General features: G+C 33.9%; 1 protein-coding gene across 9 annotated transcripts; it reads left to right on the top strand.

Moving 5' to 3' along the window:
- The first annotated feature begins 43,340 nt into the window (after positions 1 to 43,340).
- On the top strand, positions 43,341 to 130,100 carry LOC124360274 (insulin-like growth factor 2 mRNA-binding protein 1). Of its 9 annotated transcripts, none has more exons than XM_046813733.1 (12): positions 43,341 to 43,479; positions 50,610 to 50,699; positions 103,227 to 103,262; positions 108,577 to 108,747; positions 110,423 to 110,671; positions 111,437 to 111,574; positions 113,350 to 113,466; positions 115,241 to 115,553; positions 117,259 to 117,333; positions 122,077 to 122,268; positions 125,372 to 125,623; positions 126,511 to 130,100. In XM_046813733.1, the coding sequence occupies exons 2-12, from the start codon at positions 50,626 to 50,628 to the stop codon at positions 126,598 to 126,600; spliced, it is 1,707 nt and encodes a 568-aa protein (XP_046669689.1). In that variant the 5' UTR covers positions 43,341 to 43,479; positions 50,610 to 50,625; the 3' UTR covers positions 126,601 to 130,100. The 9 variants fall into 9 exon arrangements, with proteins under 9 accessions (XP_046669689.1, XP_046669693.1, XP_046669690.1 ...); XM_046813734.1 differs by having other exon boundaries at positions 43,347 to 43,479; positions 50,536 to 50,699; positions 115,259 to 115,553; XM_046813731.1 differs by having other exon boundaries at positions 43,347 to 43,479; positions 50,536 to 50,699.
- The last annotated feature ends 14,079 nt before the right edge of the window (positions 130,101 to 144,179 follow it).

Raw genomic sequence — 144,179 nt, 5'->3', positions numbered from 1 at the left:
GGCTGTGTTTACTATGACTAGCGAGGGTTGCGAGGGTAAGGTTACATCTACTGTCAGGGTTGCTCCAGTCACAGGACAACGATACTCAGTATAAGTAGTGCATTTACTGGCCGTGTGTTACAATGACTAGCGAGGGTCCGGTTACATCTACTGTCAGGGTTGCTCTATTCAGAGGGCAATTATCTCTCAGTATAAGTAGTGCATTTACTGGCCGTGTTTTACTATGACTAGCGAGGGTTGCGAGGGTAAGGTTACATCTACTGTCAGGGTTGCTCCAGTCACAGGACAACGATACTCAGTATAAGTAGTGCATTTACTGGCCGTGTTTACAATGACTAGCGAGGGTCCGGTTACATCTACTGTCAGGGTTGCTCCAGTCACAGGACAACGATACTCAGTATAGATAGGTAGTGCATTTACTGGTCGTGTTTACAATGACTAGCGAGGGTCCGGTTACATCTACTGTCAGGGTTGCTCCAGTCACAGGACAACGATACTCAGTATAGGTAGTGCATTTACTGGCCGTGTTTACAATGACTAGCGAGGGTCCGGTTACATCTACTGTCAGGGTTGCTCCAGTCACAGGAGACCAATATTCAGTATAGATAGGTAGTGCATTTACTGGTCGTGTTTACAATGACTAGCGAGGGTTGCGAGGGTAAGGTTACATCTACTGTCAGGGTTGCTCCAGTCACAGGACAACGATACTCAGTATAAGTAGTTAAAGTAGTGCATTTACTGGCCGTGTTTACAATGACTAGCGAGGGTCCGGTTACATCTACTGTCAGGGTTGCTCCAGTCACAGGAGACCAATATTCAGTATAGATAGGTAGTGCATTTACTGGTCGTGTTTACAATGACTAGCGAGGGTCCGGTTACATCTACTGTCAGGGTTGCTCCAGTCACAGGACAACGATACTCAGTATAGGTAGTGCATTTGCTGGCCGTGTTTACAATGACTAGCGAGGGTCCGGTTACATCTACTGTCAGGGTTGCTCCAGTCACAGGAGACCAATATTCAGTATAGATAGGTAGTGCATTTACTGGCTGTGTTTACTATGACTAGCGAGGGTTGCGAGGGTAAGGTTACATCTACTGTCAGGGTTGCTCCAGTCACAGGACAACGATACTCAGTATAAGTAGTTAAAGTAGTGCATTTACTGGCCGTGTTTACAATGACTAGCGAGGGTCCGGTTACATCTACTGTCAGGGTTGCTCCAGTCACAGGAGACCAATATTCAGTATAGATAGGTAGTGCATTTACTGGTCGTGTTTACAATGACTAGCGAGGGTCCGGTTACATCTACTGTCAGGGTTGCTCCAGTCACAGGACAACGATACTCAGTATAGATAGGTAGTGCATTTGCTGGCCGTGTTTACAATGACTAGCGAGGGTCCGGTTACATCTACTGTCAGGGTTGCTCCAGTCACAGGACAACGATACTCAGTATAGGTAGTGCATTTACTGCCTGTGTTTACAATGACTAGCGAGGGTCCGGTTACATCTACTGTCAGGGTTGCTCCAGTCACAGGACAACGATACTCAGTATAGGTAGTGCATTTACTGGTCCGTGTTTACAATGACTAGCGAGGGTCCGGTTACATCTACTGTCAGGGTTGCTCCAGTCACAGGACAACGATACTCAGTATAGGTAGTGCATTTGCTGGCCGTGTTTACAATGACTAGCGAGGGTCCGGTTACATCTACTGTCAGGGTTGCTCCAGTCACAGGAGACCAATATTCAGTATAGATAGGTAGTGCATTTACTGGTCGTGTTTACAATGACTAGCGAGGGTCCGCGCCGGCCCGGTTACGTCGACTGTTATCAATACAGACGGCCGAGTTACGTAACGCTACCGGAAGTGGCAGCGCCTCACCACCACATTTACAAAGGGTCGATAACTCGCTATCACTATCAATGTACACCGTTATCAGCCTACTGATAGTTTATTATTTACGAGCTTCGTAATGTTTCCGAGTAAATGGTCGACTCAGGGCATCGGTATTGGTTCACTCTACTGACTACACCGCGCACCAGTAACTACTCAGTAGTGATTCAGTGATTCAGTTGTTCACGGTTTTTATGCAGTGTAATGGCTGTATTTTTATGCTTAACGACTGATCCATACACCGAGGACTTATTGGGAACAAAATTAATGAATTATACTTACTCATTGAAATTTCAAATTATTGAACGCAACTTCGAGGATGTTTTTAGGATAATCTGATTAGTACCTAATTAAAATAGAATAATGTATATCATTATAAAATATTTTATAAAACAAAAATATTTGTACAATTTTTAAAATCCGTATTTGGTGAACATACTTGAGGTAAAAACCTGATATGAACAATATAAAATTTCAAACATTTTACGCACTTTTTTGATCAAATGTAATGTGATTAATTTAAAAATGAGATTTATAGTTGTTACACAAAATTGTATAATTTTTTAAATATACAAGCGATGAAGTACAAAGACTGTTTCTGATAACTAATATGAAATATCGAAAAAACTAAACAGCGTATGAATCCATATTAATCATACCTTTATATTTAAACACTCATAATTTTATTCAGTATTTTAAAATTCTATCGCAAAAGTCTCTGAAGTTTAATATTGTTCTTATGGGGATTACATCATGATAGGTGTGAGTACAGCAGGGTTTAAAGTGAATTTAATAAACAAAATTTGAAAATAAAGAGAGATAGGTAAATTGTACATCTAAAACGCATAAACCATCTATTCTTCTTTTTTATCTTTTAGTGAACAACAACTGTAATAGAATTATGTATTAAAGAAACGTCTGGTGTTTATGGAAGCAGTACAATTATAATTTATATTCTTATTATAATATTATTTATACTTTATGTAATATATTTATATTTTTAAATAAAACATGAAAGTGTACAGTATCTGTTAGTATCGTTGAGCCATATTATTTTAGTACAGTATATTGGAAATATAAATGCAATCACTCCAAAAGCTAAGGTTATTATTTTTAATTGTGGCTTCCGTTACGTTCATCTTAACACTCCATTATTATTTCCTCCGTTTTTATTGTTAAATACACAGGCAAATAATTTGGAAATAAAGTATGATTCTGGAAATGCGATTCAATCAAATAATTATTGTTTACGTCAACGTCTTAGGATCTGGAACACCGAGTGCGCAAACTACGAGTATGACAAACTAGCACTTCGGTCAGGTGCTGTGGCCATTTCGAAAGCATTTACGTGATTTAAGTTCCATGCCACAAATAAGGGTATTTTATTCGACTATGATCTTATTACAAAAGGTATTTAAAACCTCGCCTTATACAAGGTTATTTTTAGTGAGCTTATAACAAACGGTTCTTGCCCCCAAAAAATCGAGCCTTAAGTTCAATATACTTGTTCAAAATACATTCTTTAATAACACTTATTGTATGTTTGAATAACTACTCGAATAATCTGACTTGTGTCCTGTACGCCCCTTGATAATGTACTAAACACCCTTTTAATTATCAAATATGACCGAGATGGTAAAATATTTGTAGCTATGGTGGAAGGGTTGATTCAATGTGAATGTTGAGTTTAGCTTCAGCTCGACTTCCTCTTAGTGCACCGTTTGTTCCGAAGTCGAAACAATTTAAAAAGTACCTTTCGAGTTTCTCGTTGCCGGCTCTCGATTTTGTGTCTCTTCAGACGAACTTTGAAACGATGTAACAGTTTCTTTTGAGGTTATTCGTCACCGAGCATTTTTACTCTTCACACAAACATTACTCCAGATTCCAGGAGTCAAGTCTATGACAGCGTCAAATTCCAGACGCTGCACTAAGAGGAAGGCGAACTAGAGCTAAACTCAACATTCAAAGTGCATTTGTTGTATACTTAAAATGTAGAGATCATGAATACTTGTATATTCTTAAACAAAAAGTATACCGCAGGCTTATGTTCTCTGGTGAAACTCAATTCCTTGGTCGGTTCTAACTGTAACGAGAACTTTCATGCGTGGGGGGAATTCGGTTATATATACATGTCTATAATTCTGGTCTCTTCTTCAGGCACTGTAAAATACTAATGGTTATACCAGTGACTTTAATCATTCTCTTCAACTGACAATATGGAAGAGATCCCATTTCTTCTACCCTTATATACAGTTATTTGCCCAGAGAATATACGCTGAAGCCTATCAGAACCCATAAAGCTCGAAAGTCCGTTAGAATGTCTTAGTTTGACATGGGATAAGGATATGGAGTATAGTATAGAGTAGTATACACGAGTCTGTAGCTCTAGTGACCGTAATATCATTGTCACAAAGCCGGATGTCGCGGTTTAGAGTGGATGTTCTACCATAGATATACATCAAGGAAAACAGAGGTTCAACGGTAAAACCTAGAGCACCACATCTCTCAGAATACACGCCACCAAACCATAATTTGACGTAAAAAAATCATGCGCTAGGAAGATGTGGCAACCACATATAATGTGGTTTTTTAAAGTCACCAATACAATAATGAAGTCGGCTGTAGTGAGGTGATAATTTTGTTTAGAATTATGGAAAATGCCGCATTTTAAACTTATTATTAATATGAATCCAAATGTTTTAAGATTGCTTTATAAAGTGTAATACATGTCCAGTACGTGAACAAGAATGTAAAGAAATTGTGTAGTTTTTATGAACAAAGAACAACAATACAGAAATAACTATACAGTTTTTGGAAGTGTAACAACCGTAAACCTGATATCTTCCATAATACAATGAACAAAAGGCATAGTGTTTGGAAGTTTAGTAATGGCTAAAACCAAGATGGCCGTTAATACAATCGGTTCTTCAGCAAAGCTATGTTTGAAAAATCAATTTTGTAAACAAAACGACAAAAATACAGTGTAGCGGGTATGGCAGTTATCGCAAAATCAAGAATCAAGCAACGTCGAGCGTGACTACTGTTTCGATAGGTGACCCCGTTGAGTGATCCTGTCCTTGCAAGCAGCCCGCCTGCCCCGCCGTTGGAGGAGGTTCGGAAGTCACCTTTAAGCCGTTGGTCCCCAGGTTAAGTGTTAGATAGGGCTTCTTAGTCCTAACTTCTCCTAGAATTTTGTCTTTCACAATTGTAGTGGATAAAAAGAAATTTTTTAAAAATATAACTTTGTGTAAAAGAATATAGGATGTAATGAATATATAATTTACTTTGTCTTTGTCACTCACTAGTTTCTACGCTACGATTTGGTAATATCTAATAAAGTACTGCTGAATTTATGTTTGTAAGAATTGTGATTTTTTTATTCTTCATATGGTCATTAAATAATTTTGTTGTTAAAATCTTAATTTTCTCGAAAGACAATGGCACTAAAAATACACCTTAAAACATTATTCAGAAATAAAATTGTTATGTATTTTGGACGAACAACTGACTTTGTCCACAAAAACACACAGTTTCAATTACGACTATTTAAATTAAATATCCGGTCATTAAAAATAATGTATTACGCACAGACTTCAACATTATTATGAATAATAAAAAATTATTATCTAGGGAACAAAATTGTTATAATTAAAACTAATTGTTTAATTTTGAAACAAAATGCTGTTTGGTGTATCTAATGAAAAATTGGGTTTTAAGCTGTGGTGTTATTTTAAAGATGACTTGCTTTACACACGCTCCAGATCGACGTGGATACTACACGTGTACTTACACAGCTAGTACATATGTCTGCCACTGATCATAAAGTAATGATGTTATTATAGGCCATATAGATGAATTACTTATATTTATATAAGTAAATACTGCCTGGTAAGTGCACTAGACTCTTTGGATTCTACGAAATTCATACATAGTTTTCAATTTTTAAATCGATATCAGAGAAATCAAATAAAGAGATTTTTGAGAAAATATATCTATTTGACATTGTCTGTGTGACGTGATGTATGTATATGGTCTATTATATACATAGCACGTTAAGAAACCACGCTTCCCTAAACTCAACTATCCTGCCACGTTTTAAACATTTCCCACTCTGTTTTTCCACCAATTTTCTATTCAGTCTGGTACCTATAAAAATAGTGGAAACCAAAGTAACGCCGATGTACTAAATAACAAGACTGGTATTATGTGAGGCTTCAGCCCTGCTTCGATTGGGTCAGACTGTATTTACACTCGCCTTACTAGGTACTGAACAGGTAACGAAAACAGTTTTACACATTTAGAATTTCAATTGTAAGTAACAAGCTAAGTACAAAGTAGATATTTAGTGGTAGCTTATGTACCTCAAAGTTTTATTGATACATTGGCATATTCGTTCGTCATATTTGTTTTAAATGGCGATAAAGCATTTATTTACGCTACGTCTCATGCCTTGGTCTTCTTCTAATCCCTTACCACAATCCTTGATTATACAGTAGATATAATCAAGGCCACAATCTAACACAGTTCCTTCATAATACGCCTAACTTAAATTCGAGGAAAAACTCTGGGACAAGCCTAACACTTGATTAAAATAGCTCCTTTGGCTATTTAATTCATAATAAAAAAGGATTACAAATAAGCAAAATATAATTTTAGGATCATTATATAAACTAAATATATACGGGGTAAAAGATTATTTTGGAAATGATATTTTTCCTTGGCTTTAAACGCACGAATTGTTTTCGATTAACATTTGTTTTATATCTGACGTGCATACCGCAATCTGGTTATCCATGCATCGCCGTTGTAGTTGTCAGGGACTTATCTATCTGTCATAATGTACTGAAGGAAATAAGAAACGGAAGTTTATCTATATATTCCATCTCAATTATCTTATCAAGTTTCTTATTTACCACTAATTAGCTCTTCCGGTTTGGGGAATGTGTCACTGCCATTCTATCTTATCTCCATTTCTCTCCTTTACTACTTTTAACTCACTCGTCAGTATTCTTCAGCCTCTGGTATATATGAGCTCTCGATAGTATAACTTCCAGATTTTGAGAAATTCTGATCTTTAGAATCTTCCAACCTCTCAGAGCACCCAGTCTTTAAGAATCCTAAGCACCTGAGAGATTCTCATCTCTGAAGATTCAATCTTCTAAGAGCTTTTAGATCACTACAATTTCTCGTTCTATAAGAATCCATGGGATATACGAGGTACGGATTTTAAAAGGTCCAGTGTTTGAGCTTCTTGGCTTGGAGCTTTCAGCCTCTGTGAAATCCCGATCTCCGAGAGATCCTCAGTCTACGTTGTTCCCAAACTCTGGAAACTACGCCTCCATATGGCCATTGATAGTGGTCGTATTGAAAATATTTTTAGTTCTAGGATCTTTCTGGAGAAACGGTTATGGTTCTGGAGCTATGCCCTCTTGGCATAAAAGGTGATTCAAAGAGTATTATAAGTGGATATTTGTTCTATATGAACATCCATACTTATTTGGTACAAATCGATAAATTCAGAAATCGAAATCGTGCACCGTAATAGTATGGGACAGTTTTCGGCTTGGAGTTCCAGCCCTTATATCAAAGGTCGCTGAACATGTATCCTGGGTCTAAATTTATGTAAATCTATGTAGAAATTTATGTAGAATGAATAAGTCGATTCTAAAAAAATAAAAATGTTTAGTCCCTGGACCTCTTGTGTTTGGTCCCATAGGTGCTCGCGAACAATCCTCGGTTACTATTTGTTCCAAAGAACACCAATACCTAATTAAAATCTAAATTAAAACATTCTTAAGGCATGTGTGAAAACAGTCTTTGGGCCTGCAGATTCGCTCCTTACTTCAGCAGGATCTGAACTACCATCGTAAGTCAAACTGTATCCCATAGAATATTCATGTAAATTTTGATTAAAATTCATCGACTAGGGCGATTAGGATTTAGAAAATGGTTTTGAACCCTTTTTCTCTTTTTTCGTTCCTTCGCAGCAAATGCACGAATTATTTTCGATTGACATTCGTACTATACCTGACGTTTACACTAATCTGGTTATTCATGCAACCATAAAGGTTCTGCGGAAGTTGTGTTGCATAACGTTCCTTTTTGGGCTCCTCCTCCTTCCATGCGATTATTTCTAACAACGACCCTTTTTAGTGAGTTAAAAGAACGTCCATGTCGATGTCCCACTAATATGTGACGTATCGCGTAGTTTCAAAATATCATCAACAGTTTTTGCCCGGTCCATTCACTTTTTTCGAAGGCAATTTTTCTTCGTTGTATGGAACAGACGTTTATTTTATTAAATTAAACCGAAAAACATACAGGGCAGTTTGAAACATATAGACTAGACAGTCATAGAGTTAAGCGATGCAGCGCCGAACAGTATGGAGTTTGACAAACAATAGCTCAAACGCCATTTGACAATAATTTTTGATGAAGTTTTATCGTAAGGACATAAGGACAAGTAATGGTTTATAGGATTGCTGTGTATTTTGGTTTATATATCTTTAGTTCATTTTTCACATTTATCTGGATAAGACGTTTTTTGATTAATAAAAACTCACAAATGAAAAGAAATGTTCTGACGCATAGCAGCAAAGATTGCTTGTGGAATGAATCAAGCCAAACAGTAATAATAGCTGATGATCTTGGAATACACAAAGCCATTACCATTATAAACATCTGATGACAGCCCTAATACCATAATAGATTAAGCTGTTAGAGGAGTGTTCAGAAGCAGACAAGAGAGCGAAGATAGTTCGGAGAAAGAGTACACACAGCTGATGACAAATGACGCATTCTGTACTAAAATACGACGATAAGAATAATTGTTTACTTAACTATCTGAATTTGGAACACTGGAACTATAGAACTGTATGTAAAACATTTTTAAACTACGTAAACCCAACCCAACAATATATTTATGAACCAATAATATGTAGACGGTATTTTATAAATGGGGGGTGTAATATGTTATCTTTTTAATTCGACTTAACTTTCAGTTTTCTAAGATATGTAAATTTGAGCCATCCCTACCGAAAATACAAATGTATGCAAAACATTGCTGGAAAATTATTATCTACTTTTTTCTTAATTTAGGGTTGTTTTACATAATAACTACAAATTATAGCTAGTTTAAATTTTAGGCAATGCAATAAACCTATTTTGACGCACATCTTACGTCTACAAAAATCTGTAAAAAAACCAGTGGTTAGAATACGAGCAATAAAAATTAACGATTTAGTCCTAAATACATGTAAGTAGCATTTTCAATGCATAAACACTGTTCACATAATGAAACCCTATCCCGAGACCGATGGTCTATAAAACGCGCGGGTATAAAGAACGGAGGTTGACAATACATTAGCTGTCACCACATACTTGATGGACAGCTCTGAATGTGGCAAACCTTGTACAGAGAATAGATAAAACATGTTACTGGCCTCGCTGTTTTACCCACCAGATAAAGACGTTTGTACAGTCAACTCACACATTGTATGTGTGAACTATGCATTTCGTAATAAGAATTGTATATGTTTTAATGTAATAAAATTTTATATATTTGGCGTATATATTTCAAAACTCTTTGTATTTTTTCTTGTAATGTATGTTATACTATTTTAATATTTAAAATGTTATGTATAAAGATGTTTATTTCTTATCAGAATAACCAATAAAAATACTGATAAACAGAAAAGCTATTGGTTCATATCTTATAAATGAGACATAGTAAGATAGAATAATGTTTAATACTAGTTGATGTTTTAATCTGTTCTCTTTCTTTGTGTCCTTGTCGGTCTAATCTACCGTGTGGCCCTGACCATAAGTTGTACCTCAAGTTCTTACTGACATTATTAAATTTAATGTGTGCAAACATCACACAATAAATAAATATATAATTTAAATGTATGAAATGCTCATCACCAAAATTACAATTAATTTTAAGTTATTTGTATTTGCCTTAAACAAATTAGGTATCAAATATATGGTCTTGTTTTACGATAACCTCTGTAATATTTGTTAAATACAGATACAATTCATTGAAATTTTAAATCTTTCTCAATAAGAAACGTACCCCGCTTTAAGCTTTAAAGTTACAATAATAATGGATCAAGGAAGACAATGAACGAAACGTGCTAGGACATGTGGTAAGATTTTATTTATGGTAACCATGTTCTGAAGTTTTAATTCCCATTTTTCAGAATCTCTGTTTAGACTTCAAACATACACTATGTTGTTGCCCAGTACACAGCAAGAAACGAAGTAAACGTAAACAAACAAGTAAATGTTGGCCCTTTCTACGTTCAGATACTTATGTGACGTACTGTAGATGTTTTATTGAATGCTACTTTCTTATTTTTGGCTTGAACATATATAGTTCATCTTTTATTTATTAACATCTGAAATGATGAAGAAAGTAACAAAAAGGCAATTTTCTTAAAAAGCCAGATAATTTTTTTTTAAGTTTTAGTAAAAGCCATATCTAAATGTTTACTGAAATCGATTTTCCTTGTTCAAAACTTAAAAAATATACGGGGTTTCAATTTAATTTCACCTTTTAAGTTTGGAAGGTATCAATTATTCAAGGTTTGTGTTTTAAGACCACGTGGTAAAAAGTGCGTTCAATAATATTTCCTTGGGAATTTTTGGAAAATAAAGACTGACTTCTTTAGCTAAGCGTTAGCTGAAAGGATGGAAATATTTTCATTTATGTCTGTTTATCTGCCTGTATGTCAGCACGAAGTCTCTCAAACAAACAAATCTATAAACTTGCATGCAGCCTTAGCGACCTGTTACGCCCAGCGTGGTAAGGCGTACTGTTACCTTGTATCTTATTTGGATTAAAACCCTATCAATAAAAATAACTTACTTCTAGTAAATTAGTTTGGAAGCTACAGTTACAAAACAAATTTAAGGATTAGAAAACTTAATACATATTCATTAACAAATATTACATTATGAACAGAAGAATAATAGATGGAGTGTAATGATTTTACTCAATATGAAAATCTTTTTTCAGCTATTTTAGAACGGTCTTTAATGACCATGTGTGGTTGGTTGCGTGACACAGAGATGAATAATAACATCGTCCCTAATCTCCAAGGAGATATGATAATATCTCTGTAGCTCATAGTGTGTTGATTATATTATACCAAAATGGTTATTAATTAACTATAATGAGTTATCTGGAAACATCGGCCTCGCGGCCTACCAATGTAACTTCACTAACAAGATTTGAATTGGTAAAGATTTTAATCCACAAGTACAAATACATAGCGTTACATCTACACAAATACACAGAGCGTTTTTTTAAATGTATCGGTCAATTTAGTTTGCGTGCTCCTTGTTTCGACCAAAAAACTGAAACTGTCTTCTGATACATTTGTCCAATCTCATTTATTTTACCGTGTGATATGTCTACATTTTTACTGAACTGTTTAACTCTTTGGCGTCCAAACGGAACTGCTTCTAACGTCGAGAACTGGAATACACAATGCTAGTGTATCTGTTTGTAGGGAACTAGGAATAATACAGCATTGTAGTTTTGTACGTTTTAGTAAAACCTAATTGAGAACGTAAAACAACAACATAATTTTTAGTTTTAAAATATTAGCCAGTAACTGTAATGTCATGAAAATGTCATGATACCTAGAAGACAGAGAAGTTTCAGAAACATATTTTTTTTTAAATTGTATTTCTTTGATTAAAAAAATGTTATTTATTTTTGGATAACTTACCTCTCGGGATTTCCAGGATACGCTGTATTTTATACAATTAAACGTGCAATTTCGTCATTAAACCTGGACCTAAAACATATATCTAAATAAACATCTTGTCTTTAAACATTTTCTACATATTAGATTAATTTTATAGTAACTCAGTGTCATCCTTATTAATTATTGTTGACATTTTAATCCGTAAGTGTATTCTCAGAGAATTCAATTCTTCCATCAACTGCTTCTTTTATATTTCTTCCAACACGCTCTTAACTAACTCTGCTCGTGTATTTCTAAATCAATTAGAGTTGTTGCGCTTCTAAAGAGATTACAAATTAGATTAGTCTGAATGTCCATCCATGCAAGTATCTAAACAAAGTTTTAAGCGGTTGTGGAATCTTGCTTGATGTAGAGGAAAGAGACGATCGTTTAAAATACATGTATTTGATATCTGATTTGATATTCAATAATATCATTGTTGATCATATAATCTCCTTGCAAGCAAGATAGTTCAACACCTCTTCTGTTATAGATTATGTTGAACATCGATGTTGCATTGATGTTGTTGTATCGAGATAACAATTCAAAAGCTGCAGTATGGAGATGCTATACATATAGCGAATGTAGGTATCGCCTGTCATTCTTCATTTGATGGCTGAGAAGTATCCACCAAGCGTCCAGCTCACACGTTACCAACATCACCAGAGTTGAATGTCGTAATTTTTTGTTTTTGATGACGACCTTTCCTTGAATCGTTAATCGAAGCAATTATTAAATTCAAGCTCACACGTTCATCAAAGAATAAAGGAAGGGGGTGTGTTTTTCTTAGAGATCCCGTTCTGGATCGTTGCGTTACCTTTGTGTTCTAAGTCGATTTTGGCCCAAAGGAATGATAATCACTTATGCCTTGATTGGATATTCAAGATTCCATTTTGATTTCAGCGATAGGTAAACATGCTTACTTTTAATTTTGGACATTTTCATATAAATGGTAATTGTCCTGTAAGGCAGGTAGCACGTTATTTTAAGTAACTAAAGTGAACGCGTTTCAAAAATCATGAAATGCTTGAGCGTTACAAGTTTCATGATGGCTAGGACTACCTCTACGATAATCTCCAGAAAGTACGTTTCCCTAGCATCCGCAGAAGCTAGCTGTGTCCTTACTGGAGTAATATTGGTAAAGATGAGTTCGACGGAAAGTTTTGAATGTTGGGAATTTTGATGTCACCGCCTTAACTGCATGAGTGGACTCTGGTTCCACTGGAATTCCGGACAGTATGTCTAGTTTTCCCAAGTTCCTACAAGCCACCCCCAAAAATGCCCATGACCAGAGAAAAGCTCATTTGTTACGTAACGAGATGAGTAAGTAATTTGTATATTTCAACGAGAAAGTATGATATACAAGTTTAAGGTATTATCAGTGCATCGATAGATTTGCAGCTTAAATTCAAACATCTCAAATTAATAGCTAAATTATTAAACACCATTTATAACTTAAGAAGTGAAAATCAAGTATTTATGAAATTAATAATTGGACACTTTGGAGTAACAACAAACGCAACTGTATGCGTTAATTTACCCATACGTGTTAAGTGGTAGATATGGCTTCTTAGCCCTAACTTCGCCTGGTAAAATAAGACATTACTTTACTTTAAGTTAGGTGATATTGCCGAATAGAGGGCTTCTTACCCTAACTTCGCCTGGTCAAATAAGACATTACTTTACTTTAAGTTAGTGGGTATTGTCGGAGAGAGGGCTTCTTACCCTAACTTCGCCTGGTAAAATAAGACATTACTTTACTTTAAGTTAGTGGGTATTGTCGGAGAGAGGGCTTCTTACCCTAACTTCGCCTGGTAAAATAAGACATTACTTTACTTTACTTTTAAGTTAGGAGATATTGTTATATAAAGATTTACAATGAAGCTTCATTTATAGTTGCGTCCATTTTGTGTCACGTTATTGGTCTACAGTACTAGTGGTGGTCAGTAGCGTAACCCAGTAATACAGGAACAAGGTCATGTATATCGTGCACCCTCCCAAGTATAAAGGAATCGTTCCCCCTCACTGTCTAAGGCTTATAGTGGAGGTACAGAGGAGGTATTGTGTACATAAAGGATAGGGGAACCCGAAAGTGTCCCCTGTAGAGTAGTGGCACGTGGCTCCTCCCTCCCTCTCCACCCGTCCTAGTTACGCCACTGGGACAGGGTGACTTCCAATTCTCATTATCGTGTGTTGAAATCTCTTTTCTTAACCCTTAATTAGATAATAACAATTTATATAATAAAGAAAATTGTTGTATGCACCAAACGTTTGGTTGGTTCCCGGTTAAAAATTGTGTTTTATTCCTGTTATTAATTTATATAATGTAAAATTTAATTCTTAATTTTTAGACTGGCCGTTACCATAACCCCCTCCATTTCTGTGCTATTTAACCAATGAGTTAATTACAATAGTATTTTGTGAAAAATTAAATTCCAGTTTATATTGCGGAAAACCAATAAACTAAATTTCTGAGTTACTCAATTTGTATTCAGAAATATATATTAAAAAATAAAAAATAACAAAAAATAAATAATGGACATTGGGTCGTCACTGTAGCAATGAAAAAATCCAACACTGAACAAATGTAAAAATTAAGTAAAAATTTGGTGTTTGTGAACAATTGTTTCGTAAAATAATCTAGTCATCAATATTATGGGGTTGGGGGTTTGACGGTGTGTATTGTTGACAGTATCAATACGTTAAATGCTGGGATACAAGGAAACATATATAAATTTAGGAACCCTTTCAGCTTATTCATAATGATAAAATGACAAAAAACTCCACTCAAATAAGTCCGGAAAAGCTTCGTTAGTAGGTGTGACCAGCGCAATACTTCGCATGGCTTTCGCTCCTCCCAAGGATGGACTGTCAGACTCTAGTACAACAACAAATAGCAAATGAAATAAATATTGTAACTTAATAAAACTACAAAGAATGTAACATTTGTAGTCTACCTAACAAGTTTATCATACTATTTTAATTGGACCGGAATAACTTTTTTACTTTACCAATTCAACACATAAGTTTTAGATAACACTTTAAAAAAATTTACTTCTGATCAAAATGCGGTAAATAAAGTATACAGTAACTGAATAAGAAATTGAATTAACTCTAATTAAAAACAGTGCAGAGCAAAACAGCATTACTTTGCATTTGAAAACATTACTACAACTTTTGTTAGTCTTACAGTTATATTTTTATAAAAATATTTTTTAGCAATTAGTATGTCATATACTATATCATTATTCTGGTGTTGTGCTCTCGATCTGTGAACACACTCTAGGCTGATGAGTAGTTAGAAACGAATATTTTTGGAGAAAATCTTTTAATTTAATGACTTTGAAATGATACCTATCTAAAAATTAACGGTTTTGAAAAGAAAATTTAAATCAGTTTATATCTTAAAATTTGAGTTTACTGAAGAATACACCAGTATGATGTTTAATAACGTGGTTTGGGGGGGATGGCATTGCTCCATCCGATGTTAAAGAATATTGACAACGCTAGAGTTCCAAAATTCAGAACCATAAGTGTGGCACTTTATATGTTACAAGAAGAATGATTATTTACTAGCATTAACACTATTGTTACTGTTCAGCGTAGTCGAGTTAAGTTACTTCTGAACAGTGTGGAGTTACATAGTTAATGATAAGTTGCTTTATGCGAATAATGAGTTCAACTTTATTTCACCTTCCTCTTAGTGCAGCGTTTAAATCTGACTCTGTCATATACTTGACTCCTGGAATCTGGAGTCAACGTCCAAAAAAGTTGACGATGAAGAATCTCAAAACAAACTCTTGGCTTCGTTTCTACATCAGAGACATGTAGCCTACAAATCGTGTGTAATAAAGATTAAGATTGTTATTGTCTCATCTGATGCACAATTGAGTGCACAACGTTCGCATTGAATCGACCCTCCATAACTATGTTATATGTGTAGAAAACTCGGTTGCTCCGCCGTGCTTTGGGATCGTGCCTAAAACATCGCTAACTTTTTGGATCTTTTCAGACGGACGTTGACTCCAGATTTAGCGTAAGGTGAAATCTAGCTGAACTCAATATTCGCATTGAGTAAGTACATTATGAGCCATCTTTGCCTCGACCATGAACAAAAATTATCCAAGACACTCGCCAATTGCTTCGTGTGTTGCAAATAACACTTTATCTGTGATGGTATTTACAATTTACGTAACCAACACATGGAGGCAGATGTGAATAGTAGGCTAATACTGCTAACATTAATACATAGCGTGTGTTTATTTATGACAGGTTGATTGAACTGTTCATTTCCCATGAACGATCCACTGAATAAATTATTGTGTTCCTATAAATTATTGTACTGCCATCAGAAACAATATAGATCGTAATATTTATAACCTAGAAATCTCATGTATGTGCACAAACAACTAAATTAAAAGAGTTTAAAAACACAAAAACAATAGTACTTTAAGAAATTAACCATGTTAACAAAAAATATTCTGGTTTATGTATTACTGAAATGATTATAACTAATAGGGATATCTGTCTGATGGTAATTTTGTGACGCAGTACGAAGCAGAAAATTTTGTGAATTGTCGAGGCTTTCTTATTTTTTTAACACAAAACATGTCTAAGAAACAATATAAGTGTATTTACGACGAATTTTCAAAGTATTAACCTTACTAGCGGAGCTTCAGCGAAGCCTGTCACTCGTGGGTCTGGAAAATTTCATTTCTGTCTGTCTGTCCGCACGATATTTGGAAAACGAAATTACCTGTGGACTTGAAATGTTGGATGAAGCTCCATTTAAATATGACAAACGCTCTCTTTGTTGGTGGTGCATATCACTTCATTAATCTGGCTGAGCGTTAGCGAATATTATTACAGTGGTCTTATGGGTAACCATGGTAACTACAAAAAATTAAGAATAAACACATTTGTACTGAGAACAATCGTGTGGAATTTTTCTTCATAAAGTAAGACGAAAAACAATAGAGTAGAAAGTTGGTAATAAGATTACGTACTAGTGCCTTCCCTAGGTCACCGGAACCGTTATTATTTCAGCACAGGTATGAAACACAATGAACAAAATGGGAATATATCATGTGGCAAGATATAACTGGAGTTGGAGTGAAAAGGAGAGTTAGGATAGAACAGGTACAGTTATGAACAATAATCACAGGAATGTTTATTTGTCATAGATAAGATAAGATATGCTACTGGGGTGTGGCGCCTCTGCCTGTACACAACGCGTCCTTCTAGGAACAGACTGTGTACTACTAGGGCACGCCACATCCGTCTGCCGCAAAATAACATATCTACAAGTTATTTTGTAACAATCACCGTAGTTGACATAATCTAGTAATTATATCATTCCATTCCAGTACAAAAATAAACTTGTAGTCGCTCTTAAAATCTAATGGAGTAAGGTAAATCATACTGTAATGGTTAACTATTTTGTTACATAATTGCGGTTTTCCATACTTAAGAACATAAATAAATATTAACATTGAACCATAATACTACTTTTCTTTAAGTAACAGTATTAATAATGACTTGTTTCAGAAACAATGTGTAAATAACTGTTTTTATTTTAGTATTAACTATTTATATTTAAAAAATAATTCCAAAAACACACGAATACATGATTAGATATTTTTGGGCCCCTCATACACATCAGTTTTCGCAAAACCATATAATTTCGCGTACACACGCTGCGGTAACGTACGCTGGCGGTATATCTGCCACCAAGGGTCGATGTACAACCGCTTCTGCGACCGGATTTCCAAAATAGTGGCCCATGTGATGAAATGACGCTGTGTATACATGGCGCGGCGTGACGCAGCGGATAAGACCGCTCATATCTTCCTGGAGTCGCTGCTCTCCCAGGATCACAAACGTCTGGTTAATTCTTCTTTCTTGTGTGCTAAATTTTACATGTTTTCCCAGATGTAACTTATTGTGAATGAACCTCCTTAACATCTCTATAATTAGTTTGAAATTTTGTACTATAACTCGGTCTTTAAATTTAAAATGGCCAAGTGTCGAAATTTCTCTCGTCCTCTTTATATATAATAGATCCTAATCGGTCAATTGTTTATCTTCTCTCCTTCCGGCGACACTACAGCATTGAAGCTTGATTTTTATTTTTATCCATTTTAAATTCGAGTAAGAAGGTTAAATGACGTCAGACTTCGGGTCATTGTGTAAGGCTTTACGTTCGCTACACAACGGAAAACATCTTGAGCGTGCAAGGCTACACGTTCGCTACACAACGGAAAACAAAACATCTTGAGCATGCAAGGCTACACGTTAGCTACACAACGGAAAACATCTTGAGCGTCTTGAGCGTGCAAGGCTTCACGTTTGCTACACAACCGAAAACATATTGAGCGTGCAATGCTACACGTTCCCTACACAACGGAAAACATCTTGAGCGTGCAAGGCTACACGTTCGCTACACAACGGAAAATATCTTGAGCATGCAAGGCTTCACGTTCCCTACACAACGGAAAACATCTTGAGGGTGAAAGGCTTCACGTTTGCTACACAACGGAAAACATATTGAGTGTGCAAGGCTTCACGTTTGCTACACAACGGAAAACATATTGAGTGTGCAAGGCTTCACGTTCGCTACACAACGGAAAACATCTTGAGCATGCAAGGCTACACGTTCGCTACACAACGGAAAACATCTTGAGCGTGAATGGCTTCACGTTTGCTACACAACGAAAACATATTGAGTGTGCAAGGCTTCACGTTCCCTACATAACGGAAAACATCTTGAGCGTGCAAGGCTTCACGTTTGCCACACAACCGAAAACATATTGAGCGTGCAAGGCTTCACGTTCGCTACACAACGGAAAACATCTTGGCCCGGAGGGCAACTCCCAATGTACCGAAGGTTACATTTATTTTTAATTTCTATAAACATATAGCAGAATTGAAGTTTCAATCCACTATCATTCGACGTATCCACTATCGTGTATACACACACACAAAGACGGAGATCTGATTTCTTCAACTGGTGGAAGAGATACCGCTAAGCGTCCGCAAAATCATGCAAATACATAAAAAATTGCATTATCCACTGACAAACATCTATTGAGTGAGGTGGCATAAGGTAATAACTATGTTATAAGGGTACCAACCTAGGTATATGCAAACACTCTTATAAGTATATACTACAGTTTATCATGTGAAATATTAAATTGCATATTATAGCACTAATTTCGAATTCTAAACTATGTTAAACATTTCAAAACACTATCTAGTTCTTCGCAAAGTTAGTTTTATTTAACAGACAAACAAGAAAATGATTTAATAGAAATTATTGTTGAACTACATTACGTGTAATCCATGTATTGCAATCCGTAATGGATTTCATCAGTAATCCCAGTCAACATAACACAGTAAAACTGCCTTCACACTCTTTCTGATTTGAAGATTACATTGCAGATTAAGGTGAAACGTTAAATCTTTGTGTGAATTCAACCGATCTTACAAAGCAACTTCGTCACGTGTTGATAAGCTATTGGAAAATGTCATATGATTAGCCCTCACAATGTTCTCTGTTAACTAACTTGTTTAGTCTGTGTTTTACTTGCTGCCAATATGATTAAACGTCACGCCAAGGAGAAATTAAGACTTCTATGTGTTCCGTTTAGAGGTAGTATAGATATAGTTTGATCCCAAATTTCAACCCTCTAGGTGAACTCGTACAGACAGACGGAAATCGGGTTGCGACATCAGGAAGTGGTGAGAAGAGCTAATGGGCGAGTTTTCCCGCTAAAACGTTCAGCCAATAAACTTTTTTACAAAATAAAATCATTATGACTTGGGCTACGTGGAACTAGCTCGTTGTAATCGGTGGTTAAAGCGGCTTTTTACTAGCACATGTATTAGCATCCCTCTTTGTATCGGGCGAAAAAGGCAGACTCCCCGTTGTTGTGACAAACTGTGTCAGCGTTTGTTCTGAAAATATAGTAAAGTCACAAAGTCAAGGTATATAATAACAAGTTCGATAGCAAACAAAATGTCGTAAACAGAGTCAAATCGTCTGACGAACTGACGCCTTATTTACAGGGTGTCCCTCGAGTAACCCGAAAGGGAAAGGACGGGTGTAAAGCGGAACTGATATTTTTATGGCATAAAGTTAGGAGTTAAATTTATAGGATTTTACGTAAAAAGAGCTTGAAAATTTAATAAAATACGTTCGAAAACTGTATGACCAACCATATCTGAAATATCAGACTAAATATGCAAAATTAGTTCTTGAAAAGCTTTGTTTGGATATGAAATACTATAACTTCATTAAATGAGTAGTAAACACTAAAAATTTTTAACGAAAACGTGTAGAGAATTTAATTCTGAAGAGAATTATGTAAAAAAGGTAAATATTAAACAAACAGAATGTTTAAAAATTAATGTTTAATTAAATCAACACATACGAAAACGCAATATCAGAGTTTTGCCTATTTTGTCAGATCTCAAACATGTCTTCATACTGGTCTGGGACCTATTTTATTCAATGTTGCAGTTTATTTTACATAAAATCCGATAAATTTAACATTTAACTTTAAGTCATAAAAATATGACTTTCGCTAACAAAGCGTTTCCGGACATATGTTTTATATGCACTATCAAACAATCCAAATTACCTATCCAATAATCATCCTAGGTTATGACTATAAAAACCTAGGTATAGTATAGGATTATCAAGAATATTCAGTAAGACGAACCCAAACCAACGAAACGTGTACGGAATGTTCGGTCTTCTTCATCTTTCTAATGAATAAGTAAAAGCAAGTAGCTTACCTAAATTGTTTTCCCAATAACCTTTGTTAACATCGTCAATTATCAAAACTCAGTAGGCTTCAATAACATTGATATTTAATTTGACAAGTATACTAACTGATTACCAGTTTTATAATATAGCCTACTATATTGAATTTGTTTGAAATGTAATTTTAAATTTATTGTTATACAACTTGTGACCCTGGTTGTCTGACATAGGACACGAATCAGGGTCCAGCTAGCTGTATTGGCGGCTATTTTGATTTCGGTCCCATAAGGACAATGTTAAACTTGTCCTTATTTACTTGTTACTACTACAGCCGCATTTTTAGTTCAAGAATTATGGAAGAAGACTCATTTTAAAGATATGGTTAATACACATCAAAATGATATTTTAGTTTGTTCGATAATTTTAATAGTTTACGAGATTAAATATATCAAACATTTTTGCTATTTAACTTTAAAATATGTTAAAGGATACACACTGTAAGCTACAACAAAAGCTAAAAAGTGTTTTAGTGCGTATTCATCATATCCTAAAATAAGGCATATCTTATTCGCCTGAAACCAAAAATAAAGTCGTTTCAGTTTAACACTGTTCATAAGGAGTCAAACTTAGGCCATTTCGTCACAGCCTTACACTTACGTTAAAGAACAAAAAAGGGAAATAAGAGAAACTTTATTTTATAATATTGAAACTCAAAACATATTGTCTATCCTATCTCATTATCTTTATTATCCTGGTGTACTGTCCTAGAGCCAACTCTTGAAGACAATGTTTTCCCGATACACATCAACATTGATCTCAGTCTTGCCTATATGTAGAAGATTCGTGTAAAATTTAAAGTCTGCAAGTCATTTCGTTTTCGAGTTATCGTAAGGACAGAAATGTTTCCAGTCCCACCAGTGATGATGTGCTTCGCTGACGCTCAACCAAAAAGGTCTACCAGATCAGAAGTAATAATTAATAGCCCAAGAGCAAACAGATAATTTTCATTGCGTAAGACACCCACCTTGTAAAAAGTACAGCGCGATAAATAGTCTGAAAGTTGCTATTTTCAACCAGAATATCGGTCTTCGTATGGTTGACTGACGCTGTTTTAACTTTTATTAACATATCTAACAGTTGGCTATGCTCTGATAAATATTATCCTCTGATATGTGTAACCATTCTGATTCCGAACTATTTTGATCCCCACAAAAATTACCGTGGCTTACAATCGATTTCTATCCTGTATCAATTCCAAGATTGTGCTTATACAATGTGCTTATACTTTTGACACCTTGGAAAGTTGTGTGCTTATACAATCCAAATTGGCTCCCGGCTCTTAGACTGTACATTTTTCAGTACAAGGTTTACGTAAACCATTTAAATATTCCCAATCTTGGTTCTATTTAACGTACAAATAATAGGTTTGGCAAAACAGGATAATACATAGAATCTTATCTCTTATATTTTTCTAATTGTTTATTCCACAATCTTCTTTTCTTAGACTCTATTTTGTACGCCATACATAATTTATATTTTCATTGTTATGAGTAGTAGAGCTCCAATATTCACGCCAGCGAGAAAATGATATGAGAAGTTAGCAACTACCATTTGCGTACCTTACTACTACTAAGTTAGAGGAAGATGTCATCCAAAATAATCTTCGTCCAGAAAAATAAAAACCCACCCTTAAAAATGAACGGCTGTAGAAACAATAACAACGCGATGGTTTGGAGGGAAGAATCCGACGACAATTAAACTGCTTACCTCTTGTATTCTGTATTATCTTTTCACAGGACTCTTGTGGAGACAACTCTTGTGATGTCCCCTCCTCCACCCCCTCGCCCACTCATCATCGTAAGACAAGAGACCCTTGAGCTACTCGGGCTGCTCATCTCGTACACAGTAAACGTCCGCGTCATTCGAGTACAAGCTTTTGTCGAAGTTCTTATTGTTCCTGACTCACGTTATTATTTTACCGTATTTGACTTCAACCTAATTAAGGCGTTGTAGAGCATCTTCATTATTTTATTCACCCCGGGGGCAATGACGTCATAAATGTTTCGTAACAATGTCGATATTACATACCAAAACACCCTGGCAAGATCTCAAATTGGTGTGTACATGATAAACATGAGTAACGACACTGCTTTGCAAATATTATATTGTCTTGATTTTATCGATGTCTATTGATAGAACTCGACAACGGACATAAATTTAGCATATTTTTACGGACTGCGAAGGTATAATGCATTGATAAAACAGGATTCGCTGAGGTTAGATGCAAAATTCCGAGTCTATAGCTCATTTTATTCTCCAGGGGTCCTGCGGACAGATAGATAGGCAGACACTGTACAGAAAAGATTTTTTTACATCCCCCAGCAGAAAAGACAAATTGTGTCATGGCACTGATTGATGGCTTTAATGACGCTCAGCCAAATTCCATACTTGACCATGCACCGTCATAGAACTCATACCTGTCTATGAAGAAATGAAATTTCAAGCAAAGTTGGGAGTCTTATAGATGATTTTTCTCGGAATATGTTACTACAAGAGTGTGTAAATATTAAAATTCCGGTAAGGTAAAGTAGGTACTACAAAACAAAAGTGCGTTTATCATCAACCTTTAACATTGACTTTCCACTCATCATTTTGATTTTTACTGTGTGAATACGTTGTATGTGTTAATATGTCACACGTTAACATCTAATATCATTATACTCAGCTAATTTGCAATTTCTTTATTCTGTTAGTTGATAGTTTATCCATAAAACCAATGTAAAAATATTTGATAACGTTCAACCAAATAGCGATATGCACCATAATATTGAACTCAGTGTCTTCTATGTAGAAATGAATATTCGTGTAAATAACTAAGTCTATTGGTTATTTAGTTTTCTACATATTTCAGAAACAACCAGCCAACAATAAGTAGCATTTTAAATTTGGGCAACCCTTTTGACACGACACAGCGCCTGCCACACTCTTGTTTTGATAAATATTTACAGTAACGTTAACAGAAAACAGGAAAAATTGATAGTAATAGGCGAGGACAAGATGATTAGAGGTTTCTTACAAAACGTACACCTTTTAATGAATTTTGAACTCCCACAAATGGATGGATTAACGGATTATCGTATTATGGGAGCATTTATATTGTCGTCTCAAATAACTTTAGTGATAATACCACCAAACAGCCGAGACGTTAAACCAAACTTTGCTTGAACTCATACCACAGGATTCTGTAATATGCTCTTAAACTTCAAACTTCCACTATAAGTAGTCCGAAATTATGGTGTTATTAGCGTGAATATGAGGCAGAACCAATCACAGTGACTGATTACCCTGATACTTGGCACCGTCACGGTATACAGCAACTCACTACATAAACCTTACTTGCCAGCTGAGAGTCAGTATTTTTGAGCAAATTGTATTTAAGACGGCCATCGTCAGTATCATAATTGAGACTGCATCAACATGTCACACACAAACAGCTCCTTACTTTCCATGACATCTTTGTGATCAGCAATGTCCGATATATACTAGGCAATTTGTACAGCACCAGTGAGTAACCTAAAATGATGTCCAACCAAGAAGTTCACCCATGTAGTTGAGACCGTTCAGATTTTATCAAAATCCACAACAGTCCATCGAACTGTGAAATTGGCTGTGAATTGGTCTACTGTTTGTCTTGCAGGTACTCTTTTTGTAAATAGATGTAACCCAACGTTCCGAGAAAGGAATTCTAAGCGATTCGCTTTTCAATCTATTTAGAACGGAAAATTGCTCTAACGGATGAGATGGATTACTTGTACAAGCTTTCCTACTGCCCAAGTATGTAATCGACGACAACGAAACCAGAAAGAAGACACGTAGTCCACAATCGCGAATCTTTGGCAAAACATACTATCGGCACACGGAAGCGCGAGAAACAAACAGCTGTCGCTATGAAAACAGACAAGGAAATAAGGAGCGCATACTACTCAATCAGTGCTGAGACTTCGAAGAGGCATCGTTATCGCGTCGAGATAGAAGTAAATGTCTGCACCCACCTCTTCCCGGTACTGACTCAACCTTGAATTCTACGAGGTAACCTTATGTCGTAGAGGCTGACATCGATGAATAAGCGCTCTTAGTGAAAACATAGAAGCTGTAACTAGCATGGTCCGTTTACCTTTTTTACCTGACAAAGTCCCGCACAGCCCGCCATCTGCTCCAACTGATCAAGAGTCGTCTACGGACCATCTTTAGTCTTACAAATAATTGTAAACAAAATTTAAATTTGAATTGCTGGATCTAAATTTCAAATCCCACATCTTAAGAGAAATCCTGCCTTCCAAACAAAGCTCAAAAGAATCGATGACAACGACTAACTTACAACAGGCTTTACCCCACAGTCGACCCCGATAAACTTGCAAAATTTCGCCTGCCACTAGCTTCGCTCATAGACATGTGTCTCTCTAAACCCATTCAGGATTCCTAACTCGATCACAACGTTAGCAGTGGCAAAGTGACTAACGCAATCAAATGCTTTGGCAACATCTAGAGATACAATGTGAAGTTGACACAACTTACTAAGCGCTTATACAAGATAACGATTATGTTTGCTTCACGTTCGCTCAGCCAAAATGAAGATTTAGGTCAGACATGTCTAGTTGAACAGAATTAGATTTGTTGACAATAACAATAACCCTAATAACTCAAACTTGAAGTAAACCACATGTACCGTGAATGGCGCCTTTCAATTGTTATTTTCTTCATCTACATTGTCATGATAGTCTGATGTGTAGCCTGCTTTTGAACTGTTCTGTATAAAAAATCGAAATGATGAAAGAGAGTATTGTGATACGGACTGACAAGCTAAATACCTTCTCAGGCTACTTTGCCCCCAAGCATGAAAAAACTATATGATAACGTTTAAATTGTTACTAGCCCCCAAAAACTAGGGGTTGCAGATAGGCGAATGGTTAGGGAAGAAGGGCCCGCGAGAACAGGAACTACCCCTGCCCGCTTCACAAAAACTTTGAGTACCACAAAAATGTTCTGGACGATTGGTTTCTGTGATACGTTGCAGGAATTCAGATACGTTTTCTGGCATGGATGGGGTTACACCTTTTTCTCGACAAACAAACATCCACACAAAAAAATAACAAGCCGTGAGGTTGAGGAATTTAGGAGGCCAGTACCAAAATGATCAAACATCAAAACAGCACGATTTAATCATCGTTCAATCATAGCAACGATCACATAGTTTAATCGTAACCTGCAAGTGTATATTGGAGTAAGAAACGTGTGCTACCTTGTTATGGTGATGTATGGCGCCGTAGTGTTAACGCTCTTGAGAAAATTACGCTAATATTCTATCAATACATAAACAGATCGTAACTAAATTTGGGGGGACGCTTTCTGCTACATCCGGCATTTTGGATTATGAAAACACTTTCATTTTTACACTTTCTTTACTTACTCACATTACTTGGGTTGCTTTCTTCTGACACATGCACCCATGTGTAATAATCAAATTCAACCATCGCCTTCAAACATCGGGAGCTCCTTCGTTATACGCATGTGAAATCTTAGACAACGTGTTTTCTAGAAGTCAACCTTGTCGCATATTACACTGACGGTATTACCAAATATGTAGCCTACAGTAAATAAAAACTAAACCTTTTTAGTTTCGATCTATTTTAAACGGTAATAACATAAATATCAATTTACTGATTTCTAATACAAACAGATGTATTAATATAGTGGAAAATTTAAATTCGCCTTTGCTTTTTGATTGCAAAATAAATTTTCAGCTCATTGAAAAATTTTGGCATTTTCCGAAAGGGTCTCTATTTATGATGGTCATATGGTAATTTAACATTAATTAGAGGCATTAATCGTTGGACAGGAACAAGGACAATTTTTGTCAGGAATTTGAAGTTTTGTCTTTAATAATTTTTGAGATAGCAAAAATATTTATTGGACCAATTAAAAATTTATAAATATAATAACACATCTACAAAAGGACAAACTGTAATAAATATTCGACTTTTGAAAATATTCTTAAAATACAAATTTTATTTGGAATTTGGACTGAAATTTGAGCCTTTTTCAAAAATGAATTCATTACAATAAGATTGTCTTCATTTGGGAATGAGAATGTTTCATTTGCTATTTTATAAATATAGATTGTATATATCTCGAAAAAAATCAAAATGATGACCTCAAATATCTGCCTTGTGGTTACAAATGCCTTTTAAAAGATATAGTATTGAATTCGGTTTCGTTCTCCTCCCCTTTTGGAGCAAGTCTAACGTTTCCTATTCGTTTTCTATCTATGCTAAGCTGTTACCTAGAGAATATACTTTATGATCTCGCCTTTAATTACCTAAGATCTTTGTAGAATGTTTAGTCTAACACTTTGACGCTATAGCAACAACTGGGATGGCGTCCGAACTAAGAACCCAAATCGTAAAACTTAACAATGGGGATTTTCTCGGTTGTCAGCGGGTCAAACGAAGAGACTAAATTTATGCTGTTATTGCAACTTCTTTTGTCCATATGAATATCATTTATTCTACCTCGTTAACTTAGGATAAATACATAGTCTAAGACGTAACTACTTAGAAAAATAAAACATTAACATCTAAATGGATTCATACGAATGTTTAGGTGTGACTATAACATTTTCGTAATTTGTCGCTATACTTAATTAAATAATCAGATTATTAAATATGTTTTCAGCCCCTGACTCATTGTTTCTTAAGCACAGGATGTTATATTATATCAAATCTTTCTGGTTTGGACACAATTTATTGTGCGAGTAATAAATAAAATTCTAAAAATTATCAGAATCTGTAATTATTGTATTTTGCAAGCTACACTTAAAAATTAAATATATTTAATTCTGACCATATTAAACCATATTTTATTACGAATTCCCAATGAATACGTTTCCAAACGAAAATAAAAATTCCAGTGATGTCTTGTTAGTATTAATAAGGCCATCTAACTTTAGAATTGTTTATGAATTGTTCTTGAAACATTAATATTGAGGTATTTAATTTCCTTCGTAATAGTATATGAGTTGTGGGCAAATGGCTTTATCATGTTTCCTTTATATAGTTACATAAAACTAAGACATTTTTACCTATGCTGAGTGTAGAACTATTAGGTATATCGCGTATAAGTATAATTATTTAGTGAAATGTTAGCAGCTAGTGGTAGTAGGTTCCTGGACATATAGAAGCGAGGCGAAGCCAGCATAATCTAGCCGCGGGCTGCAGACATGGACACTGACAGTGAGCGAACTTTGTAACCAAACTTTCACCACAAACTTCCTCCCTGATAGGGCGAAACTTCGTGGAATTCACTTAAATACTCAACTCTGCCTCATATATTTTACCATTCGATGTATCTCCAGATTTTCCTCATTCGCCATTTTTGTATCGTCTTTCGGTTGCTACAATTTCATCCTAGACACGCTGTGCTGTTGGAAATGAATAATAATTGTTCTCATTTCTCCTCGGGTTCCTTTATTTGTAACGATTTCCAATCGATCTGTCGGGTGGCGGTAGATCGTGGCCCGGGTTGTAATGTATTTGTAGCCCGGCCCGATACACTCGCTGTCTCGGCTCATAGTAAAAGTACGTTAGGGGGCTATTGTGAGAGCAGCCGCCGCGCCCCGCCTCGCCCGCCGAGGGATGTTTCTAAAACGGGACAGACTTTCTAGATGAGTAGTTTGGGGCGAGGGCAGCTGTCTCGACCCGGGCCTACCTTAATTTTATACCTGTCAGCCTTCCCTCCGTGGCCGGGCCCGGGCCCAGCTCTCTACCTGCATTCCTCAACAAAAACTGGCGGAATTTGTCTCCTCTTTGTGGAGTCCTTACACACGCATTTGCCGGGAAATCCAGGGCATAATCGCGACGCTCCCGGCACTGACACTTCAGTCTCGCTCGACAGTGTAAGTACCCGACTTCCAGTTTCTTACTTGATTAGCCTACTTGTCCCCCGGCCTGACCCACTCGAGTCCACTTCCTCCGACCTCCGCCCCCTCTTCCGCACCCCCCATTACACATTACACGTCTTCTGCTCGTCAGCGACGGAGCCTAGGTCATGGATGCCTCCAGGTAATCTGACCAATATTTCTCTGTAATTTCCTAATATCCGGTTCCCTAATGGAACTACCCGCGGGCTACCCGCGCTGCTGCTCATCGGCTCCCGGATAGAACTCGAAATTGGTCGACACGATATTTCACGTTATCTCTGTGTAAAACACATTCGCTGATGAGTTACAGTTATAACTTGAATGTTGCCAGATTCTTTAAACTTAGCGTCAGTTAACGAATGCTAGTCATATAATGCGACATGGACTTTTTTAATGTTACCACCGCACATGTAAGATGGAGCTCGCCAATCCGATATAAGATAAATACATACAGTAACGATATTTGTTATTCAGAGAAATAAACATAAATAGGTGTAAACAATAATGAGTGGGTTAACAATAATAAGAGACGCAAAAGAGAATATTTAAATTAATAATAAATATATTACGTGTCATGTGGAAAATAGCACTTTACCAAACGTAGTTATATTTCTTTGTATAAAAAAATACAACATGAAGTACTGAGTGTATTGATATACATGTTGATTCTTACACAGTAAAGCAATTGATCGAAATGTGTCACTAAAATACATTGACTACATGTTTATTCTGCTGTGACGAATTTGAATGAAACTAAAATAGGTTTATTTAGGTTGCTTTTTATGGATGAATAGGCCTACTATAGCATTCTTTCGTTACATCTATATTTGTTAGCGTTTAGGAACAATGGTTTATACTAATAAACCATTACGTGTAGGGTACACCAAAACGCGTAGTGTACGCGATACACCACGTGGTTTCTTTTATACTTACATAGTAATATCGTATGTTTACAATAAAACTGTATCAAATAACATTTGATACCAACTTTACAATTTTATTCATATTTGTCACTCACTTATCTCGAATTCGAGTGTCTTTAGCATATAAAACTACAAGAGCTACCTACAAATTCTCTCCTTCTGCCTCAGCTTTTAACTTATTAATTCAAGTCTTTTTTTTCCTTGACAAAACTCATAACATATTTAGTAAGAATATTTCCATCCAACTAAAGTAAAGCATAATGTAATGCAACAATACAAACAATTAATTTAAATGAGTTATATGTGTTACAATACAAAGTATTTTAAGCACAGTCGTGATATATTACAAGAAACGGCGGGCAAAAGTATTACAATTTATGGTCAATAATCTAAATATAAAAATATATAATCGATGTAGGTTTTATTAAATCTTCGTAAATGTGCGTTTTGAAACATGATTCTAACTCCCTTTCACAATAAAACAGATATTAGAGAATTAGATACTTCTACATTTACATTGTCCAAATATACATTTTTTACAACTTTTAATTTGTTATGCATTTAAAACCTGTGTTAACTCTTTAAATGACCAACAAAAGCAGAATTTTAAACCCATTTATTGGATTAAAACGTGATAGTTTTGTAATTTAAGAATTTCGTAACAACGCTGTAAATTATTGTTTACTTAAGAAATATTTGTTATACGTTTAAGAGAACCAAGTTGTAAGTATAATATAATATTTTATATGTGTTCGCAAAATGATTTTACAATCATATCTCATGTTGACTGATTACATGACTAGTTAGAAACAAGTTGTAAATTCAAACATTAGATAACATTATGTGAATTCTTTATTATAAGCATTGTGCTTAGAGGTTTATATATTACAAACACCAATCGTCTATCCAATAAATTGTACGTACTTGAACATTAATATTTTGATGGCCTATAGAATAAAATTGATTTTGCTTAGCGATAAAGATAATAACACAAAACATTGAACGTTACGCTATAATTATATATAAAAATATTTCTTCATTGAAACCAAACCGTGGATTATTTAATGATTATTAACTCTGTGTACTTAATACGTCATCTTTGGACTTTAGTGAAAAAACTTAAAATGTCGCACATTACAAACTCTCTAAAATATTTAATTTAGAGAGTTTCTAAATTAAAATACAATCCGTTTCCCTTCATTTTAGTTCCGTTCAGAATAGCAACTACGCGTTAAATAAATATATTTAAAGTACTTTTGAACCAGCTACTGAATGAATAAATTAAATCAATATTTAGTAATCCTGCTGTAAAGTGATAAGGCTATTATAATCATATACTTAGAACTGGTTATATAATAGGATAATAATATATATTTATAAGTTCACGAGACAATTACAGAGCTGAATTCCTTAGTAAACGATACTTGTTGGAAGCAACCAATTATAGATAAATTCAATTCACATACGAAATTATGCGACTAAAAGATCAACTGTTCAAATTATTGTTGGGAATGCGTTGGTTAGATTTTATAGATTATTGTTTATAACGTGACGATAAAATATATTGTCTGGGAATAGTCATTTATAATTTTAGAATTTGCTGTTACAAAATCCATGTAATATTAAGTACATCAGGAGGAAACTAAGTATGGTCACGTTATCAAGAAACCATTGAGCAGTTGCCACGTGTAGTATACTGCACATATTTTCATATTTATAGTAAGACAGCGATATGGTATTTGTATCTTTGGCATCAGGAAAATATTAAATTGTAGTTATATTTTTAGTTACTTTAACCCGGTCATTTTATTGTTTATCAAAGAACACAAATGATATTTTAGTAGTAAAAAGTGATGTCATCATTTTCCCGCTATCGAAAACTTCATTAATTATGACGTAATTTAATGTCATGCAAGGAGATAGTTGGGCAAAATATATTAATATTATTGTTTTACGAGTTACAAATATCACGTTTATTGATTGAGAAGTTATGGAGATATCTATATGTTATTAGGAAATCACCATTAACATTTTGATTAATGAACTATTTTTTTATAATATTATTCTCAAAAATGCAAAAATTTTGTAACCTTGAATCCGGCCAAGTTATGAGATCCCTTGCCCGCATCCCACATTAAGAAAGGTAAGGGTAAATTGATTTGCGTGATAAAAATACCATTGAAACTTAACAAATTGTAAATACCAGTTCACTAAATTTGTTAATGGTGTTGTTGACTTTCATTAACGTTGTTATTAGGGATTCACTGTTATTAGGAAAAATGATATTATCTTTAATTCATTTAATATAATTCAAACTATTCAGAGCAAGTAATGCACGATAGATCGACTTGATCAAGAGAAGTACTGCTGTACATTTGGAGTTATGATATATTAAAAAATTTAAAGTAAAAATGTATTTATTCAAAAATGTTAAAATTATGTTTTATCATCATTGGGCGTAGTGAAAATACAATCTTTAAAATAACTTCGATCAGGTATGCTAAAACTTACAAAGAACACAATGTTGTGTTTGGTTTAAAAACAATCTTTTTATAAACTACATAACTAAGACAATTATTATTCGATATTGATTATTTAACCCCAAATTATTCGCAGAGAAAACTTCCTTGGTGCACTATCAAATATGTACTCTTTGGCCTTCGTACAAAGAAAAAGAATAAAAATTATGTGGATTTCTCAATTATTGTAATTAACTAGGATAAAAATTCCTACGAAAAACACATGAAGTTAAACGACGAAAGGGCTATCCCTGTATATGGGGTATGGGCAAATTGATTTTCTATAAAATGTCAAGCAATGTGTGCCAAATATTAAAAAATGAATTAACTTTTATCCATCCAGTCACATTTTCGGATCAATAATTAATTGATTGTATGCTTATCAACTTTAATTTTATTGAATACAAAATTTTTGTAAGAGAATCCTCTGAAATGAAGGAAAATAGGAGATACTTTGATGAGATCAAAATATTCACGATAAATTAGTTAATTGATGTTTAGATTGATTGATAATCTTCATAAACAGGGAAAAGAGTAAAATTCTTACACGTACATTAATGCGTTCAATGCGTTATTATGACGCTTAGAAGGTGAAACAGCATTTTTAAGTGTTTACGGAGCTCTTCAGTTCCTAATCGGCTATATGTTTCAAATCCTATTACTTGAGGAAACGAACATAGCCTTAAGACGTGGAGGAATCACTGTGACCATAGGTCTTCCTATCGATTTTGACCTCAGGGTTATGTTCTGTTCCATTTTCATTTAGTATTTCTTTCTTTCAGAGCTATAATATCATAAATAACAAAATTAAAATTATTTTTTTTTTTTTTAATTTGTCTCTTAATACTGAAATTAGTCTTTAAATATTAACCAAATATAAACAAGAAATATAAATGTTAAATTCCGTCATTTTCCTTCCCGCTTTCTCATGTTGATAAAAAAATATCTCTCACTTATAAATCTCCCAAAAGTAATGTCAAAGATTTGGCCAGAAAAGTTGACGTAGGTACTTTAAGGACTGTGATCAAAGGCTTGCTTACAGGACAGCCAAGCTGGCTGAAACCCCTATTATGAAAACTTTGTGAGACAGCAAAACATAGGTTGGAGTGGAAGCAGCATTCCGTTTCGCTGAGTTCTTCAACCTAAATTAAAGAGAGGTTTACCATGTGTGTGTGAGTACAGAACGTAAGGGGTCAAACCTCTGTGTTTATATTTCGTACAATATTATATATTGTAATAATTTGCAAATCTGAAAACCTTATGTTAAACCCTGTTCTGTGAAGGGTGGTTGCTAAATTTATTAAATATAATAATTACTATGTGTGTTGGAATGTAAATGATGCCAAAGCCTGTTGAACACGAGTGGGGAGAAAGATTACAGTGATATCACAGGTTAATTTTCCTCCGTTAGTTCATCTTTAGAACTATTGAACTAAAGGTGACAAATGGTGATCTCTGCATATTTTAGATTCAGTATTCAATACAGTTTCAAATAAGCTGAATGTTTTATATCTAATATACGCCGTAATGAGGCTTTACTTTTGTAAACTTTTACGCTAAGTTAAAGCCGATTAGGATCATTTTAGCTTATTTTAATAGTGTTAGCAGAACTTATAAATAATGTTTTATGCTATTATTAATATTGTTTTTAAAATTAAAGAAAAGCTTGAAGATTTCGCTAGTCAGAGTTGCTCTAATTAAGTATTGTATTATGGTTTCTAATGAATTATAATGCAGCATTTCCATAGATATATACTCGTAGTAATAAACGGTCAACAAAAACCGCAAAGAAACGAATTAAAGAGGACGCATTATCATCATGCTGAATGGAGGCCTAAAACCGATTGAGCTCTTAATTTATATTTACCAGTTGAGTAACTTATTCCTTCAAAGAGATTTCTAATACTTCGTCTAAACGTGTCTTTCCGAATCATGAAACTGATAACTAGATAACTGTTTCGTATATATGAAGACATGCACGAAATCATATTTGAAATCCTGAGGCACTGTCAGGATTAAAGCAAACATTTTGCTGTATTAGATTTTATCATCCTATCTTTAATGAGTGAATTAACGTTTCATATGTTCATTCAACCGATCATTGGCTGTTGGGTTGAAAAGAAAGTTCAGGAACTTGACGATGGGAAGCTTCCAAGTCGTTGCTAGGGGTGTGGCCACCCGACATCTGGCTGTAGAGTGGACTTTCTCGTGTGGAAATCAGAAGACGCAAATGGCGATAGTTGAAGTACGTGGGTAGCCTATGACAACACCGTGAAGGGGGACTTCGTTGCAATCCACTAGGTTACGGGGAGAGTAGGAAGTACCAGGATGCCATGGTGATAGTAAAAAAAGAAATGAGTGAGTTCGTAGTGAATTGAGAGAGATTTGCTAACTACGTAAGGAATGGTGGGGAAATAAGTTGGAAAGAGGGCTGGAAGGATAGACACTAATATACAGCGTTGGGTTCGCTAATAAAAGTTTGTAGTATTCAAAGATCTCCGCTTTGCGATTCGGGGAAGATCGTTCGCTGCGCTCAATTATCTGCAGGAGAGACGCAAAGGAAGGGAATTGAAAACAAGTGAGTCAAACTTTAGTGTTGTGTCTCAAGAATTGAAATGTTTAGATGCCAAGTTGCATTTTATAAGCACACAACTACGTTTTGCATGAAATCGATAGAAGAAATTTTCTTTAAAAAATCTATCGTTAGTCACGTTAATTTTTCGTAAGGGTTGAAATGATGGGGGTATCAAAGGGGTTAAACATATCAAACAATCCTTTTTTTCTATAGTTCATATTTTTTACCTTCATGCACTTAAAACCTAAAGACCATTAAAACATTTTTAACCAACCATCCGACACATACATAATAAAGCATTAGACTACGGGAGAAATGACTAAAAGCCACCACTTTCGTTCAAAACAAAAATCTTTAAAAGGTTGGCAATCTAATTTAACTTCAATTTTCGTGTGTAACCAAGATCAAGCTAAAAACTGTGATCTGACAAAAAAATCTGGAACTAAGTACTTGTACTAGAAGATAATAGGACATTGAAAGTAAAATATTTGTATACGGCTCCTATACTCTATAATGGGCGTAAAACTACCCAGTTTGATGCTCTGACTTGGGACTATATTTACCTAAAAACTATATTTGTGTGCACGTGTCTGTTCAAGAATACAAACGGATAAAGTATTATAAGGCGATTCAATCGTTTTTAAGTTTAAAATCTCCAATATCTCAACGAGTTACAGAGGTTTAAAGTACGAAATTTAGGCAATATTGCAATTAGTCCCACATACAAACGGCTGAGGATAAAAATTGTGAAATTTTAACTGACGTTAATAAATAAAATATTTTAATCTTTCCAGTCATCTGCATACTATTTTAGTTCATATCCTTATACTCAACAGTTTTTCTTTGGACCTGATTAGAGCATGTCAACAAATTCAGCTTCAAATTCCTACCACTCCTAGTGGAACAATACAACATTTGTTTTACATTTTTCCTGTCTGCAGAAACGGCAACTTATGGGTCTGTGACCAAAACGTTCCTCAACAGTTTTTTAAAATTATTCCAGTCGAAAAACGATTGCATCACTTTAAATGTGTCATGGTTTGATACTCTAACACGGGTTCACTAACTCTGCAGTACTATTATTTTTCAGATGTATGTTTTAGATTTTAATAAACAATTTAGGAGTACGCCACACCACGCGTCGCGTAACAGGCTTCGCCGAGGCTGCATTAACATTTCAAATATATAACTACATGTGTTACTATACTACACGTTAGAATGTTATATGACCGTACTGTTTTTTTACAATTTTTTTATTCTAAGATCAATGATTTATTCTAAGACCCATAGGTTATTGTAAAAATGTTCACTAACGCTCAGTAAATGGCAATTCTCCAGCCCCCAATTGACAGGTTTCGCTAACACTCAGAAAAGTAGATATATTGTATCGTATATTTATCGTTAAAACACGATATTTTCCTTCACAAGTGCTGAAATTTGGAATAAATACATTTTTTTTATTATAAGCTGCCTATTGTTTGTTTTTATTTTGTCCTGGCAGCATTTGTCAACACCTTTTACTTTGTATCTCAAAACTATTATTGTTAGAAATGCTACAATAAATATTTATTCTTACACTACACGATAATGGAGTTATTTTTGGAGGAATGAAATACCAACCCTTGTTCAATTATATTACTAGTATTGAATTGTAGCTACATTATTTATTTGTTATAATTACTGAAAGAGTCACTTAAATAAAATATATACACCGAATGAACATTTGTAGTCTGATTGAAAGGAATAACACTGGGAACTTCATACGCCCAGTAACATGTATTATGTCAACGACTTGATTTGTTATGTAAAGTAACATTGTATTTTGGTTTAAAGCTGTTGGTTCCAAATAAAGACAGCATTATTTATTCCCCTTATGAGAACACCTTTACTTCCCTCCACTGTCCTCCTTACAGGCCTAACAAGGTCTGTCGATTATTTTATTTACGAGGTCCAGGGGAAGCAGATTCATTCACTACAGCGACGCTGAAAGTGAAAATGAAGGGATCTTCTTCTGCATTTTCAAGTGAACAAAAAACTCAAGTAGGTAGTTGACCTTGTTGCTTCCAGCACTGCTGCTCCTCGTGCAACAGTCGACTGTTACACTGTGTTACACGTCAAAACCGAATATAAGATTCCACAAGAAACATTTATATATTTATAATTAACTAAGAATATCGCCGATAAATGTATCAATGCTGTCTCAGAAGATAGGTAGTCTATGTTGTATAGTTTTATTTTAAAATTTCTAAAAACTTCTTAAATAGAGACTAGGAGCCCTTTAAACATAAACAATTATGTAAATAGCTATGTGTACATATCTGCTTGTACGGTATCTTTCAGAGGGATCCTTGCGTAAATATATTGGATTTATTTATATATATATATTGTCTGTTATAAAAGGCTCCTAAGACATCTGACCCAACGTCTATAAGGAGGTCAAGTTTAAATTAAGGATTAAGATCGTATCTAATGTTATACATCGGTTCACATAGCTATAATTTATAGTAGCTATTTCCCCTTACTGTTTTCTCCTTCTCTCTCATAACATATAATATGAGGCAGCAAACATTTTTATAGTATAACTAACAATACTCGACTATATACAATTGATTCGGTGTTTTCTTACTCTGTACGGGCCATGGCGACTGATCTCCAACACGACCTCAATACTGTGGGATGCTGAGTAAATAATATGAATATCTTCATTAATAGCAATCATCAGCGAACTAACTTCTGGGTAAATCTCTCGGGCGGGCGATGGTATGATGTGAATGATGAGGCCATGGATATTGCTAGAACTTTCTTTACGATTCGCCCTTATATTTTGCTCATATGTAACGTGTTTTTACGGTATTACTTACATTATAAGTAAACTTTTATGTGTACGAAACCACAGGAGTCTGACGTCTTACATGCTAATGCTGGATGCAAATTTTCAAATCTATAGCTACAGCCACATTTTACAAATAAAATTATAGTACTCAATTTGTTTATAGATTTACTCGTATTTATCTGCGATTTTCTCATCGCCATCATTGTCATTTATAAGACCGATGTAAAAATAATCGCAACTCTCAGCCAAATCCCATGGAGTGACATTTACCACTATCAAACTCGATGTTACCTATATTGAAATGAAGCTTCATACAAAATTTCAAGTCTATTTTGGTAAATTCGTTTTCGAATGGTATCGCCCGTACAGACAGACAGAAATAAGATTTCTTCGAGTGATTACTGCCAATAACTTGTGACATAAATGACATTTAATTGCAACTGCGACATTAACTTCTTTTTTCGTCTAGACCAATATCGTAGTATACTTAGCAAATCTTGTTGCTGCATGTACCAATATTGGGTACCTTGCAAATGTCATCAGTATCCGTAGCTATAAGCTAGCGTTTACTTTTTCTTATACCTTTGGTAGGTTGTTGGCAGTTTGAAATTATTCCTTCCAACCTAGATAAACGAATTGATTTATTGAAACAGTATCTCAACTATTATTATTGTATTAAATTCCACAAATTAATTTACCAAAATTATTACCAAACCAGGATAATCATTTACCAGGATTATCCTTGTTTAAGAAACAAGGATAATCACATGCCTTCGTGTTATAAATACGTTTATATCAGTGTATTTAAGGGCTTTTATTGAGTATTAAATTAAACTATGAATCCTAAATGCAACTATACATTTAAATTACTACCAAATTTGATTTGTAACCTTAAACCAGGTAATGGTTCATTCTAGTAACAAACTACTCTAAATGAGTATCAAAATTAGTTACAATTCTGACTCTAGTTTAGTAATAGTTCTGAGAAAAATTCTAAGTTAACATTCAATACGGTATCCCCGTCATTAGTTTTCCTGACGTCTTGAAAATCTGATTGAAGCTTTCAAAACTGCTCCTCTCCAGCTACAGTTGTAGTTCTTTCGGTGATTACATTTGGCGATCAGAATTCTCAAGCTCAAACACTGGTGATCAGAAACCCTGGTGGTAGATAGTAACCGTTCCAACCTCCAAATAATTAATCAGGTTTGATTTACTTACAAAATGATGCGACTAAGCTATAATAAGCTCCCGATGGTGCAATAAATCTTTGTTTGGGAAAATATTTAATTTTAATTTTAAGTTAATTGCCATTCAAGATAAACATCCAGAAGAACAGTAGAAACGTTTTTTGATCACTCCATAGCCATTTAAACAATTTTTTATCAGTCTCAAATTAAAATGGCTGAAAATAAAATTGTGAAATTGTTACAGAAAGTACATGAGTTGCAGCTTCAAGGAATAACATGTTAAATATAACAGAAATTCAATGTTATTAATATATTTTCGTCATGGACATTAAAATTGTTTATAAATAAAAAAAGTCACCCCCCGGTCTTTCATGTAGTTGACATATTGTTACAAGTTTATATCCTGAACTTCAACAGTTTTTCTTTGGACCTGAATATAAGATGCCTCTAAATCCTGTTTCAAACGCCTACCACGCCTACCAAAGTTGTATTTAAAACTAAAAAAAAAATAATTCCATCCGAAAGCCAATTTAATCACCTTCATAGTTACATTGAGCCCCCGCACATGACATATTCGTCACCATTTAATTAAACCCCCAGTAAAACCTTTAGTTCCACATTTAGTACTGGATATTTATCCCAGAACAACCTCAATACTTACTATGCTATCCAGCCTGGATACTGAGTATGTTTTCGCTGACCGGTATTGACGCACCTCGCCGTGCCGAGATCATCAGTTATAATTTACTCAATCTTGATAACGTGCTCAATAAATAAATCAATAGCAACGGTACAGCTTTTTCTCGGGCTCTTCTAAATTTAAAATTAATCTAACCTAGCAAATTACTTACACGGTAATACTGTGTAGTAAAAATTATCAATTCATATTATCGCGTCATAACTAAATTAAAAAAACACCTCTAAATAGTGTGAATCAAGTAAGAAGAAACCATTCTGTAAACCGATATTGAGGTTATGTGTGTTCTCATTCTTCTTTTCTGGGGAGTTTCAGTAAAGGTTATAAGCAATATTCCTGCCTTAGAACCCCACAGATGACGCTGCACGTTGGTGCGGGAACAAACGATATAGGCACAAAAGGGCGCTTGTAAATAAATAACCAATTATTCACGTCAATTCTTTGACGTAAAGGAGTAAAGCAAAGCGGCGTAATCTTCCAAAAATAAAAGAAATTAAATGAAGGCACTAATGAGAAGGTCCATTCTGTGAATTATTTTTACACTGGTTTAGATTTCCAGACGCACTGTCTCGTAGTGAGTGCGATCCTCGGTTATATGGTTAAGTAACTACTCTAATTACATACATTTAATGCACCTCTAACAACGTAGGCTCCACTCAACCTTCTCACATAATAAAAATAAATATATTGAATATTTATTGCTTTCCACCCAAAACACTCGAATGGACAGAAATGGTTTTCAGAATTGTTTAAGTAATTAAAAATACACCTTCTAAATGTAATTCTCTTGCAATGGAATAGTCATTTATGTTTTTTTTCATGAAGCTTCAAGGATTCTAGGGATAAGAACAAGAGGCAGGCGTAGAAAATCTTAGTTTCAGAACATAATGGGGCAAATTAAATGTAGATCGTATGGAAAAATAAAGCTTTGTCAATGGACAGATAAATAGTTACATCTACAATTGCCTCAGCTTTTAGACATTGACGATGATCGTAGAGCATCAGATGACTAATTACAAAATGTCTTCATCTAAAATCCGCATAGGTACGATTATCTGATTACTTTTTTAATAAAATAAAAAGATGCTGTTGTCATCCTTCTTTGTCTTTTAATTCACTTGATGAGCAGTATAATTAAAGTACAACCATAACTATAATTGAAATAAAATTTTAATCTATTACCTTATCCTCGTATTAGAGAATCGTATCGTCGTAGTTGCTGTGCCTTAAACACTCCATATATACTTTAGAAACTATTTTTGTGATAATTTGGGAACAAATATATCTTAAGTGATTACAATTTGAAGCATAAAATACGTTATTTAATATTATAATATCGTAGGCTCCATGTAGCCTATCTGTTATTAACGAAAAATCTCCTATTGGCTGTCAACCCTCCTAGTTCCACTGTTAGTAAGAAGACGCACCCCAAGGACAATGATGGCTCTCAGTATTAGAACGCCTAATAATACTGAGTATAAGGGTTGTAGCCTAATGATACTTTCTCTCAGTACATTACTCACTTTCGGCCAATAAACTCATGTATATTTCAACTTTGATGACTACCGTGTACTTGTTAACAGCAATGAAACATTTGCTCATCCACAGGGAAATTAAGCTTAAAGTTAATTATAGCGCCAAAAATAACAATTCTCTTATGTTATTCCACCTTAGTTTTCTTCTAGAGTTCGGTATGCAGTAAAGCGAGGTTGGGCTGGAGGACAAGGCCGAGTTCGGAAATTATCGTCGTGTAGGCGCTTATCATTATTATCAGAAAGCAGAGTAGTGAACCCTGTTGGGCTGAACACTTCATAACCCCACTGATTCTATTAGTAATACTTGTATACGTAATACCCGAAGAATTGAGACGCCACCAACACGGGTATATTTGTATCGTATTGAAAGTACTAACTCGATAATTATTCATGCATACATACTTACATTCGTGTTAAAATGGGTGTAAAATAAAGCGGCAAACTCATTTTTAACCTTGACAGTGCCACTGAGATATTGATATATGAACTTTAAAATCTTATTCTTTGGTGCAGTACCACGTGCGGGTGCCTGCCAATGTCTTGAACTTCCAGTTGTGGAATGGTGTAGGGACGTAGATGAAATTGTTCTCGCTTACCATCATACCTCAGGGATCACCTTGTTATCGCGTTACGTGGCCTTAGTTGCCCTGTTGGATACCTCGAATCTCCGGGCTTGATGGAACAGAGCCGGTCTGGTTGCGGAAGTGGATATTCCTCCAATCATCATTATTGATCTCAGAATTTTTATGGCCTGTTAATTAGCTGATGTAGTCTATGTTGGTAGTAATAGCCCATTGTAGCTATACTTAGATGGCAGTGTACAGATAGGTTTCTAATCAACAATGAACATTCACTCCTATGTTGATTAGGCGTTAATGAGTTGGCGTCAAGATTATGGATTATATTTGCACTTTTGGATGAGTGTTAATTAAATAAACAATACTTCTGATGAAGACTTTTGCATATAGGCTTACAAGCAAAGCTTGAAATGTGCAAGATTTAAATTCTGATCGAATGCGTTAGATTTTAGCCTAATTAATCTTTTTGTCCAATCCATATTATGATATAAACGGGGAAGTAAGGACATTTATCATGATAATATTAATAATAGCTTACTTCTCAGCTTTAAAGAACTCAGGCGTTTTATACTTATAAGCTAACCATTAGCTTTTGGCGAACAAGCTCATCTATCACTACAAAGTTTGGTTGTAAGTAGAACGTTGTTGACACTGTAAGACTAACCAGAGCAGAATTAATAACTAATCTAACATTCACTCTCCAAGAGCCTATTTAAATTCAGGAACTTCATAATCAATCTTCCCCGTTCCGGAAATAAAACACGAGGCAGCGTGTGGTAGGACTGGTAGGGTCCTGGGTGTACCGGTTATGGACCACGACTATGGAGGGAAGTGAACACTGTACGTGCCAGGCTGAGTGTAGGCTGTTTACTGTGTGATAAGCGATATCAGGACCTGAACTGTCTCACGAGGACCGGCGAGTTTTACCCATGTACTTCCTGAATACTTTCTCTATGTTTATGTGAGACTCAAGTGTAAATGTTGGCATTTGATAAGCTCTCTCACATTCCAAAACAAGAGCGTTCTTGCCAACTTTAAGAGACAATGCGTTGGTTTACAGTTCTTATATATGGAAAATTATGACATCTATGTCTATGCCTAACTAAGAAATTCGTTTACACAATAAGAAAATTATCTAAAGTATTATATTTATATAAAACCTTTTATTGCTCTGTATTAATGGAACATGTTAGCATTGAATCTCAGTGTGATGACCCAAAATATTTTATATGAATATGTTCCACTAGATCCAAAGAATCCCCTATTGAGTTTGGGGGTCAAAAGGTCATAGGGCAGCAATGTTGGTATAACTATAGGGAAATGCCAGGCAGACATTACGTGCTGTTGGGTCTTGGATGCTCTGTCACATCGGTTTATTACTTTCGTTATGATAATTTGTTAAGTTCGATTGACTGTTACATGATAGATGAATGTAGTCTAAATCCCGTAACTTTAAGGATGAAGTGTACATAAGTTTCATTATTGTTCGGGTTTACATATTAGCAGATCAAAAACAAAATACCCAACCTACATATTGTTCTGCGTTTCTTCCCTAAGCTGACTAGAAACAAATCCAATGCCTTTTGTTTGATGGAAAAAGAATTGTACAATATGTTAAATTCTTAATCTAATCAAATACATGCTGGTTCCCATATTGTGTATGTTTAGTACATCTGCTAACTAAATCTTGCTGATGCATTCTTGAATAAACGTATTCCTCAATTGGATACTGAACTATTTTCTAGTTCAGTTTTACATCTCAATAAATTAAGTAGGAAACATATCTTAAATTGTTTTGAAGCTCCAAGGTGCGAACATATAAACTATATGCGACAAAAATAGTTTATTACTGGTTTACAATATAGAAAATAATTAAAATTTATTATTGAATAAAAAATTAATTGTATTAAATTAGATAGCGATTGATACTAGTGTGTAAGGATTTCTATGCCAATACATGCCGGTATTGCGAAAATTTCGCCATTTTAATTCGCACTTTACAAAATGGTGGTCGTCGCCTCCCCTCCCGTGTCGTGGTACAGGAGGGAGCCGCGGGAGGGCAGCAGCGACCGGCGTAGAGCGGTGGAGGGGAGCAGGCACGCCGGGGTGGGGAGGAGCGATAGTTGAACATTCGGCAGCGTTCGCCCTTTCTCGTCTCGCGGTCGGACCTTCACACGAGCATGTTCAGTGCGTAGACAGTGCGTGGACTCTTTTAAATAGTGTTTTGTTATTGTTTTATGAACAGGTATTCATTTATTGTTATGATTATGGTTTAATATAGTGCTACACAGGTTTTGTTAGTGTAATGTCTCGAGTTTTTATGTCAACGAAATCACCACAATTTCCCACTGGCAGTGGCAGTGTTTTGTTTAGTGCGGTGGCATCACTGCGAGAGGCCTGGATCAGGGGCGTGTGTGGCCTGTGCCGGCCCTGTCGTAGTGTTGCTAGTCATTTATGTTGCATAATGGTTCATTTTTCTTATTGCCTAATTCATTGCTTCACTAAACAATTTATTAACTTTACTACTAGTAGTTTTCCAACTTCCAGGCATAAGTTGTAATTACTTTATTCTTCAAGGTCACTGAGTTTGAAGCACATTTTAAATTGTCCATTTTAAAAGTTGGCCTGTATTGGCGTTTTTGTGTATTTATATCAAATTTAACCTGTGTTACAAGTTCTTGAGAATAAAACTTAGTTTTAATTTAGTACAGGATATTTATATTTATGTATTGCAATTTAGGTAGCAGTTGGAAATTTAAATACTGCCGTACGTACTTTTACCAAATGGCTAACAAATTATTATATTTGCTTGTTGGTCTCAGAAGTAACGTTCTTGTATTTTTCGTTGAGTTTTTTTGGCACCAATAGATTCTTAAACTCACCGCTTCCGGTTTGCTCGGTCATTTCCGGGCAACGTTACAACGTGGTTGGTCTAGAGTTCAATGCCTCTATGATTGCTTGCCTGTCTACTTATTTTGTAAACACATAGGATACATGAGAGCAAGTGCAAGTCCATTGTATTGCATTTCCTGTTGTATTGTAAGAACCGGCCCCCAGCCTGGCCCTCCCCATTTCGGGGGGTTAGCGGTTGAGATGGGCACCCTTCACCTGATGTTTATTATGATAAACGCGTGTTTTGAAATGTTTTGTATTCTTTACAAATGGACACGCACTCACTCCTTAGCTCTTGTTCCTCTAAGGACATTGTTTTATTTAAGCAGAAGGGGAAGATTTTCAGGGATTTACCTTACATCAATTTATTCAGCAGTTGGAATTTAAAACTAATGTAATATTTACTACTTCATTCTAATTTTCAATAATATATGTAAGTGTATATTACATATTTGTAATTTTTCGGTTGTATTTTAAGTGTTAAGTAATATGCATATTTTATTATTTATAACGTCGTATTTTGTTTCATACTTGAAAGTTCTATAGAAATCTGTTTCTTTTTTCAATTAAAAATAACTTAGTAGAAAAAAATATATTTTTATCAAGACAAATATCTGTTGGCGCTATCTTCTAAATGTTTTGTGATGGATTAAACTCGTTTTTAACGCTATAAGTTATATGAGTTAAACAAAATTTTTATTAAAAGGCTTGCAGTTAGGAGTAAAAAGAAATTGATATTTATTAAAATTTTCCTATTGGACATATTTTTAAATCTGGTATGCTGTATTTAGAACAATCCCCTTACGTTTTCAATTCCGTGTTATACATATTGATAAATAAGTATACAGTTAATGCTTATAAATGTAATATTTATTTGTGAGAATTTGCAAATTGCATTTCCTGGTGAATATCGTGTATTGTGCGGAAGTGCCGAGACAGGTGGTCTGTAGTCCACGGTTGGTCGGTAAACAGGTTATTCTTCCCTCCAAGTATCCCTGTGGTCCTGCCTCGGTCACCCCTGGTCACAAGTGTCACACATTGTACTGGTACTCCCACCCTTCACTTCGCTTACCCTAGTCTCACAAAGGCTGTTTGTATTTCCTTATTGTGTCCCTTGTTCCCTACCTGCCCTCTCAGGGTGAAGGAGGCCAGAATATTTTATTACACTCCAGTCTCTCCCACTGTAATGAATTAATTACAGTCGTAATATTGAAGACGATGTAGTATACAATGAGTATACAAAGAAACTGCTTTTCGTTAGAACAGCATGCCCAGTCAACTCTTGAGTCGGTAACTTTGTTATTAGATGGTTTTATAACATTTTAGCTTTTTTTTTTTGAAAATAGAATATATTAACATAATACCGTATACAGATAACAGTCAGTTAAAATACGTGATTAGTTGAAAGCGGTAACAATGATAGAAGTAGTGCGCCGATGATACTACTACAGACAGGTATAGGAAGGTCGGAGAAGGCCAGAGGGTAATGACCCGCAGCCACCCTCGCCCTTGCGCTCACCCACAGCAGTATGGCCGCCACCGCCCGCCGCCATGCTCGCTCTCCCGTCCCCTGTCTTCCCGTCTTACTCCTACTCCTCCTCTCCACTTTGTCATTTCCTAAATATTCTATATTCGACTTGCTTCACGTCTCTGTATTGCGTCGGTATCGACAGGCCTACCTAATAGATAATAATGACCGCCGATCGTATATTTCGTATTTCTGCAAACTCGGAATTATTACATCTGAATAATTCTACATTTATCAGTGACGCAAAACGTAATCACGAACCCACAATATGAACCAATCTACGCCTATAAGTGACGGGAATTGTCTGAGCATGTTGAACTGGGCCGGCCAAAGTCTAAATTCCAAAAGTTAGGTTATGTCGGAACGGAAGTGGCCTGACTCAGTAGCCGGCGCTGCGCCGAATAGGCGTGTCGAGGCCGTGAGATGTCCCTAATAGTTGTCTCGTATTTATCGGCAAGAATACAAACTCAATAAAGTCTTATGCATTTTTTCAATAATCGAGACAGCGGTATTATTAACCCCAATTAAATGCCTCTTAAAATTGTATTTTCTGAGTTTAAAACCTTTGCATATATTTTGTGGTATATTTGGTTACATTTATTATTTAGTCTACAGTTTACAATCGAGATAGAAGTGTAATCTGATCATTTAACGAGAATCTTTACTCAATTCTCCACCAATACTTTAGTCCGATCTACCACCGTCTTGAACTCTCCAACTTCAGTTGGAGCATCTTTTGTTGAGCTTTTATTCCTTGAAGCCTTGAACTCTATTTTGCCATATTAATCGTATAAATTAGGTTTTTCCATTTCTGTGCTCATAAAAACCATGCTGCCCTGTACGTAGGTTTTGCACATTTTATTTTATACATAACAATTTTAATTCCTCATTTCTGCTTTATGAAAATAAATACAAAACATCTTCGAATAAATTTAGCGTCTTTTCAAAATTGCTTCGTTCCCACAGTACTTTCATCCCCTTATAAAATTGTAGCTCTAGCCCCGTTGGATAAAAATGGTAATTTATCACAACTTATATAATTAATACACAGTAAAGAGATTCATAAATAACATTGCAGGGCTTAGTAGCATAACACTCCTTCATTCAACTATTCGGTTAGAATCCTCTCCCCTCTCTTTTTCGTTGTGCGTTTATTTTCATCATAATCATCTGCGGCACCAAAAGCTATAATTTACAAAATTCTCTCCATCAGGAACTTTTCCTCCAAGATAAATCAGTAATCCTCCAAGAAGTACTCAATGTGTTCGGTATTATTTCCAAAAATAAAGATGTTGAATCGGTGCTGATGCTAAAGCACGGCCGGCATGTGTCGCGAGGCTGTGAAAGTGCAAGGTATATAAATAAGTTGGGTTAGAGCAGAGCGGACGGTGATACAACCGCTGCCAGACTGTGGACTGTAGACTGTATACTGAGAGCTACTTGTTAGAGCAGAGCCACGTTAGTCTGGGGCTGTGTCTGTCTGTTGAGCGGCATCGGCCCAATCGCCGGTGAATTTGACGCCACCTTCATTACTTGGCTTCTTCCGCCAGCCCAGCATGTCATGAGTCAGTCGCAGTCGTGTTGCCAACCTTACAGACCTAAATATCCCGTTCGGACAAAGGGCTTACATTGCGACCACAATGGACAGGAAGGAGTGGTTTGTATTCTAATATATGACCCAGACGAAAGTACTAGGTCGTATAGAAAACGCTGAGGTTGTTGTATTTAGAAAATGTTTTAACGGTAAACCAACTTATGATATCATGTAATTGATAGTACAGAAGTTTTTCAATCACATGTATATTTCCCTCAAACTTTTCACCATGCGGCGTATTGTTACAAATTTTGTAACCGTTAAACAAAAACCAAATTATTCTTATTGTTTTATAAATAAAAATGTAGGATTTCGAACATTGACACAAACATTGACACAGAGTGGATATTTATCCAAACAGTTATAATATGGAATGAAACAATAAATGAAAAGCCCTAGTACTCATTCTTCTAATATTAATAATATATACATCGAACATTAAAATATGCAAGAAGTGAATAATTTTACCATACATTGTTATGAGAGACCGAGCTTGTGTTTGGCGGAGCTTGGAAAGTAGGATTTTGAACACATTTTTAATATTTTGTATATGAGGAGGGGTTGATTCTAAAAATACCACTTCCCGATACGCCCAGCAACCGTGTTTGAATTTTCAAGACACTGGTTCAAATCGTTGAATTTTGGACTGGGCACCGCGTACGATATTATCGCATAGACGAATATCGGACAATGTAAGAAGCCGGAGGTAAATAGATGGTCCAGGTGCAGGAAGTGGTACAAGCACGTGGACCGCCCTCCGGTCCGATTTGATGTGATGTCTCATAGCCTTGGAAGCCATAATTGACTTTTCTTCCCTTTGTGTGTGGAAGGGATCGGTCTTACGAGACCCCTTTTGATTGCGAGAGTCTTGCTTGTGTACGGCTCTGCCACGAGGGCTAGCTCCGATCACGGAGGGAGAGAGCAATATCGTTACGAAATATTTCCAGGAATGTATAGTACTGGGCGCTACCTCTCGGATTACTCGGGTTTCCACTGTGCCCGGATCACGGGAGTGTGACTTTCTGATGTATTGCAAGTCCCTCTCAATTAGTAGTAAACTGAACTGGCTCATGCTATGAGAGCTTTTACGGCCAAGACATAAGTACTAATATAAACTCGACATGACTTTACCTCATTGTGATTCCACTTGGAATAACTGGATATTAAGATAATTGCTTGGACAAATTACTCATTCACAGAGTCGTGATCGCGATGATACTAAACTAATTCATGAAACTGTAATTGTGAGTTTAGTGCCCGGAAACCCTTATTTTCCGCCTAAAACGAGCTTACTAGTAAAAACCTCTTCTTTACCATCGTTTCCTATTTTGATTAAGGAAAAATCGTGGAAACTGTCAGGGTCATCTCAATAACTATCTCATATTCGATTTCTTTATGAAATAACCTAATAAATCGATTTACTACAATACGATTGTCGTAATGTAAATTCTATCTATTGAAATGTATTGTTTCATTTTAGAACACGTTTCCAGCTTCGAAACTGTTCCACTTGGCATTATTTATGACCGACCGTAGCGTTTCTTTGTTTACAAATGACGTTAGCAGATCAACTGTCGTCGTTATCTGTAGAAGAAGAAGTAGCTTACCTTTTCCAAATTATCTGTTTTATGTAGTTGTGTGTTACTGTAGACTGTATTGTTCTGTATACCTCCATGGTGGCAAGGATGCATGAGCTTTACCCCTTGCATGGATAATTTTTATATTGAAATTTTGCCACTGTACATAGTATTGGCTTCGTAATTCTTTCATTCGTTCAAAAATAATAATTCGTTTCAAGGACAAAATTATTCAATTTCTTAAAAGTTAAGACACATTATTTTTTGAGTGCCAGAATTTTCGTGGTATATCTCCTTAGAAATATTTCTCAGTTAATGAAAAATTCAAACTTAAAATCAGTTTAAGTAAATTTCCGGATGAAAATGTAACGTTGATTATGAAAATAAGTAAAATGTCCAACTGCTTCCATCCCGTTATGATATTTCCGGTTGACATATCTGGTGTTGTCGGAGTTTGAAAAATAAACAAATTCTTGAAAGTGTTAGTAACCGGGAAAATGTGTGCACGTCACACATTACGGTAGTTGTAAACAATTCACGGAACACCACAACAGCACCAGGCAGTGAGTCGAACATGCAGAGCCTATGACGTGATGTGACCGGTTCTGGTAACGGGCAGTTAGGGCATGTTCGGCAAGGCTACACATTTATTCTGTGTGCATTTTTGTACATTATGTTTTTTTGACGAAATGCGCTACGAGATTTTTATTCGTGTCCTTTCAGTGGACAATTACAAGTTTATACTTGTTAATATCTCAGTAAAACATCGCCAATTCTTTGATTTTAATCTCGGGTCGTAATTAAAATCGTAGTTAGTAAATACAAATTTTTATATTTACTAACTATCTAAAAACTTTAATTAGGACGAGCCTTTGAATGTTTTCAATTTAGGAAATAACTCCAAAGTCTTGCTCAGACGGATGGCGCAGATAATAGCATCCATAAAACTGGATATATAATGAGAATATGAAATAACCTTTGTGATTGATTCATGGAAGTAGGACCTGTGTTTCTTCGTATACTGCCGTAATGTCGATCGCGGAGTTGCAGTTATGAAAGTAGATGACGAAGTAGTTGTCGAGGATGAGACAGAGCGGGGTGGGAGTGTCTGCGACTCGGCCAGAAATATACCCACGTGTTGTTGTCCTCCCAACTACTGCCGCTTGCTGCCCTAGCCATACACTCTCATGTTAGTAGTAGAACTACCTTATCTTTGGTCTGCACATTGGTAGAGTAATGTAAACATGTTTTCGTTGCTCCTCCAAGTATTCTGGAAAATATTGGAGAAGAACAAAGGAAAGTTAATGAATGAGTTTATACTCTAAGCTGTGTTTGTGTTGAGCTAGCAATTCCTAGAATCTATTTTTGAATCGAGTGATTTGAAAATAATTTTATCAAGATATCTAAAGTTTAGGATAAAATTTACAGACGTTGATAAGTCCAAGCATAAAGGCATTAATTGGACCATCTGTATCCCTGGCGAAGACAGATGTGAACTGATATGAACTCTGACCAAACCTGTTTAACTGTTGCCTCTAATTACATACGAGTAACCTACATGAAATTCTCTTTTTTGTTGTAACTCAGAAAAGTCGCCACAGACTACACTCTGTACCGGGTTACGAATGTAGCATGACAGTGCATCATTCTCGACCCGTTTTAGCAGTAGAACTAGAAATGTTATAATGTGCATGTTTCTATTTTGCTTAGATTTTGACCATTGCTTCTATTGGGAGTGGTAAATTTGTGGTGATAGTGCAATTTAGATAGACTGTTGAATTTAGTGACTTTTGAGTGACAATGACTTCGCCGAGTGAAATAGAGGACGGATCCGCCCCCATCACGCCTGAGGAATACAACGGTTTCCACACCAGGTAGGCTTGTCCTGCAGTCACTTGCACTAGTATTGTAGCTGTGTTACAGTGTGTGTTATCTGTGTTCTGTTAACAGAGAGAGAGAGAGTGCATAGCTTTGTGTGTCCTGTTTTGTAAATTGTTAGATTTATGCTGTATTTTACTGTGATTTTTTGTAGAGTTGTGCTGTTTGTTGTATGTCAATTTGGCACCCTTCACTCCTACATGGTGGTAACAATAGGAAACACGCCCCAATGTTGTTTGTTGGAACCGGTTGTTCTGACAATTGTTAATTACTGTTATATATTTTCAACTCGATAGCAAAGTTAGTGAGAATAGCGAGAAGTGTGAAGGGAATTGATTTCCTTTAAAAATATATCAAGTTTCAATTACAAAGTGTTTGCATCCAGTAATTACGTTATACAATTCAAGGTTATTCCAATAATTTTTCATCTCAAAAATCACTCCCAGCGGGTACAGACCCGCCACAGGGTCGAAGATGAGGACATACATTAAAGTGTGTTGAGATAAGATTGAAATTCTCGCTCCTAGTAGTGCAATCGGTCTTCGATTCAAATAACTTTTTCTATATTTCAACAAAAGTTTGGGCACATTTTAGTCCTGAAGACAGATTATTTTATTTTATGAAGAGTGTCAAGCTTAAGTAGAATTTATGGGCATCACATAATCAGGCCCAAAACTGTTGAAGACAAGGACATTGTATTTTAATGTTTTTACAGTTTAAAGGATAACTGGTGGATCCTTAAACCTAAAAAGATGTAATTTTTATAATTATACCTCCCTAACATATAATTTCCTCCATTTATAGATCATTAAAATATGTGAAGAACTCATTTACATATTATATAAATTCGCAATTTTATTTTCATCCGTTCATTTGTGCCTGGGTATGAAATTCCTTAAATTACCTTCTTGAATTGCTTGGAGTTTTTTCGTGAAATGATTCCTTTTTTTTAATTTTCTGTTCCACTACAAAATTAAATTCTCCTTTAACGTGTACCTGGATAATTATATGAACGAGACATCAAGTATAGGTAGGTTTAATAGCACATAACACATATAACGTCTGCGCAAGGCATTGAATTGTCCGTACAATAACGATATAAAGAGTGAGACTCTGATTAATGCCTAATTTCTGAGAATTAGTGATATTCTCCAGTTCCTAGTCCGGCGTATGACTCACCCATTGTGCATGACATTACTCCCTATCTCGTCATTAATATGGCGTAACGACGAGGTTGTCGACTGAGTCATCTTCTTCAAGTGGCCGGACATTCTTCCAAATAAAATTTAATTGTGTCATTTTGTCCTAGTAGAATATATCTGACCATCTATTACAGTGAACGGTGTGTCTAAAGACATGATTTTATAGATTTATCAAAAAGAACATCACGATCCACAAATATGTTAGTTTATCCTATCGCAATTGGAATTTATTTTCTTTTTTGTTGAGGTAGTATATCTTCTAGGAAACGAATTCATTTAATGATCAATTGTTACTAAATGTAATTGTGTACTTATCACTAATTTTTGAGACAATTATTGAACAGCTATCTAGGCATTAAACTGATAACATTATTATACACAGATTAATTATTGTTTGTATTTAATTACCAAATACTTATGCAGGATTATCAATAAATTCATCCCCTGCCGAGGTTTAGAGGTTTCAGGTATAAATGTGTTAACTTGTTAGTTGTTTACAATACTGCTATTTTTTAAGTTTTAAACCTTTTTACGCATTGCTACCAACTCAAAATTTTCAAAGTGTAATCGTTTTTGTGGTGACAATTTTTGATTTTGGATAGAAGCGAATTTCGAAAGGATTTTGGTGCAAACCGAAGTCTATCTCTTTTACAAGGTATATTAGATCAAAGGATTTAATCCATTACAAAACGTAATGTATTTCATTCTAAAACTGCGATAAAAATAAGTATTGTTCGTAAATGCTCTCAAGTTGTGACATTTTCCAAAACAATGGTATAATAAATTATTAAAATGCGAGGGAGTTAATCTGTGAATAGTTTACACTTAAATACCAACTATCAGAATCATGCTGGAACTATTCATTAATGCTCTGGCATGAATCCTTAATGACTCGTTCCTGCAGTAGATAGCTTAGACAAGCTCATTCCTAATGAGGCTTAGACAGCAGAGATATATGTTATCAGAACTGACAAGACCGCGGGGGGAAGTAGTTGCGTCATGCCGGTTGAGTGCTCCAGACCTTATCAGGGTCTGAGGCCGAGGTCCACGTCCGCATAACACAGTTCGAGCTAACTGTCCTTTCAGCAGTACAACCAGAAAATCTACTGAAGGATGGCTGAATCTGAAATACAATGATACTGCATAAAGTTAAGACCAGTGGTGTACTAAGGTTTTTCACAAGGGGTGGGGGGTGATCAACGATCTACTTAAATACCAATTGTTGTGAATCATATAAAGTATAAAGAAGTTGGTGGCAAGTGTTGCTATAGCGTGGATTACCTTTTTTATAATATTACTTTCTCTTTTTTCAATTTCAATTTTTTTTTTAACTTGTAACTCTCCTTTGACTACGTTGCGGGTTTTGGAAGTTTATATCAAAATGTCTATTCGTACACAATTCCCGAAAGCATATGGTTGTGTACGAGTACAAACAAAGTGTCTTAAAGGATTGAATGAATCGAAATCTATTTCTGTCAATCCTTAGTTCTTCGACCACCTTGTGCAAGTTGTTGGAAAGTCCAAGGACGGTTTCTGAAGGTTTTAAGTGAAATGTTCTTAAAAATAGAACATAAAACCTGTTCGTTGGACTTATAAATTACTTCAACTTTTCAGAATAACACGTGGCGTTGACGGAAAGTCTTGCATTGAAACGTAGATCAACACGTCAAACAGCTTTAAAAATATGACGACTGAAAAAATTCATCTATACTTCAAATAGATCTAAATCGTTCTTAGTGTTTCCAAAAATGGATTTACATATATCCCCTCTGATGTGTGGGAACGACAGATCCGTGTGTACGAAGTATACTCCCATCAGTTTAAGATAAAAATGATAAGTTTGTGGAAAATTTCAAATGTTTTAATATATTACGTGAGTTTTTTAGTGTAGTTACAAATAATCTTTTATTACAATCCACTAACACTTGAATTTGAAAAATTATCATCCAAGTTTTATACGTGACTGTTGAATTAGAACGCTTTGCACTTGTTAAGATTAACCACATATTATAATACTATACACAGTTAACATTAAGTGACTGATACAAGTGTGTAGAATTATACAATCTGTAGTGAATTATCCTCCATTATTTTGCCTGAATATGAAGAAGAAATAAGACAGTAATATTGTAGCATTGAGGATTTTGTTGACTTGTAAAAAGTTTTGGTTACTTTGTCTCCTCACAGGCTGACATGAGGTACGTGGTAGCATCACAGTAAAAATATGATTGGAAACGAAACGGGCTTATACACTGACAGAGAATTTTCTGTATACAGAGTATACAATTTTAGGTGCGCATACTTAAACATATAATTTAAGCAGCATAATTATTACCTGAGTATCGATACAACTGTTTTCTAAGTATAAAAAATAAATAATTCTGAAAAATCCACCCTTAAATAAAAATTTCTTATTTTTAAATTTTATTGGTTTACAGTGATAAAATTATAGAACACAAAACATGGAGGCTTTAATGTCGATAGTGGGTTTTCTGTATGCCCTGTGTAAGATTTATAGAGCACACAATTTCCATTTACGTAAGTATAAATAAATGATTTAACGTATTACTGAAGTCGAAGGAATACCGTTTTATGGCCGTAAAGAATACATAATTCTTGTAGAAAACCAGCGTTAAAGATTTCACTGATCAGAAAGAACCAAAGATTGCCTCGAGTCATTTAGTTGAGATAAAACAAGAAGGACATAAGACACGGCCTGGTCCGTATCGTTGGCATCGACCAATACCTTGACTGTAGGCTTAGCACTCACTCCGCCGGTGCACAAGACGAACCACCCCCTCGCCCTCGCTATCGCTCCCTCTCTCTCAGCTATAACTTATTGATTTCCTCTCCCCCATCGGTCTCTCTCTCTTCACCTCACCTACGATACGCATTCGCCCATTCACTCACTTGCCTCTCGGCTTCTCGTTCTTAATTTATTAGTAAAACCCCGGTCATATGCGGAGTTGTTACCCGGAGACCCTTATCTGATGTTTACTGATCGGTCATGTTTGCTGTTTACCGTGGCGGATAACACTGCATAGATAACAGCATGTGTGTTTATATTTAGAGTAATGTTTGCTTTGGATAAGTAATGATACAAGTATTTAGTGATAACGATAACGTTTCATTTCCCTGGTTGGTCGTTTCGGTTGTCACCGGTTATTTTAGATCAGTTGCAAGTATTTTGTGAAATATCCAAAATATCAAAAAAGGTTTTGAATAGAAATATCTCAATATTTATTTCTCGAAATAATAGTAACATGTAACATTAGGAGCAACATGAACATAACCGGTAGAAGAGGAATATTTTAATGCAATCCTTCTTTATTTCTGAAATAAAATTCTTTTGTAGTTGTAAAATAATCAGAAGATTAATGCATTAACTAAAATCCCCAATTCGTTACACCCTTTCTTGTACTAGATAGTATGGAATGCTACTTCCCAGTAGTAGTTAAAATGGGAAAAAATTAACTCTTTTTCCCAGTTGTTTCCTGGGTAGACCTCACTGAGCGCCACTCCTCTACACATGGAAATGTCCTAGGAATAGAGAGGATCATAAGTGCAAAGCAGTATAAAACATCTTATTACAGGAAATTAGAATTCCTTCAAGGTTTTTGTCTCATTAAAATCTGAATAAACCTACAATGCTATAAATAAAACATCTAGGGTAAAACAATGACTCGGGAGAACATTGTGTGATTTTAAGAAATGTACATGATAATTTCGATGAACCAAGCAAAATTTATTGATAATGTTAAATTTGAGTGTAATCTTTAATACGGGATTTCGAATAGTTACTGGTAATTGATAATATTAAACATTTCATATGACTAATTCTGTCCAAATGTGTATGGACATCGATGGTAAAGAATAATGTCAAGATAACCTCTGAGAATAAATACGTTAGCCCTTCCTCTTGCGCCTGAAAGTCAAGCAAGTCCAGATTCCAAGTCTCAAATATATATATATATATATATATATATATATATATATATAACTTTAAAGGAGGTTGAGAAAAACGCTGAACTGAATCGATGTTCGCAATGTGTAATTACTTTCTTAAAACCCGTGTGGTGTAGAAGAATATCACAAAACAACATTAATAAGAAAAGCAGTATCCCTTTTCATCTTCTGCTAGCGATTAGAATGTGGGAGGTTAAGGTCATTAAGTTTCTATGATGGATGGAAAGTATCACAAAGGAATTAATTGACTAAAAATCGTATAACTCCGAAAAAGAGTACAATTATCATAAATGTGACCTTCTTTCTGATCTTGTAAGCACCTTCTCTTCCCAGAAAAGCCGCGAATGGGAACTGCAGCAAAGCAATTCTGTATCTGCTAAAATACTGAAATTTGCTCTGATCCCTATATTAAGCAGAAATCATTACATATTTCTACCGGCGCAAGTTTTTTTTTGCATTCGCAGAAGTTTTGCATATATTTATAATCTAGAGATAACGTAAACATATTCATCAGACATAATTACGTAACAGAACCCCAGAAATTTGGAAATAGCGTATTCAGTTTGTGGTGAAGTCCAGATCCTCTTCCCAAACCAAGCAGAGTAAGGGTTAAAAATAATAAAAAAAAGAATATTGGTGGGAGCTAGTACTTACAATACTGATATTTTAACACGTTGAGAAATTAATATGGACACCCTCGGAGAACAAGACAACCAGAATTCGATCCACGTGATCGCACACGATGAAAGGTTCATGTCAATAGTGTCAACACCTGTGTGTGTACCGGGTGTGTGTCTTGGTGTTGTGTGTCTCTTAAACTTTCGTAGCATTAAAATCACAGATACCAACACATTCGCCTCTTCTTCAGATTATGGGGGTTATGTCATCCGTCCTAAGTTACATTTATCGTGCCCTATGATTGATTGTTCACGATGGAACATGCCTCGACATCTGCGTATTATGAGTGCACCTTCGGGGAAAAAGTCTGTCCGAAGACCACTTTTTGCTATTCTAACCGCTTACACCAGGTAGGTACCGAACTTTTAGCCTTTTCTGTAGATCGTGTCGGAACACTTCGTGGGAGAGAATTTCTGTAGATCGTGTCGGAACACTTCGTGGGAGAGAATTTCTGTAGATCGTGTCGGAACACTTCGTGGGAGAGAATTTCTGTAGATCGTGTCGGAACACTTCGTGGGAGAGAATTTCTGTAGATCGTGTCGGAACACTTCGTGGGAGAGAATTTCTGTAGATCGTGTCGGAACACTTCGTGGGAGAGAATTTCCAGCTCGCACATGTTTGAAATTTAAAGAAATTTACTTTAACATCCAATAATTGATTTCTTGTTTGTGCTTACCATTGTATAATATTTTAGTATTTTTCCATAACAGCCAAAACGAATTTGGACGGTGAAAATTTTCTTTATTTCTTGACATTTTTCTCAGAGAATATTAGATTGTTAAAAATTAACCTTTGAAAGATGTGATTATGACTATTAGAGCCCCCAACCTTCATCACTCTCGTGTGCCAGAGTCCAGGGAGCAGCATCTCCCCTAAATCTCCTGATATCCTGCTACCACAATGAGTTGCTATTCCTCATTTTGTAGTGTTTCTTGTTGTGAAGTAGTTTATTCAGACTTGGACGATGTAAACATCCCAACCCCGGATTTCAAGGGAAACAATGTCCACCCCAGTTGTTGACATTTAGCTGTCTCTGAGCTTTCAACCCTCGAGACATGAGTTGCTCCAGCCAACCAATATTTCCCCGCAGCTACTTAGTCAATAATTATTAAGGACCCGACAGATCCTTAAAATATGTCATCCTTTCTTCGTAACTCTAGATAAAAAAGTCCTAGGGACTTTAGGCTTGGTTCAAAATGCCGCCTTCGTCCAAAGAAGAATCCAGTAATTTACTTTTGATATCCAAGTGCCAAAGGGCAGGAAAGTTCAATACTCCGTGAATTTGACACAGTAAAATCTGTAAGACCTTTACTTTAGTTACATTCTGTCTAGTCCTTCTATACTCTGATAAAATGAGTTATTCTGCGCCGTTCCAAGGAAGCACACCCGAGCACAATCGGGGTTCTTCACTCAACACATTTGGAATTAGAGACTCATAACGATCGGGGGACGATTTACACAACCTTTCCAGTGAGGGACTCGAGGTTATGAGAGCACAGATGAGACGCATACTCCACGATCGCGCGTTATAGTATGGCAGGCAGTAGCCACTTCCTTGGACAGTCGAAGTCATCGCCACTATTGCAAGACCGTCAATACAATGATTTGTGTATGTCCCCATTGACATTTATACTCTCACGTCCTTCATTCAAGTTTAATTTTGAAATAAATATTACCAGAAGACGTGTTTTGTATCGTAGACTTGACAAGTTGGTAGATATCGGAGTTGATGTAGTGGAACTGAGCCGTCAGTATTGTTCTAGCATTGATGTGCGATCAGAGCTTATCGCTATAGAGACCGTACACGTATTCACTCATAGAGACTCTAGCTATGTTCTCATTGTGAGAACTGCTTCTATCATTACTGTAATCGTTCCATTTTAATGGGCCTTGCTATCTCCCACGTAGCGTGTAAGATGCATTGTACGTTGTTTAAAATCCCTCACATATTGCTTCTTGGAGAATAGTAATATTTCAAGTGGCTTTGTTAAAATTGTCATGTTCTCTTTTAAGTTTTGAATGCTATTAAACCAAACTGTCTCCTTAAAGAATATATATTCAGTAATGTATTCGTAGTAATTATGTTTATTGTTCAGGAATTGAGTAAAAGGATTCTGTACATTTCACGCATCATATGTACGATTTAAAAAAAGGACCACGCAAAGCCAACAATAGTGATTGCTTGTATCGAAAATCCCTTCTCATTTCTCTAATCATGTTCGGAACTCTTGAACAACTGTTCTCGGCTCAAATAATTTTCTATCTGATGAAAATCCTTATAGCATAGACGATTTATCATTGTGGGTGTACTTTTTGTTAATGATTAAACATTTCATGCTGGATTAAAAAATGAACATATCCACTACCATTTGATGCGAAACAGCAGATGGATAAGTAGCCCAGTGGATTTGTACTCGTCTTTGTCAGCAACAGGTACTACAGAGTTCTGGGGAATGTTTTTGGTTAATATTGTACGTTTTAAATCATTCTTTTTAAAGATTGAAGTTTTTAGATGCGATTTGACCAGCAATGGTGCGGTACTAGTTGTCCGCAGCGGTCGTAGTCGCCATATTGGTGCGGATGATGTGTCGCGGACGCTCTCCACCATGCAACTGAGGGGTGCAGTCGGTGCAGTGAATGTGCAATGTGCATGGTGCAGCTAGACCCCTCCTTGCACCGGGCCTCACTATTGGTCAGCCCCGGCTTCACCTCCATTTTACAATAAACTTTCCCCTACCCTCGCTTGTTACATCCCTCCTCTCTGACTTCCTAGATGCACTTAACGTCCGAGTCAGAATTTCTCCTTCCCTTACTTATGTTTATTTATTTTACGTGGTAAATGTACTGTATATGATCTCACCTACAAATGTAGCAGTTTACGTTTCCACATATTTTCGATCGATTTAATTTTTTTGATTAAATAATTGGAAATAGTGATTTTACCTGTATAAATATAAATTTATATTTTATTTTGTTTTCTTTGGACATAACGACAACAAGGATAAAACATATCCGCCAAAAACATCTTGGGGAGCTTTTACCAAGTTAACCAGAAACGTAATTTGTTTTCATAAAAAGTTGCGTCTATTGAAAGATACGTAAAGAATTGCGGCAGTTACATTATAATTTCGTAGTTGTTATTCTCCATTAAACAACATTTAATAGTACCCTCTTACTATAGTTAATGTAATACAAAATTTTCTTGAGGAGCCAACTGCAAAAGTCGTAAAATATAGTCATCTTGAGTAAAACAAGGATTGAGTAAGACAGATCACTTTATATATGCCCACTTCTTCTGTACAAACTGTATGCAGATATCTAACATATAAAAATGCACCAATACGGTCATTGCTGTGCGAATGTCAACCACTAAGTGATGGTGATATTGCGCTTGAAAAAACAAACAATATAGACGATCTCGTGATCTGGCCTTGTCGGTTTTATCCATTACAATATCTTTACTTTAAGATGTCCCGAGTTCAAATCTGATATTTAATTGAAATAATGGATGAAAGTACTAATGTCTGTTGAGAACCAAATCGTGTAAAATATACGGAAACAACAGAATATCGAAGGATCCAACAACGAGAATCAAAAGGTCAAATGACTACTTTAGCCCCAAAATTAATAGAGGTCCTTGGACGAAGAGGAACCTGTTATCAAGTCTCTAAGATCAATGTATCCAAACGGGAAGATAACACGATTGTAAAAAAAGACTAAAAGAGCCCGTGCTAGTTTTGCAGTGAATGAAGGAAATGTGGATTCCTTTTTGGTTAAGGAGCATTTTCTTGATCATTGTGGTTTCTGATTTTTATATGGAAAAAAACAAGAATGGTAAGACAAGAACCTAAGTACCGGTTTCTCAGGCACTATTCTGCCCGCCCTTAACGTTGTTTCTCGGAAATAGTGAACCGAGCGTTGTGTGGACCCCAGGGCCCGACGTTACCCAACCGCCTGGGGAGGCAGCCCCCAGCCCCCCATACAATGCTAATCAATCTCACTCCTCAGCCTCGGCCCCTCCCCTCGCCCTATTGGTCCTACCCGTAATCCGTCCTCCATTTTATAAAGTAAACCAGTCTCCCCGTGCTCGCTCTCCACTCCACTGCCACTCAAATATTTAATCACTATCCGACATTAGGGCTGGTTAGTGATTTCAAGTACCGCGGGGTCGTGCGGGTAGTTCCCGCATGGTCTGGTCATGGTCTCACACACAAAGTTCACCGCTTCTCTTTCAATGGTGGCCTTCCTAGGTGCATTAATCCCACAATATAAAAACTCATTATGTCAGTTAGCCCTCTCAATTTACCACATTACATCAAATTTTCTTTTTAATTTTTAATGTAATTTCCTCCCTTTTTGCCAATCCGCATTTCTAAAGCAATTGCTGATTTTCATTATTTTTGTGTTGAAAAATAAGCATAAAATACTGTGTGAACCTGATTTTTACTTATATACATTGTTATCGAAAGAGTTTCTATTCAACATTATTTATTTACACGAGTTAGGGATAATCAGTATGAGTAAGATCAAGTATGAAAATGTTTTTTTTTAATTTTTCATAATATACTCCGTGTAATACAGAATATTGGTTTTAAGACATTTACTCATGTAATTTGTTTGCATTTTTGTTTATTTTACAGTTTATTTTATTACCTTCGTGCTTTTCAGACATTTCGAAATAACTACTGCTAAGTCTTCTTCTTTAGTGTAGGCTAGCTGTAAAAGAAAATTTATTTTAACTTAATTTATTAATTAATTCAAATTATTCATGAAGAAACGCAATATTAAAAAGTTTAATGCGATACATTGTGTGTTTGAATGTATTTGTCATTTCCCTCCGAGGGCCGGTTAGGGTACAGTTTATCATTCTTTTTCACAGAGTTTATTAATTCTTTGTTGCATAATTGCACTGAAGTTCCTACTTGAACTCAATAATTAAAAGGAGAAACAGTAAAATAGTAAGTCAAGTCTCTCTCCGAGTCTGAACTGATGAGTCTGGACACATTCCTCCAAACGGAATTCAGAATCTGACTCCTCGATAAGAATGCATTCTACTCTCTCTTCACTTAAGAGTACAGTAAATTTCACTCTGAACTCTTCTCTGTTCTAAGAATTGTGTTTAATACGTCTAGCTGTTGTGTAATAATAATGTTGCGATTAGGTTTTGATTCGTTAAGACAATTCATGATGTAATGGTTAGGGTTTTTTATTTTTCTAATCGCAACCCATGAAGATACTTTTCCCGAAGGTCACACACAAAATAAAAAAGTTGGTTTTGACAATTCGAAGTTTAGTTGTAGGTATATAAAGTAGTATTTAAGGGTATATTATAGTTAGGGCCAGAGAAAAACTGTTCAAAATTAGGAATTTTACAGTGTGTATGTGAGCTATGATTGGAGACAATGACGTAGTTTAAATTACTAGAAAATGATTGTTTATTGACCATAAATCGTTGAAAATATCATTCCCTGAAACTTCATTTCACATCACTACGCATAATGTACAAAAGGACAAATTTTTATCTTCGGTATTTCGGAAGGGAAGCCCTGTTGCAAAATTGACCAATTGTCTATACTCCATCGTAGAGTAAGCTACTCTAACTTTATGCCTTCAGGAAAGCCGTAATCTTGAAGGAGTGTGTCTAAATTTAAATGAAACTAATCTAACTAAAACCATCTTAAGACATTGTCAGTCAAAATGCAATGATATTTTACCAATATTTAAAAATTAATGGAGAAGGCGATCAGTTTGACAAGATTGAATTCAAAATGGTGTTGACAATTTTCAAGACTTATTTCCGGTCTTCACGCGTGGTCAAACTGGACTCTCGAACTTTGTCCCCAAATATTACACCATTACATATAGCGTCGGTCAGTGTTGTCTGTGGTAAAACAATACTATCAGTGGCTACACGAAACCTTTTTTTACAATCCAAGGTTCTTTACTTTTTAATAGGACGAGGTATAAAGAATATCTAGATGTACCTGAGCAGTCAGTAAATGGTACTATGCTGTAGGCAGGTTCATGTAAGAAACATTGTATTGTTCTTGTTGTGTTTGTCGTGTAACAATCATTATCAGTGTAACATTTTTGTAATTTTCCATTAGTTAATGGACCGTCTGACATGTGTGCCCAATGATATACGTAAACGCTTTGATTTTCAGTGTTAGTACCTTTACGTCTCTTCCAGGTCTTGGGGGAACGTTTTATACTTAGTCAAATACATGTGACTAGATGCACAGTTACGTCACAAAACGTCACTGACGCGTCACATTAGAACGTGACTGCCGTCACAAAACTTAACAATCAAGACATCGGCTGTTATCGGGTAGTGCGACTGAACGTCGATTTTAAACAAAAATTTTATCTTCTTATGTATCTTCAGTTTCATTTTATTAAGAATTTTATTGTGAAGAGCCATCATTAATTAGGTTACAAACTGTATCACCGGTCGACGTCGGTTCCAGCCAGTGGAAATTCCGATATTTTCTTGTACTTCATTTTGTACCTACTTGGGGAGAGGATGTGGGATGAGGAGGAGGAGGAGCTGAAATTAAGATATCCTTGTCCTGTTGTGAAGGATGTCTTATCAATATTAATATATTTTCACTTCCAAGAGTGACTAAAAAAAATAGTTTTGTTGTAAATCATAACATGATTTACGTGAATAAAAACACTATTAAGCCGTATATACTTTCAGTTTTGATCTATCTAGCCGGAAGTGGCTGTTTGAAATCTAGTAATTCTTTACACTCCAGGGTCCGAAAGCCTGTATTTAATAAGCACACAACTTGAATGTTTTTGAAATCGATAGAGGAATTACTATTTTTTTAGAAAGAATCCTACCCTCAGTCGCATTAGGTTTGGAGATTGAAATTCCACTTCTAGTGGAGCTAGGTTGGTTTTTAAGTGATTAGTGGACGATGATTTAACATTTATTTACGTTTTGACATTGGCGGTAGGTTTTATGTGTGAAAGCTAAGAAACATATAATGTGAGAAAAGCTAATATTTCCTATTTTTAACCTTTTTTAATAGCCCCCTTCTCGCCATTTTTTTCTCAACCAAAACTAGGCCGGTTATGACTAAGAAACATTATTTTTTTGGTTTCATTAAAACTAGGTTGCACAATGCAATGTAGATCTCTCGGCTCTCGTTTCTTGTTTTAAATTAAGAGAGTTAAGGTAAAACAATGAGGATTTGAGTTAACAATTATATGTTGTCTATTTAAGAACCTTACACACGTTTCCTAAAAAGAAAAAGTAAAAACTAAAAAAGCTACTGTGCAGGAAAACGTCCTTGTGCTCTTATTGTATGTATGTATATAAAAATAATAACGTGTGTTTGAGTTTTCATGTTTATATTTCTTAAAGTAGTGCTACACGTGTATTTTTGATGATGGCAAAAAAGTTGCTTATTCGGTGCTTATAGGAATGCTATTCAACATCTCATTAGTCTATTCCAGCAAGTTGGCGGGCCGTCTCTACAGAGAAATATAAACTATACTTGATACTGATGGGATCAATCAAAACAGTTTAGTTGTTCTATAGCAGGAGTATGACACACCTATGTATAATCGGGTAGTTCTGATATCGTTAGCAATAGATTATGATATTAATTACATCATCGTTGTCTTACCCAAAAGACAGCTTGCTTACCTGTTTTATCCGTATAAACAAGGAGAACAATATTTTTAAACTTATTTTTGACTTTGTAGAAAATTTTGGGAAGTTTTATAATTTTTTTCGAAAATTGTTTCTAAGAGACGTAAAATACTGAATTATGATGAACAATTATATTAACACATGAGTAGCCTAATGCCCAAAACGGATGTCTGCATGCTCGATTTTCATTACATTGTTTGCTGGCCTTCTGCTGGCCAAACATTCATATTGTCGTACGTGACCAGTGGACGAGCAAGGATCTCTGAGAGGTGTTTATGGTTACACTGTGTGAGCTCGTGTTTTGGTTATTATAGCGTGGTTTATGAATGGCGGGGGGTGAACGCACTACAAGAATGTCGTATAGGCTCGCTTGGCTTCCAGGCTCCTAACATCTCTCTCTCTCCTTCTATTCCTCTCCTCACTCACTCTCTCGCTCTCTCTCTAACTCTTCCCTCCAGGCCGACTCCTTTACAGAGCCACCGCACCGCACCGTTCAGAATGCCCGCCGTTTATACCCACATTCCAGCGCCACCAGACCCGGCCCGGCCGCCCGACCATCTTTAGCACATGTATTTGTAGCACACACAACTTATAGCTGCTCATTGTCATCGGTATTAACTTCTTCGGTACCATGTCCGGCAGAGGAGCCACCGGTATTCTCATCTGGCCTTTGATAATGTTATATTCCAGCCAGTGATGGGTATACATGGCGGTTCGGTATTGTTATATGACAGTATACTCAAGCTAGATGGAATATTGGAGCTAGATAGGTGTAATATGACATGGTATACAACAGTATACAAAAGCTAGTGATGTGTTGTCTTATAACATGGTACATAGCAGCTAGTAGGGGTTTAAGGGCTACAAAAAAGTGTATTCTGATTTGTGCTCTCAGTTTTGACTTTTCCACTTTACTTTCCTAGTGTTTCCACTTTTCCATGGCCCATTCATTCATTAGTTCCCGAGTTAACCTCTCACCGGTTTACTTCATTACATTAAGCATTGCACCTCAATATACTGTAGTTGCCATATGTCAACAGGTTTTGATGTTTTTAATTACACCTTAGGTTATTAATGAATTACGTAGCACGTTTAAAGTTGTTATTTTGTATTTGAATGGAATCATTTACACATTATTTCTCTTTAAGGATGTAGAATTAAATTTAAAGGTGTGTTAATTAATACGTTTTAAAATTGTTTCTTTAGAAAGGTCACAGACAGTTATTACTTGAGTAATTTACTTTAATCATAAGTACGTTTGTCTCTGAATAATACGAAGAAAAACTAAAAAAAAGTAGCGGTTAGGTAATCATACGTTCAAACTCAGACGTACATATCGTTGTTGCAGCTTCAAAATAATATTACTATAGTGTTCAAGAATTAAAATTGAGTTTATCTTCTTCATTAGTAGATAAAAATGTCTAAAAGTCATTATGAAAATAATATATACAGTACATTAAAATTTATTCATCAAGTATATAGATTAAAAACCCTGTAATAACACACTCTTCCAATTCTGTGTTTGCTGGACAGCTCAACGCTACCGTGTTAAAACTTAGGGTTTTTTATTGATATGCAACAAAAGTATTTTTATCATGTAGGCTACATACGCATTAATACTACATATATTTTATAGACTGCATTAATAGAACGCACTAAATGTGTGGATTAGTTACGCTAAGATTGTAGTACATACACTAGATTGTACATTAGTTTATCCGCCAATTAAAACTATCGATCTTTCAAGGGGTGTTATTACGCCTTACTGGGTAATTCATTCACATCTGTGATATGTTTTTATTTTTTACATCTCGTTAGTTGATATCTATACAACCTAAATGGATGATAGATACCTTTAACAAAATTACTCACGAGATTATCTTCCCGAGACAATTGTCTGCAGACGATGTAGAAATGCTAGTATTTGACTGCAAACTGTTTGATCTCGTTAGAAACCACCAGGCACATTACTGGCCTTTTATTATTTTTTAAGAAGTGCGTTCGCTAGCTTAAAATAGTTACAATTGTCATAGAGTTTTTAGGTCCCATTATTAAAATATTTCATTATCGGAGTGCAGAAAACAAAATATTTTGAAAACAGTAACATTTATTACAAGGTGATAAAGTGCAAAACCTAGGCAGTCTATTGCTCAGTGCGAGGAATTATTTCATATTTATAATATGCTACTCCTAGTGATTACAAATAATAGCTTCATATCTAAGTAAATATACCCCTAAATTTGGATTCAGCACCAAATAAAGATGAAATACAACGTATAAGATGTAGATATAACGTGGTACTTCTATATGGGGAGTGAATATAGCGGTAACATAAATGTTCATATCAACACATTTATTTAATTTTTGCTTTTTTCTTTGGAAACCCAAATGGAAAAGCATTTTTCTAATACTCATAGCAGTTTGGACTGCTATCATTTAACATGACAAAATTTGTTATTCGTACCACCCGCAAGTAAATGACGCTCCTTCGAATCTTCGCTGCAGTATACGTAATACACAGTGCACCATTTTCATAAACAGTCTTAGTGAAAAAGTGACCAGAATTAGGGGTTTGCTAATGATTTGAGGTTAAAACCCTACGTACATTCCAAATTCCATATTTGTCGGGAAGTGCCGAAAATTTATGTTAGCCAATAATCAAAGGTCAGAATTCACCCTACTTTCAAGAAGGGTAGAGTCGGACAGTTTTATATCGGATTGAGAGACTTCAATCAAATGATTCGGTTATTGTAGAACGCCTGAAAATCATTTACACTGGTGTAGGGTGGTGCAAGTTACAGCTCTTAGACAAACATTTTTATTTTTCTAAGTTGTATTTTCCTGGTTATTCGCCGGTTCATACTAATTAAACTGTAAATGTGAGCATTGTGATTACGTAAATTAGTTTAAATGTAAGCTACACAAACAGAGCAATTATTAGTTCTCTGAAATGTGTAAGCATTAAATATCATCAGTAATTGTTATTCCAGTTGACAATAAAAGCATCGAGGTTATATGCTCCGGGTAAAAATATTTACAGGCGTTGTTGTTATGTTTTATGAATTTTGTGTTAACGTTATCAAATATTCGATTATTTCTTTTGTGCCCAACCATCGACGCGATTCTGACTCCTGTTGATTGCCTTTAGAAACGGAAGGCGCTCTAGCAGAGCGCCCCTGGGGACTGTCAGAGATTTATAATGTTTGATATTACGACGTTACATATTTTATATACAGGGTGTTACGCCAGAGGATATGATAGTAGACACAAAAAATAAAAAAAGTTTATATGAACATATACTGCGCTTAGTGTCTGTCTGTCCATATGTATTTTCTATGAAAAAAAATTAATATCTCAGAACTCGTTGGAGCAAATAATATGAAACTTGGTATGTATGTTAAGGTAATAAATGAGATAAACCAAAAACGTAATACCTATTATCACTTTCCACGTTTAAATGGCAGCATTTTTAAATGATCAAAATTGAACATCCAAAACAGTTTTAACCTTACATAAACATTCGCAAGAATAACTATTTTTTGCCAATTTATATCTAAAACTAACGATACCAAGTTTGTTTAAATAGGTTGGGATATAAAATAACGACATCAATTTTAGTTGGTCAGTGTTGATATGTTCTTACATGTGGGAAGTACATTCTTGGGTCCAAGTCATAATTGTTTTTTTTATTTATTAGTCCTTGCATCATAATCAACTGTTTTCTATTCAATAATCTAACATTATCAACAATTTCCTTAACAATAGTATTAAATATTGTTTCATTGCATGGTTAATTATTCTTTTTTTAAATTTGGCTATTATTGACTTTCACTGCCAATATTCATTCCATTACATTAGTAATTATGTGAACGGTGACTACGTACAGCAATGAGAAGCTAATATATTATGTTTAACATTCGATGCTGCTTGGGAAAAACAGTGCTGAATGCAAACCTACAAGAACAAAACACGTCATCCTCTCCTAACTTATAATTAATATAAATACTGTACAATATTCATACCCATCTGACGTTTACCCGTGAATCTGTTACACAATTATCAAAATGAAAACTAAATGTCTATACATTTTTGTGTAGCGAACATATTGTTTATTACTATCCATTTCTTTACATAAATAATGTTAATAAATTATGAGTATTAAGAAATATTAACATTCCAAAACCGATGCCACACCTTAAGAGCTGGTGGCGATTTAGGGTTTAGTGCCATAACAACAATGTTAAACTTCAATCAATTTACGTCCTTATTGTTGGTGTATAGATATGGGACACACCTCATTTTAAATATTAAACTAATACGAACCCAAACGCTTTGTGTTTAGTTTCTTGTAGTGTGTACTGTTTGTATGTGTTAAGAATAACATTCATACGGTCTGTGGTATTTTCCTGAACTGATTTGAGACAACTCTTACAATTCTTATGTTAATTTGTGGCTATGGATGTATAATTTAAAATTCCAATCAAAATCTAGTGTGACGCGCAAACTTCAGTTTAGATGTAGCAAGAGTTTACTTTGTACCGAGCTTCTACGCAATGAAGTAATTTCTACAATGTTTTATTATTCAGACATTTTATAGATCAATATAACGTACATCATAAAATCCTTTATATGTTTGGAGTTTGTGTTTTGTAATTGTGTGGAAATAAACCCTAACTAATTTATCATCGTACTTTGGTTGCCACAATACTGTTTCAGTTCTTGCCTATCCCAGACTCCACAGTTTGTGACTGCCCATGTATACTGAATATTTTTATAGGAATAGAGAATTTTGTTTAGTTTTAAACACATGTTACACATATTCCCTTCAAAATTGCAAACTACTCATCATAATTCAGTTTATATCAAAGCCATTCAAATCCAAGGTTTTTATATGTTTTTCGTTGATTTTGATCCAACAATGAAGTAATTTTTTAGTTTGTATTATTGCTGTGTGCAGACATTCAAACATTTTTTTGTAAAACGATTTTACTAACAATGCAAATATGATTGATTGAAACTTTTTTTTATATTTTTGACATGCATACGTGTAGTTAATAATAAACGAGCTAATCTAGAACACTTTCCCCCTCATTTCGATCCCGCCAAAAATGACGAACCCAAAATATATGAAGCTGTCTACGAGCCAATTGTAATGATACTTCATTTTAAGACATTTATATTTCTCAGATTCAACAAGGGTCGTATTGAATGATGTTCCTCTACTAATTCTATCCTCGAATAAACCTCAAACATACTATTCACTTTAAACTGTACACGTTTTTGTACATATTTCTTTTGGGTTCATAGATGCAAAAATCGTGTGTTGTGTAATATCAAACGTAACTTATACTTAAGTCTAGCAATAATTTATTTCAAACTCAGAGACTTACAGAGAACTGAATTTCCACCACGTTCGCTGCCAGAGCGTTTACTGTCCTGTATTAACAGTAACAGCAGTCGTTATGCTACTTACTAGCTGAGCGAGAGCAGGCAACGTCTTATTTTAACTCGGCGTTTGACATTTAACTGAGGTCTAAGTGTCGATTACAGTACCGAGTCTTATCATTACATGCATTATCTCACAAGTAAATCTGCTTTCTGCGTGCACGAGTTTAAAATAAATCCAAACTCCTGAAAAAAGGATTGCCCATCAAAATTGTTTGTACATGCTAACAATTTATGTTTACTTATCATATTTCTAGCACAGGGGCAAATACCGTACTCTGTTTTATTATACACTGGATAAAACTGGGCTTTTTGGCCGGACATAATGAAACAACCTTGTTTTGTACATCATGAAACGTTGTTACATTTAAAACATTGTTCGCTCTTGATTTTTATCGTATAAATGTGGTGATGTCCCATTTTAAAGAAATTAATAAGCATCCGATCACTTTTCAATATTCTAAAAACAAATTATTATTTTTTATTATTTATATGAAGAAGTACAAGTTTAAGATTGTTTCTTTGCAACCAATTCAAATATATTAAAAAAACTTTATTTTATCATGCCTTTAAATTTGTGGTGGTAAACATAATTAGGTGTTGTTTTTGAGCTTTTGTTTTATTAACGTACCCCGGTAATCTTTAATAATTATAAATCTGCAATGAGAAATATATCTCGTAAAATACAATTTCATTTCATTAAACGTGTCCAAGCAACACTATCTGTACAAATATTTCATTTAACATTTTCCTTATTTGATTATTTTACTGTTATACACAGTGAAGCTTCATGGCAATATTTTATTACTACAACGATATAAATGTACTCCATTTTCTAATGCAAATACAGGATTCTTATATATACTATAGTGTGCTATTTATATGTAAAGACGTGATTAATATTTGGGATCTTGGTTGTATCTGTTTTAATGAAAACCTCAAATTTGTGGTAAGAAACGAATTCATACAGTTTTAAAATATTTTTTAGTTTAAATCCGTGCCTCCATTTTGGTACCGACGGAATAATTCTGGAATCCGTAAAATTAATCTCAGATATTTGCAAATTTAAAATATTATAATTTGTTCATTTAAATATCTTTATCCTTCCAAAACTTAAAATATTGATGGTTTTATTTGATAACGTTATATAGGTTCTTATATAAAGATTCGCAGCTGATATATATAAACTGACAGAGTTTAAATTTATGTTCCAAAGATAGTAATTATATAGGAATTTGACCACCATAATTCCAAGATGGTTTTCATTTAAGAGATTGATATCAAATTCCGAATAAATTTGCATAAAATGCCACGTTAAACAAAGTTAATAAGAACAATACTAAGTGTAATTAAATGGGATCAGGTAACATAACAGTAAATATGCATTGTAAAAATCAAATTACAGAACTCGTATACTTAATTCACGTTAAAATCTTAGTAATAATGGGAAATATCTAGTTGAAAATATATGTTTAACAATATGATGTTTGATTTGAAGAAATCTGTATAGTCTACATTGTTATTTCTAGGCGTTAAACATAGTTTGTTCTCATCATAAATAAATTAATGACAAGTTATCAAGTTATCATAATAACATTGGTAAAGTAATATAAAAACTACAAAACATTAAACTGGAGGCCTCATAATTGGCCATACTTACATCTGCATCTTACTGATGGAAAACTAAGAGTACTCTATTTAAATATCAATCTGCAACTGAGCCACCATTTACGTAGAATACATTCAATTCTAGAAAACTTGTTTACAGCAGGGTGTTCAGTTTGCCTTTTACATAGGCTACTTTGTGAATTAGATCTGGTCTTCGTCGTAATTATAATCATGCATTATTATGCACAAACGTCTCCGCGATAGATCAAAAACTGTACTGTATTTAAATAACTCTGTAATTTGGTAATATGGTAACAAGTAATCAATCGTACTGGTGGTAGATTTTATTATGTAATTTGAGTAGGAATTTATAACCTTTTCAGCACCTCTCTTGTTTATTTTTTATGACAGCATTAGATATTTAAAAATATAAACGTAAAATATACATTGATTCATTTCGTGGATTTTATTCTTACAGTCTACCTGGTTTCTAGCAATATAATAACAATGTTTTATTATGATGAACTAAAATGTTACCGTCAGCAAGTCTTAGATCTCATATTATTACCTCAGTCATGCCATATTAACATTTTGTACAGTATTTTATTAACCACAGTGTTTCAAATGTGACGAATTAAATATGGACTTTTAAAATTGTACTGCTGTTATGGAAATGTAAAGAGCATTGGATAAAAAATAAAACATTGTCAGAAATACAATTATACATTTTTATTTATTTTTTATTGATGACAAATAATTTAAAAGGATAGCAGGACTTAGGACATTTTCCATCGTTATTTTTCATATGTTACACTTTTTTGTAACATATAACTGTTTTAAATGTCCGAAATCCTACTATCATTTCAATTACAAGTATGTGTTGACAAAATATATACTGTTCTACTCGTAATAGTACAATATCAATTTGCTATAGCGATTCTTACATTGGAGACTCAAAGAAAGAAATATAAATGCAGTTTCGCCTATTTGCTTAGTATATTGAACCAATACCTTGTTCTGCCTACAGGAAATATGACTCGTCTCCTCGCGGTTTATGCGTATTGGAGTTATGGTATTTTACTTTAAAAAGCTACTTCCAAAAGATGAGGAAGTGTAATGTTGAGAAAAGTAATTTATTATTGTTCATTTTTGGGCATAGTATTTTTATTTTGTTATGTGTTTAATATAAGATTAACAAATCGTATTTATTTTTACATTTATATAGCTACTACCTTTCTCCGATGGTTTTGGAGGACTCTCAGTCCCTCTGAACGTGAATGACTTGTAATTAAATACCCACAGGCAAAATGTCTTCTTGTAATAAAACTGATAAATAGGTATATAAAATGAACTAATGTTTTTCTTAAAATTGATATTGTTATTACAATCTTGTGTCAAATTACGATGCATTGATTGTATACTAAATTTAAGGGGATCCTATCGGTTTCGGGTTGAAATAATCTATCTCAATGTTTAAATAAAATTCTGGTCACAGCCCTTGAATGTGTATTTTCTGGAGATAGGAAAAATTGAACACTTTGTAGACATTTGAAACCGAATTTAGTGCAATCTTAACTCAAGCCTAAACGAAATTTGTTGGAGATAAGGATATGAAATTTTTACAGTTTCTACACAAAAGATTATCAGATGAAATAAAATTTTATGTAAACAAAAGTTTCCATTGAAAATGTAATTTTAAGTAATAAATAATTAAGAAACACAACTTCCTGAAGCAATACATTGTGTGTTATATACAGCAAAAATCACATTACAGCAGTTTTATGCGAGGCTGATTAAAAATTTCTAACGTTTCCTACATTTTATGCCTGTATTCCTCGTGGAGAAGCAACAAACTTCGCTTCTTTTTTTTATCTTCAAGGAAATTTTTGTTAAGAGCTACGATTCCAAAATTTAAAACTTCACAACAAAAAAACCGATTGCAATAATTTAATTAATGAATTGGACATCCAATGATGTTTGTCGACAAAGCAACATGATATAACTATGTACTCAAATGTACTCAATTAAAATGTTTAAATGCCCTTTCATGTACAACATTTACATATGTTTATTGTCTATACTTTATTATGTTATAAAACGACACAACCATATTGAGAACCGACCTAAATTGTGGCTACCTGTCGCTAATTACTAAGCCAGAATGTTAAGGTGAACTTAGAGCAGGCAATGGCAAGTGTGCGGGGTCATTCACCCCTTGAGTTATGTTATTTGTTTTCAGAAGCTGGTGAAATCGATAAAAAAGGGTTGTTCCTCTCCACACCACCTCGCCTGTACTCAGACTCTGCGCTGTCGACCCAGGTTCGCTCGGTCCGCTCACAGTCCGTCGTTCCTCACTCTGAAATTGCCCGGTTATCGTGCTGAGAACATAATTTAGTCCAGAATGCAATCATTTATCCATAATTTATCAAGAATACGCGGTTCCTTAGCTCTACCCGTTCTCCCCGCACCCTCCCCCCACCAGGCCAAAGTGTATTCCTCGTTCCCGCTCTGCTCCGATCGATCGTATTACGTCACTTCCCTTCCCCTGCGCATGCGCACAGGCTTGCCAACCCACCACTCATTTTTCTACTCCTTACAATAATTTTGTTTTTCTCAGAAGTGAAAAAATCAGTTACGATTTCCGTTGTATTAAAGTCGGCACTGTAAACGCATTACGGCTTGATCGCACCGTATTAGTGGGTTGGTTTTCTTTTGCACGTTTCTGTTTGATATTGTTAAGAAAGAGTTTTCCAATCCTCACCTTGTCTCTGTGTTTAACGTTGTATAGTGCCATATAATTGCAGAGATAAACTTGTGCTTGCGTAATATGTCGCCTTTGTGCAAGTGTAAAAATGATGTATTTAACAGGGAAGTATCGGTTCGTGTCAGTGAAGGTTGTTCTTCGCTTGTCAAAATGAGATCCTATGTAGTACGTCTTCATGCAACGATGCAAGAACTTGTTGAGCAGGTGTTTTATCAGTAAAATACCTATTTTTTTTAACAAAACTCCATACCTACCTGATAACATATTCACAACACGGTCAAGTTATATTTTTAAACGTAACACCAAAGCCGTCTACCTCGAATGGGCATAGACCTCCGGGAATCACTTTAGACAGGTGGTTATCAACAATTCTACTGCTTGAGCTAATTATTTTACTGTACTAAGTTCCACAATCGCTATATACTGATATATGTGGTACTAGTAAACTCTATTCGATTTAAAGTGTTAAGTGTTTACGAAGTAAACAAACAAACTAGATACTTTTTATAGAATAAGTGTCAGTCATGATTGCCTATAAACTATTTTGTCAGAAAGTGTTTCAAATCAACCCTTGAATTAAAATTCGGACTTTAAATAAATTAAATGTTTTTTTTTTAATTACATAAACCGATGTAATAATTGAGAAAATTGTGTTTTACTATAATTACTTTCGTGTATATGTTATTACCTTATGTATAAGAAACAAGCGTTATCTTGAAAACCATATTTGTGAAAATACAATTCGTATTAGTTAAATTAAGTAATAGTGGCTTGAAGTCGACAACCATTAATACTACCTTATGGGCCTTGGTGGTAAATGGTATTTTTCAAATCTTTATTTCCTAATTTGTTTTTTACAAACGGGTTTTTTATAAGACAAGCTACCGCAGCAGCAAACTGTAAGGACATTGTCATGTGTTCACAGAAAAATAATGAATTTTATTTAAGATAATTATACGTATATTTCATAATCTAACCTGGATATATGTACAATTGGACCAATACATGTTTATTACCCATATACATTCCATACTTTGTATTTCAGTAGTCCATTCATCCCAGAATTCTTTTTATCCGTATAATTACCCTCAATCGAAAATAAGTTTTAAATACGACACAAATCGGTGCTATCTTTGTCCTCAGTAAGTTTCAGTCGTAGTTTTTGAAGTCAAATTCGATTTTTCCCCTGTATCAGTCAATGTATCAAACAATTCATGGAAAAGTATAGTACTTTCGCGATGGTCGCTTTAAAGTAAATAACATCGCGAGAGAAGACTGAAGGGGGAAGATGCTTTAAGATACAACGCAATAAAGAAAGTAACACTAGAATAGGTTTAGATTAACCTTTTTTGTAAATGCTATATGGAATTTATAGAAAACATTCGTTTTTCTAGATACTCAATGTTTGTCAAAATCCTCTTCGTTTCTATGATATGCAATGCTGTGGAACATGCAGAAAGACATGTACCAAATATGGATATAAGCGATTTAAAAAATATTAGTAAGGCAGGTTTCCGCAACACACCGCTAATGTATATTTATTTGGATGTTAAGTACACATGGACTTAATACTGCCCACACTGACAAGTCTATCAAAACTACTTACTGTAATTCCAAAATTGATGCCAGGGAAATTCAGGGCATAATCCAGGGATCAAAACGGAAACTTTCTGATCGTACCAGTGTCTCCTTGGAAATTAAGTCTTCATAAGTTGGCTCATAAGTTTCATAAATATAGTCTCCCCTCAGCATAGTATTGGTATATTTTCGTCAAAAGTCCATCATCCCTTGTACTTTCCAAAGTAAAGATAACGGGGGCCTAATCCGTATTAGCTCGAGAAAGCGGTGTGTAGTAAATTCTTGTAAGGGAACAAGTTTTTAAATTGTCTTCTCCTTTATGAATATTGATGAAGAAATATGAATTTTCTATTCTTTATCTAAGATGTTCCACTCAAAATCAAAAAACCCATTAACACCTACTAATTTTGACGAAATTGGATTCTTCAAAGAAAACATTACCGCGTGATAAATGTGTGTATCGCCATTGATGACGTCATTTACGTAGTAACCGATTTTAGTAAATCCCAAAAATGTGTGTTTTTAACATGAAACTTTTATAATTTGTGATTAATATAGAATTTTGTAGTGGATATTTATATGAAGATAGTTTATATATGTGTTTTATATTACTCGTGTAAGTCTATTGAGCTTTTTATCTGCTTACCATGTATACTAGCAGCACTATCAAAAGATAAAACTGCACACAACACTAAATCTTATTCGTGCTATTTTTTTCGAGCGCGCGCATGAAGTTTCCAATGTTTGTTAAAGCAGTCGATGAAAAAAGTATGTAAACATGATTAGACTGTCTTTAAAGAGGCGAACTTCTCGCCTGAAATTGATCTTTGTGCTGAAATTTCTGTACACTTATAATCCAATTCAGTAGCAAACTCGCACTACCATTGGAGGTACAGACTACGCAACTTTCATTTAGTTAAGCGCGTACGCTTTGGTAGTCTATATTTTACAATTATTTTTTCCCCAGTTAGTTTCCTTTTAAAACATAACAGAACCGTATAGTAGAATGCAATATGTTTTCCGATAATTCGAATCACGAGTTTATCATATAATTAGGTTTATTGAGATCTGCCGTGAAGAGCTGTAGAGTAGAATGCAAGATATTCTCCGATCATTCGAATTATGAGTTTATCATAATTAGTTTTATTGAGATCTGCCGTGAAGAGCTGTAGAATAGAATGCAAGATATTCTCCGATCATTCGAATTATGAGTTTATCATAATTAGTTTTATTGAGATCTGCCGTGAAGAGCTGTAGAGTAGAATGCAAGATATTCTCCGATCATTCGAATTATGAGTTTATCATAATTAGTTTTATTGAGATCTGACGTGAAGAGTAGAATGCAAGATATTCTCCGATCATTCGAATTATGAGTTTATCATAATTAGTTTTATTGAGATCTGCCGTGAAGAGCTGTAGAGTAGAATGCAAGATATTCTCCGATCATTCGAATTATGAGTTTATCATAATTAGTTTTATCGAGATCTACCTTGAGAGTTCAATGCAAGATTTCTCCTATCAATCGAATCACGAGTTTATCATAATTAGTTTTATTGAGATCTACTATGAAGAGTCATACATTTAAATGCAAAACTTCTTCGATAATTTGAAACTAGTTTATCATAATTAGTTCTAATAAGATGTACTGTGACTCTTAGTTTTTGTTATATACTTATGTTTTAACAATGTGTTTTGTATGTTTCAGGTAAGGTGTCATGGGCTACTTTCTTGAGTAAGTTAATGTTTTGTTTTGCTAAGTTTTGGAGAGCGGATCCTTTCTGGGCGGTTTACGCGTATTATATTTCAATTACTACGTAGCTAATGAACATAGTACTACTCTTTGAATTCGTTAAAAATAAAAAATTCACTAGTTTTGTTAACAATATCACAGGAATAAATTAGTATTCGTTACTAATTAATAATTAATTAAATAAATACCTGAGTTCACATATCAAAATTATTTAGAACACTTTGTGTTCTATATGTGTTCACAAATTACTGTATGTTATGGAATTGTGAATCAACTATTACTATTTGTAAAAAAGAAGCCATTCGCCGTGACGGGAATGGAGAAGCTGAATGCTGCCAGACGTGGATGATTATTTACATTTAAGTTAGGATTTCACTCTCGTAGTGGTCTGTAACTAAACGCATCTACATGTTACATTCTTTATATGCCACCAGCGAAACTCACTCTTCAGAAGATTACTGAACGTTAATGTTCCTTACGTAATCTTCAACTTGCCCATGACCAGCACGTTTTTGGATTCTTCGCAAATTATTATACTCTGTCCAGAGAAGATAATGAGAGGTTTAGGTATAATGCCTTTGAATCACCTAAACCTGTGGCTGCATTCACTCTTTCGTCAGAGTATAGTGTAGTCAGTGCGGTATGTCCGCTTATCTGATCGGATGTAGTCAGAATTAGAGAGAGAGAGAGCGCGCGCCAGGTACAGTCAGCAGGAATGAATGGTCAGAGTTCCTAGTAGCAAAGCGATGACCTGAGCCGGTTGTGCGGCGCGGAGCGGCGCCGTGACTGCTGACGTCACAGTCACAGCGCCACGAGCTGCTCTAGCCGGTCACGTTACCGACTATGTCACCGCGACATTACACTTATTTCTACCGACTCTCAATGTAGGGATCGGTCCTGTGGCTATTATGTCACGAGCTGCACTAGCTGGTCACGTTACCGACTATGTCACCGCGATATTACACTTATTTCTACTGTCTCTAAATGTAGGGGATCGGTCATGTGGCTACTATGTCACGAGCTGCACTAGCCGGTCACGTTACCGATTATGTCACCGCGATATTACACTTATTTCTACCGACTCTCAATGTAGGGATCGGTCCTGTGCTACTATGTCACGAGCTGCGCTAGCTGGTCACGTTACCGACTATGTCACCGCGATATTACACTTATTACTACTGTCTCTAAATGTAGGGGATCGGTCATGTGGCTACTATGTCACGAGCTGCACTAGCCGGTCACGTTACCGATTATGTCACCGCGATATTACACTTATTTCTACCGACTCTAAATGTAGGGGATCGGTCCTGTGGCTACTATGTCACGAGCTGCACTAGCCGGTCACGTTACCGATTATGTCACCGCGATATTACACTTATTTCTACCGACTCTAAATGTAGGGGATCGGTCCTGTGGCTACTATGTCACGAGCTGCACTAGCCGGTCACGTTACCGATTATGTCACCGCGATATTACACTTATTTCTACCGACTCTAAATGTAGGGGATCGGTCCTGTGGCTACTATGTCACGAGCTGCACTAGCCGGTCACGTTACCGATTATGTCACCGCGATATTACACTTATTTCTACCGACTCTAAATGTAGGGGATCGGTCCTGTGGCTACTATGTCACGAGCTGCACTAGCCGGTCACGTTACCGATTATGTCACCGCGATATTACACTTATTTCTACCGACTCTAAATGTAGGGGATCGGTCCTGTGGCTACTATGTCACGAGCTGCACTAGCCGGTCACGTTACCGATTATGTCACCGCGATATTACACTTATTTCTACCGACTCTAAATGTAGGGGATCGGTCCTGTGGCTACTATGTCACGAGCTGCACTAGCCGGTCACGTTACCGATTATGTCACCGCGATATTACACTTATTTCTACCGACTCTAAATGTAGGGGATCGGTCCTGTGGCTACTATGTCACGAGCTGCACTAGCCGGTCACGTTACCGATTATGTCACCGCGATATTACACTTATTTCTACCGACTCTCAATGTAGGGGATCGGTCCTGTGGCTACTATGTCACGAGCTGCACTAGCCGGTCACGTTACCGATTATGTCACCGCGATATTACACTTATTTCTACCGACTCTCAATGTAGGGGATCGGTCCTGTGGCTACTATGTCACGAGCTGCTCTAGCCGGTCACGTTACCGATTATGTCACCGCGATATTACACTTATTTCTACCGACTCTAAATGTAGGGGATCGGTCCTGTGGCTACTATGTCACGAGCTGCACTAGCCGGTCACGTTACCGATTATGTCACCGCGATATTACACTTATTTCTACCGACTCTCAATGTAGGGATCGGTCCTGTGCTACTATGTCACGAGCTGCGCTAGCCGGTCACGTTACCGATTATGTCACCGCGATATTACACTTATTTCTACTGACTATCTATGTAGAGGATCGGTCCTGTCGCTGCTCTGGCCGCCCACTTACCCGATTATGTCACCACGATATAGCACTGATTGATGTATTGATTCACAATTTAGAGAATCGATCCTGTAATAGTCATAACAGTGTCATCTGGGCTGGTCGCTAGGTCTGCAATTCAGGGAATCAGTCCTATAACTGTCATAATACTGTACCACGAGTTGCGCTGGTATTTTACTGGTATACAGCGACATACTATTGGAAGGGTTACCGACACAGTATATCAATGATATATAGATTTACGTATTATGATAACTGGTATAATCGCGATATTGTACTTACGTAAACGGTGATTCACACTTTAGTCGATCAGTACAGTAACAGTTAATAGTCACGTAGCCAAGAACTTTGCTGGTCATTATCGACTGTTTCACCGCGATATTACACTCGTGTGTCATTGGCAGAAGGGGGGCGGTCCTGCCTAGTCATCGTCGCTCTCGCACTGAGACCTTATCAGTATTAGTATACACAACATAAATGTTATCTTGTTAACGCGATATTATTATAATAAACGAAGAGTGATTACAATAATAAAGAGTAATTGACTAATATATGTAGTTAATACTTCATTTTTACAATTTTAGTGTCTTCAAAAATGCTAGTGATACTAAACATTTTGTGCTCGGTTTGTAGGATGCTAAATATAGTTCAAACGAAACATTCATTTTTTTTTTTAATTTTGGCATCTTCAGCCTCTGATAAAACATTTAAGAAACCCTCCCTCCCCATTTCCAAAAATCATAGTTATTTGTTACTTCATTTGCTGGAATTTGTTTATGAATAACTGAGAATTTGATTTTCATTATTTAAATGATAATGCTCGTCTCATTACATTAAAACATAAAACGTTAGCCATGTGACCCCAATGAGATCTCTGGAGTATGTAAGAATCATACTTCTTGACAGTAACACATGAAACGTTAACCATGTAACCTCAATGAGATCTCTGGAGTATGTAAGAATCATACTTCTTGACAGTAACACATGAAACGTTAACCATGTGACCTCAATGAGATCTCTGGAGTATGTAAGAATCATACTTCTTGACAGTAACACATGAAACGTTAACCATGTGACCTCAATGAGATCTCTGGAGTATGTAAGAATCATAATTCTTGACAGTAACACATGAAACGTTAATCATGTGACCTCAATGAGATCTCTGGAGTATGTAAGAATCATACTTCATGACAGTAACACATGAAACGTTAACCATGTGACCTCAATGAGATCTCTGGAGTATGTAAGAATCATACTTCTTGACAGTAACAATGAAACGTTAACCATGTGACCTCAATGAGATCTCTGGAGTGTGTAAGAGTCACACTTCTGGGCAGTAAAATATAACAAACGTTAGAGATGGGCACAGAAAACGGTAGTGTAAAGGTTTGCATGAAGCAATGAACATTTTTTCAATGTAAATAATCCTCCTTAATTCATACTTATACTGTTATATTACCACACCATTTAACTGTTCTCGGTTTAATCGAAGTGTCGTAATGTGCAAGTGAGAGAATCAACGTTGCTGCCAGAGCCTTGGTGTTGCAGTCACAATCACAGCTTGCACCGTGTGACCTACACTATAGTGTTTACCATATAATAGCTCTCCCTCTCTGTACTATTGCGCATCGCAATAATACACAGCAACTGTCACTTTTATATTTTACACATGTAACCTAACAACGCGCAATCAGTTCCAGACCTCCATGTGATATTTATTTTTACAAGGCAGCATTAGTATTTTTTGTTAGTATCAGTGGTTTGAGATTTCAGTTTTTGTACTCAAATCCGTAGGGTAACTGAAATTCTAAAATCCACCAATAGTATATAATGTATAAATAATAAAATTGTTAATCAATGAAAAACCTTTTTTATCATGTTTTGTTTTGGGCAGTACAAAATTACTTTTTGGCAGAAACGAATTATTCACCTAAATAACTTTTTCTTAAGTGACAGCTATTCTGAAGGCCATTTAGATTTTATCTTCTGAAGAACACAGCTGCGAGTTAGTTTTGGTCGTATAAAATTAAGATCCCTTAGTATAATGAGTAGGCTACACATCAAATGCATTTTAGCTTTATGTATATTGTTATTGGTTATTCAGAAAGAATTTAAAATGTATCGTATAAATACTCAAAAAGTAGAAATATTACAAATAAAACTAAACAGTTTGGATGTATAAATTTGAAATGAGATATCTCCCGTAATCCTGATTAATGGCGTAAAGTTATATGAATTGACCGTATGAAATGAAGCTCAAGCTCGTTTCATAACAATTGTGAGACACCTTGTCAGTGTCGTGATGGCCGGTGGCCGGGGTCGAACGTGCGAAGCGAGCGAGGGTGTCTACGACTCGCGGTCGTTACGGCAGTTTCCCATTCCGAACGTGTTGAAAGTGAATCGCTCGGGTTCTCTACCCCTTACTTTGAATGGTAGAGAATAACTACTTCTTAAGTACCTGCGGGTCGATTGGCAGATCAAAACATTTCACAGTTCAACGGACGGATTTCATCTGAATGGAAGTCCATATATCACCTTAACTACATGGGTGGTGAACTGTGCTCCTCTTGGAGCCCATGATATGTTCGTCCATGTTTGCATCGACTGTCCCCAACATGAACATCGAACCTGTTGCCTTGTCAGATACACGTGGTACAGAGTCAGAATCGAACTATGGTTGAACATTGTGACACGCACGAGCTCCACTGAGGAAAGACAGTGTAAGCTCACTATGGCCAGAGAAATATCTGAGAATTCGTATGACATTCACACTTATGTCGATGTTCCACTGAGGAAAGACAGTGTAAGCTCACTATGGCCAGAGAAATATCTGAGAATTCGTATGACATTCACACTTATGTCGATGTTCCACTGAGGAAAGGCAGTGTAAGCTCACTATGGCCAGAGAAATATCTGAGAATTCGTATGACATTCACACTTATGTCGATGTTCCACTGAGGAAAGACAGTGTAAGCTCACTATGGCCAGAGAAATATCTGAGAATTCGTATGACATTCACACTTATGTCGATGTTCCACTGAGGAAAGGCAGTGTAAGCTCACTATGGCCAGAGAAATATCTGAGAATTCGTATGACATTCACACTTATGTCGATGTTCCACTGAGGAAAGGCAGTGTAAGCTCACTATGGCCAGAGAAATATCTGAGAATTCGTATGACATTCACACTTATGTCGATGTTCCACTGAGGAAAGGCAGTGTAAGCTCACTATGGCCAGAGAAATATCTGAGAATTCGTATGACATTCACACTTATGTCGATGTTCCACTGAGGAAAGGCAGTGTAAGCTCACTATGGCCAGAGAAATATCTGAGAATTCGTATGACATTCACACTTATGTCGATGTTTCACTGAGGAAAGGCAGTGTAAGCTCACTATGGCCAGAGAAATATCTGAGAATTCGTATGACATTCACACTTATGTCGATGTTCCACTGAGGAGAGGCGGTGTAAGCTCACTATGGTCAGAGAAATATCTGAGAATTCGTATGACATTCACACTTATGTCGATGTTCCACCGAGGAAAGGCAGTGTAAGCTCACTATGGTCAGAGAAATATCTGAGAATTCGTATGACATTCACACTTATGTCGATGTTCCACTGAGGAAAGGCAGTGTAAGCTCACTATGGTCAGAGAAATATCTGAGAATTCGTATGACATTCACACTTATGTCGATGTTCCACTGAGGAAAGGCAGTGTAAGCTCACTATGGTCAGAGAAATATCTGAGAATTCGTATGACATTCACACTTATGTCGATGTTCCACCGAGGAGAGGCGGTGTAAGCTCACTATGGTCAGAGAAATATCTGAGAATTCGTATGACATTCACACTTATGTCGATGTTCCACTGAGGAAAGACAGTGTAAGCTCACTATGGCCAGAGAAATATCTGAGAATTCGTATGACATTCACACTTATGTCGATGTTCCACTGAGGAAAGACAGTGTAAGCTCACTATGGCCAGAGAAATATCTGAGAATTCGTATGACATTCACACTTATGTCGATGTTCCACTGAGGAAAGACAGTGTAAGCTCACTATGGCCAGAGAAATATCTGAGAATTCGTATGACATTCACACTTATGTCGATGTTCCACTGAGGAAAGACAGTGTAAGCTCACTATGGTCAGAGAAATATCTGAGAATTCGTATGACATTCACACTTATGTCGATGTTCCACTGAGGAAAGACAGTGTAAGCTCACTATGGCCAGAGAAATATCTGAGAATTCGTATGACATTCACACTTATGTCGATGTTCCACTGAGGAAAGGCAGTGTAAGCTCACTATGGTCAGAGAAATATCTGAGAATTCGTATGACATTCACACTTATGTCGATGTTCCACTGAGGAAAGGCAGTGTAAGCTCACTATGGCCAGAGAAATATCTGAGAATTCGTATGACATTCACACTTATGTCGATGTTCCACTGAGGAAAGGCAGTGTAAGCTCACTATGGCCAGAGAAATATCTGAGAATTCGTATGACATTCACACTTATGTCGATGTTCCACTGAGGAAAGGCAGTGTAAGCTCACTATGGCCAGAGAAATATCTGAGAATTCGTATGACATTCACACTTATGTCGATGTTCCACTGAGGAAAGGCAGTGTAAGCTCACTATGGCCAGAGAAATATCTGAGAATTCGTATGACATTCACACTTATGTCGATGTTTCACTGAGGAAAGGCGGTGTAAAGCTCACTATGGCCAGAGAAATATCTGAGAATTCGTATGACATTCACACTTATGTCGATGTTCCACTGAGGAGAGGCGGTGTAAGCTCACTATGGCCAGAGAAATATCTGAGAATTCGTATGACATTCACACTTATGTCGATGTTCCACCGAGGAAAGGCAGTGTAAGCTCACTATGGTCAGAGAAATATCTGAGAATTCGTATGACATTCACACTTATGTCGATGTTCCACTGAGGAAAGGCAGTGTAAGCTCACTATGGTCAGAGAAATATCTGAGAATTCGTATGACATTCACACTTATGTCGATGTTCCACTGAGGAAAGAGAGTGTAAGCTCACTATGGCCAGAGAAATATCTGAGAATTCGTATGACATTCACACTTATGTCGATGTTCCACTGAGGAAAGACAGTGTAAGCTCACTATGGTCAGAGAAATATCTGAGAATTCGTATGACATTCACACTTATGTCGTTCGTGGTCGTCTTCTCGTCGTCACGAACGTTTAGTATCAAATTCGGATGTGCCATAGCTCTGTGAAGTAAGGGGTCCATCTACTTCTCGCTGCTGGGGGGCGATCAACAAAACCTTAGCATGTTATAATAGTTTGTGTATTGAGTTATGCTGAAAATAAAGTTAATACTGTAATATACAACGACAAATATTTGTTCACACAATTTGTTAAAATTAGCCGGCTCTATTAATTAATTGATCTCAGCGTTAGCTTCTCTAAAATAGGAATACAATTTCTCTTTTCGCTAGATATTTATTTACTTGCCAATCCTCTTAACCACTAGATGGTGACCTAAAAATACTATTTAATATTATGATTTGAACCAATCCTATTTTGATATTTTTAGTCGGCAATATATATTAATAATTTCCTGCTAGATATTACGTTTCATAAAATAACAATTCTTCATATTCAAACTAATTGTTGTTGTCTTATATATGGCATAAGAGTTCGATAATATGTAAAATAAATATGTGGATATATTTCTATACATTCCAAATATTTTGCAGATAGTTACGCCCTTCTACTAAAAATATTCTGCCCAGTTGTTTTTTTTTATTGTTGTTTAATTTAGGCAGTTTTGTCATATCTTTAGTCCGTTAATAATAATAATATGGTTTTGCAGTGATAGGGTTATCCTATCTCTGTTTTGAATAACATAAAGATTAGACTGTAGATGCAGTATCTGGACTAAAAAGATAGCCCAATCCTAATACCATATCTTATTGTACTATAGTATCATAATATTTTGTCGACAATTTGTATCAACGTGGGTTATCGTTTAGATAATTCATGAGTTTTTCAACGCCGTTTGTATATTCCAAGCCCAAATCGCGTAGTGAAACGAGGACCTAATGGCAACAGTAATTAAATTTGTAAACTTTGCTCTGGCCAACATGTCTTGTTGATTGTCGAATGAATTACCAAGATAGTGAAACATAATAGGTCTGTTATAATTAGAAGAGAATACATGTTTGAACTACTCCTTATCAACTTCATATTTTTTATCAAAGAAACGTACTAAGTAATACACAAGACTTGTCTTTTTAACAATAACAACTCGTTCAGAATGCATTTACTGCCAAAAAAAAAGATAAAATGGCCAGTTCTTAAATTTTACCTTTATATTTCAGTGATATGCTTCCCTGGAATGTATTTTTAAATTACCCTCGTATTCCTCCAATCGTCTTGAACTTGATGTAATTGATTTGTTGCGCAAGGCATGAACCCTTTGTCATCGTGATTAACTTCATAGATTCGTCTAAAAGTTTAAAAATTGTTAATACTTTACATGACATTTAAATCTAATATTGTAGAATCATCACTTAGTATTTAGACGCTGCAATGACAAGCAAAGCGGTATGCTTCTGTCTTAAATTGTTCTCGATGCATGCCAATTTATACCATTGTTACAGAACCAAAGTTATTGTCATAGACAAAAACATATATGCCAGATTGCGACACATACTTGCACTAGCATACTTGTATTCTTACGCCTCGACGGTCATGAAATCATGTAAAGTAAATTGGTGTAATTGGGATTTTCGCCTCCGAGGGGTTGTCTATCAATAATATTGAGCGCCTGTCTCGCTCGCCCTGGAAGTTTCTCATGAAAACATAAGTGCAAATAAGGAATGTCATTGTTCAACACAAGTTCAATTCATTACGTCATCAGCAGCTCTCCATAGAGTTTATTATAATATAGTATAAATGTATGGAGATCAGCTGACAGAAAATGCAGCGGGATAGATCAGCCTGATTGTAGATATTTCCGGCGATCATGGAAATGCTGACAAGGTGTAGTCGTATTAAAAATACGTAGTGACCCATATATAATTAGTTGTTTGGTAGTATTGTCGCTCTTATGTTTTCCATTTAATAAGAAAGATTCAAACCCCCGAGTTGACAATTTCTTTCGAATAATTTTTGTTTATTCTCTACAATATTAAAACTTCTTGGAAATTTACTTGCTATATAATGAACGTGGAAACAGGCTTTCTTCTAATCTGAGTCGAATTCTGTTTCTAATCTCCAGTACTGGTGTTTATTTAAAATAATTACAGCAACATTGTTATAATTAATTGTACAGTTTCAATGTTCTCTGTATTTTTACAAGACAGTGCAACTTATAGTATTAAGAAAATAACGATTTTAGAATTTTGATACAACAACACTTCTTCTTTGTCTAGTGTTTTCACACCTTATTTAGCTGTTATTAACAAAGTTCAAAATTGTGTCCTGAATCTTTTGCCTCAAACAGTTTCTGACGTCATTATGTTCAAAGATTAGTATGCCCGAAAAGGCGAATCGCAGTGTTAAAATCACTATTTGTTAGAACTTTGTTTCATTATTTAATTTTATATTTCACTCGTATTTATTAAAAATTAAACACAGATTTTGATTCATGAAACATTTACTCAGAGAAAGTATTTTTATATTCTCAGTGTAACATACAGATAGATATTTGTTTATTTTAAAAAGGTAATTTTTAAATAATGCCTTAGTATATTTATTCATATTTTTACCACAATTAGCTGAAAAGTAGTCGTTATCTCAATTTATTTTTTATGCCGGTTTGTCAAAGCGCTAAAATATTTTTTGGCTAATTTCGGGGACATGCACTTATGAAATGAGTCATTTGTGGACTCATATTTTAATTTGTACTAATAGAATACGCTGTAGAAAGAAATTTCTAATAGTTCGTCCAAAAACTCGTGTGTGTAGAAAAATCGTAGATTTTCTCATTCCAAAGTTTGGACACCAGTTCTCATTATATAATAGGTTAAATTTAATCAGGCATATTACAATATGCTTATTATAATAAGTATAACAAGAGTCATGACGTATACATCGCGTGACATGACACAAATTTAGTTTTTAACTAGGAAAAGAAATACATATTTGTAATTTTTTAGGCGACGTCGGTGTATGCATTTATAAGGTAATTTATAGAGGTAAAACTAATTCTGTGTGGATATACATTTAAATATTTAAACGAGTTTTATTCTATAATATGGTAATATGTTATTTACTAAATAAATCTTAGCGAGACGAGTTAACATAAGAATATGATCAATACGCCACCCCTCTCCACTTCGTTCTGCATTTTTTTACATTGCTATTCAATAATATATCAAAAGTGATTCCTACATTACCAACAAGATTAAGCATCCCATACCCCCTTTCCACTACTACAAGAGTGGTGATCCCTCGTATAGATATAATATAACTCTTATGGTCTCTTTTTCTTTCATTTATCAACGTACTGAATATGTTGCTTATATCTTTTATATTACAGCCCGAGAAATGTTTCTGTTTTTCGAACCCCCTGTCATAATATGCAACCGTAATGAACCTAATACAACAAAATAGCAGATAGTTAATCAAATCACATAATCAAATGTTTAATGTTCTTTCTTGTGTAATATAAGATTTGAATTTATTTTAATAAAAAGTTTGCGAAAGTGATTTTAAGAAAAGTTGAAACTAATAAAAAACAATATATTAAAAATATTAATGTAGTCCTTGTTCGTCATACAACATATTGTATATTTAAAATGTTATAGAATGAGCATTTTATTCTTGTAGACACCAGTACGACTATTTTCCACGGATCACATAATTTTCGTTTGTAGAGTTGGCAGCAGTGTTGCCGGCCGGCATAGGCTTGTGAGTGCTTCGTGGCTGGCTGGCCCAAAACTGGTTTTACTTTTTGTACTTTTTCGTCGGCCCTGTGTTCCTTCCATAACTCGGTCGTTAAAAATGTAGGGCGTTGTTTTTTCGGTATCTAAAAAATAACGTATTTCCTTGTTAATTTTAGTTTGTACCTGATAAAAGTCGTTTCAATGTTGTGTATTGTTTGTTATTTTTCTACCCAGGTTCAGAGTGATGTCTTATCTTACTTGAGAACTTGTGACGTGTGTTGTTATTCAAGGCAACGCCCTGCCTCTTCTTTATTATAGTTGTTATAAAAACGGGGTTTTTATGTGATTTTTCTTTCTTCATTGCCAGCTAACCTATTATACTGCCATTGTTTTTGTTATCAGTAAGTAATTTTAAAAAGTATTGCTTGCTTTGAATTGTAATTAACTTGTAATACATTTAAATCAACTGCATGCTTTTTTATAAAATTCTATGCCTACCTCATGTAGTTAGAAAAATTAAGCTTTAGTGTTATGCATTGTTTTATTGTAGACATTCTGCCAGTATATTTACTTAAACAAAACTATTTTTTATAATGATGAAGATGCACATGTGGACTAGTAGCCTATATCAAGTTACCTAAATAAAAGTACACGTTGATGTACTGTACAGGTTATGGCCCTGTTCCATTAAAAGTAGTTCATTTAGATTTTTGTAACATATTAAAGTAATATTAATAAAATTACGTTAATAAGAACAATAAGTATCTTCCCTGCATTCATCTAAAATATGGCTATTCAATCTGTGTTGAGGTTAGGCTGAGTAGAAGCAAATTTGAGGTTAAGACTTCTTCCTAATTTATAGGCCTTATAGAAAATATAGTTTTACCAGCTCTGAATGTATTAACTTTTAACACAACACAGTAAGTTTTATTTAAGTTTTTCTTTAAATTTGTACAGTCTACAATATATTTGAATTGTATCTCTTCAAGGTTGAAACGCTTTTCATTTTGTTAGCCTATGTTGATTGAATAACTTGGTAAACATTAACTTGATTGATACTAAAGTTTATATGTGTAACTTTATTATACTGTTTAACGTTTACACTAGGATAATGTCACTACCCCATTTTTTAATGCAATAAAATCTGAGGAATTACAAAATTAATTTATACTTTGATCTAGGCTATGTGCTCTCTAATTTTAAGAACTACACAAATCTTTAAACAATTGTCAAATATAAATATGTCCAATAAATGTTCATGGCTGATTTTCATTAATAGTGCTTTTTTATATAATAATGTTTTTGTAGTTGGAATATGTTTATATTCAATAGTTTGAATATTTATAACGAAAACTTGGTTTGCACAATGTCTTGGTTTGCGCAATGTCTTGGGGTTCGTATACTGCAGCTGATTTCCTTGCTCTTTTATATTATAATTGGTATATATATATATATATATATATATATATATTAGTGCTATAATAACACCTTATGATGTATGATTCAAGTATAACGCCTCGAATTAGTATGTTCTACGTATTCTAAACAGTAAAATCTTTCACCCGATTAATGGCATAATTACATTTTCAATTCAATTTAAGCATATCACTGCACTCTTTCATCCCTGATATTAACATCGGGGTAGGGTACGATAAGTCGACCCTGTTTTTTATATCGAAATTGGCAAACGATATTACTTAATAATAACCATCGATATAATAAATTGATACTGATTAATTATTTTGAACAATTAACTTAAATAATCTATACCTTTAGCTGTAAACACTTTCAAATAATACTCGTAATGTAATATTTTAATTTTATATAAGTAACATTTGATTATTAAAAATGACAGTCAATTTTAGAAAACTACACAACATTGCCTTGAAAGATGATAAGCCATGTTTTTCGTGACTTCAAAATGTTGGACACGTAACGAAAAACCGATTATGTGAAATTTGTGGGAAAGAAACAACTGTAACTGTGAGAGGAGCAAATGTGGCCGTCTTCAGTTTTCCTAATTTTGGTTATAATAATTTGTTTGATCACTGTAAATATTAAATTAATATTTTAATTTAAAACATTTGATTGTTATTGAGGACTATATATGCTTTATATTGATTGATAGTCTAGGATTTGAGATGTAAATATTAGGTATCGATGATTACATTCTTCAATATAAAAAACGGGGTCCGCTTATCGTACCCTACCCTTAACATTGTAGTGTACATTTCAAAACTGCTAAAGATAACTTGTTACTAATATATTTCTGTTATTACTCCTTAAATGTTATCTTATATGATCTATAACTATTTAAAAAGTTTTCTATTGTAGTATATTATAAATCGTACACACCTATTTGGAAATAAGTTAGCTCATTTTCAAAATAGGCTAGTCCATCAATATAGGGAATTATCAAGCACTTGTGGTCAGACTTTCTAGAATTTAGATATTTTACTGTACTATCTCAAGGGATGTTTTTTTTATTTGCCATCATCAAAACAGAGATGTACCTGGTTACCTGTGCTGATGGATTGAGACTATTTCTGCCAGCCTGTTCAGCTACTAGTTACTTTTCTAGGTTTGTTTATAATGTATTGGACTTGTAAATGGTTGCCTGGAGAAAATTATCTTTCTAAACACTTTCCTTTTGAAAAAAAAACAAGGAATAATGTGACTTGCTTTAAGTAAATATTTTCTTTTTTTAAATATTCAATTAAGGTGTTTGGGTGTTTGGACTTGACTGCAATGGAAAGGAAGCCACTGTTGTTGGAAGAGTTTTTTTTTATCAGGGACCTAAAAAACTACATAAATGGAAAGAACAGACTTATTTAACTTGCTGTGAAAATTACATGCCATTATGACGATCGGTTCTTGTTTTCTGGCTCCCAAAAAGGAAGTGGTGTTTGCGAGAAGGAAGCTACTCAGTCCCTATCTACTATGTGTTATTAGGCTGTTAAAATAGGTAAATACTTATTATAAATATTGAAAGTTAACAAGGACTCATGAATTCTGAGCGTTAGTTTAGGAACTATCTTGAAGGATGTTATTCTTTTTCATCAGAATTTCTGACGCTACCGAAGCCCTAAATGATGGCCAGGGATATTACCAATTCGTTCTTTACTGACCTCAGATCATCCTACGTGATCTGGCATCGAAAAACTTGGACGGTCAGGTATGTGATCTGAGGTCAGGAAAGTAACGATTGGACATGCTCTTTGCCATCAGTCGGGCATCGGTGCTGTCGCCATTCCAAAATCTAGGCGAATAAAGAAAAAAACATCCCTTGAGTACCTAAATTCAAACTCAGATCTCGTGAGCACTACTAAAGGTTATCTTTAACCTTTGTACTTCTAGTAACATATTCATGATAACCTAATCTTAACCTATGTATATCGCATAGCGAATAGTAGATAGGAACAGTGGCCTCATTTTCACCAACCATCAATCATAACCACCATCATCGATTGTCATAAGACAGGCAATTTTCAAAGTGAGTAAAACATAGTCTGTTCTTTCTAATAATGTAGTTTTTTAGATCCCCGGTAAGAAAAACCTCTTCCAAAAATAGTGGTGTCCGTATAATACCGAAGTACCCAAAAAATATTTAATTTAACTTCCTGTATTAATGTACACCTTTATTATATTATTTTACAGAGTAATCTACCTGTAACTTGTAATATAACCTAGCTCTTTCATTGCCATTGTCTTGGTAACCTTATGTTTTGAAAAAATGTACGTTTGTGTGGTGTGATAAAACAGTTCTGAACATTACAAAAATTTCAGTACACACTATTTATTTTTTTTTCTAGACATCTGAAAACTTGGACACAGGGTAAATTAAGATTCCTAGGAGTTAAAAATGTGATATTGGTGTGTATTTTATTTAGATTAAAATTAGTAAAAAAATGTTTTCTGTTAATCGCATAATATACTGCAACACAGTTGATTAATTAGAAGCAGCGACAACAGTCAATGTTTGAAATGATGCTTTTTTCTGAAATAATTTGATAAAAATTGGTAAATATAGTGAAAAGTATAGTTTGTAGATATGGTGAAAGTTATGACTTCTTTTTGTTGTATGGGTTTTTTTATTACTTCTTTGGTTTTGTGTAACATTTGACATTGGCCAATATATTCTAAAGTTATGACATTTTAAAATCACTATGCTAATTACTAAAGATTGCTCTGTAATTGTGGAAACCCAACAAATTTTATTCTGCACTTTTGACTAAAATTCTTTTAGAATGTCTGACGCTAGAAAAATTAATATCTAAGAACTAAAATTTGATGAAGTTTTTTTTCTCATGAATATTTGTATGTAGGGTACGTAAGTTTCTTATTGATAGGGAATAATTTTACGGGATTATAGAATTTTGGACATTTGCCATTGATATGTTACAAAAAGTACAACACAAAATTTTGACTATTAAAATGTACAGTCTTCTTCAGATGTCAAAATGTTTTCCTTGTCAATGTCAAGTATGAGTATATTAGGGGTTTTTTGGCAACTGAAGAGGGTGGATTTCAATTCTCAAACAGTGTTATACTTGTTGTAACAAATAATGATGACAAATGCCCATAATCCCATTAACCTTCATTATGCGGTTCTTTTTATTCTTTGTCCTTAATGAATGGAAATGTATGACGTATTATAGTCACATTTTATGCAAAAGCATATCCTTGTATACATTTTAGATTCTATGCTACGAGTAATTAATTAATCACTAATAAACCGATAATATATAGTTATGGTCAAGCACTTTGAATTGAAAACAGTTTTAAGAAGAAGACTATCTTTCGTAGAAAATCATATTTCAGTAATTATTACTTAATTGCTGAAAAGTTAAAACATTTTTGAATATTCCGTTATTGCCTTCAATGGATTGGGGCACACTGGTGTTTTCTTGTTGTGTATACAAGTTTAACACGCACTAGGACTTTTTTTATTATATTAGTTTGGTAAGTTTTTACAGAATTTGTCAAAATAAAAATGATTGAATGATAAAAATACTTCCTAAGGTGTAAATGACCGATGGGGATTACAAGAGTGAGAAGGGTCTCGCAAAAAATTGAAATGAGCTTAAAACATTTTATACTGCGATTTTTGAAACAGTTACAGTTATTTGTGCCTGTTATGTATTAAAATACATACATTACACATAAGTAGAAAAGACTTGAACTTAAAATTAAGTACTCTACTTTAACTTTGGTATAAACGTTCTATGAATGAAAGGGCTAACTAAGTTAAAGAAACATGGGTGACTTTGAACATCATCCATACATCATTTTATATTATTTACGTTATAATTGTTGTAGTGCAACTGTTTTTACCTTCTACTCAAGTGATTTTACAAAAATACTGTGATTACGTTGAAGCGACAAAAAGTATTTGTAATGAATTTTTGAACATCTCTGCTTTTGTCTTGACCAAAAAAACTTTGTTGTTGAGTAGTGTTAACATCTAAGAGTGTAATTAAATAGTATGAATTTAGACAACTAAAATAAGTTATACATGATAAATAAATATCAAAATAACAAATAGTCAACAGCACGACTTTTAAACAAACTCTGAGTCAACATGAAATGTAAAATCCATTTTAGAAGGGAATGCTGGCCAATCAACTTAGGGTCTGTTTAGGGTAAGGTTTAGAACTGCATTATACATAGAAACTTTTATTAGATAAAAAGATGTTTCCCTTAAAAACGTAGATTTAGTGTCTTAGTGCTAATGAATAGGTGGTTTACAATCTGATTATCTGTTAATATTAATTCTTTCTAATTAATATTCATCGTGGATATTCTTACTACAATACTGTATCTTGAATATAAATAACAAACTATTGTTTATATATAAAAATGAAAAACCATATTGATAATAATAACCATTGAAATGCATAACCAGCAGCTGACTAGCTTGTTCTCTTAAACGGAAACAAAACTATAATAGTGTAATACAAATGTATGTAAATAATGTTTATACCTTTGTTGTTTCTGGCAAAAAATTGAAATATATATAAATAAAGTATAATGTATGTAAATTATTTCCTTCCTATAAGATGTGAAATATGAATCAAATTAACCAACAGTTTTTATTACAGTCAAATAATGTTAGGATCAATTTGGGAGAAACAAATCTTCCTTAATTTAGTTAGTTCTAAATAGTCTTTTCCCTCATCTTAATATTTCATGAAAGTGGCTGTAATACGTGTGATTAGCTTATTTAATTCTGTGTGCTTATTTAATTTCGTAAACCTACATAGTAAAATTGTTTTCTTTTGGTACTTAACTGTACAAGTCACAAGATTTAAGTTTTAGAGACCTTAATCATAATTATGTTTATTTACTCTATTTATAAATATTCTATCTTAGTGTTTCGTAATAGTTATGATCATAGAATTATTATAAATATACACTCCCCATGTACACAAAATATTCTGTGTAACATTTCTTAATAATAAAACTGTTATTCTTGAATCTTAATGGCTGTGGGTTTGAACTGGCCAGGTTCAGAAATTCTTAAGCTGAGTTTATTGTTACAGATGTAAGAGATTAGACTAATTGTAATTTTTATGAACTATAAACATGTTTATTACTGGGGCTTACACTGCACGGCTTGGTAGTTAGTTATAGCATTAATTAATACAAACTTATGGATTATATAAACACTACATTTATTCAAAATAAAAATTCTCTCTTTTGAACTCATTTAAATGAAAAAGGTTACAATTAGCAAGTTTTATTCGTACAAAGGTCTTGGATTTTTGATGGATGAACACTCTCTGAACATTTATTGTAAATAAATACATACCTCCACAAATCTGCCATCTGGTAAAGTTCTCGTTACCGTGTGGTAATATTCCATTTTTCTTTTTAGTTAGCTTTGTAATCTCAAAATCTTCTATTGGCACTAAGTAGAATATATTTGTGTGTGCTCTGATTGCTAACAATCATGTATTGATATGTTTCTTTAGCCATATGAGGTGTTTTCAAAAAGTATCCGACTGTATTTTCTATTATACAGGAAATTACTAGAATGAGGTATATGCTGGCATTTATATTATTTAAATATTGTGCGCATTGTCGTCACATGAGTTCGGCATTGTGGTGTCAGTCAACTGCAGTGTCAAACCCACTTTTTTATTTACTATGCCGGTAAATGTGAAAAAGGTAAATTGATTCCGATTAAAAAAAAAACTTGATTCCCAAGATAAAAACCATTCAAAAATTGCTTTAAGTGAAATACAGGGAATGTGCTTTAAGTGTAATACAGACAAAAGAGTGGTAAAACAGGTTTTCACTTCAATGAACAGTGAATCAGTAATAAATAAATATGTTATTGATGTAACAACATTAAGTTGGCTTATCAATGTCAATGCTGTAATTTAAAAATAATAAAGTTATCAATCAAGTTTGTTTTTTAATGGAGGATTTTCGACATATTACTGTCTGTCCATGATCTAGCTACAGAGCAAGCATCACTCGTATTTCAATTTATCCAGTTTTAGCAGAAAATTTGACCTTGTGCTGCTATAGCAAAATTAGTTCCAAAGAAATTGTCAGAAGAACAAAAGCATTTGCAGCTAGAAATCGCTCAGTAACTAGAAAGTACATTAACTAGAATTACCACAATTAAAAAAAAATCATAACAAGCAAGGAGTTGCGGGTTTATGCGTATGGATGCCTCGGATCCCAAAGTACTGTCTTCTCAGTGAAAATAGTTTAGTCTAGACCATGCTGGCTGTTTTACCCTGCACTCTAGACTGTGCAGTCTAGTAGTTCATCAAAGTACGCATCCAACTCATTAAAGAGTACTACTTCGAAATTTCTTATATGGCCTAGATGATACAGCTTCATTAGGACAGTGGTCCAGCACAATTTCCCCAACTTGTTCCAAGACAAAACACAGCATCTCTTTATTATATCAGCTCTCCTGATATTGCACTATGTGATTTCTGGTTGTTCCGCCACTTATGTGCCAAAGGTTTCTGATTTGAGATCACGGCTCAACTGAAATCTATTCCGAATTAATCTTCTTGCTGGAGTACTTATAAGTGAAGTCTCTTAGGGACTGACTATTAACAAAAAAACTAGTACAAAAATGATTAATTAATAAATATTCTAACCTTTTTATGTTTAATGTTGGATACTTTTTCAATACACCTCGTTGTAATGTTAAAATATTTTGACTCCCAAGTGACTCAATGTCTGTTACGGGACGTGCAGCAAAATCAGCTTGTGTAAGCTCTGTGAGCAAAACAAAGTGATACTTGTCACTTTGGCTCTCAATTGACACCATGCCTATTAGGATGCACAGCAGAATTAGCTTGTGTATCATGCTCTGGGTGCAAACATCATACAAGTGATACTTCTCTAGCTATAGTAATGTTAATACTGACTCCCAAGTGGCACAATATCTTCTCTATTGGGACGTGTGGCAAAACAGCGTATGTAAGCTATGTGAGCAAATCGTAATATATCGATACTATTTCACTTTAACTCCCGAGTGACACAATTGGAATGCTCAGCAGAATCAACTTGTGTATACTTTGGTACAACTTGTGTGTACCTTTTTTTTCATCTGTTCCAAACATGTTATACTCTTGTGGTAAGATATATCAGTATATATATAGCGGTGTTAGTTTCCGAATTTGTATGTACAAATCAAACGATTTCCATTAGTCTATGACAACTCCTACAAACATGTTATTAAAAAAAATATTAAGTGTTTCCATTTACTTTTGTAGCTGTTCAGATGTTTCTGCCAATTATTATGTATTAGCTAATGAATTTGGAGGAAATATTGAGTTCGATTTTCATGATATAAAAGTTTAACGGAACACAAAAAAATCACATTTCTAGAGTGTTATTGTCATTGACGTATTTTCCACTACTAAACAACAATGTTCACTTTTTATTTCAAACATTTTAATTAGTAAAATGTTTTAAATGTTTATTACTCAAGATTTATTATGTAATTTTAAATTTCTATTTACAATTAAAAAAGTCAACATCTAATCTGAACCACTTTCTGCTTCTCGAGTTGCTCTGCTCCTCTTGGCAGTCACTCTCCAAAAATGTTTCAACTTAAGAAGAAGAATTTTGGTCGCACACCTACGTTGCACTCTATATTTCGATAGAGAATCTATTTCTGAGTAATATTATATAAAATAAATCTCGATATGAACATTATTAACGAAATAGCAAAGGAATTATTGAACCGATGTTTTAACCGTCCCGATCGAGACGGCAGCACTGGGAACGGCACCCTAACCGTCCCGATTGGGACGGTTAGCGCTTAGAGGGTAGTACGTTAAGGTAATGATCACGGAATATCTAGCTTACCCAATATAGACAAATATAAGGCTAGATTTCAGGAAAACTTGTTAAACTTTTTTTAAACAATAAAATTGTGTTCAAACTGGTCTTACATCCATGTTTAGGTTACTAAAAAACCTATTCTGTATAGAGTTTAGAAGATCTGGGGAGGGTGTGTTTAATTTATTGATTCCAAACAAATTTCTTAGAACATTCAGTTAAAAGTAAAGAATCGTGTAACAGTACATGGTTGGGAGCGAGCCGGGCCGGCCCGGGGTGTGTGGACACGTGTGTGGACAGGGTAGCCGCCTCACCCCACTCTGGCCTACTTTGTATTGGGACAGGGACAGTGGACTAGTTTCGAAACCCTAGCAACGCCGCTCCACGCCACGCTGCCGTGTCCCGTGCCGACAACAATGGCCGCCAGTTCACTCCTCCCCCACCCGCCCACCCCCTGTATATCTGTGACTCATCACCTCCATATTACCTACCGACCGAGTGGAAACTCGAGTGTGTCCGAGTGGTCGTCCTTCAATAAGTCTTTGTCACTGGTTAGCCGTACTTTAAAATCAACTGATAGTGGAAGAAAGCTACACAAATTCTTTAACTGATTTCTGTATGAGCTAAATGCGGTTTTCTGTAAGTTCATGTAACACCGACGAGGAATTGACTTGAGAACGAGCTTGACATTGAGATGATGCACTGATTGAGTTGGAGATCGAGAACGTAATTAGCCTGAAACGTCCCCATACTACACTATTTCTGTCTGATTCGGGACCGTACATATATTGTGAGGAATACATATTTCTCTTTTATAACTAAAAATAGCCTACTCCATTTCGATACTAAATTTTTAAATCGCGGGATGTAGAGAAACATTAAGAGTATACGGTACGAGTATATTAGGAGCTCCTTCTTTCATACCACACAATATATACTTTAGTATAATTTTACATGTAGAATTTTAACTTGGTATTAGGTGTTAGTTACTTTTAAGAACGGGAGGAATAATGTGAGAGCCAACGTTTCGAAGGAGTAGATTAAAATGTCAAACCGTTAATTAGTCCAACGGCTTTTTGTGGTAAAAACGGACCATATTTATTTTGATGCCATTTCGTTGAAAATACATAAAAAAGCTACGTTTATACTTCGAACAAAGCATTTGTTATGAACAATACTTGCTCAGTTTGATTATGACATTGTTTCAAAACATTTATGAAGATATATACAAACAACACAGTACTCCTGGAACGTCATAAGTGGTTCAGTTTCCCCACTACATCTTGGATGGCTTTGTTGCTTGTGTTCGGGGCCAGTGAATGTACAAAAGTGTATCTTCCGACTAGCCAGCTATCCGGGATAGTGGAGCTTGAGCGTAGAATTAGTATTAACAACAGTAATTAACAATAAACCAATACATTGAAAACCCCCGACAGAACGGTAAAGAAGAGTAATCAGACAGACATGATTTTTATAAGTGCCTGTCGGAGATGTTGCTAACCAGCGGAGTATGAACGAGCTATTGACAACCTATGATTTAAATACTAATATACCACCCTGGCTATAACTATTGGCATGACTGTCGAGATCCAACTGTAAACAATTCCGTTACATAAATAATAAACATATCTTTTTCGTTTTTTTGGGATCAAAAGAAATTCTATTTAAGGTAGCCAATTTTCGTTCTGAGACACTTTTCCAGAAATAATAATGAAAATATTGCTTGAAAAAAACTTTTTTGATGACCCGACATGTATACTACAAATCGTGTTTTGTTAAGTGTGATACTAAATGAAAGTAATATTTGTACTGTCACTACGTGCAGATAATGTTTGTGTCAACGTGAGGCTAGAAACAGGTTTGAGCCGGAATCCACATAGTTTCCCCCGACCGACAGTAGTGAGAAATGATACCGCGGCCGAGTGTGAGTACACTGGAGTTCTTTGAACCTGCGCCACTCCGGCCTCGACTCACCGCACAGCGGCGGTGCTATCAACGGAAGTGGAAAAAGTGCACCTCTGTTATAGTGCACTGCTATTGCCACTGCGGCCTATTTTTAACACTGTTTAATGACGTCTAGACGCGAGTTTGGCTGAACGAGTGCGACATCGGCCACCGGCGCGCTGCCTGTGCCGTGCGTGTCGACCCGGTCACTCACCCCCCCACATTCCTCACGCATATATTCGTGAGCAGTTCAGAATATCAGGAATATATCCGTGCTCATCATTCTCACAAGCGTATGTCGGAGCCACATTCACAGTCTAATCAATTTGTTCATCGTCATAATTCGTAAATCGAAAAAACGACTGCTCTGTACGCGTGTACGTTTTATTGATGCTATGTTCGAAATCTGAAAGATTATCCATCGTCATCTTCAAGTGGGAAAACCAATGTTCGGTACACGTTTACATTCTCTCTGGCATTCATGGACACTGCATTCATAATACGAGATTGCGTGGATCTATCCACGATCGTCAAGTAGTAACAACACTACTGTAGCGTAGGTGATCACATTTCTTTTTCATTTATTGAGGAACAAATATTGATTTAAGAATTTTATTGATTTACTATATTCAAAATGTAATATGCTCAGTGATGTTTTCACTGCTTGGTTACAATTACATTCGTTTCGCATGTACGTGACATTATAACTGCTTGGTTAGCATTACATTCATTTTGGTTGTGTGTAAGATTATAACTGCTTGGTTATCATTAAATCCATTTCACGTATTTGTGAGATTATAACTACTTGGTTATCATTAAATTAACTTCACTTATCTGTGAGAACATAACTGCTTGGTTAGCATTACATTCATTTTGGTTGTGTGTAAGATTATAACTGCTTGGTTATCATTAAATTAATTTCACTTATCTGTGAGAACATAACTGCTTGGTTAGCATTACATTCATTTTGGTTGTGTGTAAGATTATAACTGCTTGGTTATCATTAAATCCATTTCACGTATTTGTGAGATTATAACTGCTTGGTTATCATTGAATTAATTTCACTTATCTGTGAGAACATAACTGCTTGGTTAGCATTACATTCATTTTGGTTGTGTGTAAGATTATAACTGCTTGGTTATCATTAAATTCATTTCACTTATCTGTGAGAACATAACTGCTTGGTTAGCATTACATTCATTTGGGTTGTATGTAAGATTATAACTGCTTGGTTATCATTAAATTCATTTCACTTATCTGTGAGAACATAACTGCTTGGTTAGCATTAAATTCATTTCACTTATTTGTGAGAACATAACATAACTGCTTGGTTAGCATTAAATTCATTTCACTTATTTGTGAGAACATAACATAACTGCTTGGTTAGCATTAAATTCATTTCACTTATTTGTGAGAACATAACTGCTTGGTTAGCATTACATTCATTTCACTTTTACTGTGAGTAGGGAATACGAATCCAGCATCAATGAGGTTTCTACGAATAATATATTATTCAGTATTTTAGAACTACCTGCACCGCCTCTTTTCTTCCAGAATAAAAAGTCCAGTATGAAGACATTTAAACTAATGTTTTGCACCATTCAGTTTAGTATTCAAATATACGTTTGATTGAAAACAGCTTATATACAATTGTGTTTATGTGGCTGATTTGAACAGTATGAGGTGAGAGAATATTGTCAATGTTACAGCACACAGTAGTGAGTGAGTAATGATAACAAAGGAGTATTAGCAGTAAAAGTAATGATAAGAGTATGCTAACAACCAATATATTAATGGCAAGTTGTAACTGATAAGGGGCAGGTTGAGGCTTGTGTTGGTTGTCCCTATAGAAGCATACCTTGGGTCCCACAGCTTGGCCTTTCTGCCTTGTTTCAAATTCCTCCCAGGAAACTGGTTTTTATTGTTTTGTAAGGGGAGAACACAAGTCCAGATCACCCTGAACAAAAGCTACCCCTATATTGCCTTACTTGGAATCTGTAATATTTTAGTCCTTTGAAGCTCATTCTTAAACTAAGAAAATAACTGAAACAAATTAGAATATGTTGAAATACATCCATCAGAGAAAACCCGTTTTTATGTGAGTTTTTATGTATTAAAATAATTACCACATTAGTTTTATGGCATGATTTTGAAAGAAAAGTGGTACAGCATTGCAAAAATGTATTAACATCAAGAACAATGTTCTGACCTGTATTCTAGTTTTATTTTGGAATTAGCCTTATGTTGATTGTTAAGCAAAAGATTTTGTATGTAATTTTTAATACATTTTAACAATATTTATATTAAAAGATAATAAGCTGTCTATTTAATTGTTCAAACATGCATTTTTTTCTTTTTCATTCTTGAATTTGTTTTGTAAATTTCCGCAAGCAAAAAATATTAATTTTATGAGTTATTTTCTCAATTTTGTGTAGAACAATTTTAGCAGTAAATTCAAAATCTAGTTGTGTTATTAATTAGCCCATCATAACAAAGTAACATTAACAGCATGTGAACTAACGTGGACATGTTAATCTATATGAAATGTACGTGTTGTGTATTTAGATAAACATACAATAAGTACATGTTTTGTGACAAATTATGAAGAATTTTATGAGTCTCGTTGAAAAAGGTTAAGTGAGATATTTACACTTTCTTTACAGGTGTCAATTATTATTAGTCAGTGATAGCTAGAAAATTACAATGGGTTTATGTGAAATCCATTTTTTAAAGGTTTCAGCCCATTAAGTATTTATGTTGTAAACCGACTTTACGAAGCAGGATTTCATCCTATCATCATCCATCAGTAATCTGAAAACTGTAAAAGGTCATCTAAAGGATTCACAGTCATCTATCTTTAATCATTTTAAACATCCTTTATCCTTCACCATCAAGAATGTTAGCTTTGTAACGATTCCAGTATATTGTTTTCCTTAAGTTCTTTTATCTAATTCTATCATTTGATCATTATATTTAGAAACATTTATGTTTTGAATAATGTTAAAATTAATGTAATACAAACTATGTATTCTATAAGGTGGCTGATGCTACAATTTAACAAGGACTCCGAACCACGTATGTATCCTTAAACCACATATGTATCCTTCTCTTGATTATCGATGCCTAGTAACAGTGTCAAGTGTTATGTTCCATAGACCCGGCCTCTCAGTACAGTTTTATACTGTAATTGCTGTTTCATACTGTACAAATTTTGTAGAGTAATTTAAAATTAACTTTAATATCTGGATAGGCGTTAATGGGACTTTGTCTGTCTAGGGTCCGGAGCTGTTTGCAAACGTACATTTCTCGCAGGTCTGTAGCCAAACCTTTCTCAAATTGACACTTTTGTATTAATGTTATCAGTTTGAGCTCATTAAATGCAGTACAAATTAAATACTTTTCACACAAAGGCTTAAAATATTTTAAATAAGTGTTCAGGTTTTCTTAATACATTAACTCCCATTAAAACTACTTTTTCTCATATAAGGAAGTATTATACTATATTTAACTACTAATTTAATTTGAAATTTACCATTGGTCAACCGATGGTTTAATTAATACATTAATTGTGAATAATGATAACCATACAATTTATTTCTACAATATTATCCAGTAGCTTTCACTAAACAGCAACAAATTTTGTACAAACTTTATTTAGCCAAAAAATCACAGAATTTGAATATTTTTATTAAACATTTATAATATATAGATATATTGTTACAAGTTTGTAATTTATTGGAGGTGTATAGAAACTTAGAACAATTTTTATTTACTGTAAATACTATAAATTAATGTTGAAGAGTCACAATGTACTATACATTTAATTTAAATTTTCAGTGATCCATTAATATGAACAAATTATTTTGCAATAACAGCATAATTTCTAGATAGCCCATTCTAATTTTTGTTCCATTCACCCACCCACTTACAGGTAAATTAATATTTACAATTTTCAATTTTCTACATTTAGAAATTTTCTATAATATCGCTTTATTTACATTTATAATGTTGGTGGTTTATTCGTATAATAACGATTAAAGCAGAATTTAAAAAGAGTCATTTTAGCTCATATCACCAGCACCTTCAACAATATTATTTTATATTTACTGTCAAAAATACTGTAAATGTTTCCAAGTTTAAATATATTCTAGTGTATTACCTGTCTTTTGGCAAGGACAGGCATAACAAGGTTAAAAGATCAGCCTCTCTCCTTTAAAAGGATTTGGTTTTTTAATTAAAACTTTTGTAGAGGATGCCCATTTATACACTTATTGTTTATCAAACATATAACTGTATATGTGTTAAATGGTGTGAAGAATGTGTAGATAGTTGTACTTAAACTATTTTATTTAATTCTGTACTAAAGGCTTGTATAACACTACATAATGACAAGGGATAAAGTATGGATTTACAATAATCAACACTAAAGCATCACAGTTACTGCAAGTTTCCAGTGCTGCCTTAATAAGTATGGGATAATCTTTTTGAAGAAAAATTGTGTGTCATTTGTAGGGTGGATGTAATAATTATCTAGTAAATTTATATACATTTGTAATACTCATCTCTACTCTCCTTCCTTTATTTTTTTCACAGAAACTAAAATTATGTTCTAACATTTAATATACAGATAAAGTTAATGGAAAATTATCTAGTAAATTTATATACATTTTTAATACTCATCTTTACTCTCCTTCCTTTATTTTTTCACAAAAAATAAAATTATGTTCTAACATTTAATATACAGATAAAGTTAATAGAAACAAAAAATATTACCAAATGAGATTACTCAGTTAAATTTATTAATGAACCTACTCAGAGACTTTTTGAAATAGCTAGTGTATTGTCAATCTCATATTTAAGCTCACAGATGTGTCTAGCAATACACTTAAACATTTTCTTGTGCTAATCACATTCTAGGCATATATGGTTGTATTGCCGGTTTATTTAGGGTTCAATTTTCAATAAGTTTTTTTGAGGTGCTCACAAGTAATGGAGGGATATCCTGCAAGTATTTGGTTATTCTGAACAGCAATAAACCAATTATGGCAGATACCAAAATCCCTTCATCTTGTAATGTTTTAGTCTTTAGTCTAAATTCTTTATTAATGTCTGCCAATTGTCACTTATTATAAATTTAACCCTGTAATTTTCACACTATTTAAACATTTTTGTTTATGGCCTCACACCAGAATTTAAAATACATTTAGAACAAATAATTTCATCTTTTGAGATTTGATAAAATTTAGCCTCAGTTTTAATGGTGCTCTGAAATAATTATATTTTTCAATTAAAAAAAAAATGTTCATATGCAAATGATAATAAATCTAGAACATTTTATACAGGTTTTAAATATGAATTGCGGTAAAATATACAAACAACATAACTTAAAACCATAGTTTCATAGTAAAACAATGACTTCAGTTATATTTTAAATTAATACTGTTCAATTTTGATCAATGAAATTTAAACAGATATAAAAACAATATGTCTCAGAAAAATGTACAGAATAGATTCTTAGTAGACCATAATCACTCAAAGTTAGCTTGCACAGTTCAGACTGACATATCATGTTAAGTTTTCAAATTATATAAAAATATACATATATTACAAAAAAGGTTTATTGAAATATTTAAACTTTAAATGTAATGTAATTAAGGTTTCAATTTAAGCAGATAGGTCATATGCTCATAGCTAATACTGTTACACTGTTGGTCATCATAAATCAGAAAATTTGTATTTTTTAAATTGTTCTAAGCTATACATTTTATTTTGAAGGAGAAGTTAATGTACAACATATATTGATATTTATAAACGAATTACTTATGCATTTTAAATTTCAGGCCATACAGTCATTCATCATGTTTAATTTGTTATGTTATAATCTTTAACATTTATATGATTTATTCAAAGCCTAATATAAACAATTTCCAGAGAATAAATCAATATGAGGTTACAATACGATATTTATAAACATTTGCTAGTATAAAGTTTGCCAATTCCAATAAAGGAAATGTAACTTAATTCCATTTTAGGAGCAGCCAACGATAAATTGCTCAAAGTCGGATCCCGCAGAGGACCATTCGGCGATATATAGTTTAAAATAGGACCGTTCTGAAGACCAACCGGCGATTTATCGACTGCGACTATTTACCAGTTCCATATCGACAGTGACTATATACCAGTTCTCTACCAGACGTCGTAGCCCATGTATCACCGTTGCAAAGTTTTAGAATTCCACTAACGTTTTGTGAAATATACCACTGAAAACTAATTGGTAATAAAATATACTATTTAACACAACTACATATATTCGGTTTCGTCCTTGTTTGCATGGAATAAATTTATAAATAGATGTCAAACAATGATAGTAATAATGATTATATATATATATATATATATATATAAAATCATTACAATACAATATTGTATATTGAATAAAGCAATTTCCACAGTAAAACAATGCCTCATTTGCGTTCATACAAAAATTTTTATTCTTTTTTTTTATTAGGCAATATTTTCAACATTGGAAGGGGTTCGCAATTTATTTTTAAAACCAATACAATTCTACAAATTTTGCCACTAAAACCAGCTTCCTATGTTTGTTCTAGTTGTTTTTTCTTTTTGTTATTCTAACAAAACAAAAAAAATCCAACAAAGTATTGAGTAATCTTTTGGTTCTGGTCCGAAAAGGTTAAACTCGATCATGAGCATGATAAAAGGATTTTCCAGAAAGTTGATATACTTCTAATACTGACCTGAGTGAGTGGGCCAGAATGACTGGGATAGCTGTGTACTTTCATTGCTACTATGTAACTGTTGATGTGGGATTTGTGGCACATCGTTTTAATTTCAACTCTGCCATGGGGATGGTGAGATAGATTTTTTTTACTGTGGGTAAAAACATAATGCTTTAATATATATGTATATGGAGAGTTCAGGAGTATTCTTGTGGAAACTTGCAGGCAGATACCGAACAATATACATTCAAAACAATCTAACCTCACTTTAAGTGATAATGATAAGTGACGATGGTAAAGGCATGTTTAGTTTATATATTACACTGGCTGCCATTTTTGGTTTAACAACTTAAACCCACTTCCGTTTCTTGTTTCATTTTCTGCCTTCGTTTAGAAGTTTGTATAAAATTAAGGAACATATACAAGCTAACTCTTCAATAAAATTTTTGTTGTATTAATTTATATCTGTAGTTAAATGAGGAAGTATTCCACTTCAGTATTTTAATCTTGTGTGATAGTTGTCATTGTAAGCATCCAATATTCCATAAAGTTTGTATTTTATATTGTATTTTTTGGCTGTAATCTAAAATACAAGGTTACACAATATCATGTTATAGTTATCGTTTGCCAAGACAGTAGTTGTAAAGAAGGTGATTGTTTATAATTATAAAGAAAGTAAAATAAAAGATAAATCGGGTTAAATTTTGTTAAAAAATAAAATAATTCATACTAAATAACTTATAACTTTATTTTTTTAATGAGTTTTTGAAATAAAAATAATTGATTTATTTTAATAATTGTATTCCAGATATAACTTACCTCTTTACTATAATGTGAGCTTTGTTCCTTCTATTTAAAATACAATTATCTCTGCAGGGGGCAAAATCAACATCAGTATAGTCTATGTAAAAATATTTAACACGATTCTCTTATCTATAACAACTTAGTTCAAGACTTTTGCTGTAGTAAACAAAATAAGTAAAGTGTTTTATTGCCTGTCTTTATTCCTCAAATTAAAATAAATTTGAACATAAAATATTTACGAAATATATTCTAACAAAGATACTTTATTATGGCCATTGTATGGACTATAATGTAATGGATATGTAAATAGTATTGTCAGTTTGAGCACTGTATAAAAACATGGTTCTAATGTATTAATCTATTTCCCATGTTAAACATTTCAGTTTTATTTTTTCTTCCTTAAGTGCACTGTCCTGTTGTCACCAAAATGTCTGAAAGACAACTGTTGTGAAGTTGGAGATTCTATCTGAATCTGGTAGGTCCTTGTCATGGCCACACAGGCGTTTCCAGTTTCTCCCTTAGTACTCGAACAATGCATTTAGCACAGCACTCATCACAAAAATTGTTTTGTTTTAATGTAAGGCTTTGGAGTTTGTTTGAATACTCCATATTGTGCAATGTAATTAGTCAGTTAAATAATCGGAAATTTTAACAGAATAACACTGAAACTGATTCATTTAGAGATACCCTATACATTTTTAAACGTTAAATTGATTTATTAGCTGCTGTATAGCAAAAAACAGCCTGAAGCAAAGTTGGGAGTGACACGTGGCAGTTCGGGTTTCCCCACAGTGCTGACTGCAGGAACATGATCTGCTGAGTCGTGCTTTCGGAAGTGAATTGGCTTGAGTACACGGAACTCACTGCCATGAGTAGATACTGTACCATTCACATATCAAATGTTCAAAATGTGAATCACTTTTCTCGCCTTTTGTTTGTTTGTGTGGTAATATTAAGAAAATGTTTGTTATCTTATAGTAGTTTTTATAAAAAATTATGCCAGAAAATAATTTTTTCCATTTGTTTTTCCAGCTGTCTTGTATGGAATAATAATTTTAATTGATTATGTTTTTTCTCTGTTGCAGTTCGAATACGAAAATTGTAGTCAGCAACCTGCCTCCGCATGTCAGGATCGAAGACTTGGAACATTTGTTAACGCCTTTTGGACATGTGCAGAAGTGTGAGAAGTTGAGTTCGAGAGAAGGACAGCCGCAAGTGGTCCAGATCAGCTATGACACTCAAGAGCAGGCTCAACAGTGAGTTACCATCCTCGCTGGTCAAAATATATTACAAAATTCCCTATAATAGCACTGAATAATTAATCAAAACATACACTTTACCAAGTAAAACTTCTGATCTCATACGAATTTTGTTGTCACTCTCTTCCATTTTTGTAAGACCATTTTATAGACTGGCAATTGGATTTTCACAGTATTTAAGAAACCCAAGTTTCATCCCTTGGTTAAACGCTCAATATCATGATTGTCTTGAATAAAATTCAGAGATTGCTTGTATGCCTTTCAAAGAATCTCCTGTTTTAATGATTGTCTTTCTCTAATTTTTACCTTTAACGCGCGTAACAAGTGATGTTCCCCCACTCACCTCTTTGTTATTTATTGTGCACACTAGTTCTTTCTTTACGTTATATGCACAATTTCCTTCATAAAAGATTTGTTTATTAGAGACAACAACAACATGAAAACATTAAATTTCTGAACAATGTTTAATTTTTGTTTTATTACTAATAGAAGCATTTATGTGAGTGAGGATCGTCTCAAAAGTTTGAGAAGTGAGAATAGATTTTGCACTACACTTTTCAAATTGAAATTTTGCGATAGACTTAGAAAACATTTCAAACTAACCCCCTTCAGCATCAACAGGGATTGAAAGTTTTCCATACATTGAAAGTACCAAGTATATATTAATAATATCTTTCAGACATCTTCACATCAATACTAGAACAAAAAAAAGAGGTTTGAGGTTTGTAAACCGTTTGGCGTAGTTGTTTTTGTGTGCACGATAACCCCATGGCGAGACTTTGTTTGAACAAAGCTAGTGCAAAATCACTTGTGTAGTTCTCAATAGGTCTGATAGAAGACTCAGTATCTTAATTTATTTCGATAAAATTTTCTGGTTTTTTTCAATATATACTCATAATGAAACTTACAATAAATCAAACAGTATGTTAACATGTTATTATTTTTTAGGTTTTAAATTATTTATGTCAGGCAACAAAAAAATATTTTCCAAGCACCAGTTATCTTACTGTCCCGAGCTGTGATTTTAAAAGTTTATCACCGTTTTGAGATATATTTTATTATCTGAAACACTTTCTAAAGAACAATTAATTTCCCTAACTTAAAAGCCAGCAAATATATCCTGGGTAACCTGGCTTGACGCTTTTTTTATTCACATTGCAACAACTAGCTGCAACAGCTGATGAAGTCTTTTAAATATTGTCAATATTTATAAAAAACTATGACAAAAATATAATATGAACATATGTCCAGTTTTGTCAAGATCTTTATTGGCTAATTAGTAAGAATAATTCAAGAATTGGCCATAAGAGTGTCTGTATAAAATCAAACCACGTTGAGACTTTAAGGGCCACCAATCCAGACTTCATAAAAAGAGTTGGAAATTGGCATTAAAGTTTGCAGTATTATATTATAGAAGCATAATTTGTTCATGTGTTAAGGATACAGTATTAAGATACTCGTTCTGTATTATCATAAATATGTTTAAAACGGATTTTTAGGTCAGGCGCCAAATTGTAATAGTTTAGTAAGTGTGTGGTTTTAAGTTCAAAATAATAAAGGTTACTCATTCGAAACAGTAAAAGGAGTTTTGCTGCTGTTGTTTTTGTTTGCTGAACAATGTTTTGTTAAATTTAGGATTATAATAGAGAGATGACGTTTAATATTGTTCCAGGGCTGTCAATGAGTTGAACGGATGTCAATTTGAGGGAAGTAACTTGAAGGTGGAGTTGGCAATGGAGCGCAGAGGCAGGGGGGGTCCGAGACCGAGAGGGCCCCCGGGGGGATTCCCTGGCATGGCTGGTGGGGGGGGCAGACCCACTGACTTCCCTCTGAGGATACTGGTACAGAGTGACATGGTAGGGGCCATCATCGGGCGCCAGGGCACTACCATCCGACAGATTACACAGCAGACAAGAGCCAGGTAGTGATCGATACAATGTTAATCTGTTGACTTTCTAGGATATTTAAATTATTAGCTAAAGCAGTTTTATCTTAGTGTTATAGTTTTTCACAACAAAATGTGAAATTCAATAACTTTACATTTTTAAAGTTTAGCTATTACTATGGTTTAATAATTAAGTACTAACACCTCATCATAATACAATCAGTATAACAACATTAAGATTTCAATTCAAAACATTGCCGAAATATTGTTTGTCATGTGTGAATAGATTTTTCATTGACTTCTGCAACAATCAGCTATAAAACTGTTGCAAGTACCACAATTAAAATTGCTTATTCACATTCTAATACAATTTAATTTGCCAGTGTTAATTATTTAGCTTTCGTTCTCAATCCTGATAATTTGTATTGATGCTGCTAAATGGCAGGAGCTCTTTAGTTATGAAACTAGTTACCAAGAGTAGATGGCGAGTCGAAAGATTTACAGCCTTATCAGTGAGGGCTCAGTGTGTAAAAATGTAAATATGTCTAAATAGTGGTTAAGGAATTTAATCTAAGTATAACATTTTACTTGATAATGTTTGTGGTTGGCTCTAATGGCATTGACTCACTATCCAGTTGTGGTCCACCGTTTCTGTTTATTATTTACTTTAAAATAATACTTGCTATCGACCTCAGTGTTTGAGAAGAGAAGAAATTATTATGATGGTGAGAAATGAATTGGATTCATCAGTGATAAACAACGAAGGTAATAACTAACTAATTGAATATGTATTTCTTTCAGAGTTGATGTGCACAGAAAAGACAATGTTGGGTCCCTTGAAAAAGCCATTACCATTTATGGTAACCCTGACAATTGTACAAACGCATGCAAGAAGATCTTGGAAGTGATGCAACAAGAAGCAACCAATACGAATAAGGGGTTGGTTTTACAAATATTTTACTGGTTTTTTTTTATGTGCATTGGAAATCATTATTTGCTTTTTACATAACCACACCAGAATACTGTTTATGTATATTAATGTAATTAGAGATTTGGTTCAACCAGATCATCCAAATTTTGTCGTGAAAATCACTTTTTCACATTTCAATTCAGACCGGTTAACAACTAAGCTCGTTAAAACGAAGTACAGTTTAAGTTTTCTCTCTTTTAAAGATCGGGAGACAAATTGTGGGATAAGTAAATTTATATAGTTTTAATATTCACATCATAAGCAGTTTGCAGTTATACTCTACAAGGTACAGTGGATAGAAACCTGAAACTTAGCATAGGCTGTAGAGACACCAAGCTGTGATATATTTTATCACTGAAGGAATTGTCTGGTAACTTACCAGAACTTACATATAGATTCCATTAGAAATAATTTATTGTACTTTATTATAATAATGTTAATATTTTTTTATTTCCCAAAGCATTAATTATCTTTTTACCAAATAGGACTTTTAGGATTTTATTCTTTTATCTAATGTGTGCCTCTATGCAAACTGAGTAAATGTCTTTGAAAAGTATGGAAGACATTAAACTTAAACTTAGTGTGCATTCATAAATAGGTTATGTCCATTTAAAGTTTGATAAATATTCAGCAACATTTATTGTATTTAAGAAACATCATGTATGTAAATTATAAGTTGGGCTCTATTAGAATAATTATCAAGAAACTTTAAAAGTCCTTTTTTTAATGTAGGAATTCTTTTATAATAACTTTAACAGAATATTTGTTTAAATTTGGAACAAACATCTTGTTTCTTCAAATATTCAATTGATAGGATAATTGTTTCAATTATTTATTAGTTTTAAAGACCACGCTTTTTAATATCTGAATTTTTCTGCTTTATTAGTTTGTTAAGCTGATTTAGTAGAATGTTTGCATGTTTTGAGTGTCATTTTTGAATGGAATTTTAGTTAGTTTAAATTCTAATATGCATGATGTATAGTTTTTCTATTAATCATTGGTATGCTACATATTACTATTAAATCAAGGGCAATACTAGTAACTAACAACATTAATTTATTAATATTTAGTAATTCTGGAAAACAGTTAAAACTAGTTTATATGTAATCAATATATTAACTAGTTGTAAATATTGATATTTTATTTTTAATATGAGACAATAATTTATTTATTTACAGCAAATTATTTAAACTAAAAAGGACAAGAATGATCAAATATACTAGAATTAAGAAATAAAATCTTTTTGTACTCCACCAAAAGTAACTAAACTTTTGAAGATCTCATTTCTTTTAAAATTTAGTAATATAATTTAAACCACCCATGTACATTATTAGAGTTGTTATCAGAATACTATGGTATTAATAGGTTTGTATTTTCTTTAACTAATTTCAACTCATTACAAAAACTTTTTAATTAATCTAAAATCATATTTAACTATTGCTTATAATTTTAATGTACATGCAAATAGTAATTTTATATGTGTATCAACATTTACTATGTTATTATGTTCACTAAAAATAAACAGTCCAAAATTGTCGATTACTCAAAACATTGAAAATCATAGACATGTTATTGTAAATAGTATTTGTTGTATTAATATTTAAATTGTTTTTGGGAAATATCCACTCTTGTTCCTAGTCGATTTCTTTAGTTTAGGCTTTTAAATGTGTAGTTAAGTTAAACTTTTGTCCATTGGATTTTCAGTTAGTATGTTTTACTAATAAAAATTTCTGTGAATTTGCAGAGAAATCACACTGAAGATTTTAGCCCATAACAATCTGATTGGTAGAATTATTGGGAAAGGTGGAAACACAATCAAACGCATTATGCAAGACACGGACACAAAGATCACAGTTTCAAGGTAATAACCATTGCCAGTCTCAGTAAGTAGACCCAGATTGTATTACGGCTTACTTTGTCCAACCCTTATATTGAATAATTAAAAATTAATATTTAAATATCAAGAACCAGTCTTGGTTGTATATTTCTTTGTTCTAAATCATTATTGTGAATGGCCTTGCAGGGTTGAAAGTTACTTGAATTCATATGTATATTTAGAGGAAGTGAGTTCGCGTCTATGGCCATCATGTTTGCTCTCAGCTAAGACGGTTTTAAGTATTATATAAACAAATATAATAAAATATTTTATGAATTTATATAATTTAACATTTTAGTTAAATAAATTGAATTGATTGATGATCAAATGGTAGCCTCTCCACCAATTCTTTAGTGGCCACCAAAAATAGAATATTTTATGTCTAAAAGATTTGACTTAAATACATCAAATCATTAACTGTCTAGAAAGTTGATTTTGAGCAAATATTAATGGACATGGTCTTTTCGGATGAAATCAACATAGAAAGGCTATGCAGTAAACTTGTAATATTATAAAGAAAATGATCTGCTCATAGATGCTACAGTAAATAAATGACTATAAAGTTACAACACTTAATTAAAATTATCAAGTGAATCTAGCTATACTATTGAACCAATTTAAGTTTTTTTTTTCTTGGAAAGAAAAATATAAATACAATCGTATGAGCTATTGTCTTACTTCTTGTGGAAGTATACCAGGTGTGGTGGCAGTTCCAATATTCATACATTTAATCACAACAAAAATAATTCTTTATGCTTGTATTATGTGACAATTTAATCAAACTTGGCCTTCATAATGTGGAATAATGATACCACCCATGCATACATATTTTTATTTTCAATAAAGGTTGGAAATAGTAATTATATGTTACATGTTCACTGAATTTATGGGATAATCTGTATTAAAGTTATTTACATTACCTAAATAACTAGATGGCAATCATAGAAAGAAGTTAATCAATTAGTGTTTTTTGCCTTCTTTACCTTGTGTTACCTTGTTTACATTTATTACATGAAAATCCTAATTATTTCACCAATTAAATATCAAAGCTGAACAAGTTAAATCTTATATACGCTAAGCTTTCTTGCAAAATAATATTTTTTTAATATTATGCTTTGAAATTAATGAACGTTTATGTCAACTCTAATCCAAGAGCAGAGTACATAAATGTCATAAGTGTGACTGGAAGTTTGATGATGCATTATAATAATTGTATTGTTTAAGCATAAAGTGTGTTTAAGTAGCAGCATTGATAATATTAGTAGTGTCAACTGAAAGAGGGTCATCACAGCGAAGGGCTGCATAGATAACATTTCAGTAGTGCAGAGTATGATCAATTTCAAAGTATGGCAACAATAAAAGAGAGAGGTCTGCAGGTTTGATTACGCCTGATGATTGTGATGTTTTAGTTTGTTTTCCAATGGCGCCATTAATGATACCAACACGTTCAAATTAGAGAGGATCACTACTATGAGTGCTAATGTTTGGCTGAGTAAGTGAGAGAGAGAGAAATCTGCAGTTTAATTGTACCTGATGATGGTGCTGTTTTAGCATACAGTTTGTTTTCATGTTGCAGCATTAACGATATCAACAGTTTCAACTTGACGTGGTTAGTTATGGTGAAGTTCACCTTATTAGCAGAGAGTATAATCGCTGTCAATGTTTGGCTGAGCTAGAGAGAGAGTGAGAGAGAAATCTGCAGTTTAATTGTACCTGATGATAGTGCTGTTTTAGCATACAGTTTGTTTTCATGTTGCAGCATTAACGATATCAACAGTTTCAACTTGGAGAGGATTATCACGGTAAAGGGGAGCATAGACAACATGTCAAGAGCTGAAAGTATGATCAGTGCCAAGTTGCGTCAGAGCTACGAAAATGACCTACAAGCAATGGCTCCTCAAAGTATGATGTTTCCCGGACTGCATCCCATGGCGATGATGTCAACATCAGGAATGGGCTACAGTGGACGATCAGGCATGGGCTACCAGGGAGGCTACCCTGCCCCGTACCCACCCATGTACCAGGGCGGACCCCCACCCATCGCCAGTGCACCCCCTGGTGGTGATGCATCGGTAACTACCACCTTTATCATGACAAAGTGCCTCAAATAACTGTTTACCTTGATCTATTTTGTAGTTTTAAAATCTCTTCCAGAGAAATCTCAAGTGTGCCAAGAGATATGCAAGCTAGATTAGGACTTGTTGCATACACTCTTTCTAAAAATAAAATTTGTTGACTTATAATAATAAGATATAATCGTGTGATATACGTTTTTATATGATAAAATATACTATGTTGCCACATAATTTACAAATGAGTTTGAATAATATAAAAAGGGACTAAGGTTACAATTTCAACCTTTTATATAAATGGCTTCATCACCAGTTTTCCCATGTATATGTGCTAATCAATCTTATTTTTCACTGTAAAATGTGCCATAAAATTGGTTGGGTTTTCGATAAATTGAGTTAAATATTAAAATAACATAAGCAAATATTAATATTTAAGGCCTGGATTATTGTTTGTACTGAATTAATCAGAATACAATGTAACTCTTAATGATTGATTAATTAATGACTAACAAATTTACCGTTTTCACTTTCAAAATTTAATGAAATCTAATTACTTTTCATTTTTAAAGCATAGAATTTGATTTAATAGAAAAGTTGAACATAATAAATATAAAATTATTGTGTATGAAATTATTGTAAATTAATCTAATTTAAAACTTTTTACAAATAATTAAGTTTCTAAAAATATATGTGATGTAAATTATTATGTTTTTCAACATCAGATAATTTTTGTTAGGTTTTCCATTTTTATACAATTTTAATACGTTTTTCAAGAAGTTAAGTAGTCATTATAATATACCATAAAAATATCTTTCAAAAAATGCAATCCATACAGTTAAACATTATTAATTTTTAGTTATTTTTTAATTTTCCATCAAAATTGGCCTGAAAAGTAAGTTAAAAAACTAAAGATTTTATTTTTAAAACATGAGAATTAAATCAAAATAAATCATTAATTTTTATTTTTAAGCTAAATTATTTAAGTAAATAGAAATTCAGTTCTAAAACAGTAATTTTATACTTTTGTATTTGGGGTACTACATTGTCTACATTTGCCAGAACAATAGTGTAAGACATTATTACATGGAGGATTGTGTAGATTTCTGCTACTAGCTGCATTAACATTGTATTTCTGTACTTTACTTTCTTTGTATTTTGACCATCTTATTTTATTATTTATTGCATCATTTTTAATGTAAATTTATTCATGTAGATTAGTTTCTTTATTTTAGTTTAATTACAATTTCAGTTCATAATAATATTTTAAGGTAGGTTTCTTTTTATTACACATCACATTTCAAATAATTTATAATTTTAAATAATATTGTGTTTAAAAGGTTGATTTAAATTTATATTCACTAGACAAACTTATAATTGTTGATTATTAAGTCTGGCACTGGACATCTGTTGCTGAAATACGGTTTGTGTTAGATATGTTTTCATGAGTCATCTGTGCCCCTGTTCTCAAAGTGAAGATGCCATACCGTATTTTCTCGAAATGTACCGGATTGTTAATATTTATCCATGCCATACTCAACTCAAAGATTAGGAATCCTGTCATGATTTATTGCACGAGTTTTAACAAAATAAAGTGAGCACATCTCAACGCCCATTTATGTGACAAACATGCTATCAGTTTCGAGAAAATGCGGTATAAAAATGTTATTTCTATACGGTTGGATGAATGGTTGGTCGATGTGTACAGGATCCATTGTATGGCGGATACGAACCACCATTCCTCAGTGACGCAGAAGGCTACGATCCCTACTGCGCCATTGAGGTTAGCATTCACAACCCTAAGGTTGTCTTAGAAAATCTTGCGATAGCATGCTGTTTTTAATTGGCTTGAGCTTACATGTTGTGCTAGATTTTTTCACTTGAAAACCACAATTTTTCAAAATTTATAAGCTTTTTAGTCTTATTATTTATGTATGGATTGGGAACAACTAGTAGGAAAAATATTTTGATGACGTCACAAGTACTTGAATTGAAGGCTCATTAATAGTAAGTAAATCCTAGCGTGCATTTTTGCTTGTATTTTTACGCTTGGTTGTTGTTTGCGTGTGGTTTTAATTTTGGAATTGTGACATCTTTCCTCTTCTGTCCCTTTTACTTCTATATTTGTTTAAGCTCTAACAATTAGGAAGTAATACCACTACTGAACATTCTAGAAGTCCTATGGTGTTCCCTGACCAAAATATTTTATTAACTAATATAAATGTAAGTTAAAAAGCAGGAAATAAAAATATAATATTTGTTGGATTAATGTGGTTTTAATTTTATACTTCAGCATTAACAAAGCAGTTAATTATTTAAGATATTTTGTATAGAAAAAGTTTAAACTGTGTCACGGGTTATTCACTGTGGAAAAAAGTAATAGAAAAAATGTGGGATAAACCAAGTAACCAAACTTAAATGTACATGTGGAATACTTAGTCTAATAAAAATTAACTATTGTTGAAGGTCCATTGGGTTACTTTCAGATTTATTTGAAAAAAGAAGTAGAAAAATGTATGAACCCCTCAATGTTGTTTCACTGACAATCCGATTTACAAACTAGTGGTTGCTGTTGACAGTTTTTGTTTAGGCAGCATTTCTATGCGATCTATTAGTAGAAATTGAAACTATTTCAAGCAGTTATTTCTCTCACTAGAAGAGGACTAATCATTCTCTTTTATATTACTTCAATATTTTGTTAGGTTTATTCAGCCTGGGATTTTTATAACAAACAAATTACTTAAATCAGCTGATACTTTTAAAATTATACAACCAATGGTACTGCTGATTAGAATGTCTCAGATTTACATTGTTTTTATTATGTAGTGTCCCAAGATATCACTGCTAGTTGATATGAGTCTATAACATTGTGAATATTATTTTACTGTACAACAGTGCAAAATAGTGTAAAACAAATTTTGTAGTTGGGTTTGTCTTGTAAACTTAACCTAATTATGACATTTTTGTTGTTATTTTATATAATATGAACAGTTTTGTATCGAAAGTAGTATATCTATCAACAGTGAGTTATACCAAAACTTCCAAAAAATGGCAAATAACAATAACTGGCTGATTGAGTCACTGACTGACTGGTAGGCAGGAGAGATGGGCTTGTGAAATTCCCCACTTTAAAGGGTTAATTAGTACCTTTCTAGACTGAATTGAAATTTAACACAAATCAACCGTTAAAATGCTCAGACAGTATATACCTATCTAGTAATAGAATTGAATTGTTTTTAGTTTGTATTTATTTTGTTGCTTGGTATTTTCTGTTCGATGATAATTTCCACCTAATAAACCTTTTTTTTTAATTTACTGCAGTTGTAGCAGAGATTTACATGCTAGTTAAATCTGAAGTGTAATGGGAGTAGTTAGTTTTTAGAATTAAATTTGTATTTGTTCATCATTAATTATAACATTGTTGTAGAAAAAACTAGAATACACTTAATTTAGGTTTTTAACAGTTATTAACTTTTTTTCATCATAAGCAATACTATGCAGAGACCCAATCATATCAGGATAAATAAAATCTTGTTTTAATAAATAAATCAGTCAAACCAAAATTTTAGGAGGAATATTAAGTCATTGTATATGTCCCATATTAGGTATAGAAATCTTATAAAGTAAACTGTATTTTCCTTGGATTTTAATATAACAAACATAGTTTCAATAAAGCACTGCTGATCATGCTCTCATCATGTTGCCTGTTTAGATATGGTGAAAGGATTTTGTTCATTCATCCATCTTATTAGTATCATGACCAATTCTTTAAAATAAATCGTGCATGGAAGTATTTAGTGACAACCAACAAAGCAAACTAAATTTGTGTACATGTAGTGGAAAGCTTTGTTTGATAAAAAAAACTTTCTTAGATATTATGTTTGCAACATAAATGGAAATTGGCACGAGGCATTAATAGTATATATATACGTTTTGTACTAAAAGATTTTATGAAAATAAGACTACACTGATGGAGGAAGGTGGACTATTTTATTAAATGTTATTGAGAATTTCTAAATTAAATTGTTAGTCTTCATTAAAAAACTTGGATACTATCATATTAACTATAATAAAATATGTGTCTGATCACAACTGCCATATACTAAATTTAACCTCAATATATATTTAAATTATATTTGTTAGTATTTGTGAGGTTGCTAGTGGAACAAAAACTTGCCAAATTGTTATCTATTGAATGATGGTCAAATTTGGGAGTTTTACAGACATTATATTTTCTTATTGACAGACGATTTTCTATTTGAAGTAACATAATTGAAAGTACATTTTAATTAAAATTTTTTCACTGGTAGTTAAGTCACAAAGTATAACATTTTATTCATCATTACATTTTACAAAGTGGTGTCTTGCATTTATAAAGTCATAAATAACAATTAATATACACTAATTTTTTTATGCACATATCTCTGCATTTAATGACTCATGTTATATTAAATTTTCTTATTTGATCAGGTATAGTAACAATGTAATAATATTGTGGCCATAATTTAAAATTAATGTTTTTTCTCTCTAGTTATATCACCATTAAATAATAATAAAAAAAAAAAAAAAAAAAAAAAAAACTTATTGCTATTAAATCGCTAGGTTGTACAATACTGACCTCAGTAGACTTTGGGTACAATAGATAAAACAGAATTAATAAATTGTTCGATAATTAGTTATTTGGTCTGAACTAAGCTGATTCTATTTATGTTTAATACTAAGTTTTATTTATTAAGCGAGTGCTGCTTGCGAAATAAACTGTTTATTGCCAATTTTGGGGTGGATCTCGTATTATCCAAATTTCGCCCATTTTTTGTTGTATATTTTTGTTTTAAAAGACAATGGTAAGGATAAAATCTGTAAACAAAACCCAATTGTCCTGTACAAAAAAGGAATAACTATCTTGAACTGTATTAAGTTTTGTTGTAAAATTTATTCCATTATTTTCTTTTTGTAACCTTTTGGAATTTGTGTTTCACTTCCTCTTCTCATTTACCTTATATTCCATAGTTTTCAATCTTCTGCCTATATGGGTCAGAGGTCAATTAAAATATTTATTAGTCAAACAAAAAACAAATCAGTTACATTTATGTGCTACACATAGTAGCACTATGCAATTGTAATATTGAATTTTTCAGTTCTATATGGGGCTATATGTTTTTTATTTAATTATTAAGAGGGTGTGGTATTGCAGACATTTTTTATTATTTATTATATATTTGAAATTTGTGTACACTTTGCTCTTAAAACACCTTGTGTCACAACAAGTTTAATATTTTCTTATTATGTGATTTTTCTAAATCAGTGTACATGGAAGTATTTATGTTTTATTTTTTCCAATTGTGAAAATTAAATTTGTATTTACAGGCACTTTTCCTCTGTGTTAATTACCATTTGTTCCACATTTTATTTAATTGTTTGTTACTAATTCCATGGAGTGTGTTTATTTTTAGATTAAAAAATTATTTAATACACAGTATTGCTTAATTGAATATAAATTGAACTTGTGGCTCTTAGTCTTTGATTTTTAACACCACAATTTGAAATTGTTATATATTATGTGGATTTGTTGCAGTTTTAATTTACAGAGTTTTTAAAATTATTTATTAAACAATATACTTGACTGAGTAAACGTTTAAGTTACAACAAAGTGCTCTGTTGTGATGTTTTAGAAAACTTGTGATTCACAAATCAGAATTTTGATCCATGTTAGAAAATTAAATGTTTTTATTTTATCGACACATTCTTTGATTGTTTATTAAATAAGTATGCTTATTCAAACATTTTTTGGGAATACATATTTTATCTTTTGATTTGTTTTCAATGTAGTTAATTTCATACAATTTAAATGTTGCCTTAGGCCTGTTGACTTTTATTTAGATTTTAGATAGCATGACTTATTTTACTTGCAAATATTTAAAGTAACAGTCAGTTATTAGAATTTTGAAAATTAATATTTATTAAAATGTGGGTTATTTTTTTGTAATGAGGGTTTTTTCTGCAAAAACTTTAGCCAAGGTATTCCTTAACATTAATTTCAGTCTGGCACAATTCCCAGTCTAATGAAACCCTCATTTGTGAAACTGAGGTACCGACTACTGGTATAAGTGTCTGGATCTGTGCAAAATTTAATTTATAATTTTTTATATAAAATCATGTAAGTAATCTCTTACTTTGTTTATTTTCTACATTTTTACACTGAAAACTGTAGAACTTAAAAGACCAATAACATTGTTTTCCAGTTTTATAAAAATGCCAGATTAATGATTTTTTAATTGAATTTGAGGGAGTTTATTTTTTAAGTGAGTTACTTTCAGTGATCAAAAACTTAGATGTATGAAAAGAGATTTTCATGGTAGAGCCAGATGCAAAAATCCAGTAAATATGTTTTTAATTACAGCAAAATTTAAACGTAATATTTATATTCTAATTGTTATTTAGTGCATTGCAAATACTGTATAATGTATACCTAGATATCAGTTTTAACTACCTCAAAAAGTAAAACTTAATATTTATAATTTTCCAGGAAACAACATATTTATACATCCCGAACAACGCTGTAGGTGCTATAATTGGAACGAAAGGATCACACATTCGCAACATGATCAGGTTCAGTGGGGCATCAGTTAAGATTGCACCAATGGATGAAAATCAGAAAGATTCACAACAAGCAGAGCGGAAAGTGACCATTGTTGGCTCTCCAGAGTCGCAGTGGAAGGTATGGTTGCTAATGGCTCATCTCTACATGACGCTTGTTACCGTTACATTGCTCCTTAACATCATCATACTCTACCATTCCTATTCTCCATCAGTCTATTGTTGTCAACTCTACATAACACTTGTTACCGTTACATTGCTCCTTAACATCATCATACTCTACCATTCCTATTCTCCCTCAGTCTATTGTTGTCACCTCTACATAACACTTTTTACCGTTACATTACTCCTTAACATCATCATCATATTCTACCACTCCTATTCTTCCTCCATCTATTGTCGTCAGTTTTTAAAGCCAGACTTTGATTATAAAACCTAAAAGACTTACTAAACTTAGATAAGAAAGACACAAGATAAGTAAGATGAATACTTACTGCAAACATCACCTTTTTCTTTTTAGTCTTAAAAAACTATCATGCTTACTTAAACTTATTTGGCTATATGTGTGTAGTGGAAGGGAGTTAGTTAAAATAGTAAATACTGGAAGTTCAGTTTAGTGACAACCCATTGACAAAATGATTGGTGATTGTGCCTCCAGATAATATGCTAAACTACATTACACAGGGCATATCCGTATAGTCCTCAAGACATATACATTGAATCAATTTGTATTGTATGATGCTATCATAACACACAACTTTTGTCTTTTTAACATTTATATTGTTTATTATTTTTAATTATGAAATGGTCATTATTTGTAAAAAAATAGAAAATGATAATTTGTACAGTTTCAAATATAGATAACATTTTTATTTTACCTTGTATCAATCATCATGGACAGATCGTTGGGCTTCAGTCAGCAGAAGAACTGTTTTTGTTGATACCTCAACCTACATTTAAACCATCTATTGCACGTAATCTGACTCAGTATTGGTTTATTATAAAAAAATTACAAACAAAACGAAAAGTTATGCTTTAACTCTTTCAATTTAGTTAAGAAAATATATGTACCATTTGAACATTAATTCAACATATCTATGTATTAACATATTTTATTTTAATTTATTCAAGTATTTTACAATTCATTTTGCAGATGTATTAATATCAGGTCAGCCTTGTGTCACTCAAAACAAAATTTGCTTGGTTGTTAATAAAACGGTAAAACCTTCTTAGATCTAAGAGCAGCTAATTCTATTCAATTCCTATGGTGCACTTTTTGTTTAACAAACATAAGGAAAAGGGATAAAAGGTAGGAAAGTAAGTAAGTACTGTAACAATTAAGACGTGAAATATTCAATATATGAGTGTGGTTTTTTGTTGTCTAAATCTTAAATATAAAGGATGATATTAATCAGTAAGAATATTTTTTCCATCTAAACAGTTTAGAAAAAGAAGTATGCATCTCAGGTTTGGATGTAGGTGAAAGTTTTGCAGCTGATTCAGTCATTGTATATTCTTCTATCTACTCACATATACAAGTACTATTTGGAATTAAAAGATCAGTACAATTTATAATTTATTCATTACACTTACAAGTTTCATGATCTGGTTTGATACAAAACAAATTATTGTATACCTGTGAACAATGCATTTTTTTTTAAGTTCAATATTCCCCTCCTCCCACCACCACCGTAAGCTCATCAGGCATATGGTCATAGTACTGTATGGAGACATTTAAAGAAAACCATTATAAATTGTTATTTTATATCCTCCATCAATTAGTTTTAAATTACAATAGTCCTGAGTTTGCAGTGTGAAACCAGGAATTTCTTGAGCGTACTATTGACAACTTTATTAGAACAGGGAATTCTTATCCCAGCTTACCTGAAATGTTCTTATGGCTTATGCAAAGGTAAGGATCAAAACCTGGAAGGGTTAGTCTCTGAAATTTTTCTGTTCTCTGATGAATTTAAATTGCGGGTGTTGGTTATGTAGAGATTTTTTACACAGAAAAGTTGAAGAACTTTCAAATATTGTGCCATTATCTGTGCTAGAATTTCTTAGATGCAATGTTTTTGTGAATACGGTTTGGTTATTGTATTTGTTGGGAGTATATTTGGTGGATATATCCATTTTTTTATATCTATCTACGAATTAACTTTCCATATATTGTAATTAGATCTGTATTTTTTTGTCCACACCCGTATATTCCAAGAAAATAAACTTGTGATTAGATTTGAATTCATTTTGCATCTATATAGTGGAGACCCATGTACAAAGTAACTCAAGGAAAGCTGTAAACGTTTTTTATCATTGATAAATTAGAAAACTTAAGCTTTTTGAAAATCTGCATCAATTAATAACTGACAAATAGATTTTTTTTTCCATTTGAACACCCGAATATCAGTCCCAAGTACATGGAACACAATCACTGATAAAAGCAACAAATGCAAGAATTTTGTTACAAAATAAACAAAAACATTTGAACAAGGATTATTATTGCCAAATTATACCCTTTTATTTTGGTTAGTAACTATGTCACAATGAAGATACAGATTTTTTACATGATTCACAAAACAGTCTAGTCTATCAATCATTTTGTGAGTCATATATTTGAAAAAAGATAATACTCATATAACCTTGAGGCTACTAAGTGAAAATCATGCATCCTTTGACTTTTACATAAGTTAAATGTAGACAATCCAAACCTAAGAAAATAAGTGCTTGATTTCTTTTACACATTATATAAGTGTATGCATTATTTGAGAAATTCTTAACTAAAATATCAACTAAGGCCACATTTTAGAAACATACTAACACTACTTTTTAGAAAATATCTATCACTATAGTTAAATGTCAGTTGCAGCTGGCATGCTTAGTATGTGCTAAGGAATGGTTTAATGTTATAACAATTGATACTTATGTTTTTTTATTTAAGCCACGGTAATGATTACTCAATAACACAGATGATAGCCTATGGTAGATGATCTTTCTTGCATATATTTTTTAAAATGTTCAATTAGTAAAAATTGTAGTACTGCTGGAAAAATGCTCTATTTTGGTAGCCCTGCTTTAAGCAACAATTTTATGATGTTTTTAATTTTTGACTTTTTTGAACAAATTATCAATGATTGAAACTTTAAATTATTTACAACAAATAATAATAACTGGCCAAATCCACATTATATTCTGCTGATTAGACAGTAAATGTTGTTTGTGTGCAGGCACAGTATCTGATCTTCGAGAAGATGAGGGAGGAGGGCTTTGTTTCCGGGAGTGATGACGTGCGCCTGACAGTCGAGATCTTGGTCCCCAGTGGACAAGTGGGCCGCATTATCGGCAAGGGCGGCCAGAATGTGCGAGAGCTGCAGCGAGTCACCGGCAGCATCATCAAATTGCCAGAGCAGTCGGCCAGTCCTCCTCCTCAGGACGAGGAGACAACCGTCCACATCATCGGTCCCTTCTTCTCGGTGCAGGTACGTTACTTTTGCAATGCATCAAATATACTACACCTGACTCATTTACTTGGAAAAAGTATAACATTTGTTTAGTCGATTAGTAAGTCATTTGTTGAGTTTTTTTTAAAATTTAGTTAAACTTCGTTTAACTAATCTAATTATCTTCCAACTTCATGCTAATATTTGTGAATTAATTTATGTATCGCAATCAGAAGTATAAGTGCTTTATTAATTTAAATATTATACACTATGATAACAAGTGGGTTTCCTTATTCAAGTCTTCAGAATTATGCATTTGCTCTATAAGTTAGAGAATAAATTACCTTTCATTTTTACAAATCATAACATCTCCAATTGTATATTTTTGTGGTTGTTATTGTTGTGTAAGTAGTGTATATTATGTTTTACAAGCTTGATGTAAAAATACTTAATATTTCTCAAATTTGTTTTTATATTTGCATTTACATTTATTAAATTTGTAAAACAAAAAATTCTATTAAAGTGTTTATAATGTAAGCTTCTTTTTTTACTGAAATTAGGTTTGTGAAACATTAATTATACACTAATTAATGTTTCACAAACTACTAAAGTATTATACTAAAGTGAATACTAAAAAAATTGTAATAAACCTTTATTTCTTGATTTAAAAGTCATTATTAATATAAAATATATTTTTGTTCAATTTTAATTACTATACCACAGATTTACAAAATGTAAGTAAATTGATAAACAAGATTATCTCTGAGTTTAGGGGTTATTCACTTAGATTTCTTCTGTGAAATTTTAATTTATAGTGATATTTGGGATTTTCCTAGTTTACTCTGAATTGATTCCTTTAAAGAACTACTGGATATTTATGTTTTATGTGCGTTCTTCATCAAATGTAATGTATTTTCTGTTTTTAGTCGGCGCAGAGGCGTATCCGGTCTATGGTAGTGGCTGCTGGTGGCTCAGGAGGCCGTACGCCGCGCGGTCCACGCCAGGAGACACAGTAACTGCTCTCGGCCTCGCCAACACAAATACCTCGAAGCGCACGTATACCAAAGACTTAGGAGTGTGGGTTAGGCTAGGAGCAGTCAGTGCAAGAAGTACAAAGAGACCTCGCTAGGTTGTTCTACCCAACTTGTTGTAGATTATATCGGGAGGCAACCGAACCGAGTCTCATTTTGTAATCTAGGATTTAAACAATTGTAAGAGAATTTTCAAATTGAGGGCATTTCTTTTATAGAAAATTATTTAAGTGGTGAAAATCCACTAAGATTATTTTTGATACATTGTTGTCGAATTTTTAAATTTTTGTTAGATTTTTTATTATAATAAAATTTTATTAAAAGTTTTTAAAAATATGGCGCATAGCATTGTTCGCTATGTGGAAAAATGGAGATTCCTTATCAGAGTGTTATCTAAATGAATACAATAGATTGGATTATATACTAGCGGAGAATTTAGGTTTTCCGCACTTTAACACCGTTCGTGAAATAAATTAGTCTGCGCTCTTTAACGCCTCTGTTTAGCCCTTCACCTTGAATTAAACAGAACGGTGAATTTACAAAGAATACTTAAATCCCTTCAATTAGATTATACGCATAGACAATCTTTGAGTGCTATATAAAGATCTCATCTGCAACCTATGGCATACCCTCAATTTAAGTACTAAACCTTTTTTTGAAATGCAAGCACTAGGACTGAACCGATATTGTGAATTTTCCCTTCCTAACCGCCCTTATAACGTCGTTAAGAACTTAAAAGTGTGCGTAATTCAATGAAAATGATTGTTTTTGTTTTTAAATGGCAGGGATGTATTTTTACTCACCCAATAAATCTTTTTACTCCGTCTTACTGATGCCTAGAGATACTACACAAGTTCTCTTGTTTGTTTTTGTTAACGGCAACTTGAAATATGCTCAAGATATATAGTCTGAGTTTTCTAAGTATTTTTCGCTTCTACGAGACAGAGGAGGGCTTGTAATACTGAGTTGTTTGTCGGTTAACGAATTTTTATTGTTATAGGCGTTAGAACACTTCAACTGACACGGGCCATAGCTGCGCCATCAACTTGGTGATTTTACATATTGTTATTGCTGCAGAGAATATTTTATATATGTAATGTTTTATTTACGTACAATATATTTGTCGTTATACAGTTAGAGTTAAGTATACACATATACAGGTTCTTCTTTACCTCAGAGTCAGCTGTGACGTGTGTAGTTGAACTGTTCGCGGCCGACAACAATCTCTTTCGAGCCCAGTTGTTATATTATACAGAAGCGGAAAATGCCTTCTGATTGCCTATGGTCCATGGCTCATAGCAATATGTTGTTTTAAAGAATATTTTGTTTTCATTATACTAACTATAGCCACAATATAGTAGATTATAATAGTGTTTTTGTTTTGACGCTATGGATTATTGTTTATACTGCATTGTTAGCTGCCTTTTATTGTTCTGTTTTTTGTTTTTTATTTTTTATAAACAAATATCATATCTCCTCTACCTCACAAATTGGTCTTAGAGTAGATTCATGTATGTACAAAAACTGGTACATCCGCCTTATTTACAATAAGGATCAAAGGGCATTAATAGTGGAGTCAGTTTAAGCTTTGACGTCGTGGTCTTCAACTGTGGTTTCCTTGGGTACAATCAGTTTTGTTTGTTTACTATCTGGCTTACATCTGTTGGTAAACTGCAAAATTCACATTAATTATTCATAGTCGCTTATTCCCGCCCAAACAAAGCTGTAGTACAAAAACTGTCTCAGGGAGTAGTGACTTGAAGCTCATGTGAAACCAGTTTGTTGAAACTTTTCTCAAAAATGTATATTTTATTAATGCATCCGAGAACTTTATTATTATTATAAATATATATGTATTGTTAGGGTGCTTGATGCAGTCGTAACTTTACCTACACATGTACAACAACATTGGCCTTGCTCATCAGGAGAACTGGTGGCATTAGTATAACATCTAGCAAGAGTACCAGTAGTGTAGGTCAACAAGTTTACGATTGTAAAAAATTAAAATAAAATACTTCCTTCCTCTATATCTGTGAAAAAGTATAAAGAGAAATTATTTACTTTAAGTAATAAATTAGTGAAATCAATGGGCATTCGTTTCAGTTAAGAAATACATTTTATTTAAAGATTTATTATGCATGGTATAAATATATATATATTATATGGATTTCAATGTGTTCTGTTAATAGAATAAATAGATCATATTATATTTGTTTCATTGTTATGTAAAAGGTCCATTTTGGCAATTATCATATTTACTTTGGGTTACATTGGGTAGTGTTTTATTCCTATTTCACATAAAATAGTGGTGTTTCTTTGACACAGTTAACTTTTTTTATTTTTTAAGCCATTCCGTATGAGTTAATTACTATTTTTAATAACCCTACATAACATTGCCAATATTTTTTCGTTATACAATTCAGCCCCTTATCCCAATATAACCACATTTTTTCTGCATTACTAATAAACTGATTCCACCGGAACATTACACATTTGCAAGATGTTATTTTTTTTACTCCGGCTGGATGATGTTTTCATCATAAGTTAGACGATGTGATATAGAATGGTAAATTTAATTTCATATTCAGACTATATTAAAAATTATTGGAACACTGGATTTTTTTAATTTTTATATGAAACAAATCATTTTTAGATTAATGGTCTTAAATCAAAACTTAAGATTGCAGGTTAAATATCAGCCGTGCCTTAAAGTCGGAGTGTATTTTTCAAGGTTGTCCGTGGACCGGTTTGTTATTGGGAATTTTTGACGAATTCGGAAAGATCCTCAAAATAAAAATGATTTGTTGTAATTTTAAGTCTGGGTTAAAATGTTTTGTTGTAAGGGGAGAGGACCTATTGCAAGACTGAGGTTGTTAAGATTGTTATAAGTTTGTTTAGTCCAGTGTTCCTATTGGAGTATTGTAATTTTTGTTACTTGTTAAATTACTTAATTATTATTAATTAAGTTAACCGATTAAAGGTTAGTGACCAATTTTTGATACGGTATGTTATAGTATGCCTAGTGTGTGATACTGTATATGTAAGTAAATGCCTTATACACGGTACAATAACTTGCATCTTAGTTATCCGTGAAGGTACAGGGTAACAATCCAACCATGTCTTGTTGTAGACAGCATTTAGTAAAACTGACAAAATTCAGATTACCTACAACTCGGATTAAAATTTCAAATTAGGAGTATGGCACAGCACATAACCTCTTGTCACATCGTCCCCTCCGCCTCGATTGGTTTGGCATAGCTTAGAACTGACTTATTACTCGGCCTCAACACACAGAGGCTATACTGGGCGTTCAGATACAATAATAAATCAGTTTATATTAAGGATTATATAATGTTGGATGTATAAAAATGAGAGAATTATATCGTCGACTTCATTTTTTGTACACGAACAATATATATAGTCCATGCAAGCATGCTATCTCCTTTTTCTACCATGAGAAAATAAATTATTCTAGTTAAGAAAAATTTTCTAGTTTATTTATCCTGTGTTTTCATCTTAGATATAACTAGTATTTATAATTCAATACACTATTTCGTAATCTAACAGTAGGGGTGGATCTATCAGTTTTCATCCTAACAAAAACTTTTGATCTGGAGAGAGAGAGAGAGAGAGAGAGAGAGAGAATTTCTTTCTTAGAATCCTCTGAATTAAGTACCCTCCACTCTGTTGATGTCGTGCATAAGAAGTGCTAATTCAAAGAATGGATATGTACAAGTACTGGATTAAACTGGTACTCTCTTACATTCAGAGGTTGTACAATCAACATCACAAACATTCCATGCTCTGAATTAAGTACCCTCCACTCTGTTGATGTCATGCATAAGAAGTGCTAATTCAAAGAATGGATATGATACTTGCAGCAAAAGAAATAAAAAATGAAAATCTAGTTCTACAAAGTAAATTGAACAATTCTCAATGTATTCAGTGTTTTCCACCTTTAAAACTGAACACAGGGACTAAGCAAAACATATTTGCTGACCAAAATAAGTGGCAAAAAGTTCCTGTGGCACATGAAAAATCTTTACCTCCAAAAATCCAAACCACTAGTAGTTGGATTGATACGAACAATCGCTTTGAAGTATTGTCAGGAGAGGAGACTGATGAGGACGAATTTGGAGATGACACAGAAGTAGCTACAAAATCAAAAGAGGAAGGCAGGAAACGGATTAACAAAAATAAATCTTTTTTTTTTTAATCTACAAGACAAAATAAAACAAAAAGTAAAACCCAACGTCATACTGCTACACATACCGTTAAACAAAATATGCATGTGACAACGAGACCTTCAATGGAGTCTGGAACAATAAACTAAAATAAAATCCTTATTCTGGCAGATAGTCATGGGAGAGGCTGTGGTGAACACATCAGGGACCGGCTTGGTAGAATGTTAGTGGTTACTTCAATAATCAAACCCAATGCAAATTTTAATGATGTAATTGAAAATATTGAAGAACTAACAGAATCCTACCAGAATGGGGATTATGTTATTGTCTTAGCAGGAACAAACAATTTCAACAATAGAACACCAGATTTAGCTTTTCGGGTTGATTTAATAAAACAAGTAGCCCGTAAAAACCAATGTAGTTATACCTGGAATTCCACATAGATTTGATAAGTTGGGGTTCAACACCAATGATGCTATTAAAAGATACAATATCAAACTGATCGAATACATAAGAGTCTCAAAACTTGATAACCTCAACTTTGTCATTGTTCCAAATACTAAATATACCTTGCATGATCATACCAAACATGGCCTGCACTTTAATGCAAGCTGTAAAATTAAACTCAAACCAAAATTGTCTTGGAATTAAGAATCATATATCCAAAAATATACGAGGTTACGTCATTCCACAAGCTACTGAGAGTGAACTAATTACACTTCCCCATGAGACGTAAGTGGATGCTGTCAAAGGGATCACTGATATACCTGGAGGAGAAGCAGAGTTCACCTACATCAGAAGTGCTGCAGTCACATGAGGAAAGTGCCAGTGTTCACCACAACTATAACAAAACTTGTACAAATGATTTTTTAGGGACACAGGTTCCACCCCCAGAGTTGCAACACAGAACTTAAACCTCTTCCAAAAAGTAAAACACAGACATAAAACTTTGTTAACAAATTCTACGTTCAGCATAGTCCACCAAAATGCTCAAACTGCAACAAATAAGTTAGATGAACTTTCTCTTCTATGTGAGGAACTAAAACAAGACATCTTCATAGTTTCGGAACACGGATTTTCAAACGAAACAATAAATTTTTTCAAAATTATTAACTTTGATCTGGCCCAATCCTTTCAGTGTCAATTTTATAAGGGAGGTGGAGTAGCAATTTTAGTTCGAGATCGAATCAAGTCTGAGGCACTGAGGTTTAATGTAGGTATTGAATTAGATTTTGAGATGGCTGGAGTTGAGGTCTGCTTGAGTTCTCTCGGGAGAATAGCTGTAGTTGGTTTGTACAGATCACCAAATGGCCAATTTGGTGTTTTTTTTTCAAGAGACTTGAGCGGCTTCTAAACTATCTCCTCAATAATTTTAAATATTTTGTTATAATGGGGGATATCAATATTAATGTTTTAAATATGAATGATAAGCAAACTCAACAGCTTAGAGACTTGCTCAAATCTTTTAGTCTTAGCTGGTCTGTGAACTCGCCAACTCGTGTGACAGCGACATCGAGCACTGCCATTGATAATGTCATAACAAACGTACCCAATAGTTCTGTGTCAGTGCTGAACACTGCTATATCAGACCATTACGCACAGGAAGTGGTGATCTGTGGATGTTCAGTGAGCCAAGAATCCCACAACATTATTTCAAGGAGAAATGACCATCCACATAATATAAATCTTTTAAATAAATGTCTGGCAGATGAAAATTGGATTTTTTTAGATTCTTTTACTTCTGCAGACACAATATTCGACTCCTTCAACAGTTGTTTCATGTTCCACTTAAATGTTTGCTGTCCCCTTAGGAAAATAAAAACAAAAGGTAAAGTTCAGAAGAATTCTTGGATAACACCTGGAATTCTGATTTCTAGAAATAAACTAAAATTCTATAATGAAATATTCAGGAACACTAATGATTATAGATTCAAATCCTTCTATAGAAATTACAAAAGAATTTATAAAAAAGTAATAACTGCTGCTAAATCATACGAAATAAACAATAAACTAAAACAGTCATCTAACTTTTCTAAGACAGCTTGGAACATTATAAAAAACTCAACAAATAAAGTATCTTCAAAATCCATTCAGCTTGATGCTGATGGGATAAAATTAACTGATCCAAATGCAATAGCTTTGGAATTTAATAAATTTTTCTCCTCAGTGGCTGGTTCTCTTGATGCTGACCGTGAATTGGAACTGGATACAGTCACCACACATACCCTTGCTTCATCTATGGTTCTGGCCCCTGTGTGTGAGGACGAAGTGGGGCGTATTGTAAGAAGTTTTTCAGCTAAAACTTCCAATGACATAAATGGCATATCAATGTGGCTTATAAAACAATGTTATCAGCACATATTAAGCCCATTGACAAAAATCATAAATGTTTCTTTCGAAACTGGCACATTCCCATCCGCACTCCAATTGGCAAAAGTCGTACCTGTTTTCAAAAAAGGCGATCCAAAGTTAGCGGATAACTATCGACCAATTTCAATTTTACCTGTTTTTAGCAAAATTTTTGAAAAACTGTTCCTGGACCGACTTCTTAATTTTCTTGACAAACACAAAATTTTGTCTGATCTACAATTTGGTTTCAGACCAGGAAGATCAACTTTTGGAGCAATCACACAACTTGTAGACTTTATTGTGGAAGGCTTTGAGACACACCAAAGAACGCTCAGTGTCTTTCTTGATCTCTCAAAAGCGTTTGATACTGTTAATCATGGTATATTGCTACACAAGCTGGAAGGCTGTGGTGTACGAGGGACAGCACACCAGTGGCTCCACTCATACTTGAGCAGGAGAAGTCAATGTGTTCAGGTCCAGAATGCAGTATCAAGTACTATTAGAATATACCAAGGAGTCCCACAGGGATCAATCTTGGGTCCTGTCCTTTTCTTGATTTATGTGAATAATATCCATGCGTCAGCCTTATATGGGAAAATCATTCAATACGCAGATGACACGACTCTCTGTTTCCGGGCTGATTCTCTAACTTCATTGGAGATTCAAACCTTCATTGATCTTAATTCCTGCATTCAAAATTTTCTGGTAAATAATCTCAAAACTAATCATGAAAAGACAAATTACATCAACTTCTGTTTACGTGGGTTGAATACTTATGAAACCCCAACAGTAATGATGGATAACATTGTTCTGGAAGAAACTGATTCTGCTAAATTTCTAGGAATACACCTAGATAAAGGGTTAACCTGGAAAGTTCACATTGAAAGTGTATGTGCTAAATTGGCAACTGGAATTTTTGTCCTTCGAAATTTATCAAAGTTTTGTACGTCTGATGTCTTAATGATGGCTTACTATGGATTAATATTTCAATACCTGTCGTACGGAATTTCTCTGTGGGGCAGTTGTGCCATATCAAACTTGGAAAGAGTATTCAGACTGCAGAAAAAAGCTGTTCGAATCATCGCAAAATTGAACAACAGAGAGTCATGTCGAAGTGCCTTCAGTGAGCTCAACTTGCTAACTCTACCCAGCTTGTATATTTTAGAGACTTCATTTTACTGTCGATTTCTGTGTATATTGATACGAGACAAGAGCTCGGGGGCGCTTTCGAGCCCGACAGCATAGAACAACAGCATTTCAACGCCTCCCTTCTCAAGCTGGGATCAAATTCATTAACAATCTCCCTGAAACACTAAATTTAGAAACAAATCCAAAAAAATTTAAAACCCAATTAAAACACTACCTGGTGTCTTGTGCTTTTTACTCAGTTGGCGAGTTTATGGAGCACACTTGGGATTGATATTCGCGGCGGTGTTGCAATCCTGGGGGTTGATCCCACGAATTATGAATTTTGTTTTTTTGTATGTGTATGAATATGTGCCTGCATGCAACTGTATGGAAAGTCGAGTGAATGGATTTAGTTTTTAAGATAAATACCGTAAGAAATTGGTATTATTGACTATTGCAATACAATGTAATATATATTGTCAACGCAATAAAATATATTCTATTCTATGTACAAGTACTGGATTAAACTGGTACTCTCTTACATTCAGTGGTTGTACAATCAACATCACAAACATTCCATGCTCTTAATTAAGTACCCTCCACTCTGTTGATGTCATGCATAAGAAGTGCTAATTCAAAGAATGGATATGTACAAGTACTGGATTAAACTGGTACTCTCTTACATTCAGAGGTTGTACAATCAACATCACAAACATTCCATGCTCTGAATTAAGTACCCTCCACTCTGTTGATGTCATGCATAAGAAGTGCTAATTCAAAGAATGGATATGTACAAGTACTGGATTAAACTGGTACTCTCTTACATTCAGTGGTTGTACAATCAACATCACAAACATTCCATGCTCTTAATTAAGTACCCTCCACTCTGTTGATGTCATGCATAAGAAGTGCTAATTCAAAGAATGGATATGTACAAGTACTGGATTAAACTGGTACTCTCTTACATTCAGTGGTTGTACAATCAACATCACAAACATTCCATGCTCTGAATTAAGTACCCTCCACTCTGTTGATGTCATGCATAAGAAGTGCTAATTCAAAGAATGGATATGTACAAGTACTGGATTAAACTGGTACTCTCTTACATTCAGTGGTTGTACAATCAACATCACAAACATTCCATGCTCTTAATTAAGTACCCTCCACTCTGTTGATGTCATGCATAAGAAGTGCTAATTCAAAGAATGGATATGTACAAGTACTGGATTAAACTGGTACTCTCTTACATTCAGAGGTTGTACAATCAACATCACAAACATTCCATGCTCTGAATAAGCACTCTCCGTAATGTTACGTCCATAGAGTACTAAAGAAAATTCACTACTAACTTCATTTTTGGTTTCTTAACTGTAATTTTTAATCCTTTTACATTTTTAATTATTTAATCAATACTATATTTGAAAACTATCTAGTGTACATATTGAGAACTGAATGCTGTAATGAGGCACTTGTTAAATTAAATATCTTTGAAGCAGTCTCTGACACACTAATTTACTGCTGCACAATACCTTGTGGTAATGTCATTGTAAATCTGTTTTTTGTAATGGCCACTAAACTGTGATGATAAGACAAATATGTGGCTTCTTACGTTTTCAACAGTTAGAACATTTTTTATGTAGATACATAAAATAATTTTATTTGGCAACTAACTTTTTATATCCAAGTAAAAAAACGCCCAAGTCAAACATTTATATATTCTGATTCCAATATTAATTGATTTTGACATATAAATTAAGAATTCCAAAACATGAAACATACATTAAGTATCTATTATTTTGCAAATGAACTTGTGTACGACACAACAAACTCAGGAGATGATGTGCTATTGATAACAGCAGAATATCCTCTGTATATGGTCAGTAAGTCACCAACAAACCTGTGTAAAACTCAGTACTAACCCCAGCAGTGAATGGAGGGGTATTATAAGCACTCACTACCTACTACCACGATTGCAAATAATCAAAATAGTAATATCTCACTAAATGAGTGGTGTACTTGTTAAGACCAATACAAATTATGCCAATGTAGTTTTATATAGTGATATAGTATGCTCTATGTCAGAAGAACAAAATAATTGTTATTGCCTGTTGATATGATTTGATGTTATGACACCGATTTATAACTAATTAAGTGGTTATAAAGTGCATAACACACCTCATGTCCTGTAGTTCTGTCTTGCGGCCTATTCTTGAATTATTCCAACTAAATATCTATAAGAGAATGTTTTAGGCAAAAAAGGGAACAAATGTTCTAGTTGTTTTACTTTGGTCAATATCCATCAAACTTCTGTCAGTTGATTGCAGTGAGTAAACAAAACTGTGATATTGTCCTACTGGGACGTAATTTTGGATTTTTTTACATTAGTAAAATCAATTTTTGTTTTTTTGAAAGTTTAATATGTTCACAAAACTATATGTTGTAAAAATATTATCCAACCACAAACTGATATCCTCATCACAAATTTTTCGGTGTTTTTTTTAATTGGCTTCTCACTGTCATATTTCTGTGGTTTTTTTAATTATTTACACCTAAATTAGCCAAAGCACTAAATATGTTTGCAGAGGAGACAGTAAACTGAAAATTTTTCTGTCAACCTGATTCAATGTTTATTTTAGGACAATGTAAAACATTCTATACAACAGTCGTACCTCTTTCATTTCGTTTCCGTTTTCTTGTACAATGTTTTCTAAAGAATGCTAATTTTAATTTTTAAATTATAATTTTATAATCTAAGGTTATTAATATCTGAAACATTGTTACACTTATAACCATCTAGCTATATAATTAGGTCATTTGAAATATTCCTATCAATTTTAATTTTATCTTAAAGTTTAATAATTCTTTTCCGATTAATCTTGAATTCTGTATACAGATTGAAATTTCCATTCAATCTTTGAAATGTCTCGTACATAATTTTGTTGTTTAAGTGCTTTATTTTCTTTTTAAAATTCAAATCCTGCTTTAGTTGCTAAGATTAGCAAGCTTTCCTCATCATCTTTATTTAGGTTGTGAACTTTTCATTCTATATTTATCAAATCAACATTTTTGTCAACACTAACAGACAGTTGCTGGTTTTCACTATGCAAACATTTTCAGTGAATATTTTCATCCTTGCACATTTGCTTATATTCTGCCTTGGCCATTTCAGTGTTTTTTATATGATAACAAACTTTACATGGTACATTGCAGAACACTGCTACACTGCTTTTGTCCTGAGCCCTTCAGCACAGTTCCCACAAAGGTATTTTTAATATGTACTAAATAAATTATAGAATTCTTTTACTTGTATAGAAAAGACATAACAAAAAGAACAATTCAATTTAATTATATTGGAGTAAAGTCATTTAAAAAATAATAAGACAGTTTTAGCAAATGTTATGTAAACACAGCGCTAACAGCAGAGCATGGTAGAAACTCAAGGTACAGCGTATTGTTATCACAAGCTAAAATGCCTGTTACTGCTGGAGTCACTTCCTGTTATTTACCAGACAGTCCATTAAATGAAATAGGCTTATTATTTCGGTAAAAGATTTACACAAACCACAATCTTATTACATAAAATGAGTGTGTGTTGCCCTACATTTCTGTACTGGAGTAAGCAATATAAAACTGAAGCCCCCGTTTGTGTTAGAAAAACGTGTGATTCCACTTAATGAAAGTAATTTTTATTTTAATTTACAATACAATGAAAATGAGACGAACACTACCATATTCTCAACATAGGGCGTTCATGAGGGACTTTATATGGTGAGTCCTGGGGAGTTCTATATGAACTAGTAAGGAGTTGCAATGTTGATAAGCATATAAATGACAAATGAGAATATGGAAAAATATAAAAAAATAATAGTGAAAGAAAAAGTTTTGTGTTTTCAAAATTTAAGAAAATTGTGAACAGTTTATGATTTAAAATAAATATTATCAGTCTATTATAATAACTAATATTTTCTGTGGTGGTTAAGGAACCTTTTAACGCTTCTTTAACCACTACCAGAACTTCGGATTTGGAAAGTCTACTGCAATAGTTAATGAAAAATTGATTTTTTCACAAAAACCTTAATTTTTGAGGTAAATGCTGTCTAAAAATATAAACTCACACGTTTTAATACATTAGACTATCAATTCTACATTTATAATGAAACTTTAAAATTGTTCATGTTTTTGATCGGACAATTAATTTTTTTTTCAATACACGAAAGTCCATTTATCCACAAAAATATTTATTACTGTTTAGATATATTATTCCTTTGATCTAATATTTTATAATATTCATCCTAAATATACTACAAGTTAGCATAATAATTTATCTCTTCTTATTTTAGAAATGAATAATTCCTGAATTTAATACATATGTGATATTTAATCAATTATTTTATCAATAACTCGGTCAAAGTTGTTATTGTGATAATTTTTTACTTGTTTTCATATTATCAATCACCACATTTCATTTCACTTTGTTCTGAGAACCATCCATGCACTATTATTAACCCTCCATCAGGCGCTTAAAAATTAGAAACACCATCAGGCGCTCACGGAGGTTTCCTCCAGGTTAGCGAATAATGGATATCATAGTGGTTTAAACTGTTTTTATTTGTTTAAATATTCATACTGATTTAATTACAATGTAATATATTCATTTTTAGAAATTAAATAAAAATTACTCTCTTATGTAATGAATTTTCTAAATAAGAAATTCAAAATTTAAAAAAATGTTATTGTATAATAACAACATGATTTATTTTAAGGAATAATGCAATTAATTGTAAAAATGTTTAACCTACTGTAATAATATAAGAAAATTAACTCAGTTTTTAACTTAACTTCTTACAAAAACAACTTACTTCAATTCTTGAGATATTATACAATTGTAATGTCAATTATTACTCTAAAATCAATATTTATTCTTTACTAAAAATTTGTTTAAACACTACACAAAGTTTCAAAACATTTTCCTTCTGGTTCTTATTACGACAATTTTCACTCCATAAACAGTACTGAAATGTTCCCTAGCACACGGGTACTGTACTGACAAGTCTCTCGTCGTCTTCATTCTCCATTTCACAAAATTCAAATAAAATATATTGTAAAACTTAAAAAGAAACCATCACAGGTCACACATTTAGGCGCACACAGATTATTACTCCATAAAAACAAAACACTATAAGGCGCTCACGGAGATTTCGTCCAAGCACTACAAACACAACATCGGGCGATCACGGAGGAATCGTCCAGTCTCGCACGGAAGTAGACCTTATACTGACAGATTTTGACAAAGATAAGCGGGAGGCTATTGTTTCGCTTCTCCGAAAGATGCTCGTGAAGTTCACTGCGGGAAACGACTGCCAACATCAGAAAAGTAGTACTATTTTTAATAATAAAAAATACACGGAGGAAAACTCCGTTTAGCGCCCGATGTAGGGTTAATTAAAATTTCAATTAAATGCCAAAAACTGATGATATTGGATTGTGGGTTTTTCCAAAAGTACTGAGGGCAGGCTAGATTGGCTTTTCGAATATTAATTATTCTGTTACTAAAAGTTAACATATGGCACTGTACTTAGTTTAATTTTATACATAATAAATCAAATAGACAGATATCTATCTTGATTTGATCTGTTACAGCTGGTAAAACCTATTTGCCAAATATAACAGATAACTTTTATGTGAGTGCAGATTTTCAATATTTGGCCTAATATGTAAGAAAAGTCATACTAAGTATTATAGATACTTACTCTTTATGAAACTTGGTAAGTTATACTTGTTCCTAATTATATAGGGAACAAGAAAACAGTTGCAAGTTGTTTTAAGATCAAAAACTTACATTTTTCTTTATCAACACAAAAAAAAAAAAAAAAAATTAAAAACAAACAATTTTATCATCCAAATAAGTATTATATGTCTTATCCTACTCTTTCCCCAACACAATTAAACAAAATCATTCCATTATTTTTATTATTGAAAGTTGTGAATGATTTTCTGGAACATTACACAAATACCAAATAAAACATCAAAATTCAGTTATATAGATAAGCACTTCTTTGAAATTTGGTAGGTTTGTTCCTATGTACATAAGAAACAATTAAAAAATGCATGCAAATAAATTAAGATCATAAAATTATAATTTTTGCATTGCATTTTTTTTAAATTTATTTTTTGTTGTATTATTTTGTTTTGTTTAACCCTTTGACTGCCAAGCACTTTTTGAGGGGGTGGCTGTCAGTGCCAAGCATTTATGACAGGTCACCCCACTCGGTGCCAAGCACTCTTTTGGTGTTTGTATAGTGTAGTGTTTAGCCAAATAATTCATATCTTAAAAAAAATAAATGAGATTATCTTTCTTTTATTAAGTATGGGAGAAAGAACATATAACTTTTATTTATTTGGATGCATATTTCCAAATTCTAAATTTATTTCCCCTCGTTAACAATTTTTAGTGCAGTGAGAAGTGACCAGCAATAAAAAATATATGTGATACACCAGTGTCATTTCCTGTCCTTATTATTTAATTAATTAATTATTGTACCATTTCCTAAATTATCACTTCTCTTCCAACTTCCACCAAGGAATACAGAAGACAGTTTTAGCTAATTTTGGTACCATTACTATTCAATTATTCCCTTTTGAAACCTTTTCTCATTCTAACCTGCTTTACCACAGCTGTTTTTGTCTTCCTTTTTTTAAGCATCGGGCCTCCCCTGTGGTACAGAAGATACCAGTAGTGAGACAGCATTTGTATTTGCCAGCATCTTCCATTTAGAACTCTAAAATAAAAAAGTAAGATTTCTTTGGATTTTTAATAAATTCTTCTTAAAAAAAACCCATCCAAGATGGCGGACACTCATCAGTAACTGTGAAAGTGCTCCCATCAAAAGTGAAGTTTTTTAGTGGTTTAAACCAACAAATAGCCTACTAACTACTCACCATTACAACATCAAGTAACCTGTAAGTCTCTTCTAATTATAGACTTATAAGCTACACAACCAAAAAGTAAAGAAACACTAGAAACACAATCAACACTACAAGCTAACCTACTTTCAAAGGCAGCAATATTTTACACATCACCATTACTACACAGAAGAAGAACTTGTATCTAACTCCAGAGTAAAATTTTCTATTTGGTGAAATATATGTCTTAAATGAACTTTATTATATCAAAGAGATAGACACTGACCACCTGAAAGGCAATACAAGCTGTGACGTCACACTCACTGCCAGCTCACAGCTACTCAATACATTGCTTCCAACGAAACATTCCAGCTCACAGACAGACGGCCCTGATGTATGTCACAATGGTGAAGCGTTGACCTTCCATATGCTGACTGCTGACTCGCCACCCTGACCTCACACACTGGCTACTGCTTACAGTAATATTATAAAAGCTGTCAATATTCTGTTAATCTGATACCAAAAACAATAGTAAAATAATTCTTTTGCCTACATTTTTATTTTTGCATTCATAGAATAATCCCCTTGAGAATAAAATGTCATTAACTAAAAACCCTTGTGGTGTCTGTAGTATTGGGGTCAGATACTCAGGAATTAAATGCACAGGCCTCTGCCAGCTTTGGTACCATGAGAAATGTATTAGTTTACCCAAATAAACTTAATAGAATGTCTAGGTCGGATGTCAAGTCGTGGATGTGTGAAAATTGCAAAACATCTAAAAATCCATCCATCAAAGAAAACTCTTTTTATCCGAAAATAGCAAATTAAAATCTCAGACCTAGAGGGATAAAGTCAAAATTACAGGTCCATGAAACTTTAGATGAATCTGACCTGGAAATCTCCTTAACTTTAGCAGCAGAAGCAGGAAATGCTCTACTACACGAGAATACTAAATTAGTTCAAGAAGTTCAAGATTTACGTACATGTAACTCCAAACATGAAGCCAACCTAGCTAGTATGGAAGCTAAAGTAGAGGATCTTCTAGCTAATGAAGAACAGTACTTAAATAGAATCGAAGCTCTCCAAGGAAAATTGCAAGAGACACTTCTCCAATTGGAGAAAAGTAAACAACAGTAAGTTGAGCTGCAACAAATTTTCGAGGATCATGACCAAGCTCAGGGCCAACTGCTTAGGTAATATCTAAATAAAATAAGCAATTTGGAAAAAGAAATGTCTAGATTAAGCAATGATGCTCATCATAATCTACATGACATTGCTGATGAGACAAAAAAAAACAAAAATGTTTCAAGTCTACTGAGACCAGACCTATGACGGGACTTTTTTGCACTTTGACAAACACACCAATCGTCCTTGAATTAGCTCGGTTATGTAGAAGGCAAGATGAAGTGGAACTCAAGATTGACGGACTGTCAGCTCGACTCAATAATCTTTAATCTTGAACCCAACAAAGACACAATAACATCATTTTCTAACCTTGCTAACTACAATCAGAAACACAAACCAAAGGGACATTAACAATGAACACTAGCTACAGAAAAACCTAAAAATAGTGGCAAGGGGGACAATGTTTTTAGTGTCTCTTGCAAGTAGCAAAAAGTAAATCATCAATTACTTCAGGGGATTCTAGCCAGTCAACAACCCCACAGGCTTCGATATTGATGGAGGGAGTCAGTCAAACCCTGACCAAAAAACTGTCCACAATATCTTTGACAGAGGACCCCAGCCAATCGACAACCCCACAGGCTTCGGTATTGACGGAGGGAGTCAGTCAAACCCTGACCAAAAAACTGTCCACAATATCTTCGACAGAGGACCCCAGCCAGTTGACAACACCACAGGCTTCGGTATTGACGGAGGGAGTCAGTCAAACCTGACCAAAAAACTGTCCACAACATCTTTGACAGAGGACCCCAGCCAGTCGACAACCCCCACAGGCTACACCTACTGCATTTGCTCCAAGTAATGAGAAAGACGCCAGCATCATTGTAGGTGAGACAGATGTTCATTTTTTCAACTCTATAATTAAAACAAACAGACAAAATGATCATATTATCACATATCCTTTCAGCTGCCAAACCACCCTTAAATTCAAAGAAATTTTCAGAGGGCCAAACTGTAGATGACTTTTTCAATAAAAATATAACTTTTTTACAAAGAACACATGGCCAAAAACTAACAACATGATACCAGCCCAAAATGTTCAAAAGAATTTTTTAGAAACAGTGCCCAGGAAAAAATCCAAATTGAAACAATTTCAAAAAACAAAAACCTTCATAAATTCTTTCTGGAAAACAAAGCAACTGGTTTAAAAAACCAACTAAGTGAACGTCCTCACAATAAGAATCCCAAGAAAAATCAAAATAGAACACATGGAGGAAAAAATTGTCAAATGACAATTCTTCACCAGAATGTAGATTCATTAGCAAACAAAGGTAAATAGATTGAGTCACATGCTTGAGAACACAAATCCTGGTCTGGTAATTCTTACTGAACACGGATTTAAAAAAATGAACATCTTGAAAATACCAGAATCCCAAATTATGATCTCATAGCAGGTTTTTCCAGGAACACACATAAGAAAGGAGGAGTTGCCATTTTATAAGAACAATACATTTGGATATATAAAATAGACCAATCATTGCAAAACCATCAATAGAAATGGTGTGTGAAACGCAACTAGTTGCTATCTCAGAGGGACAGGAATGCACTTATGTCTTGGGAATCTACAGGCCACCTGGAGGAGATCTTGACGTAGCCCTTGACCATGTATCTGACATTTTGGACACTGTACCTGTATGGAAGTCACGTATTAGTAATCATGGGTGATATAAATTATCGATTGTCTAAAACAAGATAGGGGACAACGCAAAGCTAACTAATACTTTGGCAGCATACAATATTCACCGTTTACAACTCCCCACCTACCAGAGAGACAAATACTACATCTTCATCCATAGACTGTGTATGTAGTAATATCAC

Source organism: Homalodisca vitripennis, chromosome 4 (assembly GCF_021130785.1).
Source record: "Homalodisca vitripennis isolate AUS2020 chromosome 4, UT_GWSS_2.1, whole genome shotgun sequence".
Taxonomy (NCBI): Eukaryota; Metazoa; Arthropoda; class Insecta; order Hemiptera; family Cicadellidae; genus Homalodisca; species Homalodisca vitripennis.
The sequence above is the reverse complement of the archived record's forward strand: the minus strand, read 5'-3'. Positions and strand labels throughout refer to the sequence as shown.

Bases quoted from the DNA above. Each gene is read 5' to 3' on its own strand.
- LOC124360274 (XM_046813733.1), top strand. From the start codon at position 50,626: ATGACTTCGCCGAGTGAAATAGAGGACGGATCCGCCCCCATCACGCCT. The intron at 110,672-111,436 runs GTAGTGATCGAT...TATTTCTTTCAG, and splicing joins ACACAGCAGACAAGAGCCAG to AGTTGATGTGCACAGAAAAG. The intron at 122,269-125,371 runs GTATGGTTGCTA...GTTTGTGTGCAG, and splicing joins CTCCAGAGTCGCAGTGGAAG to GCACAGTATCTGATCTTCGA.